Source organism: Hyperoodon ampullatus, assembly GCF_949752795.1.
Source record: "Hyperoodon ampullatus genome assembly, chromosome: 6".
Lineage (NCBI taxonomy): Eukaryota > Metazoa > Chordata > Mammalia > Artiodactyla > Ziphiidae > Hyperoodon > Hyperoodon ampullatus.
Window position 1 is genome coordinate 37,252,209 of NC_136919.1, and position 144,179 is coordinate 37,396,387.

General features: G+C 38.6%; 2 protein-coding genes across 2 annotated transcripts in view; one reads left to right on the forward strand and one right to left on the reverse strand.

Annotated features, from left to right (window-relative positions):
• Positions 1-22,997: 22,997 nt before the first annotated feature.
• On the forward strand, positions 22,998-108,450 carry KIAA1958 (the record flags this gene model as incomplete). Its single annotated transcript, XM_079706254.1, has 5 exons — positions 22,998-23,207; positions 28,205-29,399; positions 66,156-66,239; positions 96,914-97,086; positions 107,644-108,450. The coding sequence occupies exons 2-5, from the start codon at positions 28,229-28,231 to the stop codon at positions 108,448-108,450; spliced, it is 2,235 nt and encodes a 744-aa protein (XP_079562380.1). The 5' UTR covers positions 22,998-23,207; positions 28,205-28,228.
• A 22,069-nt stretch (positions 108,451-130,519) lies between these two features.
• Positions 130,520-144,179, reverse strand: part of INIP (INTS3 and NABP interacting protein) — a gene marked incomplete at its 3' end in the record, with an annotated part of 23,845 nt that continues 10,185 nt past the window's right edge. The window contains exons 3-5 of the mRNA XM_079707110.1: positions 135,634-135,736; positions 131,768-131,858; positions 130,520-130,615 (exon numbers count right to left, since the gene is read on the reverse strand). Of these exons, the coding sequence (XP_079563236.1) occupies positions 130,520-130,615; positions 131,768-131,858; positions 135,634-135,736 (290 nt within the window). The remainder of the gene's footprint in view (positions 130,616-131,767; positions 131,859-135,633; positions 135,737-144,179) is intronic.

Here is a 144,179-nt window from a genome sequence, read left to right on the forward strand (position 1 = left end):
AGGATGGGTGTTAGCTCTTCTCTAAATGTTTGATAGAATTCGCCTGTGAAGCCATCTGGTCCTGGGCTTTTGTTTGATGGAAGATTTTTAATCACAGTTTCAATTTCAGTGCTTGTGATTGGTCTATTCATATTTTCTATTTCTTCCTGAGTCAGTCTTGGTAGGTTGTGCATTTCTAAGAATTTGTCCATTTCTTCCAGGTTGTCCATTTTATTGGCATAGAGTTGCTTATAGTAATCTCTCATGATCTTTTGTATTTCTGCAGTGTCAGTTGTTACTTCTCCTTTTTCATTTCTAATTCTACTGATTTGAGTCTTCTCCCTTCTTTTCTTGATGAGTCTGGCTAATGGTTTGTCAATTTTGTTTATCTTCTCAAAGAACCAGCTTTTAGTTTGGTTGATCTTTGCTATCGTTTCCTTCATTTCTTTTTCATTTATTTCTGATCTGATCTTTATGATTTCTTTCCTTCTGCTAACTTTGGGGGTTTTTTGTTCTTCTTTCCCTAATTGCTTTAGGTGCAGGGTCAGGTTGTTTACTCGAAATGTTTCCTGTTTCTTAAGGTGGGATTGTATTGCTATAAACTTCCCCCTTAGAACTGCTTTTGCTGCGTCCCATAGGTTTTGGGTCGTCGTGTCTCCATTGTCATTTGTTTCTAAGTATTTCTTAATTTCCTCTTTGATTTCTTCAGTGATCACTTCATTATTGAGTAGTGTATTGTTTAGCCTCCATGTGTTTGTATTTTTTACAGATCTTTTCCTGTAATTGATGTCTAGTCTCATAGCATTGTGGTCGGAAAAGATACTTGATACAATTTCAATTTTCTTAAATTTACCAAGGCTTGATTTGTGACCCAAGATATGATCTATCCTGGAGAATGTTCCATGAGCACTTGAGAAAAATGTGTATTCTGTTGTTTTTGGGTGGAATGTCCTATAAATATCAATTAAGTCCATCTTGTTTAATGTATCATTTAAAGCTTGTGTTTCCTTATTTATTTTCATTTTGGATGATCTGTCCATTGGTGAAAGTGGGGTGTTAAAGTCCCCTACTATGATTGTGTTACTGTCGATTTCCCCTTTTATGGCTGTTAGTATTTGCCTTATGTATTGAGGTGCTCCTATGTTGGGTGCATAAATATTTACAATTGTTATATCTTCTTCTTGGATCGATCCGTTTATCGTTATGTAGTGTCCTTCTTTGTCTCTTCTAATAGTCTTTATTTTAAAGTCTATTTTGTCTGATATAAGAATTGCTACTCCAGCTTTCTTTTGATTTCCATTTGCATGGAATATCTTTTTCCATCCCCTTACTTTCAATCTGTATGTGTCTCTAGGTCTGAAGTGGGTCTCTTGTAGACAGCATATATATGGGTCTTGTTTTTGTATCCATTCAGCCACTCTGTGTCTTTTGGTGGGAGCATTTAGTCCATTTACATTTAAGGTAATTATCGATATGTATGTTCCTATTCCCATTTCCTTAATGGCTTTGGGTTCGTTATTGTAGGTATAGTCCTTCTGTTGTGTTTCTTGCCTAGAGAAGTTCCTTTAGCATTTGTTGTAAAGCTGGTTTGGTGGTGCTGAACTCTCTCAGCTTTCGCTTGTCTGTAAACGTTTTAATTTCTCCATCAAATCTGAATGAGATCCTTGCTGGGTAGAGTAATCTTGGTTGCAGGTTTCTCTCCTTCATCACTTTAATTATGTCCTGCCACTCCCTTCTGGCTTGTAGAGTTTCTGCTGAGAGATCAGCTGTTAACCTGATGGGGATTCCCTTGTGTGTTATTTGTTGTTTTTCCCTTGCTGCTTTTAATATGATTTCTTTGTGTTTAATTTTTGACAGTTTGATTAATATGTGTCTTGGCGTATTTCTTCTTGGATTTATTCTGTATGGGACTCTCTGTGCCTCCTGGACTTGATTAACTATTTCCTTTCCCATATTAGGGAAGTTTTCAACTATAATCTCTTCAAATATTTTCTCAGTCCCTTTCTTTTTCTCTTCTTCTTCTGGAACCCCTATAATTCGAATGTTGGTGCGTTTAATGTTGTCCCAGAGGTCTCTGAGACTGTCCTCTGTTCTTTTCATTCTTTTTTCTTTATTTTTCTCTGCATCAGTTATTTCCACTATTTTATCTTCCACCTCACTTATCCGTTCTTCTGCCTCAGTTATTCTGCTATTGATCCCATCTAGAGTATTTTTCATTTCATTTATTGTGTTTTTAATCGATGCTTGATTCATCTTTAGTTCTTCTAGGTCCTTGTTAACTGTTTCTTGCATATTGTCTATTCTATTTCCAAGATTTTGGATCTGGGAGATAGAATCTTGGATCAGCTTTACTATCATTATTCTGAATTCTTTTTCAGGTAGACTGCCTATTACCTCTTCATTTGTTAGGTCTGGTAGGTTTTTATCTTGCTCCTTCACCTGCTGTGTGTTTTTCTGCTTTCTCATTTTGCTTATGTTACTGTGTTTGGGGTCTCCTTTTTGCAGGCTGCAGATTCGTAGTTCCCGTTGTTTTTGGTGTCTGTCCCCCGTGGTTAAGGTTGTTTCAGTAGGTTGTGTAGGCTTCCTGGTGGGGGGGACTAATGCCTGTGTTCTGGTGGTTGAAGCTCGATCTTGTCTTTCTGGTGGACAGGTCCACGTCTGGTGGTGTGTTTTGGGGTGCCTGTGGCCTTATTATGTTTTTAGGTATCCTCTCTGCTAATGGGTGGGGTTGTGTTCCTGCCTTGCTAGTTGCTTGGCATAGGGTGACCAGCACTGTAGCTTGCTGGTCGTTGACTGAAGCTGGGTGCTGGTGTTGAGATGGAGATCCCTGGGAGATTTTCGCTGCTTGATATTATGTGGAGCTGGGAGGTCTCTTGTGGACCCGTGTCCTGAAGTTGGCTCTCCCACTTCAGAGGCACAGCACTAACTCCTGGCTGCAGCACCAAGAGCCTTTCATCCACCCGGCTCAGAATAACAGTGAGAAAAAGTAGAAAGAAATAATTAGTAGAAGAAAGAAAGAGAGATTGAAAGAAAGGAAGAAGGGAAGTAAGGAAGGAAGGAAGGAAGAAAGAAAGAAAGGAGGGAGGGAGGAAGGATGGAAAGAAAGGAAAGAAAGGAGGGAGGGAGGGAGGAATGAAGGCAAAAGGAAGAGTGAATGGAAGAAGAGAGGGAGGGAGGGAGGAAGGAAAGAAAGAAAGAAAGACAGGAGGGAGGGAGGGAGGGAGGAAGGAAAGAAAAAGAAAGTGGAAAGAAGAAGGGTGGGAGGGAGGGAGGGATGGAGGAAAGAAAAAGAAAGAAGGAAAGGAGGAGCGGAGGGAGGGAGGGAGGAAGGGAAGGGAGGAAAAAAAGAAAGAGCAGGTAAAGTAAAATAGAATAAAGTATGAAATATAGTAGCGTTATTAAAATTAAAAAGTAATTATTGAAAAAAAACACGGACCGAAAGAACCCTGGGACATATGGTGGGAGCAAAGCTATACAGAGAGAATCTTACACAGAAGATTACACATACACATTCACAAAAAGAGAGCAGGGGGAAAAATCAAAAATCTTGCTCTCCAAGTCCACCTCCTCGATTTGGGATAATTCGTTGTAAAAAGAGGAAAAGGGCGAAAAGTCTGAAATCTTGCTAAGTCCACCTCCTTAATTTGAGATAATTCGTTGTAAAAAGAGGGAAAAAAAGGGGGGGAAAGTCTTAAATCTTGTCCTCAAGGTCCACTTCCTCAATTTGGGATGATTCGCTGTCCATTCATGCACTCCACAGACGCAGGGCACATCAAATGGACCGTGGAGCTTTAATCCGCTGCCTCGGAGGCTGCACAGAGAGATTTCCCTGTCTCTGCTCTCACAGCTCCCGGGTCTCAGCCTTGGACCCGGCCCCGCCTCTGCGCGTAGGTCGCCGGAGGGCGTCCGTTCTTCGCTCAGACAGGACGGGTTTAAAGGAGCCGCTGATTCGGGGGCTCTGGCTCACTCAGGCAGAGGGGAGGGAGGGGAATGCCCTCTCCTCGCGCAGCAGGCAACAAAAGGGAAAAAAGTCTCTTGCCTCTCCGGTAGCTCCAGACCCTTTCCCCGGACTCCCTCCGGGCTAGCACTAACCCCTTCAGGGTCTCTTCCTGCCGCCAGCCCCAGACCTCTCCCTGCGCTCCGACTGAAAGCCGATACCCGAGCCTCAGCTCCCAGCCCCGCCCGCTCTGGCGGCCGAGCAGACAAGTCTCTCGGGCTGGTGTGTGCCTGAGGGCACCGATCCTCTGTGCCAAAATCTCTCTGCTTTGCCCTCCACACCCCTGTTGCTGTGCTCTCCTCCGCTACTCCGAAGCTTTCCCCCTCCGCCACCTGCAGTCTCCGCCCTCGAAGGGGCTTGTAGTGTGTAGAAACCTTCCCTCCTTCACGGCTCCCTCCCACTGGTGCAGGTCCCGTCCATATCCTATTGTCTCTGTTTATTCTTTTTTTCTTTTGACCTACCCAGGTATGTGGGGAGTTTCTTGCCTTTTGGGGGGTCTGAGGTCTTCTGTCAGCGTTCAGTAGGTGTTCTGTTGGAGTTGTTCCACGTGTAGATGAATTTCTGATGTATCTGTGGGGAGGAAGGTGATCTCCGCGTCTTACTCTTCCGCCATCTTCCTCCGGCTCTACAGCAAGCTTCTTAACGGCCATATTCATGTCTGATTTATGCTTACTATGGTATAATAGCATCTAGCACAATTTATTGTACATAGAAGATGCTTAATCTTTATATTTTTAAGGAATAAATATATGAAGTTTATCTGTCATGGAAATACTTATAATATTTATAAGAGATTTTAGCTGAACTATCAAGTCACTGGAACATAGATTTTCCTACAGTATTTACATTTCTCTATGATGTTTCTATTGATGTCTTGCCATTAATTAGGTAAAGGAGATAGATGTGCACCCTTGTCTCTGTCTCTGTTGTCTTAATGAAGATGTCCTCTTTTCTTCTGTGTACCCAATCTTTGTGCACTAAAATTCTGCTTCTCACAGTTTCACAGTATATTAGATTTGTTTCTTAGCCCTTTTCATGTCTGGGGTCTTCTTTACTATAAAATGGAGGAAAATGTCTAGCAACTTGAAAAGTTTTTAAATTTTTACATATTGTTAGGCTTGAAGTAAATGTCAGATCTGAGAGAGGATCCTGAGAGACCACTATTCAGCCCCTTTATTTTACTGATGAAGAACCCTAAGTTCTACTTCCTCACTGTAATGGACATACTGTTTTGTAATTGCTTGTTTAATTGTAGGCATTTCTAGCTAGACTTTAAACTCAGTGGGAGTAGGGATAACAGCTGTCTTATTTAATGCTGCATCTCTGGCACAGAGCACAGCGCTTGGAAGAGAATAGACGTTGAGTTATTGGTGTTGAATAAATAAATAAATGAATCAAGATTGGTGAAGGGACATGCAGCCCACAGGTGTTGAATCCCAGTTCAGCACACTAAAAGTTGGATGTTTGTAGTCTACTCTATCACTCCAGGGAGTCGAGGTTTGTGGAAATGATAGATTTCCTTAAGTCTGTGCCAAAATCTACAACTTATACATTTCCACACATTGGCTTTCAACATGCAGAGGACTGCTGTATGGAACAGCAGTTGATCAAAGAAATACTAGAGGATGTGCTGCCTCATTTTTGCTAGGGTGATATATAAACACATGCTTCATAATATATAAACTCATGAATGGTTTATGTGGAAGGGAGTGTAGTAAATATCATCTGTTTCAGTCCTCTGATTTCTCCTTCCCAGTAAGGTTCAGGCTCTTTTTTGGCCTTTGTAACTCTTCATGTCATTTCAATTTATTTTTCTTAACTTGTCCTGCTACCTTCCTTAATCTACTACATTCTCAAGCAAATGAAGATGTTTGCTGTTCTTTGTACACCCTGAACTTCCCACCTTCTTGCGTTTACTCAACATTGTTTCCTCCCTGTAGTTCCCACGTTCTGCATAACCTAATCCTATCCATTTAGTTAGTCCACAAGTATTTGCTGAGGCCTCATTATGTGCCTGGCATGGGGCTCAGAGCTGAGTGTAATGATTAATAAAACCATGCTCAAGGTGGACTAATGAAAGCTCCTCTATTAACACTCTAATAGAGGTGGACATTTAAGTGTGGTAACGTCAAGTCCCAGGGGGACAAATGAAGTGGCAACTACAGAGCCTTTGATGGGGAGGGGTTGAAGAAATGACTCTAAATCAGTGGTTCTCAAATGGAAGTGGGGTAGAAGAAAGCATTTGACAATATCTGGTGACATTTTTGGTTGTCACAACTTGAGTCGGGGGGGGCAGTTACTGGCTTCTAGTGGGTAGAGGCCAAGGATGCTGTAAAATATCCTATGCACAAAACAGTCCCCACAACAAAGAATTATCCTGCCCAAATGTCAGTATTGCTGAGGGGTGAAAAGCCTTGTTCTAAATCAAGTTGCAAAGATTGAGTAGGATGATGTTCAGCTACCACCCCCCACCCCCAAAAAAAGACAGTATTTGTAAAGATCTGGAGTTAAGATACCATAGATTGGAGAACTAGAATGAATTAATATGGTTGGAGCTCAGGTTTTGAATGGGAAGGAATTAAGTTTGAGCAGTCAGCCTCACTGGTAGAGTCCAGATCCAGAGGCCTCAAAAAGCCATGTTGAGAAAATTGCAGTGTCTTCTCTTTGGCTCTTTGGAGTCTCTAACAGAGAGCGATTTTACTGTAGGCAAACCCTAAATACACACTAATGTCAATCCACTAACAGGTAAACAGTTTATATACTCTGGTGTTTTATAACTAGTAACAAATCTCAGTTTATCAGTAGATACCCATGATAAAGCACTGTGGCTGAGAACATCCATTCTAGCAAGTCTGAACTCTTGGTTACCCATCTACTAAGGATCATTGATGAAGCTATGTTATGGAGAGGTCCTTGTTAGCTGAGGATAACTGGCACTGAAAGGGCATTTAAAGTGAACCCACTTAAAGTAGGGATGAAAATTTTATAGTAGCTCGTGAGGGGACTTGACTGGAGCTTTGTATTGGGGGTCCTCAATACCACTCCCAGGGTTGATGACTTCCTAGAAGGACTCACAGTACTTAGAAAGCTGTTATACTCACAGTTACAGTTTATTACAGTGGAAGAATATAGATTAAAACCAACTAAGGGAAAAAGCAGATGAGTGAAGTCCAGGAGAAACCATGCATAAGATTCTAGGTGTGCCTTCCCAGTGAAGTCACATGAAGATACACTTAATTCTCCCAGCAAAACATGGCACATATTTGTCAACCAGGGAAGCTCCCTGAACCTTGGTGTCCAGGGTTTTTGTTGAGAGTCAGTCACATGAGCATGCAATGCTCATGTGACTGACCTTAGCTACTTAGTCTCCAGCCCCCATAGATCAGGCTGGTACAGTGTGGCCCTAAGTCTCAGGCATACAAAACAGTCTCATCAGGCAAAATATTCCATGAATTTAGGGGTCATCTCCCAGGAGCTTGTCAAGGATTAATTCTCCATTCATTGAATATTCAGGGTTTGAGCAACCCTAGCCTGCTGAATTAACCTTTTACTACATTAGTGTTTTTTGTTTTTTTTAAGGTTAAGGAAATTATATTTTATTCCTGCTTTATTACAAGGTTTTTTTAATTGTGGTAAAATATACATAACATAAAATTTACCATTTTAACCATTTTTAAGTGTATGGTTCAGTGTTACTGAGTATATTCACATTGCACATTGTTGTGCAATGTGTCTCTAGAACATTCATCATCTGAAATTAAAATTTTAATGTATCTGTTAAACAGTTACTCTTCATTCCAGTCTCTCCCAGCCCCAGGTTATCACTATTCAACTTTCTGTCTCTTTGAATTTGACTCTTGCAGGTAACACTTTTTAAAAAATATTTTATTTATTTATTTATTTATTTATTTTAGTTGCACTGGCTGTTAGTTGCAGCACATGGGATCTTTAGTTGCGGTGTGCAGGATCTTTAGTTACAGTGTGCGGACTTCTTAGTTGCGGCATGCATGTGGGATCTAGTTCACGGGCCAGGATCAAACCTGGGCCCCTTGCATTGGGAGCACAGAGTCTTACCTACTGGACCACCAGGGAAGTCCCCGAGGTAACTCTTATAGGTGGAATTATACACTATTTGTCCTTCTGTGGTTGGCTTATTTCACTTAGCATAAAGTCTTCAAGGTTCATCCATGTTGTAGCATGTATTAGAATTTCATTCCTTTTTTAACACTGATACTGTATAGGCTTCAACTAAAAAAAAATTATTAATAGTTTTTTTTAAATCTTGTATTTAACAAGATCTATATAATCGAAGCTCTGTGCTAATGTTTAGAATGAACAAGAAGTGGCTTGAATGTTCATTTGGGGGGTATAGCTTTTCTGACAAAATTATATAAGTAGAATACAGTGTCCTTCACCAATATCATCTCACTGAGCCAGGTCAGGAAAAGCAATGCTTTTGTAGGTGGAAATATCCCTTGGTTTCTTCAGTTTTCCAAAGAGAAGATTTTAATTCATTCTTTTTTGAAATATCTGTTGTATCATCCTTGAGAATTCCCCACATTTGCTGTCTGGTCTAAGTATGCCAGACATTAATTTGTAAAAATGGCTTTGCATATGATTAAATCAGTTCTCCAGCATTTTTCAGCAACTTGTTCAAATCCTGCATTTTTGGAAAAGTTTGTAGTTTCAGTTTACATTCATCCTGCTTATATATGGTCAGGTATTTGCAGCATCCAAAAATGAGAGAGTGACATAAACAGGTTCCCAGAAGTAGACTCTAGTATTTAGAGGGGGAGTTTGAATGGGGACTGGGCAGCTTATTAGTGAATTTTTGTGTATGACAGCTTTTGCTTCTCTTCACAGTCTCATGATTATAGGGTCATAGTTAATGTGTCTGGATAAAGAGGACTCCTGTACTTTGTGGGAGTAGTGACTGTTTGCTCAATAATTTGCTTGACAGTTTAGCTCACTAACCCATTCAGGGCCCAAAGTGAGTGAGTGCTCCTCACAGAAATCCCTGGAATGTGTTTCTTTAAGTTGTCATACTTTGAACTTTCAAAAGTTTAGCAGACTGACAGAGGCTTTTGGGTTTTGAGTTTTAAGCCTTTACAGTTCCCGTGTTTCTGATGCCTTGTCTGCTTACATTTTGTTCAAAGTAATCCATCCTTAGTGTTTACAGGCCTAACGTACATGCAAGTATAAAAATAGATTGCCAATTAAAAAAAAAAAAAAAGAATACGTTGCCAGCCTATGGGCACCAGGTCTGTGTCAGGCAGGGTCATCACAAGAAGCAATCACTCTTAGCTTGAGAAGTCTGTAAATCAGAAATCAATGGATTTTTTTCCCCCACGTCCTCATGAAACAGTGGTGCTTAATGTTCAAATATGTTATAATGTGGAGATGATTACCAAGAAAACATCAACATGGGTGAATTGGGGATTACTAATTTTAAAACAAGGAAAGTCCTCCCCCTTCCTTCTCCAGCACCTAGGGGTTATGGAGAAATGCATGCAGCTGTGAAGTGAAAGGGAGGAGCTGTCATCCTTAATATTCCCAAATAACTCAGGAGCTCGAGTCAGCGTAGAGCTTGAGTCCCATTCTTTTGGAGCACTGCAGCTCATCATCCCTTTCTGATGGGGCAAGGGGGTGGGGAGCACACTGAGGGTGGATGCTGGGCTCAGGGACATCACCTGAGAGGTAGTATAACGTAGTGGTTAGTAGCACTGACTTGGGCAGGCTACCTTGGTTTGAGTCCTGACTCCTTTATTTACTAGGTTTGAGACATTGGACAAGTTTCTTAAACTATCTGACTCAGTTTTCTCATTTGTACAATGGAGATAATATTAGTACCTCTTCATAAAGGTCAATGCATTAATATATCTGGTGTACTTAGAATGAAACCTGGCACATAATGAGTGCTATGTCAGCATGTGTTGTTATCATTATCTTTATTGTTAACTTCAATTCTCATGGGAGCTTTCTCTGACATTTCTAAATAGGTTAAGTTTCTGCTTTATAAAATTTAATGGCATCATTTATCACAGTGATAATAATAAGTACCATTTACTAGGTTTATTTGTTTGATTATTGTATTAATGATACTTTCTACATAAGCTAGAGTAAGAACCATGTTTGTTTTTGCTCACATTGCTCACAAGACCTGATAAGTGTTCAAGAAATACTTATTGGGGAATTCCCTGGTGGCGCAGTGGTTGGGAGTCCACCTGCCGATGCAGCGGACGCGGGTTCGTGCCCCGGTCCCAGAGGATCCCACATGCTGCAGAGCGTCTGGGCCCGTGTGCCATGGCTGCTGGGCCTGCGCGTCCTGAGCCTGTGCTCCGCAACGGGAGAGGCCACAACAGTGAGAGGCCCGTGTACCACAGAAAAAAAAAAAAAAAAAAGAAATACTTATGAATAAGTATTTTTACAATTATAGAATAACTCAAAAAGATGTCATTTACATAAGATCAAAAAGACGTCATTGGGCTTCCCTGGTGGCACAGTGGTTAAAGAATCCGCCTGCCAAAGCAGGGGACACGGGTTCGCTTCCTGGCCAGGGAAGATCCCACATGGCGCGGAGCAACTAAGCCTGTGAACTACAACTACTGAACCTGTGCTCTAGGGCCAGAGAGCCACAGTACTGAGCCCGCATGCCCCAGCTACTGAAGCCCGTGCATCTAGAGCCTGTGCTCCGCAACAAGAGAAGCCACAACAATGAGAAGCCCGCGCACCACAACGAAGAGTAGCCCCCGCTCGCCACAACTAGAGAAAGCCCATGTGCGGCAACGAAGACCCAACACAGCCAAAAATAAAAACAAATAAATAAATTTATTATTTTTAAAAATATATCATTTTACCTCTAAAGTTAGCAATTATTTAAAGAAACAATACTATCATACATAGGCAGAGAGGTAAGGAAATAGATGCTATCATGTACTACAGTTGGGAGCCATCTTTGATAGACCCTATCTTGAAGGCAATTTGACCAAAAGAATTAAGTCTCTGCTTTTGGCTCTATGTCTAGGCATTTATCAGAATGACATAGAGGCATATTAAAAGGTTGATATAGAAAGATGTTCATTGTAGCACTTACATTGCATGGAATCAGAGTAAGCAAAATGTCTAAAAGTAAAGGCTTGGTTAATTATACTTTATCCATCATTAAAAAGTCATGTGTAGAACCGTGGTTCTCAAATGAAGATTCCTACATGATAGTCACTCAACACTGGATGCCTAAGCCCAACCTCTTGGTCAGTGAATCAGAATCAGAATCTTTAGAGTTAAGCTAAGAAACAGGCCCTGTTTTTTTCGAACAAGAACCTTAGGTGATTTCAGTGTACGGCTTGATTTGGGAATCACTGTTGCAGTGTTTCTCCAGTTGTGCATTGACTCGCAGTCAACTGAGCTAAAGGTTCTACTCATCTCTTAAAGCCAAGTGAAATGCCCTATATTAAAATCTGTGGGAACCCTGGAAAACAAGAAAAGAGGACTTTGGTAGAACAACCAAAAACACAAAAATCTGGAAGAAGGGAAGAAGATGGGATCAGACTGACTATTCAAAAAGCTAATTACTGCTGACCACCGTGCACAAGCCAAGGAAAAATCTTCTCCCTGCCCCTACCCCCTGCAAAAATTAGTAGATGGATTTCCCCCAAAAGAACAGAAGATTCTTCCAAAATTGGAGCAGCAAGGCCTGGTTTGGAGGTGGGAGTCGGGGTTGCTGGTACTGTCTCCTGGGCACAGAGCATCTACCTTAGAGCTTACCTCCAGGCAGCATTTTGAAGGGATATTGAGAGTGAGTGAACTCATAGTTTTAGTCACCATAGATGTTCCTGAGATCCCAGGAGCAGAGGCCAGGCAAGTGAGAGTTAAGGAACAAACAGGCCTCAGGCATTGCAGCACACAGAATTGGTGGTCATGATGTTCACTCTCCGACTTCACTAGGTACCTCTTGGGTGCTAGTGAAGTACAGAGTACGCCATGACCTCTCATATCTCCCTTGGTAAGCTAAACTGCCTGTCGGTTCCTGCCCCTATACTTCCAAGAGAGACCTAGCTGTTAGTTTTTCCCTACCATTTTTTTGTACCCAGAGCAACATCTGCTGCCTTCAAAGCCAGTAGCCCCCAGCTGAGTTTCTTGGAGTGGAGCGGGGCACAGTTTTACAAAGTTTACCACCTAATACTCACACTCACATATGCACATACTCTTATTTCATTCACAGGCCTGTAGTTTTACTCTTTGATTTTATTGTAAATTGGATATTATTCAACCTTCTTCACTTAAGACTTTAGTGAGCTAGGCAAAAGATTGTAGCAGGCTTTCTGGATCAGTTTTCAGTAGTGTATGATTACAATTAAAGATGATGCATACTTCTTGAAGGAGGTGTAGCCAGTGAATATTCCACATGGGTTGTTGACAGCCCACCCTCCTTCTCTGAACTGCTTCTATGCTTCATGAAATCCTGTTTGCGAATGGGTAGGAGTAGCAACTGCTCTTGTCAGGTTGGGCAGGAGGTAGTGGGGCAGAGGAGACACAGTGCTAAAGTTTAGGTGACAGGTAGAACAGGTGGGTAGCATATTTCAAATTAAAGAATTCATGAGAACTCAGTTGAGTTCATTCAGTAGGTAATCATTCGTTATTTGTGCAATATTTATCAAATGCCTTCTGTGTGTCATGCTTGTTAAAGGTGTTGAAGACACAGTGCTGGTCAAGGTTTCTACTCTCCAATAGTCTGCATTCAGTGCTTAGGGAAGGATTACAGAGCAAGAAGATGCCTGGCTCACAACTCTCGAGCCCCTGGGCAGTGTATTTGTGTAAAGATCCTCAAATCCTAAAAAACATTTAGAAATCTAAATCTGGGATTTGGGCTTCAGCAGCTGGGAAAATGGTGATGCCATTTATTGGGGTATTAATTAGGAAAATATTTGGGAATATATATCTGCTAACCAGATTGACAGAGGTAGACGAAAACATAATCTAGTAAAACAGCACCATGAGAAGAATGCCAGAACCACTGATGAACTTAGTTTTAAAGGTGAAGAGAAGGTGAGGGGCTAGTGACAGAAATTGAGAAGTAGCAGTAGGAATGCAAGGTGGGTCAACAGTGAGAAATCTGTAAATGTAACTTATGATGTAAAAAAGAAAAAAGATCAAATGTATAGTTGAGTAAATACTTGATAAAATCCAACATTCTTTAATTAAGAAACATAGAAAACATTAAAAAAAATAAATTTATTTATTTATTTTTGGCTGCATTGGGTCTTCGTTGCTGTGTGTGGGCTTCTCATTGTGGTGGCTTCTCTTGTTGCGGAGCACGGGCTGTAGGCACGTGGGCTCAGTAGTTGTGGCTCGCGGGCTCTAGAGCACAGGCTCAGTCATTGTGGCGCACGGGCTTAGTTGCTCTGCGGCATGTGGCATCCTCCAGGACCAGGGATCGAACCCGTGTCCCCTGCACTGGGAGGCAGACTCCTAACCACTGCACCACCAGGGAAGCCCAGAAAACATTTTTAACATAGTTAAGAAAATTTATTAGGAACAAATAGCTAATATCATACTTAATTCGTTAAACATTAGAAGCTTTGCCATAAAAATTAGGAATCAGAAAACAATTTTGAAAAATAAGGATAGCGAGGAGGGATTTACCTTCCCAAATATAAAAACACATTCAGCTACTGGAATTTTAAATGATGCAGTATTAATTGTAAAATAGGTAAATATGCAGTGAATCAGAATATGAACTATAGAAATATATGAAAAAGTAAGGAAATTTTTGTGCTTTTGCAAAGGGACCATAATACTCAACCAAAACCATATCAGTTTTTAAATTCCTTTGCATTTCTCAGGGAAATGGTCTCTTTCCTTCTTTGAGTATTTTCTCAAATGAATGCTATGACCTCAAATTGGAGGGTTTAGTCCTATTACCAATGCCCTGAAATTCAAGTCATCTTGATATCTGTTAAGCCCTTTTCAGAGTTTCTAAAATATTTAGCTTTGTGAACAAAAATAGATTACTCACATTCTCAATTCCTGTCACTGATTCACCATCTTATCTGGAACAATTATTACCACTTTCAGTACTCACCATCTTCATTCCTAAAAATGGAAGTCAGAATGGAGGGGCTATTAATATGATATATACAGTAGCTTCGAAATCTCATTCCCAGGAGCAAATATTTCACAATAATAAAAAGACCTGTCCTCCCTTCCTGAGAACCAGCAAAGATATAAGAATCAATTTATGGGGCTTCCCTGGTGGCGCAGTGGTTGAGAGTCTGCCTGCCGATGCAGGGGACACGGGTTCGTGCCCCGGTCTGGGAGGATCCCACATGCCGCGGAGCGGCTGGGCCCGTGAGCCATGGCCGCTGAGCCTGCGCGTCCGGAGCCTGTGCTCCGCAACGGGAGAGGCCGCAACAGTGAGAGGCCCGCATACCGCAAAAAAAAAAAAAAAAAGAATTAATTTATGTATTATGTAGCTGTATCCCTGTATTTCATGTAATTATATCCACACTTATTAACTAACTTATTACTACATTAAAAATGTTTATTTAAAGCTTATCCACTATGCATAAAGAAAATGCATCTTTATCTGAATGTTTCATCTTTTATTACAAGCTTTAGAAGTGTAGCAGTAGTATAAACCAGAAGCTTTGTAAACCCTAGTATTTTAGAAACCAGTGGCCAGAGGTGAGGTCTTAGAATTGAACTAGGCCTGCAGGTTCCTCTACATAGAGATGTGAAGAACATATTGGAGTCAAAAGTGACTTGTAGGATATGGACTTCAGCAGGTGAGGAGATGGTAATGCCATTTATTGAAATATTAATTTGGATATTAATTGTCAGGGTATGTACCTGGTAACCGATCTGTAGGGGTGGATGAGAGCATCACCTGATAAGACAGTAATATGAGAAGAATTCTAGGACCACTGATAAATTACAGTTTTAAAAGTCAAAAAAAAAGATGATGAACCCCAGCAAAGGAAACTGAGAAAATAACAGGGCAGTGTCATGGAATCCAAGGAAAGATATAGAGTTTCGAGTAAGGCAGAGAGCAGCTCTGCAAGCCACTGAGAAGCCAAAAGAAGAGAACCGAGGAGTGTCAGATGAGGTTGTTGACATAGAGGTTATTGGTGACCTTGGTCAGAGCAGTTCCAGTGGACAGTGGAGTAGCATGTGTTTTCGCATGGTTCTCTGAAATATGGTATCAGCCTGCCTTTAGCTCACTTAGCAAGGTGGGGCTGTATTTTCAGCATCTAGGACAGATTCTTCATTATTAGGCCCTGCTACTCCTTAAGTCCTGGAAAATTCCATCAGGAGAATGAGGCTGTGTGAATTTAAAGACAGCTAAAAATGTTACCATCACTCACTTTGAGATAGAATTTCAGTTTTTCTATTTACTGTATACTTCTTCTTTGAATGGGCTGTAAAGCATGAATCATCATGTCAAATCATGTTTATTGACAGGAAAACCACTTTTAAAATGTGATTGAATAATACTGCTAGTCAATACATAGGGAATATTTTGAATGAATGGAATGCCATTGTAATTGTAATTAATTTTTTTCCCACGTTTATGCCTTTTTATTTTTATTTTTTGATGGAATAAAATGTGCTTAGCTTATCCTTTTCTATCTAATGCATTTTTAAACATCTTTATTGGTATATAATTGCTTTACAATGGTGTGTTAGTTTCTGCTTTATAACAAAGTGAATCAGCTATACATATACATATATCCCCATATCTCCTCCCTCTTGCGTCTCCCTCCCACCCTCCCTGTCCCACCCCTCTAGGTGGTCACAAAGCATCAAGCTGATCTCCCTGTGCTCTGCGGCTGCTTCCCACTAGCTATCTGTTTTACATTTGGTAGTGTATATATGTCCATGCCACTCTCTCACTTTGTCCCAGCTTACCCTTCGCACTCCCCGTGTCCTCAAGTCCATTCTCTACGTCTGCGTCTTTATTCCTGTCCTACTCATAGGTTCTTCATAACCACTTTTTTTTAAAAATCAAGCTATCGTTAATGTTGTTTTGTGTGTCCAGTTTTTATCCTCTATATTATGATTGTGCAAAAATGTTCATAGATGTTTTGCATCATTCCTTTTATCAATCTTTTGATACTGATCTATGTGTCTATCCAACTGTTTATTTGATACCTCCTTTTGGATGTTTGTGTTTTTTTGAAATAAATTTATTTATTTATTTATTTTTGGATGTATTGGGTGTTCGTTGCTGTGCATGGGCTTTCTCTAGTTGTGGCGAGCGGGAGCTACTCTTCGTTGTGGTGCGTGGGCTTCTCATTGCAGTGGCTTCTCTTGTTGAAGAACACAGGCTCTAGGCGCATGGGCTTCAGTAGTTGTGGCACATGGGCTCAGTACTTGTGGCTCGTGGGCTCTAGAGCGCAGGCTCAGTAGTTGTGGTGCACGGGCTTAGTTGCTTCATGGCATGTGGGATCTTCCCAGACCAGGGCTCGAACCCGTGTCCCCTGCATTGGCAGGCGGATTCTTAACCACTGTGCCACCAGAGAAGTCCTTTTGGATGTTTTAAAGGCACCTCAAAGTAACATGGCATAAACCAAACCCTTTCTCAGTGGCCAAGTCAGAATCTCTAAACTATTCCTTCCTCCCACCTCCCATATCTAATCTTTCATCTTCTGCCTCTTAACTTGGTTTTCAAATCTATTGTCCTTTTAACACCCCTGCACTATCCAAGGCGGGTTACCAATATATCTTAGCTCAATTATTACATTCTGTCTCCTAACTGGATTCTTACTTCTGACTTAGATCTCTTCAAACTATTATCAGAATGATGATTTTTTACTTATACTTTACTTTATTTTTTACTTTTACTTTACTTTGCTTTCTTACTTAAAACCATAGAATACTTTCTTATTATCTCTATAATAAAGCCCAAAGTTTTTTACACGGTCTACAAGATCTTCATGATCTGGCCCTTGCCTGCCTTTTCAGACACATCTTATGGGCCACACTCCTTATGGGCCCCTCCTTATGTTCTTCCATTCAGCCATACTGAACAACTTCCATTTTCTCAAACATAGCATGTTCTCTCTTTTCTGGGCCTTCAAACGGGACACTTTTCCTGCCTCTCACTAACTTCTATGTGTCCCTTGGTTCTCAGCTTACATAGAAGCTAGTGGGGTGAGAGGCAGCCAACTTTCCCTGACTCATCTCAGTCTAGGTGAGATGCCCCTGCCTCGTGTTCCTGTAACACCATGTTCTTTCTCTGTTGTAGCACTTACTATGTTTGATTGAAATTATTTCTTTTATTGTTTCTCTTTCCTCCTAGACTGTAAGCTCTGTGATGACACAGACTGTCTGCCTTTGTCACCCTTCTCTTTCCAGGATTCAGCCAGCACTTCACAATGTTTAATACATGTTTGTTGAAAGTATGGATGACAGGTGACACGTTACATTTGACTCAGGGAACTAAGTTACATGAACCAGTGAATCTCTCTGAAGGCAAATATTTTATACTCTCACCCAGGAAACCTGATTAAAATGACTTTGAAAGTCTACTGAAATGATTTCCACTTTTCAAATTACCTTAAATGGTTTTACAAAGTCATATAAGGCTTTATAGAAAGGCATACTTGTCTATAGGTTGGGAGGTTTTTATGTGTAAGTTGCATAGACTGTTCATGTTATTCCGTTAAAATCAGTGATTCCTGAGTCCATTGCTTTTTAAAGGAAATTGAACAAATCATCACTCCTAATCTATACGTTTGCTCTTTCTCTTATGATATTTATCTTGATTGAGAACAAATCTATCCTGGCTTTCAAGATAGAAAGCTGGGATTTATTCTAGCCTCACTTTTCACCCTCATTCCTCAAAAGCAATTCATCACCAATTGCTGCCTGTTATCTTCTAACACATCTGCCCTCTCTTCCTCTCTTTTTTAATTCCTTAGGCCTCTGGTCTAGACTCTGGTCTAGACTCCTTTGCCCCTTGCCACCTTTTAATCTATCTGAAAAATGATCTTTATAAAATACGAGTTTGGCCCATGTCTGTTTTCTGATTTAGGCCCTTCACAAAGTAAACTCCCAAGCTCTTTGTATGCTACACAAAGACCATCGTGCTTTTGCCCCTGCATTATTCTTCAGTTTAATCTTTCTTCCATAGTTCCCGTCTTAAAGGTCACAAGCCGGTAATAACTGAACCCTTATAGTTGGCTAAAATCACCATACTGTTTCAAGTCGCTGTGCCTTTGTGTAGAATGCCTTCACCTCTTTTGGGAAGCAGATCCTACTTCCTTTGCATTCCTCACCCCAAAAGTAGAATTAATCATTATCCCCATATCTGAAACATTTACTTATATTGTATTATAGTTTATTAATTAATTGACTTACATAGTATACTATTAAACTTTAAACTGCTTGAAGTCAATAATGCCAGTTTTATTTCTCTTTTTTTTCCGGAATGCTTCACAGAATGTGTATTAGTTTCCTAGGGCTGCCTAGCAAAGTACCACAAACTGGGTGACTTAAAACAACAGAAATTTATTGTCCCACAATTCTGGAGGCTAGAAGTCCTAAATTAAGATGTTGGCAGGACCATGTTCCTTTTGAAACCTGCAGGGAATCCTTCCTTCCTCTTACTAGCTTCTTTCTGGTGGTTTGCTGGCAATCTTTGGTGTTCTTTGGCTTGCAGCTGCATAATTCCAATCTCTGCCTTCATTGTCACATGGCTTTCTCCCTGTGTACCTGTCATCTTTTAAGGACACCAGTTGTGTTGGGTTAGGGGCCTACCCTACCTCTGTATGACCTCATCCAAACTTAACTGACTACATCTGCAATGACCCTATTTCCAAATAAGGTAATTCTGAGGTAGTGGGACTTAGGACTAAAATATATCTTTTTGGAGGGATACGATTTACTCCATAACACAGTGTTTAGCATATAGCAGGTATTCAGTAGATTTTACTGAATTGAAATAGAAATGAAATACATGTTATATATTCATGGTATGGAATTAAAATATTTTAGTGTGATTTTTTAAATTATCAATACTATGGACAAAGTACCTTTAGAATTTGTCTGTTTCCAAAAATTACGTAATAGTTACATGGTAGTTGTGACATTTGAAAATTAATAAATACACTGTCTTAAAGTAAAAGCAAATATTCTCTGAATTCTTTATTTGTAAGCCCATTTTTAATGTCTACTAATTTATATAATTTACATATAAATTTTGTTTGAAACAATAGATGTATTTTCTTTTTTTTTTTTCTTTTTTTTTTTTTTATTAGTTTCTGCTTTATAACAAAGTGAATCAGTCATACATATACATCTGTTCCCACATCCCTTCCCTCATGCATCTCCCTCCCTCCCACCCTCCCCATCCCACCCCTCCAGGCGGTCACAAAGCACCGAGCTGATCTCCCTGTGCTCTGCGGCTGCTTCCCACTATCTATCTACCTTACGTTTGGTAGTGTATATATGTCCATGCCTCTCTTTCCCTTTGTCACAGCTTACCCTTCCCCTTCCCCATATCCTCAAGTCCATTCTCAAGTAGGTCTGTGTCTTTATTCCCGTTTTACCCCTAGGTTCTTCATGACATTTTTTTTTTTTTAATTCCATATATATGTGTTAGCATACGGTATTTGTCTTTCTCTTTCTGACTTACTTCACTCTGTATGACAGACTCTAGGTCTATCCACCTCATTACAAATAGCTCAGTTTCGTTTCTTTTTATGGCTGAGTAATATTCCATTGTATATATGTGCCACATCTTCTTTATCCATTCATCCGATGATGGACACTTAGGTTGTTTCCAGCTCCGGGCTATTGTGAATAGAGCTGCAATGAACATTTTGGTACATGTCTCTTTTTGAATTATGGTTTTCTCAGGGTATATGCCTAGTAGTGGGATTGCTGGGTCATATGGTAGTTCTATTTTTAGTTTTTTAAGGAACCTCCATACTGTTCTCCATAGTGGCTGTACCAATTCACATTCCCACCAGCAGTGCAAGAGTGTTCCCTTTTCTCCACACCCTCTCCAGCATTTATTGTTTCTAGATTTCTTGATGATGGCCATTCTGACTGGTGTGAGATGATATCTCATTGTAGTTTTGAAACAATAGATGTATTTTAAATTTTAGAAAGCACATTCTAGGCCTCAATAGCAATAAATACCCTTTCCATATCCTTTACTGTGTTTTTTTTAAGTAGTATCTCCTTTCTACACATTAATGTTGGAACTTTTTTCTTCAGACTTCTTTTTTGTTTTTGATAAAATCTCCGTTGTTCAAGTAGTTTTCCATATTTAACATACATAATAAATTGTATCCTTTAATGGGAATATGGAGAAAGTTTACATCATTCTCAATAAGAAAAAACAGAGTAACCTTATTTCTGTTTTTTTAAAATAACTGTTGCTTCCCATGTTCTGTTTTATTTTTGTTGTTGTTGTTTCTAGGTTTTTAAATTACTGGTCTCTTAGTTGAGACATCATCAGTGCTTTTTAGACCATACCCAAGTTTCCTTTGCATTGAAAGTTACTCAGGGAACTCCTGAAAGAAGGTAGCAGTGTTGAGTGTGTTTAAGTTTAATGGATCCCTTCTCCATCCCTGCTGAAGCTAGTTATATTCCATTAGCAACTGATATGGTAAAATTTATCAGAATTTTTTATGGCTCGTGCATTTTGCATCCTAAGGAACATTTGCCTACCCCAAGGTTACAAAGATATTCTCCTATGATTTCTTCTCAGAGTTTTCTAGTTTCAGATTTAGGTCTGTGATCCATTTTGAGTTAATTTTTATGTGTAGTGTAACTAAAGGTTGATTTTTTTTTTAAATGGATATCCTATTGATCCAACACCGTTTGTCGGAAAGATTTTCCTTTCCTATTGAATTACCTTTACAGTTTTGTCAAAAATCAATTGACCAAATATGTGTGGGTCAGTTTTTGGCTACTTCCTCTGTTCCATTGATATATGTGTCTGTTCTTTTGTCAATACCGCACGAGCTTGATTACTGTAGCTGGAAATTATTGTAAGTCTTGAAATCAGGTAGAGTAAGTCCTCCTACTTTATTCTTACTTCAGAATTTTGCTTTAGTTATCTATAAGTTCTTTATAGTTCCATATAAACTTTAGAATCGACTTGTCAGTTTCTACTAAAAAAGCCTGCTAGAATTTTGATTGGAACTGCATTGAATATGTAGATCAATTTGGGAATAATACCAGCCCAACAATATTGAATCTTCCCAGTCTACAAATATGGTATATATCTCTGTTTATTTAGGTCATGTTTAATTTCTCTCAGCAGTGTTTTGTAGTTTTCAGTATAGAAGTCTTGGATTTGTTCCTAAGTATTTAATACATTTGGCACTACTATGAATATAATTTTTTAAACTTTAATTTTCTAATATTTTGTTACTGGTATATGATTTTTAAAATATTAGTCTTGTATCCTATTACTTTGCTAAATTTATTTATGAGTTCTAGCTGTTGTTTTGTGAATTCTCTGGAATTTTTTACATAAACAACCATATCATCTACAAATAGACAAGTTTTACTTCTTCTGTTCTAATTTTTCTTCCTTTTCATTTATTGTATTATTTCAGTAGCTATGACATCTAGTACAATGTTGAATAAAAATGATGCAAGTGAGCATGTTCTTGCCTTATTCCTGATCTTGGGAGGAAACAATTCAGTCTTTTATATTAAGTACGATGTTGGCTGTAGACTTTTTGTAGATGTACTTTATCAGTTTGAGGAAGTTCCTACTATTATTAGTTTGCTAAGAGTTTTTATCATAAATAGATTTAAAATTTTGTCAAATACTTTGCATCTATTGAAATTGATCATATGCCCCCCCCCAGTGGATGGTTAATATGTTGAATTATATTGATTAGTTTTTGTTTTTATTAATTTTTATTGGAGTATGATTAGTTTTTGAATAAACAGCCAACCTTGCATTCGTGGGATAAGTCTGCATCCCTGGGATTGGTCATGATGTATTACCCATTTTATATATTGTTGGATTCAGCTTGCTAATGTTTTTAAAGGATTTTGCATCAAATTAGGAATATTGATCTATAATTTTCTTTATTGTAATATCTGTGTCTGGTTTTGGTATTAGGGGTTATGCTGGCCTCCTCAAACAAGTTGGGTAGTTCTTCCTCCTAGTTTTTGAAAATATTTACGTAATTTTGGTATTATTTCTTCCTTGATGAGTGATAGAACTTACCAGTGAAATCTTTTTTTTGGAAAAGATTTTTTTTTATTATTAATTAATTTATTTATTTTTGGCTGTGTTGGGTCTTTGTTTCTGTGCGAGGGCTTTCTCTAGTTGCGGTGAGCAGGGGCCACTCTTCATCGCGTTGCACGGGCCTCTCACTATCGCGGCCTCTCTTGTTGCGGAGCACAGGCTCCAGATGCGCAGGCTCAGTAGTTGTGGCTCACGGGCCTAGTTGCTCAGCGGCATATGGGATCTTCCCGGACCAGGGCTCAAGCCCGCGTCCCCTGCATTGGCAGGCGGATTCTCAACCACTGCGCCACCAGGGAAGCCCAGAAAAGATTTTTTTTTAATTCAATTTATTTTATAGATAAATGGCTACTCAGATTTTCTGTTTCTTCTTGTGTCATTTTGTTATGCCTCAGTAATTGAGATTTAGTGGTATTAAAACAACAGCAACAGCAAATCCTTTAAAAGGTTCAGAACCTCATAAAGAGAGAGACTACAAGAACTGTGGGGCAAATTGTTGTAACTGAAGTCAGGTGAAAACCAACTAGATATTCATGGTGTTTGACTGGTAGCTCATTGTCACGCTTTGGAAAAGCAACATAATTATTTTATACCTTTTTTTTTTTCTAAAAAAAAAGTTTTTCTCAAATTTTTGAAAGAAAAATATTTTCATGAACCTTCTTTATACCTAGTGCTGGCTTAAGTCATTTTCATCATAATGTTATTTAAATATGTTTATACATAAAATATATGCTTATACTTCTAATAAACCTGTAAATCAAAACTGGGCTTTCCTAATGGCACAGTGGTTGAGAGTTCACCTGCTGATGCAGGGGACACGGGTTCATGCCCCGGTCCAGGAAGATCCCACATGCCGCGGAGCAGCTGGGCCCGTGAGCCATGGCCTCTGAGCCTGCGCATCCGGAGCCTGTGCTCCGCAATGGGAGAGTCCACAACAGTGAGAGGCCCGCATACCGAAAAGAAAAAAAAAAAACGGACATACAAATTCAACTAAAGTAAAACTACAAAACCGTAAGTTCAAATTAACAACATTAATATGATAAGAGAACCAGACTTGAGACAATATCTTTCTACTATTGTAATGCTGGAGGCAGTATAGTATGTTAATTAACAGTGTGGGCTCTGGAGTTAAGACTGAAGTTCAAATTTTGGCTGTACCATTACTTTGTCCAAGTAAAATGAGGATAATAAGTTACCTAATTTATTAGGATTGTTGATATAATTAGGATTATTGATATGTCAAGTCCTAGAGTAGTACCTGGCAATCAGTAATTGTTCAGTGAATGTTAGATATAATAATAGTTTTATGTTGTTCTGAAACCTAATAATTAATGTTAGGTTTAATGGTAGAAAGTCTGATTCTATATTTAATGTTTCTGATTTTGACTTTAACAATATAAATACTAATGCACAGAATATCTGCTTGCCTAAGTTAACATACAGTGTGGTGATGGTAACTTTATAGCTTTGTTTGCTGATTTAGGATAATCAAATCTCATACTTAACCTACACTCTGCTAGGCAGGCCTCCTTGGGGTTCAATCTTTAATGACATATCCCATGATAATTCTGTAAATCTTGGTGTCTAATCCAATCATTGCCCATATAAAATATGGGAAAATCCTATCTGAAGTTATTTTTCTATTCTTGAAAATGTAGAAGAAACATTATTTTTCAGCATAGAGCTTATCATCAGACTGCTGAAGGAAATTAGTAGATCCTAGAAACTACAGTTGATCCTTGAACAACTCCAAGTTAATCCGTGTATGATTTATAGTAGGCCCTCTGTATCCAGGGTTCAACCAACCACTGGCTGTGTAGTAGTGTACTATTTACTATTTAGTACTGATATACTAAAAATATCAGTGTTTAAGTACATTTGCACAGTTTAAACCCATATTGTTCAAGGGTTAGCTGTACTTATTCTCAGCAGTTTGAAAGTACCTTCATTGTCTTATGGTTGATTCTGTTTTGTATTAAACTTTGAATATATTGCAGTATATTGATAGCTATTCCTTGTCAGCTTAGACTCAATCCATTTAAGTACCTTAAATATTAGCTAATTATGCTCTCATAGCTACCAGTTAACATTGGTTGCCTGGTTGAATTATATTAATAGTAATACTGGAAAAATATTTTCATTTTATGGTACTCAAGAAAAGTTTAAGAGCCTCTTCATGAGATTGTTAGTAAGTTTCATAATGTAATAAAAGTGATTTATGATTACTACCTGTTGATTCTTAAAGGTTGATGATTATTACAGAATTAAGTGGATAAGCTTTTAACAAAATTTAAAGTTTTATCCACTTTGCCTTTTATTTTAATTATAATTTTTTCTGGCTGTGGGTCTTCAGCAAAGTTACTATTTTACTACTGTATAGTAGCTTTTACCTGGACAATAAGTACTTTTGACTTCCTCAGGCTTACACAATTTTGTGTTTTGATTCTGCCACATTTTTTACAGTTTGAACTGTTACAGTGACTTCATTCAAATATTGTGCCATAGTGTATATGATTTTTTCTGAGCATATATCATTTATTTCTTTTCTTGTTAGCCTACGGCATTTAAAGAGGTATTTTGCTTCACCATTACATATGCCATTTTCATGATGTCATATCATAATACTTTTCATTTGAAAATTATTAATGCAGAAGAGTAGTTTTGTATTTATATCTGCTAAAAAGAGAACAGCATGAACAAGTTTCCCAACAAATTGGAAGATGAAAACAATTATAAACATTATGCCATAAAATTACAGACCTCCCAAGATGTATTTGTGGAATCCAGTCTGAGAAACCTAGAGTATAGTGCAAAGAAAATGAAGGATTCTGCTCTAAGGTTTCAAAAACCAGAGGTGAATGTATTATTTTTTGTGTATCAGTTAGTAGTTGAGTTCAGCTGTGTGTAATCAAATACTTCAACAACAGTGGCTTAAGCAAGATCAGGAGTTTATCTTTCCCTTAAGTAACAAGGAATCTTAGGCAATTCAGAGCTGATACAGTGGCTCCATGATGTCACTAAGTTCCTCTGGCTATTCTCTCCCATCCTTAAGTCCTTATTTCATGCTCCTAAGATGGCCTCTGCAGGCCCAGCCATCATGTCCTTATTCCAGGCAGGAAGAAAGGGAAGGACAAAAGGGAAAAAGGCAAAAACTGGGACAAGTTTGTACTTCAAAGGGCTTTTGCAGAAGCCCCACCCAGTGACTTCCGTTTACATATTATTGGCCAGAACGGTGTCATGAGATTTCCCATTTCAAAGGAAGCTGGGAAATACGTTTTAGGTGAGCATATTGCTGCCCCAATAGATTGGAACTCTGTAATGAATAAGAGACAATGGATACTGGGTAGGCAAACAGCAGTCTCTGCCATACCAACTAAGCAGATATGTTAAGAAAGCTCAAAAAACAAACATCAAGGAATTCCTTGGTGGACCAGTGGTTAGGACTCTCTGCTTTCACTGCCGAGGGCTCAGGTTCGGTCGCTGGTTGGGGAACTAAGATCCCGCAAGCCGTGCGGCGCAGACAACACACAAACAAACAAACATCAACACACACACCCCAGTCTTTCTGTTTTTCTGCATTTCTACTTTAAAGTTATATGAAAGGAATATAAATGAAGTAAGTTCCTAAATTGCTAGAGTACGAAGTAAACAAAGATTATAGTCCTGTCATTTTAAGCTTAGAGATAATTAGTGGCTTGTCTGAGGCCACAGACAGGAGTTCCAGGACGAAAATTTGAAGTTCTTGACTCCCACACTAGTCCCTGTCCTTCTGATTTATTGTGCTGCTTCATAAAATCTGGTTGTTCATGTATTACTCTCCTACATACACAAGACATCCGTGTTTTGGTTACATCACTGGGGAGAAAATCCTCTAATCCCTTGAATGATTACAATAAAAGGCATAGGAGGAAATTTCTTGTTTCTTATTTGAGGGTCTTATATGTTTACTTTGTTAGTGTTGATGGTGCTGCCAGCATTTATAAATTCGTTCATTCACTCTTCATTCATTTATTCAGCACCAGCAATAGATTATAAGGTCTCAAGAGCAGGACCATATCTTATTAACTTCTGTATCCCTAAGTAGGTCCTCATTGATGAATGAAACATTTTATCATAGTCCCTGTCCTCAGGTAATCCTCAGTCAAGTCTGGGAAATGGATAAGAATGTCAGTTGATAACAGTACAGCAAAGACCAAGTTTCTTGAGATAATGGAAGTACAGGAAGAAAATCTAAAATCTCTGAGACTGAAGGAGTGTCTAGAAAGACTTCAACAGGAGGTGGTCCCGAGGTCAGTCTTGAAGGGGTTTTCCAGGTGAAGAAAGAGGAAGGCTACATATCAAGCCAAATAATGAGTTTTTAGAGGCCCAGTGGGGGTGAGAAACTGTTTAGAGAGGAGACAGGGAATATGGGAAAAGGCCATAGTAGTAGTAGAAAATGAGGGTCGGGAGGTTGACTATAGCCGTGGCCGTATCACAGAGGCCATATCACACATGTTACAAAACACGTTAAAGGATTTGAATTTACCAAACTCTACTGTTGGTGTGCCATGGAGGCAGGGCAGAGAATGGAGGCTCTTATGTGCCCTTTTGCATGGTCACGTGGCATTGCAGTTGGACCTTGGCACCTTAGTGCAGAGCCCACTTCCAGCGAGGTACCTTTTGTCACCCACAGCTGCAGATGACCAGGGAACACACATCAAGATCCTTGTTCCTCTAGAAGAATGGTACAGATGAACTGGTTTGCAGGGCAGAAATAGAGACACAGATGTAGAGAACAAATGTATGGACACCAAGGGGGGAAAGTGGTGGGGGGGGTGGTGGTGGTGTGATGAACTGGGAGATTGGGATTGACATGTATACACCAATATGTATAAAATGGATAACTAATAACAACCTGCTGTATAAAAAAAATAAATAAAATTAAAAAAAGAAAAGAAAGATCCTGTTCCTTCCTCCCTAGTTCTTCCCGGGATGTCCCTTTTGACAGAGCCTTATTAAACCTTTCTAATCACATGTGGACTCCACGTGCCTCTTTACTTTTTTTGCTCATCATGTTGTCCTCACTCTTACCCAGTCAAGGACCCATAACAAGTATTCTTTTTGACCTCTTCCCAATAAGGAATGATTCATTCCTCTGTGGTAGTTGATTATATACCAACTTGGGTGTATAGGAACCTCAGGTGGTAAAATACACCAGACGCATGTTTTTACCTCTAAATTGTGAGATAAAGGCAATGTCTCAGGAATTTCAGACAGCAAGGAGGTGGGAAGCCTGCTCCTAAGATTTGGTTAGGGTGCTGGCCCCCGGCCTACCCATCCTTGCTTCTGGTCTACAGCCTGCCTGTGCCCCTGACCCCAGCAGGGGCCTCTAGTGGCTCCCCTCCCAGACTGTTTTCCCATCTCTGTTAAAGACTTTTCTTCCCCACTTCCCAGATACAGCCCCTCATTCTCTTCTTGGACTCCCAGTAGTGTCATTTGTTTTCTGGTGCCCAGCAGAAAACCAGATTTCCCTTCTCTGACATCCATCCTAGAATGGATCTAAGCCTTTGGTGGCCCTGCCTCTAGTAATGAAGTTTATGGTAGCAGAAGGTGAAGTTAGAAGTTCATTCTCCTGGTTAATACAAATAATACACACATTTTATTATTACAGGACTGACTGAACCTCTCTCTGTGTGACTTTGGAAGTAAAATGTAAAAAGCTCACCTCTTTTTTATTGCTTGTTTCTTTTTTTCTTTCTTTCACTTTTTTTTCTTATGTAGACATTATAACAATAAAGGAAATTAACAAAAATTTTCTCAAGTCCCACAGCCATAAACCATCAATTGTTTTTACTTTTTTTCCTGTATTCTCTTCCAGTCTCTGCCCATATGCAGTGATATTAACTGGATACAGTTTTGAAGTACATTTTTTTAATGCCACATGATCATAGTTTAAGGAAATTGAAGTGAATGAGATATGGGAATATCTTTGGTAATAATAGCTTCTTATTCTGATTATTTTCCTTTAGGAAAGACACTGCTGATCCTGTAACATGGAGGATTGCCTTCATACCTCATCTGAGAATCTATCCAAATTGGTCAGCTGGGCCCACAGCCATGGGACCATTTGCAGCCTCATTCCAAACCTGAAACATTTGCTTTCGGAAGGTTCCCATGGGAACCTGACAGCAATGTGGGGCTGTAGTGCGGGCCATGCTTATCACTGGCCACTGACAGCTACTTGCAGAGCTGGCTCCCAAGAAAGGGTCTGTTTCCAGGATAACAGAAGTTTTAACTCTGATAGTCCCAGTATAATTGGAGTGCCCTCTGAGACACAAACTAGCCCCGTTGAAAGGTACCCTGGGAGATCAGTGAAAGCAAAGCTAGACTGTAATCGGACCAGAGACTCTTGTGACTTCTCTTATTGCAGTGAGCCCTCTGAACTGGATGAAGCTGTTGAAGAGTATGAAGATGAAAACACTCTGTTTGACATGGTTTGTGAGTCTTCTGTTACAGATGAGGATAGTGACTTTGAACCCCAAACCCAAAGGCCTCAAAGCATTGCTCGAAAAAGGCCTGGAATAGTCCCATCTTCTCTCCATTCAAGCTCCCAAGCTCAGATGATTGATGAATGCAGCAGTGATGTGATCATTAAGAAAATCAAACAGGAGATTCCTGAAGATTATTATATTGTGGCGAATGCAGAGCTGACCGGAGGGGTAGATGGACCAGCCCTCTCGTTGACGCAGATGGCAAAACCTAAGCCTCAGACTCATGCTGGTCCCTCCTGTATAGGGTCTGCTAAGCTGATTCCCCATGTAACATCTGCCATCAGCACAGAGCTAGACCCACGTGGTATGTCTGCATCCCCCTCTGTGATGTCTAGACCAGTCGTCCAGAAGACTGGTAGGGTATCTTTGGCTTCACCAAACAGAGGACCCACTAGTGCCCATGGCACCAGCCAGCAGGTGGCCATACAGATGCCGGTGAGCACATCCCATCCTAACAAACAGATCAGCATCCCTTTGTCTGCCCTGCAGCTGCCTGGTCAGGATGAGCAAGTTGCTTCTGAAGAGTTCCTGTCCCATCTGCCCAGCCAGGTCTCCTCCTGTGAGGTGGCCCTTTCTCCCTCAGTTAACACAGAGCCAGAAGTGAGCTCCAGTCAGCAGCAGCCCCCAGTTGCTCCGACCATAACCACTGAGGCCACGGCACAGTGCATACCAGGTATGGCACGTGAGGTGACAGAGTCCCTCATCCACATACATCAAAGAATTCTGCGCCGTCAGCACTCCTAAAACCACTGGCTCAATTTGCTAGAATTTGGGGCTTTATTATTCTCAGAAAGATAGAAATAATGAAATATTATACATCCAGGTGATAAAGTAAAGGAAATTCATCTGAAATAAGGCCATCTATCCAGTCGGTGTACCTCAGGGCTGAGAGGACAGCTGTAGGATTGTGCTGTTGATATTGCATGGCTGTATTTAAGGTTTGTATCTGATCTTAAGCTGAATTTTTATAAGTAAAGTTATTTTTGAAAGTTTTTTTTAATGCTCTTGGTTCTGTTTTGAAGCCAAAATGTTGTTGGTTTAGGCATACGTTGAAAATAGACCTGATGTTTTTTTCAGTATTATTTATTTGAACCAATTTAGTACTTTATTCATTTTAGTTGGTGTGGCAGTTTAAAACAAGTTTTTTTAAAAAGCAACAAATATATCTCGAAGAAGTATTTTATTTTTTCTCTCAAAATTTATAATAATCAGATAACTTGCATTTCTGGAATACATGGACCTAACTGGAATGGATTGAGAGGAGAAAGAAATAATTATATGAGGCCCCTATCTGTAATTCTAACATTCTAAATGTTCTGTAATTCTAACATTCAGTATTTATTTAATCTGGGCTATTATTAACCATCACTAGTATCTAATTTCAAAATATTTTCATCACCCCAGAAAGAAACCCCATACCCATTAGCAGTAATTCTTTTTTTCCTCCTCCCAGCCCCAGTCAACCACTAATCTACTTTCTGACTCTATGGATCTGCCTGTTGTGCACATTTCATATAAATAGACTCTTATTTTGTGGCCTTTTGTGATGGCCTTCTTGTACTTAGCATAATTTTTTTAAGGTTAATCTATGTGGTAGCATCTATCAGTGTTATTTTCCTTTCTATTTCATTGTATGGATAGACCACATTTTGTTGTTCCTTTAGAGCTGGTGGATACTTAGGTTGTTTCCATTTTTTGGCTGTGGTAAATAATGCTGCTAATATCATTTATATACAAGTTTTTGTGTGGACATATATTTTCATTTCACTTGGGCAGCTACCTAGAGGTGGAATCACTGGGTCATATGGTAACTCTGTTTGAGGAACTGCCAAATGGTGTTCCAAAGCAGCTTCACCATTTTACAATCTCACCAACAATTTTAAAAGATTCCTATTTCACTGTATGCTTACCAACACTTGTTATTTTCCCTTGAAAAAATTATCCTGCTGGGTGTGTGAAGTAGTAACTTGTTGTAGTTTTGATTTGTATTACCCTAATGACTATATTTTTTAATGTGCTTATTGGCCATTTGTATATCTTTCTTTTGAGAAAAATCCATTCAGATCCTTTGCCCATTTTCTAGTTATGTTGTCGTTTTATTGGTGAGTTATAAGAGTTCTTTATAGATTCTGGTTGTAAGTCTTCTATTAAATACGATTTGTAAATATTCTCTCCCATTCCCTGGGCTGTCTCCTTCCTTCCTTCCTTTCTAGTTTTAATTCAATCACTTAATCACAACATGGTCTTTGGCCAATATTCACATCATTAGATACAATATTATCTTTATTAGGCTTGTGAAAGTCTTTGTAGTAAGACTCTAACTCTTGATACATATAGGATATAAGTAGTACCTTTTCACTTAAATAGTTGTGAATTTGGTTTATTTATTTGTCCCCCTCCCCCCCTTTTTTTTGTAAAATAGGAGACAGCCTGACAGAATTTCTACGTTCTCACTTAATTTATATTTGAGGGTAGAATTCAGAAATGTATTTTACAAAGTGGACCAGTATAGCAAAACCGCTTAGTAAAACTGTTGTTTGTATTGTATATCCTTCTAATAATTTACCCCTGCAAAAGCAAGTTGAAAGATTTCCTTGCATCTGCCTAGTGGATATTAGTCCGCTAGTATGTATATAGTAAATGAGACATTGAGGCTCAAACTAACTGTAATAGGAATTTCCTAAAGAATGATCCTGACGTTTTGATCCATTGTTCTGTGGAAGGATATTATATTGCTAAGATATTATTAGCTTTAGAGAAACACTATTTGGACTGGAAACATCAATGGACAAATAAAAATCTGATTGATACTTTTCTTTTATGAGAGATATATAAAGTTAACTTATAATTTACCTTTGTTCTGTAGAGCCCGAACTAGGCTCTGTGCTCTAAAAGTTTTATTTATTTATTTGCATATTTATTTATATTAGAATAAATTTATTTTAAACATAGGTTTTTAAAAAAAAATTAGAATCCAGCACATCCAAATGTATGTGAATGAATATGTACAAATGGACCTTAAGTACTTAATATGTAAAGCATACTTAGGACTAAGCAAAGAAGAAAGGTTCTGAAAGAACTAGCTAAAAGCAACATCAGGTACTTTTAAACTGGATGTTGTGCAACCTTAAGTCTTTATCAAATCATTGTAGAAATACTGCATATCTTTGAATAATATTTTTAAAATAAATAATTTGACAAATGACTAGTCAGACAGAAACAAAGAGAAATTGTTCCATTTTGTTTAGTTTTACTGATGTCATTTAAATTCTATTTCCTGGCAGTTCCCTGGCAGTCCAGTGGTTAGGACTTGGTGCTTTCACTGCCATGGCCCCAGGTTCAATCCCTCGTCAGGGACCTAAGATCTCACAAGATGCGCAGTGTGGCCAAAAAAAATCTGTTTACCTATTGGAAAACTGTTCTTATTTCTGTTTAGAACTAAACTCACAAAGTTATAAAATGTTAACAATGTGTGGATAAAATTATTAATTTTCATGTCAGCCCTATTACAATGCTCAAATCTTAGCAAACAGTCATGAGTAAAGAGGACATACGTTATTAGAAGAAATATTGACTATCTCGCAGTATTTTAGATTCCATTAATTTTTGAGATTTTTATGTAAATTTGGAGCATTGGTCATAAATTTAAATTTTTATTGCATCATGAGTTGGGTTTCTATGTGTATATTTCTTAAATATACATACATACACACAGCTTCTTTTATGATTTTGTGCAAGAACCCCCCCATGTTTACTTGAAGTATAGTTGATTTACAATGTTGTGCTAATCTCTGCTGTACAGCAAAGTTATACACGTGTATACATTCTTTTTTTATATTGTTTTCCATCATGTTTTATCACAGGATATTGAATATGGTTCCCTGTGCTATGCATTAGGACCCTGTTGTTTATCCATTCTAAATGTACTAGTTTGCAGCAACCAAACTCCCAGTCCATCCCTTTTCCTCCCCCCCTCCCCCTTGGTAACCACAAATCTGTTCTCTATGTCTGAGTCTGTTTCTGTTTTGTAGATAGGTTCATTTGTGCCATATTTTAGGTTCTACATATAAGTGATATCATATGGTATTTGTCTTTCTGACTTACTTCACTTAGTATGATAATTTCTAGTTGCATCCATGTTGCTGTGAATGGCATTTTTTCGTTCTTTTTTATGGCTGAGTAGTATTCCATTGTATTTATGTACCACGTCTTCTTTATCCATTCATCTGTTGATGGACATTTAGGTTGTTTCCATGTTTTGGCTATTGTGAACAGTGCTGCTATGCATGTAGGGGTGCATGTATCTTTTTGAATTATAGTTTTGTCTGGATCTATTACCAGAAGTGGGATTGCTAGGTCATATGGTCATTCTATTTTTAGTTTTCTGAGGAACCTCCATACTGTTTTCCATAGTGGCTGTACCAACTTACATTCCCACCAACAGTGTGGGAGAACCCCTTTTATTAGTCAGCTTTTTTTCCCAGAAGTCTTACTGTAGCAAGCAATCAACTTTTGCTTTTCACATTTGTAATATATGTGTTTTCTTTTGAAAATCTACATCTTTATCTTTTACTAATAGATTCATATGTGTTCTTTATATATTAGAAATATTAACTCATAGTCTATCATATATATTGGAAATACATATCCATGTATATTAGAAATACATTTTCCCACTTTACCATTAATTTTTTTATTAATTAATTTTTAATCATTATTTTTTGGCTTCATTGGATCTTTATTGCTGCGCACGGGCTTTTTCTCTAGTTGCAGCGAGCAGGGGCTACTGTTTGTTGCAGTGTGTGGGCTTCTCATTGCGGTGGCTTCTCTTGTTGCAGAGCACGGGCTCTAGAGCGCAGGCTCAGTAGTTGCGGTGCACGGGCTTAGTTGCTCCGCGGCATATGGAATCTTCCCGGACCAGGGCTCGAACCTGTGTCCCCTGCATTGGCAGGTGGATTCTTAACCACTGTGCAACCAGGGGAGTCCACCATTAATTTCTGTATAATTTTGTTGATGGGATTTTTTGAGGTATGGATTTTCTTAATTTTTATGAAGGCTGTTCTTTCAACCTCTACCTACCTATCTATCTGTCTAGTTAGCTATCATCTTTTCTGCCTTTGGCATTTTGCTTAGGAATTCCTGTCTTGAATCAAAGAAATATTTTCCTATATTGTCTTCTGTTTTGTTTTTTGGTTTTCTTTTCCTCTCCTCCCCTTCTGTCTTCTTTCTTTTTCTACCTTTAACTCTACAACCAGAATATATTTTAGAGTGGAACCTCACTTCATTATTTTTATAGGTAGTCAAATGTTCCAACATCACTTACTGACTAATTCTCATTGTACACTGAATTGATTTATGTATCACATTTTTGTTTATAACTGGGTCTATTTCTAGATTTTCAGTTTTGGGGTTTTTTTTAATCTCTTTATCTTTTTTCTTCTAATTTTTACTAATTGATTATATTTTCTATAAAACAATGCATTCAGAGAAAAATGGATGTAGTCTAAAGCATTTAATAGAATACTTTTTGAAACCTACTCATGTAAAATTGAGTTCAGTGAGGTTTTAAAAATTAAGTTGCATATTACTTCTAGTTATTTGGTCTGTGTTGACACAAATAAACAATGGTTTCTCTTATCAGAAACAGAAGATCTGAGTTAAAATAAATGTATAAAGACAATTAACTGCGTTATAGTCGAAGGACACATCTTCAAATGAGCTTTTTATCCAGGGTTCAAACAATGTCTATAGTTTCTCTCTTACCATGTCTCGTCTCAGCTTCCTCTGTATTAGCTTCACCTATAGATACTTGATCCTTGCTTGGTCCCTGAGGCGGTTGCCAGGTGTTGCTGGGATTCATGCCTAGCAGTGGACAGAGCCTGTGCCACTGCCTTCCCACTAACCCCCGAATTAGTCTTTGAAGCATCAAGCTCATACCCTGGGAACTGTATTGAGACCAGTCCTAAGTAGACCCCACAGCCCAGTGTTGGGGTCAGGTGGGAGTGTTCTTCCAGGGACATTCTGGATTCTAATCTTGAAAGAGGCAGCACACCAGAGACACCTACTACTATTTGTGGGGGGTGGGTCTTTGTTGCTGTTGTTTGTTTTTTTGAGCATTTAGTTTTCTTTGTGTGGGCAGATAGAGGAGTTGTTTATATGTGTCATTCAAAGACTAGGTATACTAGAACAGTGTTCTAATATAAGGGATAGAAATATGTATAAGTAAGCATATGCTTTTATGTCTGTATATATATGCATATGTATATATACATGTACATGCATACATTATTTTATATATTTTCTTACCCTACAAGAAATATACGCCTCTTCTTTCAAGGTGGAACAAGAATAAATTTCCTTTCTTAGCCACACGCTTTCCTGTACCTTCCTGCAGGAAGACCTGCAACATAAATTCTGAAAGGTAAGAGAGGCAAAATTAAAATTCAGGCTCAGTTAATACCATCATTTCCCTCGGTTTCATAAAGGGGTGCTCATCTGAGGATTGATATGGCAGGCAGTGCTGGGCACTGAGATAGTAGAGCTTGACCACTCAGAGTTTGGGATCAGATATGCCTAGGTTGATTCCCAGCCCTGCCTCCTATTGGCCTTGTGACCTTAGTTGAGTCAGTTTATTTCTCTTGAGACTCAGTTTCCTCATTTGAAAAGTAATAACATGTCTGTCTCACAGGATTGTTTGACGACCAAATGCAAAGTATAGGTGAAGCACTAAAGAGAGTACATGGGGCCTCCCTGGTGGCGCAGTGGTTGAGAGTCCGCCTGCCGATGCAGGGGATACGGGTTCGTGCCCCGGTCCGGGAGGATCCCATATGCCGCGGAGCGGCTGGGCCCGTGAGCCATGGCCGCTGAGCCTGCGCATCCGGAACCTGTGCTCCGCAACGGGAGAGGCCACAACAGTGAGAGGCCCGCGTACCGCAAAAAAAAAAAAAAGAGAGTACATGACATGTGATAAACATTCAATAAATAATAGTTTCCACCATTATTAATATTTTCATTGTCATCATCACTGCTGCCATTATTAGACTGTGCTCAATACTCTTGAATAGTCAAGTATAATAGATTCTGATTTTATGCAGTAACAGCTATTCATCTACTAAAATGGTCTATGGACCAGTCTCACCTGGGAACTTATTAGGAATGCAGATTCTCAGGTCCCGCCCCAGACCCACAGAATCAGAATTTGCATTTTAACAAGATCTCCAGGTGATCTCTTTGCACACTGAAGCTTGAGAAGCAGGGGTTTAGGAAATGCAGGTTCCACATTAGAGGGCACATTGTTATTCCCTCTGGCCTCACTGTGACTTTGAACACTCTTCCCTCCTTTGTATATCTGCACTTCCTCATTGGAGAGGCCAGAAACTCGCTTTTCCAAGTTTATACTTCAGTGAGGGCACAATCTAGTGACCTGAAACTTTGCCAGTCAAATGCACTCACTCTAGACTCTAATCAGAAGTACCTAGGACTTCCCTGGAGATCCAGTGGTTGACTCCATGCTTCCAGTGCAGGGGGCATGAGTTCGATCCCTGGTAGGGGAACTAAGATCCCACATGCTGGGAGCTTCCCTGGTGACACAGTGGTTAGGAATCTGCCTGCCAATGCAGGGGACACGGGTTCAAGCCCTGGTCTGGGAAGATCCCACATGCCGCAGAGCAACTAAGCCCATGTGCCACAACTACTGAGCCTGCACTCTAGAGCCTGCGTGCCACAACTTCTGAAGCCTGTGCGCCTGGAGCCTGTGCTCCGCAACAAGAGAAGCCACTGCAATGAGAAGCCTGCGCACCACAACAAAGATTAGCCCCTGCTCAGCACAACTAGAGAAAGCCCACGCATAGCCAAAAATAAATTTTAAAAAAAGAAAAAATAAAGATCTCACATGCTGTGTGTAGTGCAGCCAAAAAAAAAAAAAAAGAAGAAGTACCTAGAAGAATCTGTTTTTGGTAAATACAGTCCAGTTTCTAGAGGCAGCAGGAGCAGTGTTCCACTGTTAGAATCCCAAGCTGGAGTTTGGTGGCTGATTTGTCTCCAACAGCGCAAATCTGTGGCGTGGTCACCTCTAAACCTGGTTTCCTGGTGTTGTGGGAAATTGTGTGGCCTTTATTAAATTCTTTTCTTGCCTAAACTAGCTAGACTGGGCTTTCATTGTTTTAAATAAAGAAGCTGGAGGAATATAACCTCTGAACCCAGGAAACATGTTCACCTCTCCTAGATGTGGCATGAAAAATAAAATAATTTTCTTTTTATCACTAGGTTTATATTTTTAGCTAAAATAAATATCACCTTGGTAAGTAACCACTAATACAATATGCCCTATAGTGTGTGCTATCTTGCTATACAAACTGTAAGCAACCCATAAGATGTTGAGGGATAGAGATAGCTTCTCCTCGCCCTAAACCTTCTCTCCCTTCCCAGTGGGGGTTTTTGCTGAAATATGTCCATTGTGGGGAGTTCCACTGAACTGGGAATGAGAAGGAGGTACTTAGTACCTTTGCACTCAGCTATGGGCTTTAAGAGCAGTTTTGGAAAAATGAGAGAAAACACAGTTGGAGCTTCTTAACACAATGTTGAGTATTTCTTAAAAGTTAATTTTGAATGATTAGTTTTCTTTTAGGTGTATTTTTTCTCATGTCAGTTCACATGATGCTACTATTCCCTGAAATGATCTATTTTATTTCTTTACTATTTCTCAGTTTGATCCCCTGAGACAGAGAGATTGACCTTCAAAATCACCAGGAGGTAGCCCAAATAAGGAGGATATTAGGAAATCTGCACATGGACATTTCATATTGTCTCATATATTTTATTTCTTTTCTTCCTTTTTACCCTCCATTTCTTTTTCTCTTTGCATAATTTCACCCTTGAGTTGACATCAGTAGTGGGTGGTAAAAATGTGGAAAGTTTGGTAAGATCTGGTAAAAGGGAGTGAGCTTCATTTCATTAGGCCTCTTAGAAGAAAGTAAATGGACCAGATGCTTACGTAATTTATTCGTGTACCCCTTCTCTTGTAATGCTGAGGGAGGCTTTAATGGAGCTACCAAGCACCCTTCTCTTCAGTCCCAATGCCTTGCACATAGTATACATGCAGTCATCCTGTCGGTAAGTAGTCAATGTTGAGAACGTGTCCAGGGGGAAAGTTAGGTACCTGCTCCCAGGAGTTTCCAGGACTCACTGCTTGATGTTAGCAACATCATCTAAAATCAATAACTTTGTTCCATTCAACACTCCACTCACCTAATTGCACAGGGAAGAAATCAGGTCCCTCTCTCCCATTATGATCTGGGACTGATATGATATGTCCATAGGAAGAGAGAGCAGGTCAAAACCTTGATGAAGCTATAGATCCCTAAGCGTGTTACTGAACACTGTGAACCCTTTCAGGTATTACTATCAGCACCCCTTCTAATAGGCTTTTGAAGGCACCTTCCACCCCTCTGCTGAGTATCACAGGTCTCAATTGTTTCTGTACTTGAAGATTACCAGCTCTTGACTGTCCTACTTGAGTGTCACAGGGTCTTCTCTCCCCTACCTAAGTGTCACAGAGCCCCTCCTCCCCAGGATCAAAGGGTAGTTCTCAGAGTGGTGGTTGCGGGGGGATTGTCTTAGGTTTTATCATGTATAGTAGAACTCCCGTGATCAAAATGATTTTAAGGAACTGGAGATGGTAGTCTCCAGCCTCTGGCTGAGGGGCACTTCCCTCCTTCCTTCCTTCCTTCCTGTTTTGCAGTTCTTAGAAAAGATGAAGTTGTGGTTTTAAATTAGTTTTTAGGCTTGTTTTCTATACTGGGGAAGGAGTATGGGAGGGAGACATGAGATTAAGTACAGTCACTCTGTTATGAAAAGAAAAATAATTGGCTATATCGTCATGTCTTTTCAAAGTATTTAGGTCTTCATCAACGTTTTACCAAGGTGGTAATGAAAACCCACTATACCTTATATAACATATAATTTATAACATTATTATATGTAACTTATTATAAAGCTGTAGTAATTAAAATGGAATAGTTTGGCAACAAAGGTAGACACATAGAGCCATGGAACAGAATAGGGAGCCCAGAAACACTCCTGCACATATATGTGAACTGTATGTGAAATAGAGCCATCACAAATCAGTGGGAGAAGGATGGACCAGACAATGAATGATATTGCACAGTTGGTCATCCGTGTAGAACAAAATAAAATTAGATCCTTATGTCACATCAGACCTGAAAATAAAACTCATTTAAAGATCTAAATATGGAAATATAAAACTTAAAACTGCTTGAAGGAAATCTTGCAAAACGGCCTTGGTGTTGGGAACAGTTTTTTAAATGAGACACAAAAAAAAGCACAAACCATAAAGGAAAAGATTGAAAATGATGACAGCCTTTAAAATCTTAGCTGGGACAGGGATATCATAAAGTTAAAAGACAAGCAGTAATCTATGAGATGATTTTAATGTGCATAACGAAAAATATTCATATACAGAATATGTAAAGAACTGCCACAAGTCAGTAGGGAAAAGGTCGAATAATCCAGTAGAGAAATGAGCAAAGGAAATGAAGAGGCACTTCTAATAAGAGGAAACCCATATAGTTAATAAACATATGAAAAATGTTCAGCCTCACTGGTTATCAGGGGAATGTAAATTAAAACAACAATACGATACCATCAGAAAGGCAAAAATTATCAATTTTTACTCCAGACGTTGTTGAAAGTATGGGGAACATGCTGGTGGGAATATAAATTGGCACAACCACTTTGGAGAGCAACTTATAGTATCTAATAAAGTTAAAATGTGCATATCATATAACCTTGGCATTCAGTTTCTAGGCAGCTATCTAGAGAAATTTCCTTATATATAAAAGGAGAAATGTGGAGGGGTATACATTGCAACTTTCTTTGTGGTAACAAGGAAAAAAATCAGTTAACAACCTCAGTGTCTGTCAGTAGATAAATTGTGATGTATTTTTCAATGGAATATATGCATCAGGCAGATCTGCATTAATTAATGTAGATAAATCTTGAAAACGGAGTTGCTGAATAATATTTAGAGTACAATACCTAAAAAACAAACAGGCATTACTATGTACTGTATGTTACACTCTCACATACCACAGTAGTCAATTATGAAACATGGGCTGGAAGGACCCATGATGCATCAGTACATGATAGTGGTTGCCTTTGGGAAAGAGGGGGGATGAGAATGGGTGCACAGGAAACTTGAATATCTGTGATATTTTATTTTTTTAGTTTAAAAAAAAGTTTTTATTGGAGTATCATTGCTTTACAATGTTGTATTGTTTCTGCCGTACAGCAAAGTGAATCAGCTATACGTGTACATATATCCCTTCTTTTTTTGGATTTCCTTCCCGTTTAGGTCACCACAGAGCACTGAGTAGAGTTCCCTGTCTATACAGTAGGTTCTCATTAGTTATCTAGTTTATACATAGTAGTATATATCTGTCAGTCCCAATCTCCCAGTTCATCCCACTGACCCCTCCCCTCCTTGGTATCCATACGTTTGTTCTCTACATCTGTGTCTCTATTTCTACTTTGCAAATAAGTACCATTTTTCTGTATTCCACATATAGGCAGTATTATACAGTATTTGTTTTTCTCTTTCTGACTTACTTCACTCTGTATGACAGTCTCTAGGTCCATCCATGTCTCTGTAAATGGCACAATTTAGTTCCTTTTTATGGCTGAGTCATATTCCATTGTATATATGTACCACATCTTCTTTATATGATATTTTTCTTTTAAAACCATGGAACAAATATGACATTATTAACATTTATTAAATCTGGCAGGAACATGAGTTCGTGTTACACAAGAGGCAATATAAGCACAGTGCTTAATTGTGACAATCTGGGCACACAGCTGCCGGGATGCAAATCCCAGCCCTGCCACTCATTTTCTGGGTGACTTTGGCAAGTCACTTAACTTCTCTGTGGCTTAGCTTTATCATCTGTAAAATGAAGTAAATAATGTATCTATTCTCTAGGGTTGACATAAGGATTAAAGTAATCCATACAGAGCCCTCTGGTTCATAGTAAGCATAATTTAGTATTCTGCATACTTTTCTGTGTGTTTCTAAATGTTATTACTTTTTAAACATAGATCATGAAGCATAAATAAAGTTGATTGTGGAATATTTATGAGATGAAGGCATATGACATTATTGTTTTTACTGAATATAGAGGGTTTTTTGGTAAGAGAGCAAACTTTACTACCATTATCTCCCAGTATACTTGTTTATGCACAAAGAATTTGAGAATTATTCTCACAGATTTCACCTTGGCTTTCCTCCTTATGATTATGATGTGATGTTGTCATGGGAGAATTTTTTTTTTAAGTTCTTCTGTTGGAATAAATAAAAACCACAAAAACAAAATGTCCTCTATTATCTATGGATATATAGCACTTTCATTTCCAGGATCAGCACTACTTGAGTTGCATGAAGAAGAGGTTGTTTCCTTCATTTTACTGACAGGAAATGAGTTACAAAGAAACTAGATGATTTGCTTGGAGTTCCAGGGGAAGAAGTGTGGTCTCCTGCTTGTTAACTAAGAGAGGAGGGGTTGGTGCTTTGCACGCTGGTCCCTACCTCTGCTTGTCTTGCTGTAGGAAAAGACTACACCACTAATTGCTTCCCCTTCCCTTTCTTTTATTTTTAGGTCATGACTATAACTTTTCCAAAGTTTAGGCTGCTAGAGTACATCCTAAAGTGATTATTTTTTTCTGAGAATCATTTTTAAAAAGACCTAGGGTTTAATAGAAGGATTCGCTTTATCAGAAACAGGAAACATGTGTCTAAGTCTCTTTTTCTACTAAGCATCTGGACAAGTCACTTGCACTTCAGTTTATCAAACATTTATTTCAAGATCAACCATATGACAGGACTAGTGAAAATACAAAGATGAATGGCAAATTCCCTGACCCCAGTATATCATTGTGTAGAGAAGGCAGCAGACAAACCAACAACTCCAACTCCAAGTGCACAGAAGGAGGTATGTAAAATGCTGTGGAACATAAGAGGAGCAGTTGACTCAGCCTTTTGGGACACAGGGAAGAGTATTTCAAGTAGATGGAACAACATGAGCAAAGACATTAAATTAGGGCAGGAACGTATGCAGGGAAGCAAAGATTTGAGTGTGGTGTGAGCATAGATTTCAAAGCGGTTAGGAGAGTTGCTGCTGGAAAGATGGGCTGGAGTCACCTGTGAAGGTTTTTCATGTGATGTCGCAAACTTAACGTGGGGAGCCGAGGGACACAGTTCATTATCTTAGAAGATCACACTGATAGCAGTGGGGAAGTAGAGACTGGGACTGAGAAGTGTTTTATAGGCCATTAATTGCAGTAATCCAGATGGGAGATGGCAATAAATGCTCGAATGAGGCAACAATAAAGGCATTAGAGTGGAGGAAACAGAGTTAGATGATTTGGAAATTAGACTTGATGACTTCTGAGTGTTTGGCCTCTTGGGATCTCTGTTGCCACCCTCGTATTCTCTGTCCAAAGGCACAGCACTGTTGTAGGTAATGCTGAAAGGTCTTCAGGGCCCATATATCTACAATGTAGTCATAATTCTCTGCATATAGTATGAAACATCCGTTAAGAGTTCTGAAACATGCCGTGACCATTTATTCAACAAATATCCATTGGAAGCCTACCAAGTGCCAAGTTCAGGCTGGGTACTGCAGATAACCCAATGAACAAGGCAAAAAACATGGTTCTTGCTCACATACAGCCTGCACTCTGAATGGGAGAGACACCTTAACTCTAGCCCTCTCAAAACATTCCGAATTTTTTTTAAAAACTGTTTAAAATATTTCCTGAACGAAGATGCTGTTAAACTGTGAGTGGCTTTCTAAGACTAAATTGGTTGCCTTTAGATAACATATTTATGAACACTAGGATGATATATGGCTAAAAGTGGTTAAGTGAACAATTAAACCACTATGATAAATGAAAGGCAAGTCTTTCTTAGAGAGAAATTAAAAGTGCAGAGGCTACAGGTAACCCATTCCACAATATAATTTACTCAAGACACTTTCTACATATCTAAAAATAACATGAGCCTAGTTAAGTTAAAATTGTAATATTGCTTATTTTTGCAGACAACTAGTGATCTGTCTTTAAGAATTAAAAATATAATTGTTTACTAGTTTTCTGAAAGGCAAAAGTAGAAAATCAAGTTAATTGCTCTCTGTTGTACAAATGCATAATTTTCTGAGAAGTTAATTAGTTTTATCACCATTTTTTCCAGTGCTTGCACTTCCTAAGTGTCATTTGTCTTAATATTTTACAAGAAAATCTTCCTAGTTGATTTTTTATTTCTTTAAAATAGAAGCATTTTTTGTACTATACCATTGAAGTAAAAACTGTTTTTATATACTTAAAGTTCACATACATATAATTGAGACCTCCTGATATGCAGAATGCACCCAAATATAGCAGACGAGCAAATTGCTATGAACCTCAGAATATAATTCTCTTCAATGAATTTGGATTTGTCTAAGACTGCTAGGAAGCTAGGCGCCAGTTCAGAATTGAGGAGGCATTGACCTTGATTTTCTAGCCTTGGTATTCATTCCTTGTGATCTGAAGAGATGAAATAATGTACAACCCCTGGACAGACAAGTCAGTGTCAGAGTACCGCAGTCTTAGCTTCAGACATCATCCCTGTATCTGTTTTCCTCTGAGAAGCAGCAGATTCCTCCTTCTCCTCACAGATTGAGCTGCCTGACCATCTTGGGTCACAGCAGGGATGGGCAGTATGCAGGTGATCCACTGTAGTTTAGGCCCAGCAATACCTCTCTTTCAGTCTAGATCTCATTTATGTAACTAATGGCTTGTGTTCCCAAGGGTGTATTAGACCCAGAAGAAGTATTTATATAACATGGCAAAAATGATGAATTATGCTTCTGTGGCTACAAGGTGATTTAAGCTTTATTTTAGGTGAGAACAGTGATCAGTACAGTGATCAGAGAACAGTAAATCTGAGTTGATTGATGTATCTTAAGTGGTTTGTTTTATTTATTTATATTTTTGCATGTTTTTTTTAGGTGGTTTATTGACTTCAGTTATGATACACATATCAGGCTGATTCTTCAGTACTGCCTTAAAACTATAGGATTGCTTTCTTAGAAAAAAAGCAATAATTTTATTGCCTTTTTCAATGTTCTTCATTTTTGTCAAAGTTATTCATGTACACAGCGATCCATAAAATTTGCTGAACAATAGCAGTCTCGCCTCAGCTCTCATCACCTCATAATCCCACTCTTCAAAGGAAACTTCTTTTGAGCCTTTCTATTTTCAGTTCTTCCAAAATTTTAAACAAACTTTTTATACTTCTGTTTCTTGATTTTTTCTTGATTTATCAACTTCAGAAAATATCTACAGACTCCTTGTTATAAATGATTATTTAATTCAGTTTCATTACCCTCCCATTATTTGATTGTTATGCCATTAAAACACGTTACCAATAGAAAAACTAAAGATAATGAAAGATGAAATAAATATGCTTTCTCAACCTAAGGGTGAAGATATTAGTGTCCTTATTCTACCTTCTTCTGTTCTCCCCTCCCTGCTTACCATCTTCTTAATTTCACAAGGTTGTCAATATTTTCATTCTCTTCTATGGCCATAATTAAGTCTTTTCTGCTTTATCCTTAGGTTGACTCTAAACGTTCAAAACCAATAACACCATTTATATTATTTTGACAGTGTAAATATTGTTCATAGCTATTAGTGTTCTAAGATTGAATTTCTTTTCATCCTGATGAATTTCACAACCTCTGGGACACTGAAAGGAGAATGTTCCTGAGGGTTGTTATGTGGATAAATGACTTAATCCATGTAAGGGGTTTAGAACAATGCCTGGTACAGAGAGTAAGTTCTCAATAAGTATGTCCCAGCATTATTATTATTATTATTATTATTATTACCACTACTGCTGTATTTCATTGCATCTGAAATATCATTGATTGTAAGATGTACCATTATTTTATGTTCCACAAAGAAATAAAAAGCATGCTACCAATTAAACTATAATTCCCAGGAATTGTGAGACAAATTTCAGAGATGTTAAAATGTGAAGAAGTGCATCTCACAATCAATGAAATATGGTATTATTCTAGTTTGGAGGTTGTGTGTGTGTGTGTTCCTAAAATTTTTGATAACATTCTTTGACAAAAGAACAGTGTGCTCTTATCATATCTGTGTGGTCCCTCCAAGATTCCTATTTTGGACCTTCAGTCTTCCTACTACAGTTTGGACAAGTTGATTTAATGTAAGCCTAAGGTGACCATCCCACCCACTCTGAGTTTTCCCCTGGGTTGCAACCACTGTTCCCTAGATTTCATGTTTCCCTTTACTTTCTCCTTTTCTTTGCTGGAGTTCATAAAATAATTTCCCAAGAAGGGATAGGTGGGAGGTAAACTTTGAGTCTTTTTTTTTTTTTTAATATTTATTTATTTATTTGGTTGCACCGGGTCTTAGTTGTGTCTCACCAGCTCCTTAGTTTTGGCATGCGAACTCTTAGCTGCAGCACATGTGTGGGATCTAGTTCCCTGACCAGGGATTGAACCCGGGCCCCCTGCATTGGGAGCACAGAGTCTTACCCACTGCGCCACCAGGGAAGTCCCAAACTTTGAGTCTTTAAATTGCTGAAAATTCCTTTCCTCTAACATGATTTTTTAAAGTTTTCCTTGGGACTTCACTTGTGGCGCAGTGGTTTAAGAATCCGCCTGCCAGAACACTCTATGACATAAATCACAGCAAGATCCTTTTTGACCCACCTCCTAGAGAAATGGAAATAAAAACAAAAATTTTAAAATGGGACCTAATGAAACTTAAAAGCTTTTGCACAGCAATGGAAAACATAAACAAGACGAAAAGACAACCCCCAGAATGGAAGAAAATATTTGCAAATGAAGCAACTGACAAAGGATTAATCTCCAAAGTTTACAAGCAGCTCATGCAGCTCAATATCAAAAAAAGCAAACAACCCCTGGGCTTCCCTGGTGGCGCAGTGGTTGAGAGTCCGCCTGCCGATGCAGAGGACACAGGCTCGTGCCCCGGTCTGGGAGGATCCCACATGCTGCAGCGTGGCTGGGCCCGTGAGCCATGGCCGCTGAGCTTGCGCGTCCGGAGCCTGTGCTCCGCAACAGGAGAGGCCACAACAGTGAGAGGCCCGCGTACCGCAAAAAAAAAAACCCAGTCCCAAAATGGGCAGAAGACCTAAATAGACATTTCTCCAAAGAAGATATACAGATTGCCAACAAACACATGAAAGGATGCTCAACATCACTAATCATTAGAGAAATGCAAATCAAAACTACAATGAGGTATCACCTCACACCAGTCAGAATGGCCATCATCAAAAAATCTACAAACAGTGAATGCTGGAGAGGGTGTGGAGAAAAGGGAACCCTCTTGCACTGTTGGTGGGAATGGGAAATGATACAGCCACTATGGGAACCGTATGGATGTTCCTTAAAAAACTAAAAATAGAACTACCATACGACCCAGCAATCCCACCACTGGGCATATACCCTGAGAAAACCATAATTCAAAAAGTCATGTACCACAGTGTCCATTGCAGCTCTATTTACAATAGCCAGGACGTGGAATCAACCTAAGTGTCCATCGACTGATGAATGGATAAAGAAGATGTGGCACATATATACAATGGAATATTACTCAGTCATAAAAAGAAACAAAATTGAGTTATTTGTAGTGAGGTGGGTGGACCTAGAGTCTGTCGTACAGAGTGAAGTAAGTCAGAAAGAGAAAAATACTGTATGCTAACACATATATATATGGAATCTTAAAAAAAAAAAAGTTCTGAAGAACCTAGGGGCAGGACAGGAATAAAGATGCAGACGTAGAGAATGGACTTGAGGATGCAGGGAGGGGGAAGGGTAAGCTGGGACGAAGTGAGAGAGTGGCATGGACATATACACACTACCAAATGTAAAATAGATAGCTAGTGGGAAGCAGCCACATAGCACAGGGAGATCAGCTCAGTGCTTTGTGACCACCTAGAGAGGTGGGATAGGGAGGGTGGGAGGGAGATGCAAGAGGGAGGAGATATGGGGATATATATATATGTATAGCTGTTTCACTTTGTTATAAAGCAGAAACTAACACACCATTGTAAAGCAGTTATACTCCAATAAAGATGTTTATTAAAAAAAAAAAGAATCCACCTGCCAATGCAGGGGACACAGGTTCAAGCCCTGGCCCAGGAAGATCCCACATGCCACAGAGCAACTAAGCCCATGTGCCACAACTACTGAAACCCGAGCACCTAGAGCCTGTGCTCCACAACAAGAGAGGCCACCGCAATGAGAAGCCTGGGCACAGCAACGAAGAGTAGCCCCTGCTTGCTGCAACTAGAGAAAACCTGTGTGCAGCAAGGAAGACCCAGTGCAGCCAATAATAAATAAATTTTAAAAAAAAAGTTTTCCTTTAGTACTTGTTCCTTTTATGAGGATTATAATTATAATAATCTATCAAATCTCTTTGAGAATTTTAATTAGGGGGTTTTAAAAAAATTATTTTGTCTTTGAATTATCTCTTCCTTCAGTTCTTATGTTTCTTTTTCTTCATCCTTCTCTTTAATGCTGCTACTTTTCTTCTGACACCTAGTCTAATTTTTTGTTCACATTTAAGAACACAGGACAGGAATCTGGTGTTGGTTTCTTCTGCAGTTGTGTAAATAAGTTTGCTTCCCCTAGGCCCTTTCCTGAGTGAAAAGTAGGTATTGCCAGGCAGGACTCTTTGTAGAGACGGCGGGTGGAGAATTGGTGGCTGGTCAGCAGGCCTCCAAAGACAAGTCTCAGATGCGAGCACCCACATTAGAGGCCTCAGCTCTCCCAACATGATGGGTTCAGTTTCCTTAGCAAAGTTTTGTCTGAGTATAGGGCCCTTTTAGCATCTCCAGTTGTGTGAACAGGAGCATTTCCTGCTGTATCCTTGGACCTGCAGGCCTGTTCCTGTGATGGGGCTGGAGCCAAGTACAGGACCCCTTCAGAATTTCCAGGGGTGCAGACGGGAGTGTCTCCTGCCAGGTCCCTGTGTCAGCCTGTTGGTGACTGTGGCTAGGATGGGCTAGAGCCCCGTTACAGGCCCTTTCAGAATCTCTAGTCTGAGTTTGGTGGACTTACCTCTGGGGCTCCACACCACAGCCAAGAGGAGCTGGAGACACTTAGGGCCCACAGCCTGAACCAAGGTGTGTATGCCTATTACTCGATGTATGGGTGGTCATGACTCCTCCTGGGTCCCTTGGCATATAGTGCTGGTGACAGAACCAAAGCCAGATGGGGCTGTAACTGAGTCCCTGGCGATATGGAACTGTTTCTGGATCTGTAGCCAGGACCATGATCAGCAAGTCAGTCACCTGGGCACCAGCCTGCCTTCTCAAAACAGCTGTCCTCAGTCTTGGACTGTATCAGGGTTTTACAATCTCTGACCCAGTCCCAGAGCCCCCCACAAAGGCAGTTTTGTACATGGATGGATGCCAAATTATTTTGGGGGGTTGGGGTGGGGATGTCTTACTTGGCCACCTTGCTGATGTCACTCCCCTGAGAAATTTTTTTTTAAAATAATTTAAGTATTACTTAATTTTTCACCCCTAACTCCATTCAGCAGGAAAAATAATCTTTATAATCCTAGAATGTGCTATTTCTGTGAATTTGACTTTAGGGCTTGGTTCAATAAATATAAGTACATATTCCTTAAAAATAATACCTGAAATTATATTTTATATAATATTTTTAGTCTCTAGAGTATATTAAGATTTATGTTACAGGTCACTAGCTTTTCAGCACCTTCATACTGTTATAATTACTGCTGCTAAATTATTATTTTATGTAATGGAAAACAGCTATCTAATTGTTAAGAAAAAAGCTTTATTTTCCTGTTTTGCCTGCACTTATAATGTGTAATAGAAAGCCAATCCATATAGAAAAATACTTTAATTTTTATTTTATAATGAACTTTTCAAAAATATGTTTTGTTATTATCCACTGACACAATTAGGGAAATTAGCATCCTCCTATCCATTAGGTTATTACTTCTTGGATGGAATTTAATGAATATTAATAACCTAACTCAGAAAAGGAGGTAATTTATTAGTTTTGTGCATTTTTATTTTTGGGGTTATTTGTTTTCCTTTACTTATATGCCATACATCTTTTGTTTCAAGTTGATGAATAATTCCTTTGTAGTTTTTACTGTATTATGCATTTTCAGTAAAAGATGCCTTCACCTTTTGATCCTTACTAATTAAGATATGCAATCTGGTAAATTGAATGTAAATTTAAAGGAAGAAATTGCTTCTAATCAAAAGTTTGTTGTAACTATTTCTATTGTGGTATAGCATTTCATCTCAAATTCATCAAATGTTTCCTCACGTATTGTGCTTAAGTTTGTTCTCACTTATTGAAGCCATAGAATTTTAGCAAACTCATGAAAAGTGCTTTTCAAATACTCAGTTCTGACATACTGACGAACTATTAACAAATGGTGATGACTGTTTTACTTCCAAGATGCTTTTCAGTAGGCAGGGTCATATGCTGTTAGCTCTCTGGTTACTGTATACAGAATAGCAATTATAATAGCCAATACTTACAGAATGCTTATTATCTCAATAATTACTTATGGTAACTCAGTTCTTACAACTCTATGAAGTTAAGACTATAATGCACTCCATTTCTCAGATGAATAAACTAAGGCAAAGAAAGGTTGAACTTGCCCAAGGTGACACAATAAGAGGATGGGAGAGCTGGGATTCTCACCTAGGCAGTCTGGTTCCCAAGTTCATGCTCTTAACCACTAGGCTCACTGGCCATAGTGATGCTTCTCTTACACATTTCAGCATCCATCCTCTTAGCACTTAAATGTCCTCTTTTAGGACCTGGACCAACTTTCCCCTGGTTTTCTTCATTTCTCCAAAACTTTGCCAGGACTTCTTTTGTTCATCCTTTTCTAGTCCCAGTCTCCATCTGCTTTTATTGTCTAATTGTCTCCACAACGAGGGAATGAAAATTAAAGTGTTAAACACATCTGTACAGATGTGTTTAGGCACATCTGTATATGCTTGAGGAAGCATATACAGATGTGCCTAAAACAGTGCCTGCCGTGTTGAGGTGCCAAATATATTTTTGTTGAATGTTGAAGCAAATATGCAAATACTAAAATTTCCAGAAAGAATATAAGAGGTAACTTTCATTTCCTCTGCTTTCTTTTAGGAAAACTCACTTAGGCTTCTGTATGGAGAACAGTTTGAAAGGGGGCAAGAGTGGATATAGGGAATTCTCAGTAGCTAAGAAAGGAATTCCTGTGTCACCAGTGGATAATAAATCCAATGCCAAACTCTTATTCGAGTCTTAAAATATATCATTTTAGATGATCAAAAGGAATATGTCAAAAATAGTAACTTATCGAGGCATAACTGTGTTAACAGTTTTCCTCTTAAACATAAGACAAAGCAATATTTCCAGAAAAAAATAAAATAAATCACAAGAGAAGTGTACAGTTAAGACAGAATGGATTAGTTCTTGGTTATTAAAGAGTAATATTTTTAATTAAAATTTTAAGTTGGAAAGATATATACCAAAATGTATCCAGTGGCTGTCTTTCAAGGATAAATTTATGGGCAGTTTTGCTCTCTTCTTTGTATTTTTATTTTCTGGGGAAAATTTTTATATTGTGTGTTACTTTTATGATAAAATTAATAAAATGATTTTTATTATTAAATGTGTTACTTTTATGATAAAATGCATAAAATGATTTTTATTTTATTAGGGGAAGTATACTTAAGATAATATTTTCCTCACTTGAATAGTTACCCATGTGAATAAAGGGCCATTAAACCATATGTTTTTTAAAGTTCAGATATTTCTAAATTAGAAGATGCTTATATATACAAAGCATATTTAAGGGTATGTAAACTCACTGAGGTGAAATGCGGTCATGGCTGAATTCCTGAACTGTGCAAGGACTAATTTTTACTTTTGAGAATAAGTTAAATTCATTAAAATTTTACTTGAGTCAGATTTTGAAAGACAATGAAAGAACATATAGAGGTTGATGAAATAATGCCTGTTTAACAGTATTCTGTGCTATATACTAATGGAGTCGTCATAGAGTGAACTGAATAGGAGAGCCATGTGTGTAAAGCTGGGACTTTATGATTGAAACCGTGGAAAATGTAAATGTCACATCTATAATGAATCCATGTATCTTCTACAACTGCCCTAAGTCCAGAAAAGTAAGAATTCAAAAACAAGTCTTTTTGGAAATTGTGTATGATGTTTTGTATATTAAAGTCTGATAGCAGCTCACTGTATATTTTATGTATCACACCAGCAGCAGATATTTCAGACACATCAGAAGGTACTCTTGATTCAGTGTCTCTGGCAGTATAATAAAAAACTGCACGAGAAATCTCTAGTCTCTAATAAGCAATGTATCAGTGAGTGCTGTCAGATTCTGTAGAAAATTCCACAACATGATTTATTACATTAATTACAGTCATGTGGGTTTCGTGCTGCTAAGCTTGAAAATGCAGCCACATTCTAAAGTTGATTTAAGAATATATTTTGGCCAAGACAAAAGTCTCCTTATTGTGATTAATCCAGTACAATATTTATTCTCTTGTTCTATTCTTTTCACCTTTGGATTGCTTAATTTCTTTTCTGTGACTTGAAATTAAGTTTGAGATTTGAGAAGCTTCATCTGGTTTTTATTCACTCCTGTCATCTGGTCTCCCTTTTGCCTTTTGTGTCTTCTTAGTTGTCACTGAATGCCACATCTCCTCTATTTGTGAAGCCTGTTTGAATTTACTCCCTTCTAAGCAAACGTGGCTAGCCTCGAGCTGTCCCTAGCTAACAGGGCTGCCCTCGAGGCTTATTAGGTCACACCTGGGATGCTGTGTCTCTTTTTGAGTGGAAGGAGCAATTGAGGAGAAACCTTCATTTTCTTCATTTAGTCCAAAAGAGCAGCATTCTTAGAAGAGAGAATTCCACGATTATACCTTTGTTTATTACTGTACTGAATTCATACAGTCACATAATGTCTCTTCTTATAGTAACACACTAAGTGTGTCAAATCACAGGATTCTAGGTCATGGACTTCCCTGGTGGCGCAGTGGTTAAGAATCCGCCTGCCAGTGCAGGGGACACAGGTTCAATCCCTGGTCTGGGAAGATCCCACATGCCGCGGAGCAACTAAGCCCCTGCACCACAGTAGCTGAGTCTGCGCTCTAGAGCCCGCGAGCCACAAATACTGAGCCCGCGTGCCACAACTACTGAAGCCCATGCTCCTAGAGCCCGTGCTCCGCAACAAGAGAAGCCACCGTGATGAGAAGCCCGCGCACCGCAACAAAGAGTAGTCCCCGCTCGCCGCAACTAGAGAAAGCCCATGTGCAGCAACAAAGACCCAACGCAGTCAAAAATAAATTAATTAAATTAATTTATAAAAAATTAAAAAAGGATTCTAGGTCATGTGGAATGGAAGGTCTCCTGAGAGCTGTTTTAGTAAGAGGCGAAAGACTTACGCGTTCTGAAGAGAAACCAGAGTATCTGAGAGCTGTTTTAGATATAGATATTAACTCCAGTTGTTTCCATATGCCCATGGCAGGATATGTTCAGTTATGCACAAATGCCCAATATGGGTGGCCTTTATAGATCTATCTTGGAAGAATTAGTAAATATTTGTTGCAAATCAAAGCATCAGTAGAGGAGGACTCAGGTGAAGTAGGAAGACTTTGATTTAGTGGGTTGGAACACATTTCTCAGCAGCAATATTTATAAAGAGTTGAACTAGATGATTCATGTGTCCAACACTGAGCTAAGTGGTTTGCTTTCCTACCTTAATTCTCATAGAACTCTTAAGAAATGGGTACAATTATTATATTTATTTAACAATTGAAGAAACAGAGGCTTAAGTTTAAAAAGTTATACAGATTCACATAGATGGTTAAGCAGCAGAGCTGGGATTTGAATGTAAGCATTCTTATTGGCAAAGCTGGAGCCATTAACCATTAACTACACTACCTACGTCAACTGCCCTGAAAGGGACCAGGCAAGGTTAGATTTTTAAAATGGTCTTTGGCAATTAGGGAAACAATGTTGAACTTAATAAATTCAGAGACATTATGAAAGAAAAAATCTGAATCCAGTGGGTTTCAGAGGGAAGTAATTCTTTGACTCATTCATTATTTTGTTGACTAACAATATTAGTTAGTCCAGTATGATTTTTGATAGTATTTTTCACTGAAACAGAAGCCACTTTTAAACATTTATTATTTATTCATGAAGCAACTGTTCTGCCTGGGACATAAAAACGTTCAGATCCGGAAATCTGCCATCCCAGCTCTGTGTCACCTGCTGTAACTGAGGCTTGGGCTGAGACTTATTTGAAAGAAGAGTCATTTTTTAGGCCTTCTAGGGGGAAGGAGAGATGAAGCTGTGTTTTTCAAAGCATGGTCTTAGACCAAAGCTATATTAGAACTACCCGAGAACTTGTTAAAAATGGAGACTCCTGCACCCTGTTGGCCATAAATTAATTCCTTGTTGCGAGGATCTGCAAGGTTAGTGCCTAGTCTTTACACAAGTGATATCTCACCTTACCTTCCACCTTACCTTGGCCTGATTTAATTCATATATACAGAAAACAGTGAATATAGGTGAGAAAGAGGTTTTGCCTGCACTTTGTTTATTTAATAAATACTGGTATTTTTTGTGCCCTATTTTATTTCTAAACTTTTATCAAGGAGAGAATTCTCCAGAGGTTCTAGAGTCACATGACGTACAACCAGGAGAAATGAGCAGGTGACTAATGTTTATTTAAGTGATTTCTACTTCAGTGAAAAATACTATCAAAAATCATACCGGACTAACTGGTACTATTGTGCTAAATTTTCATGCTCATGAATGTGTATTTAAGAAGTGTGCTTTACTTCCATTATTGGAGAAGATTAACTGAGCATAAAAATAATTTGCTGGTCAGACAGCTATAATAGCAAGTCTGGCTTCAATTAGTGATGTTAACAATCCCAGAAAATGGCCTGCGTTTTAAAGTTTTAGGAAAAAGCATTGAAATGTGCAATGATTTGGGTATTTAAAGGAGAAAGAAGACACTGACTTTTTAATACTTTTTTTTTTTTTTTTTTTTTTTTTTTGCGATACACGGGCCTCTCACTGTTGTGGCCTCTCCCATTGCGGAGCACAGGCTCCGGGCGCGCAGGCTCAGCGGCCATGGCTCACGGGCCCAGCCGCTCCGCGGCATGTGGCATTTTCCCGGACCAGGGCACGAACCAGTGTCCCCTGCATCGGCAGGCGGACTCTCAACCACTGCGCCACCAGGGAAGCCCTTTAATACATTTTATGGTAGCTAGAAGGTAATCTGAATTTGTTTTCCACCTTTAAAGTAAATATACCTATTTGTTGAAATAAATTTGCAGAGGTTAGGAGCTATTGCTATTTTTAAAAATGAAACATGAATGTTGGCAAATATGAGTTTTGTAACCCCTGACAAATAAAATTGAAGTAGGCCTATTCGTAAGATTACCAACCAGGGCATATTTTTTTTAATACCAAGATCATTTTCCTTGAACATAGAGTCATAAGAAAATTTACATCAAATGAATATGTGTATAGAAGAAGTACCTAATAGATGACACCATAATGTCAGGTTAATCTCTTTTTAAAGTGGAGGTCAGGGGACTTGCCTGGTGGTCCAGCGGTTAAGAATCCGCCTTCCAATGCGGGGGACGCGGGTTTGATCCCTGGTCAGGGAACTAAGATACCACATGCTGTGGGGCAACTAAGGCCACGCACTGCAACTACTGAGCCCAAGTGCTCTGGAGCCCGTGCACCACAACTAGAGAAGCCCGCACGCCACAACGAAAGATCACACATACCACAGCGAAGATCCCATGTGCCACAACTAAGACCCGAGGCAGCCAAATAAATTAATTTAAAAGAGAATCTGCCTTCCAACACAGAGGATGCGGGTTTGATCCCTGGTCGGGGAACTAAGATCCCACATGCTGCAGGGCAACTAAGCCTGCGTGCTGCAACTAGAGAGCCCTTGTGCCACAACTACAGAGTCTGTGCACTCTGGAGCCTGCACACCACAACTAGAGAGAAGCCCATGCACTGCAATGAAAGATCCCACGTGCCACAACTAGGACCCAACGCAGTCAAAAATAGTAAATAAATATTTTTAAAAATAAAGTGGAGGTCAGCATTGGAGGGAGGGAGCTGTCCCTTGATTTTATGGATATATTAATTCTGGTATGGACTTTTGTTAAAGTATTACTTGTTTTTTCCTTATCCTGATAGTTAAGATAAAGATATTGTCTTACAGCAATTTGTGTGAGAGCTGATAGGTCCTTATTTCCTGAGAAATTAGCCCTGGGAAAAGCTTCCAGTGGCCTTATAAGTCATTTCATTATTATAGACATCCAGATCACCTGCCCTGACCACAGCTAACTCTGAAGAACCTTAATACAGGATAAGGTGACTTTGAGATTCTGATTGTGAGACCCAAAATTTATTTTTGTGTCACTGATTTTTATTTTTAGTCCTTTCTCAATGCAGTCAGTATAGTTGGTCTAAAGTGGATTGTGTAATTACACACACAGAGTTATCTCAGTAACTTTCCTTTCAGCTTTGTTGTTAATTCAGTCAACAAATGTTTACTGAATGTTACTACTTCTCAAGTGCTTTTTCAGACCCTGGGAATAAAGCAGTGAAGTCCTGGCTCTTAAAGAGCTCACAGCCCACTGGGTGGGCAGAGACAGATGCTAAACAGGTTATCAATTAAATATGTATTATGTCAGATGGTAATAGGAGTATGGAAGAAGAGAACAGTGTAAGGGGAGTAAAGAATGTCAGAGGTGGAGAAATGGGGTGTTGATTTATTTTTTTTTTAAGTACCTTCTTCAAATGTTTGGCATGTAGAGGTCCTTTGCACTTAGCATATTCAGTCTCCTCTCGTTGGTGTATATCTTTATAATTACTATATAAGACCCTCCATTTGTCCATCTCACTGGCCTGGCTTTATTCCCACTCTAACCCCCAGACCAGGATCGGTGTTTCACAGTCCTCATGAGCGCAAGCCTTTCCATACCTTTCCCTTTGCTCATGCAGTTTCTTCCTGGCATGCCCTACCCTCCTGTTCCACTTAACCAAATGGTACCCATCCTTTAATACCTAACCCAAGTCCCTTTTCCCCGAAACAGAGCTCTAACCCAGCTCAAACTCTTCTTTGACGTCTCTCTCTCTCTTATTTCTTTCTGAATTCCTATAGAACCTGGAGCCTGTGCCACAAATGTGGATTAAATATTAATTCCAACTGCAGCCTCATAAATACATCTACTCACCAGATTTCTTTTGCTTTTTTTACTTTTCAAATTTAAAATATATTCTTATTTAATAAGCTCATGGACTTATTATTCATTGATTTATAAAGAGAATTTAAACATCATTTCTCTATCAAGTAAAAAGACAAAATACTCTTCTTAAATGAGTTAAAAAGAAGTTAAACATCAGGAAATGTTTCTTATTGCTTCAGATGTATTGCTTTAATAAAATCACAAAAGGGATGTGATAGCTAAGTTTATTTTTTTTAATTGAGTGCCACAGCAATAGAAGCAAATGGATCTAATTTAAATCTAACATAAATCTCCTCAAATTTAATGAGAACACAAGATACGGCACTAATTATGTGTTTTTCCATGCCATCTCCTAACAAGGGAGGAAATAATTGGATTAATGGGGCATGGAGACTATGTAAATAAGTACAGAAAAGCTGTCTGCATAAAAGCTTTACTCATGCTCTCCTAAGATTCCCTGGGCTTGTGCTGAGGCTTTTCCTGGGGCCCTGCTCCAGGTCACAGATCTCTTGGAAGTCAGTAATCTAAAACTTTTCAATCTGTTGGCTACGTTTATCAAAGACCCGTTTCACTACACTAGGTTTATGGGATGGCTTCCCCTTTTGAGAAACTTCAAGTAAGTTTTAGTAATAAATATTATGGCTCTCAAGGATGGTACAGGAAGGGAATGTGACCACTTATTCAAAGAACTAAGGTCACTCACATCTTCTGCATACAGAGTTTATCCAACCTCCCTACTTAAAACCAAAACCATACTAGTGATACAGTGACAGTCAGCACCACTAAAATAGTAGCCCAGCAGGCTATGGTGTGGGGAGAGGGAAGGTAGTACAAACTGAAGGTCTGGGGAAAGGCAGACCTTTTTAGAATACATTTTTGAAAGCCATGCGTGTCCAGAAGTTCTCCCTTTTTATATCAAACTCAGATCACAGCGCGACATGTTCAGTCATTCAAAATATATGTGGAGGATTTATGGATTTAAAATTCTTTTAATAGTACATATTCAGACAGTCTTCATACCCAGTCTTCATTTGGTAGCTCTGCTGTGCGGGAACATATGCTGGGTACTCAGGATTCCCAAATGATAAATACATAAAAAAATAATGTAATTAATGGGGCATAGAGACTAAATAAGTATAGAAAAGTTGTCTGCTTTAAAACTTCATACATTTTCTAATACCTTTTCTTTCTTTTGTGGGGGAGGAGAGGAGGGGAGGTGGTGGTTGACTTGGATATTCTCTTGCTCCCTCTGGCTCTGACCTTCTGCTTCCATCAAGAAGGTTCAGATTATGGATCATTTCATTGTCTGGGAATGTTTTCCACCCGATCATCCAGATGTGAACTCAGCCCTACTTATATAAAGCAGAGTTTATTGAAGATTTTCTTAGCATGGTAGGAGGTAGGTTTATATCATAACAGAGCAATGCAAATCTGACCATGTAGTTTTCTGAACAACTAGTTTTCTTAGGACAAAATACAAAGTCATTAATAATGACTTACAGACAAGGCCCGGCGAGATCCAGCCTGTGAGTTTTCAGACCTCTCATTGTACCAGTCTCCTTTCAATCACTTCACTCTGGGCACACTGACACTCTTTCAGGTTCTCAAACTCAGTTTCCATTGTAGGAACTTCTCATATGGTGTTCCTTCTACTCTTCCTCCTATACTTTGTATGACTGGCTTCTCATTTTCAGGTCTTTAAGTGGATCACTTACTCTTTCTCACAGTACCCTGTTACTTTTCTTCATAGCATTTGTCGTTTTGTCATGGTAAATTCCACAAAAGCACTCATCCTTTAAACCCAGTTTTTACTTAATTCCTAACATGTTTTAGTTACTCATTAAGTGCACATGAAATGAGGTGGCCCAGCAGGACTTGATGGATTAGCTGTAGAAGGGGGGAGAGCAGGTGTCAAGGATGGTGCTCAGGTTTCAGCTTGGGCAAGTAGGTAGGTGGTGGAGGCACTGACTGGGTGAAAGAGCAAGTTTGTGGAGACAGAGCTAAGTTACGTTTTAGGTCTGGGCACATATAGTGATTAGACTGTTAGGTGTATTAGGTTCACGAGAGCCATAGGAAACATGATTCTAATGCCTACTCATTTACCATCTTTAAAACTTCGCTTCCAATTGTTAAATACCTGATCTGCTTAGAAAGAAAAATTGTACTTGCATATTTTGGGCTGCTACCTTGTCTTCTCCGTTCAGTTTTCTAGACCTTTGGGATTTTACCCACATTCAACTTTTAAAATTTGTTATTAATCACAACTTCCTTGATATAATAAAACCATTTAGCTCATCTCAGTGCATTTTCTTCATTAATGACAGTGACTCATTCAGTTTGTCTGCTAAACCATATACATACTTCTCTTAAGAAAATTGAAAGTGATCTTTATCATTTTTGTTTGTGTTGAAAACAATTTTTGTTGCTATTTAGAATCCAAGTTCTATTTCTTACCACGTACATTCAAACAAAATTTAATGAAGTTTGACTGCTGAGTTTTTGATGAATGCCCAAATCTTCAGGAATATAACCCTTCTTCATAGAGTAGATTTCATGGATCAGAAAGCATTCAGTGAACATTTATGGAATCTCTATTAAGTGCATGGCACCAAGTTAGGGACTGGAAGTTGCAGCAATCTCATTCAAATGCAAAGAGCTGGATCATAATTCTGACTTCTCTTTGAAATCACTTCAAGACAAGAAAGAGAAACAGAAACAAACATTTTCTCAAATAACTAAAAGTCTTCTGCTAGAACCACAGTATATAAAGAAAGGTTGCCAAACATAGCGATGAAACAGGGATTTGGATATGATACCAAGAGAACTGTGACTGTAGCTCTCAGATGAAGGTATGAGACTTCAGTTTTCTACTGCTGAGTGGCAAAATTAACAATCACTTTTGAAGAACTGGAATGGGGAGCTTGGGTTGGTGGTCAGAGCTTCCCTGGACCCTATTTGATAGCAGAGAGTAGCAGAGGAAGCAAGACTGCGTAGAGGACCACATACACACTTGCCATCTTTATGGGAAGTCATCTGCCACTGCAACAAGGCAGTGGAGAAATGCTTGAATTTATGACTTGAAAGGATACACTATGTACCAGAAAAAAGATGGGTGCACAGTGATCAACACTGAAATATAGCCTAGTAAAGTTGTAGCCATTCACAGATAAAGAAATAATCATTCAGCTACCCAGCTCCCACCCGCAAAGTGCAATCAAGAGACCCCGAAGGGAGAAAGATTATGCTGACCATTGACTTCTCTACAACCACAATCACCACTGTTATTTATTGATAACAGCTAGGTGGCTATCTAGGAAAAAATATAAGTTAGTACCTACCTTAAACCAAAATTAATTCAGATGATCAAATATTTTAAATATTAAAGGGACTTCCCTGGTGGTCCAGTGGTTAAGACTCTGAGCTTCCACCACAGGGAGCACAGGTTCGATCCCTGGTGGGGGAACTAAGATCCCACATGCCACGTGGCGTGGCCAAAATAAATAAATAAAATAAAAATGAAATTAAGAATGCTTTGAAGAAAACAAAAGAGAATTGTATTATGGTTTCACAGTGGGGAAGATATGTCTAACACAAAATGTAGGAAATATTTTTAAAAACAGATAAATTCAATCCCATAAATGTAACAAAGTCACAAATACAAAAGGCAAACTAAAAAAAAAAATACACATATACACATCTTTATATACATTACACAGGGCTAAGTATAATAATAATAAGAAAAAGAAGGCTAAATATATCTAGAGCTCCTATAAATAAATATTTTTTAAAATGGACAAAGTACAGAAGCAATCCACAGAAAGAAAATGAGAAAATATAGGGGGCTAATAAGTATTTGAAAAATGTTAAATGTCATTTATCATAAAAGAAATGAAAATTTTAAAACCACAATGTATATTTTACAAATTAAATAAAGATTAAGAAGTTTGATAATACCTTATATCTCGGAAGATATGATTAAACCAGCACTCTCATACCTTATCACAGAAGTTAATTTGGCACAGCAGATGTACAGGGGAACAGCAATATAGCGGTTCTACTTTTGGAATTCATTCTGTATATATACTTGCTCATGTGTAGGAAATGTCATGTATACGAGGATACCCAGTGCAGCATTGTTTATAATAGGAATAGGATGGAAATAATGCAGATATCCATCAACAGGGAATCAGATAAATATAGTGTATCCATATAAAATACTTTATTTACAGCTGTTAGAAAGATTGAGGCAACTGTGTGTGTAATGATATAGAGCTATCTTTAATACATTGTTAATGATAAAAAGCAAAGTGCAGAATAGGATGCATAGTTGCAGAATAGGATGCATAGTATATTCCTCCACCCTTTTTGAAAGGAGAGGAATAAGTGTGTGTGCATAGAAAATCCCAAAATTATACCCAATAAATTGGTAACATTGGTTCCCATGTAGAGGGAAATATGGTGACAAGGAGATGGGATGAGAGGGTGACTTACTTTTACTTTCTACCCATTTGTAGCTTTTAGATACTGTACCATATGCTGTATTGCTTATTCAAATTTTATTAAAATCAAAAGGATCAAGGTCCATGTAAAAAATTACTCTTAATTTCTATCTTAGAACATATAGATGGATGTTCTAGTAGATGGCAGATCAAAATGTAAAGACTGAAACAGTAAAGCTTTTGGAAGAAATAGATTTCTCATGATCTTGGAATAAGCAGAATTTCTTAAACAGGATGCAAAAAAGCATGAGTCATAAAGGGAAAAAATTGATAATTGGACTATATTAGGATTAAGAACTATTGTTCTTTAAAAGACACTATTAAGAAAGTGAAAGTGCAAGCCACAGATTCAGAGAAGATATTTGTAATACATTTATCTGACAAAGACTCAAACGCAGGATATGTTAAAACCTCCTGCAAACAGTAAAGGGCAGGGACTTCGCTGGTGGTCCAGTGGGTAAGACTCCGTGCTCCCAGTGCAGAGGGCCTGGGTTTGACCTCTGGTCAGGGAACTAGATCCCACATGCCACAACTAAGAGCCCACATGCCACAACTAAGACCGGCACAGCCAAAATAAATAATAAAATAAAAATTTAAAAAACCGTTAAAGGCAGACAGTCCAGTAGAAAATAACTTTAACAGGCACTTTACAAAAGCAAATATCTGAGTGGCCAATAAACCTATGAAGAGCTGTTCAGCTTCATCAGTCATCAGAGAAATGAAAATTTAAAAGTTCAGTGCAGTAGCATTACACACCCAACAGAATAGCTAGAATAAAAAAGACTAACATTACTTAGTGTTGCTGAAGATATGGAGCAATCTGAGCTCTCACACTCATGGAGAAAGCAAGTTGGTACAACCACTTTGGAAACTTGTTTAGTATTTATTAAAGCAGAACATGTGATTTCCTATGACCTAGCAGTTCTAATTCTAAGTATACACCCCAAAAAATGCATCCATGTGACTCACCAAAAGACACCTACTAGAGTGTTCATAACAATTTTATTGGAAATAGCCCTAAACTGAAAACTACCCAAATGTTCAATAGAGTGGAAGAATAAATTGTGATATATTCACACAATGGAATGTTAACAGTAAAGAAGATAAATTATCTACAACTACATAACAATATGGATGAAACTTCCAAACATAATGTTGAGCAAAAGAAGCCAGACACAAAAGAGTTCATCCTCTAAGATTTCATTCATATAAGTTATAATAATAGGCCAGACAAACGTATGCTATTTCAAGTCAGGATAGCTGTTATTCTTTGTGGGAGTGAGCAACTGGAAGAAGGGGACATGAGGAAGGTTTCGGAGGTGCTAGTGATACTCTTTTTCTTATGTTATGTTGTGTTGTGTTTTTAGCTAGCTGCGCCAGGTCTTAGTTGTGGCACGTGAGACCTTCCTTGCGGCGTGCGGGATCGTTTCGTTGCGGCATGCAGGCTCTTAGTTGCGTCATGCGGGATCTAGTTCCCTGACCAGGGATCAAACCCGGGCCCCCTGCATTGGGAGTGCTGAGTCTTAACCGCTGGACCACCAGGGAAGTCCCTGATACTCTTTTTCTTGATCTAGGCACGGGACTCAATTTGTGAAAAATAATTGCATGCACTTAATGACTGGTCTGTTTTATTGTAGTTTTTAAAAGGAAGTTTTAAAAAAGTTTTTAAAAGGAAGTGGATCAGAAAAATTTCTAAAACTAGAGATAAATGCAAGATAATTAAAACAGTTCTATATTTTATTATCAATCTTCCCCGGTTTTATTTGATTTTGTCATTAGCCAAAAAACGTATTACTATTACTTGACTTTAAAGCCATTTACTTCCCCCTATTCATGCAAAATGAATGAGGGTTTCTCTACCCTTCCAAACTCCTCTTGTGGTGAATTCCAGGCTGTTAGGAAAGGATATGATAATGTGACACTCTACTTTTATTTTCCTACAGATGGAATGGCTCTACAGTTATATACCCAGTTCTGATGTTGGGCAGTAGAGGGGTTCCACACCACCAAGAATTTCTCCTGTACCAGCTGGGTGTCCTGTAATTCAGTTCACTTCTGACACTATGTACCTAGAGGTAGCATCAGATTCCACAGGTTAAGGGCTCAGTCCTATAAGACTGACCCATCATAAATAGAAGATTACAGAGACCCCCGTCCTTGGCAGGGATTAATTTGCTAGTGCAGCACACAGAACTCAGAGAAACATTTTACTTACTGGATTACCAACTTATTATAAAAGAACATAACTCAGGAATAGCCACATGAGAGAGATGCTTAGGGCAAGGTGTACCACTCTGCACATGTTCACCAGCTGGGAAGCTCTCTGAACCCTGTCCTTTTGGGGTTTCATGGAGCCTTCATTACATAAACACACTTGATTAAATCAATGGTGTTTGAACCCAATCTCCAGCCTCTCTCCTCTCCCCAAAGGTGGAGAAGTGGGGTAGGACTGAAAGTTCCACTCCAGAAATCTGCTTGCCTCCACTGACAACCAGCCCTTACCCATAGGTGCTTTCCAAAAGTTACCTCATGAACATTAACAAAAGACACATTGATCACCCTCATCACAGAAAATTCTAAGGCTTTTATGAGCTCTGTGCCAAGAACCCGGACGAAGACCAAATATATATATATATATAGTTATAAATCACCATATCACAGATTCTTAACTAAGATTGAGACCAAATAGGAGAAAAAGGCTTGGAAATGAGGCTGGGCTGAGGATGTTGAAGTAGTGCTGTGGTGTTGGTCAACTGTGAGTGTGTTAGCAGGGTGCTAATAATGTGGATCTGTTTCAGTCAGTTTATTTTTGTAAAAAGGTAGAAAATATTGAATATTTTATAAAATGATGAGGATTGACTGTAACTAGAATCAGTGTTTCATATGATTTGATAATAGTTGTTAGGCATCTTGTGAACAAAAGCATGCTAAATATGAAAAAATTAAATAAAATTTTAAGCTTCTACTTTATCTGGAACATTTTGGCAGTCCTGCAGAATATTCCAGTTCCAATTAAAAGAATCAACTTCACTAACCTAAAAGCCTTTCAAAAATCCTGAATTCAGTACACCTTAATTCAGGCCAAATACCCTGTTTACAATGACAAATTTCACCTATATCAGAATGTGTATAAGACAGAGAAGGACAACAATGTGGACAATGTTTGGATTTAATCATCGATTTATAACTTATACATTTTGTTTGGCTCCTCAAAGTCTTTAATGCCCCAGAGTATGTAACACAGTAGGTTTGGAATGGAAAACTCGGTCTTCATCTCAGAAAACTAAATTTTAGGAAAGATTCCATGTGAAAGTTGAAGAACTGGAAATTTTTTCCCTACAGTTGTCTTTGAATGTTTATTTCTTAGAAAGTCTTTGTTTAAAGTTTGAAGACTGTTGTGATAGATATTTGAACAAGTAGCCACAATAAACAGATGTGCTGACCCCTTTGGCTTTGCATGTAAACAGTCACGGAAGCTAGCATGGTAAAAGGTTACATGTGGCTTCACCTTTCTAATGGAAAGATACACATCTTTATTGTTCAACTGGAAGAAGATAGCATAGCCAAATGTTAAGTCTAATGAAGGATAAAATATACTGTTGTGTATTTGAATTTTGGAAATATGATCTCAAAAAATGTGCCTATAAAAATATCTAATTAGCTAGTTTAGTGATTTTTAGTTCATTTCATTTTATAAAGTTATGAGAACTTTGGCAATTATACCTTACAACTGTCATTTTAAAATAATATGGACATTCATAAATGTGTATAGTAATACAAAAAGTAGTGTTTGTGAATAAAATTCAGTTTATTCGAAATTTTATTTTTCTTATTGTATGTGGTTATTTCAAAGACTTCCCACTGAGCAGCCTTAAAAATTAATCTAAAGTTTTCCTAAATAAGATAATTGGGATAAACAAAATAATTTTATATTATACTTTAGAATCAGAAATTACACTTTTATGTTGTTTTTAATTAACCTTAGTGTTGGCCTCTCAACATCAAATAGGATAGCCTGTTTTTTCTATTGTGTAATTTCATATTTAGAATTTCTCTTTTGAGTTCCACCCAGACCATGTCTGACGTAATTGTGGTCATTTTTGACAAAATGATTTTATTGTTAATGTTAACATCCCAAATTTAAATTACATGTTACTGAGAGAAAATCATTGAAATGATATCACTGAATTTAATCATTGTAAAGAAAAAAATCTAGTAAAACAGAGTAGGGCTTCCTTCATAAGCCATAAGCACTAGATCTTTTTTCTCAAAGTGTGTTCTCTTGAACCTCATCCTGAGCGTAGAGGAATCTGATTTTGATTGAGCATCCTGAGAGATTCTGAAGCTCACTAAAATGTGAGAACCACTACTCCAGAGCAACACTACTTAATCATGGGTGATCCATAATGGAAAGAGGCACTTCCTGTCTTTGGTGGCAAAATGTAAATAATAAATTAATAAAGTAAAACTATCCAAGAGACATACCCCTTCCTTACATCTTGATTATAATAGCCTTACTCAAATTTCATTGTCCTGTCTTTATAGCTGGGAAGTTTTATCCTCATTACTTTCCCAAAGCACCAAATTTTTTTGTGTTGAAATATAGTTGATGTACAATATTATATTAGTTTCAAGTGTATTACATAATTATTTGACATTTGCATACATTATGAAATGATCACCACAATAAATCTAGTAACCATCTGTCCCTATACAAAGTTATTACAGTATTAATGACCATATTCCTTAAGCTGTGTATTACATCCCTGTGACTTATTTATATAATTGGAAGTTTGTACCTCTTAATCCCCTTCACCTATTTTGCCCCACCTTCCCACCCCTTTCCTGTCTGGCAGCCACCCATTTGTTCTCTGTATCTATGAGTCTGTTTTCATTTTGCAAAACACAAAATATTTTTATCACTTATTGTAAACTGCCCTGCAATTACATATAGAATATTTATAAACCACGTTTACCTGAATTGTTGTAGAATGTGTCTCGTTAACTGCTGTAAATGATCTATTTAGTAATTTTTAAATATAGATCTCTAGAGATAATGCTAAATAACAGATTCAGATATTTTTGTTTAATTCAATAAAATGGAACCAGTACAACCTCTGGTTTCACAAATGAAGTGATTTAAAATAAATATGTTGCTCTGATGGGGCCCTCGCACACTGCATTAGGGTAAATAGCACAGTTATGTCTTTTTTCCTAAAACGAAGGCTGCCTCTAATCCCACTCTTTCCACAAATCTTCGTGCACTAAACTATGTGCCAATGACATGAGAAGCTCATTTTGATTGTAGTGGGCCGTCTCTTGTCTAGTACATCATTTGTGAAACTGAAGTTGGCTATTATAATGCAACAGGTATGTAAATAACATTTATTAGTGATCTCTGTAAAATTGATTCCTTCTTTCTCTTTTTCATTATAAAAGAAAACTTTATTTCAGAGTAGAAAGTGCATTGTCTGAACTCATCAACACCCTCTTTATCCCTCCCCTCCCCAATTTGTTGCAGACCAGGATGAAAGAGCAGCTGAGCTCAGCAGAGAGCAGAATGAGAAAACCATCCGGAGCACGCAGACCGCGCTCCGCAATTTCCGGGAGTTCCTCATCTCCAAGTATCCTTCTGAAACAAGAGAGATTTATGTCATCCCTTGCAAGGAGTTGGATGCCTACCTGGCCTCTTTCTTTGTGGATGCCAGGCAGAAGGATGGATCCGAGTATGAACCCAACAGCTTGGCCAATTACCAGTGTGGACTTGAACGGTACCTAAAAGAACACAGGTATGGCTACAGTATCACCAGGGATAAGGAATTCAAGCGCTCCCAAGAGGCCCTGAAACAGAAGCAAATTGAACTCCGCTGCAAAGGAAAAGGAAATAAGCCACACAAGTCCATGAAGCTCACCTTTGCTGATGAGCTCATTCTGCGGAAAAGGGGACTGCTAAGCCGCTATAACCCTGAGGGTCTGCTCAACCTCGTCTGGCTCAACAACACAAAAGCTTTTGGGCACTGTACGGGCTTCCACGGGTCTACCTTAAAGTGGGGTGATATTCGGCTCCGGGTAACAGAAACGGGGCTGGAGTACTTGGAGTGGATGGGTCAAGACACTGGTGACCTAAATGCCAAAACCAAGAGGGGGGGGACAGACTCCCGTGTGTATGCCACCCAGCATGCTCCACAGACCTGCCCCGTCCAAGACTATAAGGAGTATGCCCAGCGGCGGCCTCCTGCTATGCGCTATGAGGATGCCCCTTTTTACCTGTCCATTAAGCCGGTCGTGAACTTGGCGGCTCTGCATTGGTACAACTGCCAGGCCCTCGGCAAGAACAAGCTGGCCAAGATGGTGAAGACCATGTGCGAGAAGGGGAACATCCCTGGCAGGAAAACCAACTTCAGTGTGTATCAGAGCTGCAGCACCTTGTCCGAGGCCCAGAGCAACCAGCTGGTGCTTATCTGTAACAATCTGAGCCAGCAGGCCGCCCAGTCAGTGGCCGGGCACTCCAACAGCGGCAATTTCATCGTCTCTGCCTCCTATGACTCTTCCTCAGACACTGCTTGACCAGGTGGCTTGAGCAAGACCCCAGTCTGGTTATTGAGTCCAGAGAAACTGTGTTTAAACACTCGTTCCCTTTCCTCGGCCCTCAGTGTTAACTTTATAAGAATATAAATATATAATATATTTTTCTTTTTACAAATAAGCCAATGGAGATAGTTTAGTATTACTAACGTAGTATTCATAGGCTTAAAACAAATGTACTCGTGGTGATTAAAGATAATTACTGTTATAGACTTTACAAAACCATAGTGGTTCTCAGGCAACACAAAGTAGAGGAAGAATTCCGTTTTTTAAAAAAATTATCAAAAAGGAAACTGAAAGTCAGCCTAGATACTTGTGTCCTCGACTCCTGCTTTTCCTTCCCACCCCACCTCTCATTTTTAGTCTACTTAATAAATGGCATTATTTTTTTAATTTTTAAAATTCTACATTAATCAGGAGGAGACAACACTAACTTTACTGCTTACACAAAACTGTCAGATCCAGAATAAGAAAGTGTTGGTATAAGCCAGAAAAATTATTTACATACTCTTTTTGTTTTTAAGCATAATTAGATTTTAGTTTCTGTGCCTCATTTTTTGCAATTTATGAAAATCTAGGTGTTTAGCTAACTTCTTTTGGGGGCAGAGGAGGGTAGAAGGAGGGAATAAAGGTGCCATTCTTTTTGGAAGCTATATAATTTAAAAATAATATGCGAAGTCCAATATTATGGCAAAAAAGACTGTTACTAGCTCATTTTTACTGTTGTGCTTGAACCTGGATAGAATTTTTTTGTTGTTTTCTAAGAAATCAATGTAAATGAAGTTTGATTATCAGATTTACAAGAAATTTAAAACTACCAAAGCTTTGAAAATGTTCCCAAGCATTAGATTGTATGTCAAACATAAAGAGAAAGTAGAGAATGGAAAAGTCTTACTAAAAATCTAGAAGCACTAGTCAAGACAACAAAAACCTCATACTCTTCAAAGCTCAAATCCCCTGAATTATTTATTTATAAGCATTGAACTTCAGTCTGTTTTCCCTAGGGGATTACTTGACTGTAGTTGAGATCAAAGGAATATTGACACTCATTTTAGGTAACAACATTTTGTTACCAAATTTAGCTGAATTCAAAGAATTCTTGAAAATGTGCAGTTTCTTCTACAGTAAATACAAATGCATTTATGTGTGATAATCCTGCAATTATAATAATTATAATTTTGGTTAACTCTCTGTGGTGGTTTTTCCAAGGTCTTTATTTTCAAGCCTATGGTGAATTATTAGTTGAGATACTTCAATAATAAAATAATTTAGATGAGCTAGGTTCCTATCTTGTATAATCATTAACACATTAAAAAAAATCCAAATCTTAATCACTTTGTTGGATCTGGGCATTCTATTGGGAAGTATTTGTTCTTCAAAGCATCCTCGTAATTCACATTAGCTAGGAAGGTAGGTGGTATTTTATGTTTTAATTTATTGTACGACCAGGACAAATTTCATTTTGATTTGCTTTGCTAAATCATAATGTTAGCTGAGCTTTCCCATGGCTAGGCAGCTTTTCCCAACACTAAAACACATAAAGACCTATTACTCTAAGCTGTGACCTTTCCTTTGGCTCAGGAGTGGGAAGTCTGCCGTGGCCTTTGTGTTATGCAATCTACTTCATTTCATAACTTTCCTTCCATAAAGAGGCATCCAGAAACAAGAAGAAAGAGCAGAAGATACTTTGCTTTTATTTTTTTGTATTAATACTGATGGTAGCCACCATTTTTGAGCCAGTCTGTGTGCCAGCACTGTGTGTGCTAAGTGACTTACATGCACCACTTATATAAGTAATACTAATTTATGAAAATTAGAAAATCCAGATAAGCATAAAGAAAACAAAATATGTACTCATAAGTCTGCCAGCCAAAAATAACCACTGTTAATATTTTAGTAAATATTTCTTCAGACATTTCAATACATACATATTTATTTCTGTATACATGATCTTTAATCCTTTCAACAACTTTGAAAAGAAGGTTAATTATCTCCATTTTACGTTGAGATCAAGATGTAGCAGGTTATAGCTAAGGAGATGGTACTGTCTGTCATCTGACTCCAGAGTTTTTTTTTTTTGTTTTTTTTTGTTTTTTTTTTTTTTGCGGTACATGGGCCTCTCACCGCTGTGGCCTCTCCCGTTGCGGAGCACAGGCTCTGGATGCGCAGGCTCAGCGGCCATGGCTCACGGGCCCAGCCGCTCCGCGGCATATGGGATCCTCCCAGACCGGGGCACGAACCCGTATCCCCTGCATCAGCAGGCGGACTCTCAACCACTGCGCCACCAGGGAGGCCCCAGAGTTTTTTCTACTTACCTTTCTGAGTTCCAACCCGTAATTGGTTTCCAGTGATTTGAGCTGGAGATGAGGACACGGTGTCTTCCCATCTCTCAAGTCTGTCTGATTAAAAGGAAGGCTGAGTGATCTTTCATGAAGGCACACAGTGTCCCCTTGTCCCCCCTCTTCTGGTCATTTTGAACCACAGAGCCTCATTCTTCCAATTATCTTAACAAAACCTTCCTCTTCTCCTTACCCTGTAATGGGCTCAGAAGTGCACATGACAGCCTACTGTGAAAGAACTCTGTTTTAAAAATAAGTTGTTTTTTTTTTTTAACATAGGTTACCTCTCATTTTAAAAAAAAGATTTCTGTAAAACATTTAAAATGTGATTGTGCATTTTGTTTTTGCATTGACATACTTTTAAAAACTCTTGATTTGTTTTTGACAGCTAAGGAAGTTTGTCATGGGGAAGAAGGTTAGTCAGTATGCACTGAGAAAGCAGAACTAGGAAATTTTGAATTCCTGTTTGTGTATATTGAGGTACTAAACTGAAAATCTCTCTTATTTAAATAAGAGATGAAACTATAGCAGTTTCATTTAGAAGAACGCAGATTGAGAATGTGAATTATTTTTTATTTATTTATATTTTGCTTTGATAACTCAAACCAAATAGGAACGTTGTGACATTTAAATTTGGAAAACTTTTCTGAAGAATGGCTTGGTATAATTTTAGCTGAATTATTGTAACTCTTTGGGATAATTAAACTATGAAAAATTATCGGCAGCTACCTCTAAATTTTGTGTTTTTGTACAAACGATACTGAGGATATACTACTGCCAGATACCATATTTATTATTTGCTATTTTAACTTTAAAAAAAATTACATCCATACTGCAGCAGTGGTTGATGCCAAAATCGTGTATGTGCTTTAGCAAAAATTCAACAGTCTAGCAGGTGTTCACTATAACTGAACATGCTGCCTTTCCAGTCAATCCTGTGGTTCATACAAAAACAATAAAACTGTATTTGCAGTTTACGCTTTAAGGTCAGTGTAATGTCATGTAAGAAATTCCACAGTGCCCCTCACATGACTCTGGAAGTTTTGCACTGTCTACAACAAAAATGCCAAACCCATCTGTCAGCATTTGGATGACATAGCTGCATAATTGTTTTTCTTCTATATTCATGGGAGTGACTGGCTATTGAAAATCATAGATGGTAGCAGTTTAAAAAAAAAACCCATAATACTTGAAAAGGTTAGAGAGAGTCAGGATGTTTATCCAACAGAGTTTATTCTTAAGAGTCCATCTGTTATCATGGTTAGTAGGTGTGGTCTGAATATGATTTATAATATATCAGGTACTTAAAATATTTTTATTATAGTTACTTTTCTCTGTGTTAAATTCCCCATGTTAAATCACTTCCTGATCTACAAAAGAATAGTCTGAAAGTTTTCTAGTATAGATCAGGTCTCTGGTTTTTCAACTAGATCATGGTTAGGTGATACTTTCATTGAATTAATTTGTCTAAGTCATATGGCTTAGGTTCTAGATGCCATGAAATCAGATGACTTCACTGAGATGAAAATTTATAGTTCTATCAACAAATATTTGAGCACCTAGTGTCTAGACACTAAGAGGGGTACAAAGATATATAAAATAATTCCTGCTTTCAAAACGTTTGTAAAAGATACTGTAATAAAAGTTTGGTTTCATTTTTGAGAGCCCAGCAAAAAACTCTGCCAATACTATTTTGCATAGTTTCTCAAATTTTGTACTCACACAGTTGGTCCATTATTTAGCCATTGAATATATTGGTTTGCTGTAGAACACATAATACTGCTTTGAGTGTTTTGTGGAGGATCTTTTAGAGCCTGTTTTAAAGTCAATAATAAGGTAAAGCCATTTCTGCACCATCCATGTGTTCACATAGATGCACACATGCATAAGAATGTGCAGACTGTCATCAATGAGTGTCACTTATTAAGTACTTACAATGTACCATGGTACTGAGTGCTTTTGTAAGTTGTTTCACTTAATTCTTACAAAAGTCCTGTGAGGGTAAATATCATTATTTCTTTTATAAATGAGGAAATCCAGAGAAGTCAAATGGGTTGCCCACATTACTTAATACATAAGGGTATCAGGATCTGAAACTATATCCAGCTACCACTAAGCACTAACCTTTTTTGCTGTAGCTGCCTGTTCACAAAGTGATTTACTGTGCTTCTTTAGATTCTCTGAAGTGATAAATTATAAGTGGAATCCCTGGTGTAATAAAATCATCAATATTCTTTCAACTCTGAATTGACTGAGAGCAGTGCCATCACCTGGCATGTTTGTTGGCATAAAATTATATAGGCCCCCTAACTGTGGTTATTTTGAGATGGAACATTCAGCAAAGTTTGTTTCCCCTTCACCATGAGTAGAGAGCAAAAGTTTGTGTCATTCTTTAAAGAACTCTTAATTTTGTCATGGAGGTGAATGTGTATATGGACAAATAATTATATATATATAAAATATATATGTTATATATAATATATATATTATATATTATATATATATATTTTTTTGGGGGGGCTGTGCTGAACAGCACGTGGGATCTTAGTTCCCCAACCAGGGATCGAACCTGCGCCCCCTGCATTGGAAGCATGAAGTCTTAACCACTGGACCAGCAGGGAAGTCCCTAATTATATTTTTTAAACAAATGATTGTCCTTTGTTTTTACCCCATATAAACCAAAAATCCTATTTCAAAAGAGTTCCTTATAATTCAGACAGAGAAGGGGGAAGTTCTAGGCAGAGGAAATACCTCTCTTAAGCCCAGAAGCTGATATAGTCATCCACCAGATATGAATATTGATTGCCAATCTGCCAGGGAGTTTGGTCTTCTCTACAAATTGGTGCCAGCAAATTAACTATTTAATAGAGGATTTTGTTATTATTTTGTTTTTTAATCAGTCAAGATTGTTTTTAACAGGAAGCTTTTGGGGGAAAATACTATCTTTATGATTCTCAGTATTAGAGATCAACTAAAGCCATTCAGATTTTTTCTAGTTTGACTATCTCCACAGTTTTAGATATTAAAGACAAACAGTTCTGATTTCAGTCAGCCTTCTTCTGATTGGTTTTCTTTATCTACAGGAAAAGAGCACTTTGATCTTTATTCCTCTAGCCAAAACAAAGCTGTAATGCTTAACATCTATAAATAAATACTCTCTACCATGTGATAAAGGAAATAAATTTCTAAGCCTAGGGGAAAAAATCAAGGGGAGTGTATGATAATTTATTATATTAAGGTATTTTTTAAAAGGTTCATTCATGAAAAACTAGTTATAAATACTAAGGAATTAACAAGTTCTGTATCAATCAGTTTAAAAGATTTTTCTCCAACAGAACTTCTTTATACAAGATATATCTCCACAAATCTACCATATGATATGATATAGATAGTTACTTAAGAAATACATCATTGGCAAGGGCATCCTCAATTGTTTTTTGTTGTTTTTCTCTTAATGCATGGTATTCGAATAATTGCTTCTCCCCATTGGATCCAGCCAAGATGATATGAATACATAGTTTTTCATAAGGCAAAGTGATGAAGATAGGATGATTTTAAGAGATCCTTGCCATAGAACATAACTGGGGTAAAGAAATGTACTGCATATATCATCCTTTGGTGGTTGGTGTATTTCTACTGATATAAAAACAGAAAAGAGAGGATGATATTGATAAACTGCCAACAACTCTGATTTTACTTTTTTAAGCAGAGGAAAGATAAACAAAATTTCTCATACTCCATCCTGTTTGTAAGTTGACTAATTGGGCCTGCCAAAGCTGAAGAAAAGACCTAATTTGGTACTGAAGATTGCATTATTTTTTTAAAAGAAAGCATTTTAATACATTTAAATTGAGTTTTTATGTAAACCATGCCTTTGTTGAATTAGACTCAGTTTTAATTAGGTCAGAGTACTAATTTGATCAGAATATTAATTAGGTCAAAGTATTAAAGTAACCATCATCTTTGTTGAGTGAATTATAATCATAGAGGCTGGACCTGGAAAAGACCTAAGATCATTTAGCCCAGTGATTTTTCAGTGCTGTGAAGAATAGGAGTCATCATGTCTTCTTGGGGGGAGGGGGCAAGGAGGCCAAAGAGATGGATGGAGATCGTAAAGGGAACACGTCCTGAAACACAGATCCCCTGGGAATTCTCATGTTCCCTATGCCCCTACCTTCCTACTTTTAGACTCACTAGACTGGATGACCTACTACCTCTATTACACATCTTTCATGTGTGTCAGGCTGGAAAATAAGATTCAAAACATCTAATCTAATCCATCCCTCTTCTTTTATGGAAGAGAGAATCAGTCCCAGAGAGATTAGATGAATGCCCAGGTGCACACACTTTGTTAGAATCAGAGCTAGAACTAGGATCCAGGCACCTTGACTTCCAGTCCATAGGTAGGGTTTAGGGAGGAAAAACAACCCCACCTTCCCACTGAGTAAGAAGGGGTATCCTTGTTTTGAAATTTTTAATAGTGTTTTAAGCTCTCAATCAAGTTTCTATTAAGGACTAGATTCAAGCTGCCAGTTTCCAAATAGGCTATTTTGCACGTGAACTTTTTTTCATTGTGTAATGTTACACCTTAATTTTTAGCAACTTCTCCTTTTGAGATTTGATGGGATAATCTCTAACTGTAATCACCTTTTATTTTAAGGAACAGCTCTCAGCCTACTCCATTTATATTATTTTCATTTCTGGAGGGGAAACAAACTACAGTTTTCAAGTATATGAATTCCAGTTATAGATTATGAACTGAAAAGTAACTTTTTATTTAAAGTGGTATTCTTTTGAATACCCAGCTACATAGCATCTATATTATTGGTTTTGAATGCAGTCTACTATACCCTTTTTTAGTCTATGGAAAGTATAAAAAATCATCTTGAAGGTTTGGAACATTTTCAATCAAAAGGATTAAATTTCTGTCAACGTAATTAGGATGTTTCTGAAGTGAATTTACTTAGAGATAGGAAGGGGAAAGAAAATGAGAACTAATGAAAGAAACCTGCAGCAGGAAGACATAGAAATACAAACTATTTGTAAATTCTTATATTACCCAGCTTACTCTTCTAAAAAGGAATTCAAACAAGTATTTTTTAAATCTCACAAATTTTTATTTTATAAATTATGTTTACCAGATCATAGTTGAAGAAAAAAGATGAAATTCTAGGATGTTAAAAAAAAAGGTACAGTGGAATTATTTGTCTTTTGAATTCAGTGTTGAATTTCACTAGACTTCTAATGTTCTTTGTATTACACTGGAATTAGAAATTTTTACCATCATACACTCATTTCAAAGAGCTTTGAAAATGTTTTGGCATAGTTTATTTATTTGTGGTAAGTAGAATTAGGAAGAATCAGCAATATAGAATCCTAACAGTAATTGTGCATACTGTATTTAAGTGATTTTTATGCCTGTTTACTTTCTGTGATTCTTAAATTTTATAAATCAAATACCTTAACATACTTCCACTAGAAATTAATTTATAATTGATTATTTATACTGGATAAAGTAGCAGGTTCATCTTAGTATTAATCCACTCAGATTAACTGAACTTTTATATCTACAATTCATTATATTACAACTTTTTAAATAGCATTTATAACAAAAGAACTTTTGTTTTATAAAGTATTTGTTACAAAAAAAAACACCATCTTGCCAAAAACCATTACAATTTCTATGCATTGTGTATATTCAGTGATGTCATTGTTGAGATTTTGCATGTTTTAGGTGCTCTTTCATATGTGTGTTTGTGGTATTTATGTGGAATTGTTAACCATTGCTGCTATCACTTATTGTAGTTAAACTGAAAAACTGTGCTAAGAGGCTGTGCCGGTCAACATTTGTGTGACTTGTGAAAGTATGTACTTAACTGTTTAATATTTTGAACCAGCACTTAGTGGCCTCTACAGAAGGAAATGTTATAGTTGTCAAGTGATGCCAACTTCAAAATCTTGCTTCATATGTATAATTCCAGGTCAGCTTTCCTTCTGCACTTTCCCCAACTCTTTGAAAGGGAAACATTTGCAAAAAGAGAAAGCAAGAATTCTGAACTTTCCTAGTATTCCCCACCTTAAATCTTTTTTTTTCCCTGATACTTGAGAAATTCAATAGAATGACAATGTAGCAGCATAATTTCCCTTGATCTAGATATTTTAGGTTGAACAATGTAATAACAGAAGACTATGAGGCGCATACGTTATCTTTGTTGGTTATCATGGCGTATTGTTTGAATCGCATTTAATAAGAATATTTAGTATTTTTATTTATGAGGCTATGGAAACCTCAGAGTTCCCAAATATTAACTTTTATATTCAGCATTTGCATAGACTTACTTAACATATTTGGTTGCCTTATGACCATCAGAAATTTTTCATGCCTACTTGTCTTTAGTTTGCTTCCTGGTATTTCCAGCTTGCCTCAGCAATTCCAAGCAAACTCTGACATTAGAGAGAACATTATTTCAATGGATTAATTCTACTATACTTTGTTAAATGGGGAAAATATCATTATACTTTATTTATACATGTATACTCAGAATGGAAGGGAAATATCATAAAATGTTAAGAAAAGCAGGCTCTTCCTTCCAACATTCCAAAACTCACTTAATGCAGGGTTTCATTCTGACTGTTCAGTGAGTTTATAATTATAAGATTCTTTTAATAAAGGGACAGTCTCCTTAGTTACATAGAGGCTTTCTGTGTGACTCTCAGATATATGGTGGCAGCCAATGCTGTATTTGGAAACATTGCTTCTGAAATTGCTGATTTAATTCTAAGAATATTAAAATGAATTCAAGGCCCCTGCCACATCTTTGCTCACAGGAAAAGAAAGGCATATTTTAACTGTGAGCGTTTTCTCCAGAATATGCTTTAAACATTTGTCCCTCAATGGAGGTGACAGAGCAATAAAAGGAAATTCAATTATGTATGTTCTAAAGAAGTTCCGCCCTTGTCCAGTGGCTTCCAGAGTGACAGTAAAATATTTCTTGGTTCCTGCATTGGGAGTTTTCAGGCAAGATCTTTGTACTTACAATTCCTTTTATATTTTGAACACCAAAGATTATGGCGTGATATGTCCTGATATGATGATTAACAGTTTCTATTAGATAGTAATGGACACATTTATTTGAATCCTGCTCTTGGGTTTATTTACCCTGTTTGGGTCTTTTGTACTTTTTGTATGTCTGTCCTGAGGCCTTTATGCCTAGGGCAATTTTTTAATCAAATAATACATATATATTTATTAGGTTTCTAATTTATAGAGTTTGTTTCCACCATGACTTTAACCTTTTTTTCACTGCTGATATTAGACATAGATTTGCCAGATTAGCCTCATAGTTTGCACATTTTCGTTGTAATCCGAAAATGTAACTTGTAACCCCATAGCCCTGAAAACTGGTAGATAATGACTAGAAGCATCTTGGACTCAACACAATCACATTTAGAGACTCATTTATCTGTTAAAATAAAGAACTTTGGTGATTTCATAGAATGAATGCTGTATACAACTTAAGTTCTTCCCTTCCATCTTTCTTATAAGAATGATTCTAAAATTCCTTTTATTCTACCACTTAGAAGTTAATTGGGAATAAAAAGGTAGATTTACCAATTTGGTCAGTATAATTTAACACTAGGCATCTGTTTAGAAATATAACCACCACAGTCGATACTTAGAAAAATTTTATGAAAAAGTATGGTACTGTTCTTTGAAGATGGATTTACTTTCCCCCCTTTTGCTAGTCAATTTGATAAATTTTCTGGCCACGTAGCTTTTAACGGATTTATATGAAAAAAACATGTGTGCTTGCTCACTTTTAAAATTCTCTTTTTAAGCTGCTACAATTATAATGTATGAAAGAAAGAAGAGAAAGGTGAATTGAAATTGAGGGAAATTTCTGTTAATATTTAAAATGTGTGACTGTGATACTCTTGGTTAATTAATCTTCTGCCAGTTGATATTTGTAATAATACAATAGAACTTTTTTGTTATTAAGAATATACTATAGGTTTCGTTTTTATTTTGCTGCTCACTGATCTTTTACACCAAGATGTTTTCATCTTTATCAGCTCACTGTTTTTGCTTCATATTTGTCTGTGTACCTGTGCTCTAAATAAAATTCTAGTTTTATGTCCCAGTGGCTTATTCTGTTGTATGATAATGTTTGCCTCTAATGTAGTGTGATTTTTCTATTGTTTCCAGTATTTGTTGGTACAGCCTAAAACTTATAGAAATAAGAAAAACAATCCAATAAAATCAGCTAATGAGTATCAGTGATGTCTCTATAATGAGAGCATGCTTTAATCACAGTATTTTGTCTGTATTTGGGTATGACCAGTCTTTAATCATTTAATAAATGGTTCTGCAAAGCTGGCTGATTTTTGTAGCTACAACAGTTTAAAAGACAAACCATGTTTAAAAAAAAAATTGTCCTGGTCACAGTGCATTAGCCTCAGGATATAGTCAGTGCATACTGAGTAAAGCATCCCATGTCAGGTGTTTTCTAACCACTGAGGAGGGGGAAATCATGGAAGGAGAAGCATTTCTACATGTGAGTGCTCAGACACATCTCATAGGTAGGGAAGACACTTTCGGAAGGCATTTATAGCTAATTAATCATATGCTTCCTGGAGCCCCAGGCCTAAAAATCCTGTTAGTGGAGCAGAAGGCTCCACTGCAAACTCTGTCTTTCTGTCCGTCTGTGGAGCTCTGTCAGCCATTTGTGTAAAGTCATACCAAGCTAAGTAGATGTCAGTTTCCAGACTTCCTCATTTTTAGGAAAATCTTTTCGGTCAGATAAATTCTCCATGTGATATTTGTTGCATTTAACACATTTGACAGTGCTCTTTGAGCAGAATAGGAATAGTTGTTCAAAATGATTATAATTATTAACTTCAGACATCCTTGTTGTGTCATTAAAGTTACTTAATAAAGAAAAGTATATTAAAACCCCAGAAAATATAACGTTCTCTCTCACAGTCAATTATTTTGCAAAAATGCAAATAAATTTCTTTCATGTCTGTGAATAGTCTCCCAAAGTATTTATCCATAGAAAGCTGAATATTCCAAATAGAAATAATTACTGTATTTTTGTATTGTAATACTTTAAATTGTATTAAAACTACTTTATAAATGGTTATAACTTAGTTTGTATTTCTAGTACTTTAGAAACAAGGAGCTCATCTTCAAATGTGTTTACAAGTTATACATTTAAAATGTAACAAATTTTATTTTTCCAGTAGGGGAAAAATATTAGAATTCAAGTTGAGGAATATTCACCCTACAATGTTTTCTTTTTTTAAAAGTTTTATTTATTTTTTATTTATTAACGATAATCTTTTCTAAGAAGACTTTAAGTGACTAAAAATGACTAATACATATTAAATACTTAACATTGGCGATATATCATCTGAAAAGATGTGTTAAAAAAAACATTGAATTTGGTGGCAGACATTTTCAGACTGAGCTGTTTTTCTTTTTTTTAATAAATTTATTTATTTATTTATTTTTGGCTGTGTTGGGTCTTCGTTGCTGTGCATGGGCTTTCTCTAGTTGCGGCCAGTGGGGGTCTACTCTTCCTTGCAGTGCGCCGGCTTCTCATTGCGGTGGCTTCTCTTGTGGAGCACGGGATCTAGGAGCGCGGGATTCCTTTCCTCTTCTTTCTCTCTCTTTCTGTCATATTTGCTAGAAGTTTGTCAAATTTATAGGTCTTTTCAAAGATTACATATTTTCATTTTTTATCCCAATTTATATCTTTTCCAGTTCATTAATTTGTTTTATTTTTATTGATTCACTCTACTATTTCTGAATTTGATTTACTTTCTCCAGGCTTTTGTGTTGAATAATGTTCCCTTTTTTAAATAAGGATTTTTAATATATTTTATTTGTTTATTTTTGGCTGCATTGGGTCTTTGTTGCTGTGCACAGGCTTTCTCTAGTTGTGGCAAGCGGGGGCTACTCTTCACTGAGGTGCGCGGGCTTCTCATCGCGGTGGCTTCTTTTGTTGCAGAGCACAGGCTCTAGGCACACGGGCTTCAGTAGTTGTGGCACACGGGCTCAGTAGTTGTGGCACACAGGCTTAGTTGCTCCGCAGCATGTGGGATCTTCCCAGACCAGAGATCAAACCCGTGTTCCCTGCATTGGCAGGTGGATTCTTAACCACAGCACCACCAGGGAAGTCCCAGAACTATTGTTTTTTTAAAAAGCATTTTCTTTATTAAAATTTATAATGTTTTCAAAATGTTAAGGCAATAAATAAATATTCATTGTGAATAATTTGGCAAATACTAATAATAGGAAATAAAAATCACAGGAATCTTACTACACATAAATAACAACTTTTAATGTTTTTATGTTTTATTTTGGAATTTTTTATGCATAAATGTACTTCAAAAATTATAGTCAAACTGTATTTACTGTTTTTTACATTTTTAAAAGATATTTAGCCTTTGAAAATGTTATTATTATATGGTTACATGGTTTTTCATTGCACAGTTGTACCAAAATCTATTTTACAATTCTTTTGTTGGTTTGGGTTTGTTTCGAGTTTTTCACTTTTATAAATTTGCCTTAAAGAACACCCTTGAGCATACATTTTTGTACATATCTCTGGTTAAATCCTTAGGATAAATTTCTAAAAGAGGAATTCCTGGGTCAAAAAAAAAGAACATTTAATTTATTTTTCCTACATATACATTTCCAAAGTCCTAGTGATTTTTAAAATTTGCAAGAATAATACATTAATATTGTAAAACTTAAAAATCCCAGAGAAGTCCTTATTAACCAGTGTGATGTGTATTTTTGCAAATTTTTTTCTATACTAGTGCAAGTTCCCCCATATCTTAGGACAGTCTTTAGATACGGACCTTTTTGTATTTTTGCCAATCTAACAAATGAATTACATCCTTTTTTGATTATAATGTCTGATTACTATCGCTTTTTGTTATTTGTATTTCTTTGAATATTGCCTGTCGTATTCTGGGCCTGTCTTTTCCAGTTGATTTGGAGAACCTTTTCATATGGACTTTGTCACTTTGTTATAGGTATTTTCTCCAGGACTATTTATTGTCTTTTAAAATTTATTCAGTGCAGAACTTTTGAATGTTTATGTCTGATTTGTTAATCTATTTTTTACACCTCTGGGTTGTGTCATACTGAGAAAAGCTTTCCTTATTCCCCAAATCATGAAAATTGTTGTCTATATGGAAACAGCTTTTTGAAAATAGATCCATTTGCAAATGTGTTATTTGCTTGTTGTATGAAATAGGAATCTAGATTTGCTTTGTTTTTTGGGGTTTTTTTATTTTTTAACATCTTTATTGGCGTACAATTGCTTTACAATCATGTGTTAGTTTCTGCTTTATAACGAAGTGAATCAGCTATACGTATACATACATCCCCATATCTCCTCCTGCTTGTGTCTCCCTCCCACCCTCCCTCCCTACCCCACCCTTCTGGGTAGACACTGAGCTGATCTCCCTGTGCTATGTGGCTGCTTCCCACTAGCTATCTATTTTACATTATTTGCTTTGTTTTTGTTTTTCCAACTCAATATCTTATTCTCTTAAAGCATTTACTGAAGAGTCCATGTTTTCCCCAGCAATTTTAATTGGAACCTTTATTATACAGTTGGCCTTCTGTACCTGTGGGTTTCACATTGGCAGATTCAGCCAACCTCGGATCAAAAAACAAAAAAATCCCAGAAACTTCCAACTTGAATTTTCTGCCAGGCAACTACTTACATAGCACTTACATTGTATTGGATATTACAAGTAACCTAGAGATGATTTAAAGTATACAGGAGTGTATGCATAGGTTATATGCAAATACTAGGCCATTTTGTATGGGACTTGAGCATCCTTGGATTTTGGTATCTGTGGGGGTCAGGGTGGGGCAGGTCCTGGGTGACTGTATATTCAGTTTGCATATTTACACAGACCTTTTCTGGACTATTCAGTAGCATTAATCTATTTGTCTATTTTTTTACCAGAACTTAACACTTTAAATTATTGCAGTGTTATAGTACATGTTTTTATCTTTCAGGGCAGGGCCTGCCAGTTATTATTTTCAAAATTGCCTTCCTTTTTTAATGCATTTACTCTCCTAGATAAATTTTAGAATCAACCTGACAAGTAACAACAAAGAGGGAGATTTTAATTAGAGTTACATTGAATTAAAGATTACTTGAAGAAGTTAAAAATCTTTATATTATTGAGCCTTCCCATACAGGTACATGGTATAACTCTTCATTTATTAAGTTTGTATATACAGGTACACCTCATTTTATTGCAGTCCACTTTATTGAGCTTTGCAGATATTGCATTTTTTTACAAATTGAAGGTTTGTGACAACCCTATGTCAAGCAAGTGTATCAGCACCATTTCTCCAACAGCATTTGCTCACTTCATGTCTTTGTGTCATGTTTTTGGTAATTCTGGCAGTATTTCAAATGTTTTCATTATTATAGTTGTTATGGTGATCTGTGATTAGTGATCTTTGATGTCACTATTGCCAAAAGGTTACAGCTCGCTGAAGGCTCAGACTTCGGTTGACATTTTTTAGCGACAAAGTACATTTAAATTAAGGTTCGTACATTTGTTCTTTTAGACATAATGCTATTGCACACTTAATAGACTACAGTGTAGTGTAAACATAACTTTTATATTCACTTTGGGAAACCAAAAAAATTGTGTACCTTTATTGCGATATTTGCTTTATTGTGGAAACAATCTGCAATATGTCTGAGATATGCCTGTACATTTTTAATTTTAAGGATTTGGGGTAAAGTTTTCTTATTGAATTATAAGACAGAAAAGTACACAAATCATTAGTGTACAACTTGATAAATTTTTATGAAGCAAACATATTTCTGTAACCACCCAGAGGAAGACAGAGCACTACCAGAACCCCAGAAGTTTCCCTCATGTAGCCTCCTCCCCTTGTTATCACCCTAAGGTAACCACTATATTACTTCACCATAGAGTCATTTTCATCTGTTCTTGAATTATATAAATGGACCATTTCAATGTACTCTTGTGTCTGGCTTCTTTTCCTTAACATTGTGTTTGTGAGATTCATCCATGTTTGTACATATGATTTGTTCCAGTAGTCCATTCCTCCTTTATTACGTAATAACTCATTGTATAAATATTTTACAGTTTCATATGCATTCTACTATTTATGGACATAGGGTTATTTCCAGTTTGGGGCTATTTATTTATTTATTTGGTTGCACCAGGTCTTAGTTGAGGCTTGCCAGCTCCTTAGTTGTGGCACATGGGTTCCTTAGTTGTGACATGTGGGCTCCTTAGTTGCGACATGTGGGCTCCTTAGTTGCGGCAGGCGGGCTCCTTGGTTGCAGCTCACGGGCTCCTTAGTTGCAGCTCGCCAGCTCCTTAGTTGTGGCATGCGAACTCTTGGTTGCGGCATGCCTGTGGGATCTAGTTCCCTGACCAGGGATTGAACCCAGGCCCCCTGCATTGGGAGCATGGAGTCTTAACCACTGCACCACCAGGGAAGTCCCTATTTATTATTAATTATGCTTTTGTGAACACTCATATATACAGGCCATTTAGTACACACGTACACATTTCTGTGTGGTATATACTTAGGTGTAGGATTGCTGGATCATAGAATATGTGTTTGTTCAACTTGAGTAGATGCTGCCAGTTGGTTTCCAAAGTGTCCAAATCGACACTCCTACCAGCTGAGTAATAGTGTTCCTGTTGTTCCACACCCTCATCAACACTAGATATTTGCATATTTTGTTTTTTATTTTAGACATGTTGATGAGTGTATTTTAATTTATATTTCCTGAAATGTAAATGATATTTCTTATTTTATGCTGTGCCCATTCAAGTTTGTCCATTTTTAATTGGACTATCTGCCTTCTATTTGATTTGTCAATTATATGCACTTCAGAAATTTTCTCCCACTGTATGACTTGCCTTTTCACTCTCCTTACGGTACATTTTGATAAATGTCTTTTTAATCTTAATGAAATCTAACTTATCAAATTTTCACTTTCGAGGTAATAATATTGATGTTCTGTTTAAAAGTATATAGCTACCCCAAGGTAATAAAATAACGGCCTCCTGTGTTTTCTTCTAGAAGCTTTATTGTTTTACCATTTACATTTAGGTGATACATTTGGAATTGCTTTTTTTGTTTAGGTGTGAAGTAGGCATTCAATTTGCTCATATTGTGTTTCGGATTTTGGGTCTGTGTTTATGAGCTGTGCTGGCTTGTAATTTTATTGGGTTACTCTTGTCATATGTTTATAGAAAAGTTATGCTGCCCTATAGAAGACATTGGATAGTGTTCCCTCTTTTTCTATTCTCTAGCAGAAGTTTTAGGTTTGGCATTATAGTTGATCCTTGAACAACACAGGTTTGAACTGCACAGACTCTTCTTTTTTTCTTAATAGTTTGTTAATTTTGTTAGTCTTTCAAATCCATCTCTTGGTGTTACTTTTTTTAAAAAATAAGTTTATTTATTTACTTATTTTTGGCTGTGTTGGGTCTTCATTGCTGCACACAGGCCCTCCCCAGCTGTAGCGAGCGGGGGCCACTCCCCATTGCGGTGTGCGGGCCTCTCACTGCGGTGGCTTCTCCTGTTGCGGAGCACAGGCTCTAGGCGCGCAGGCTTCAGTAGTTGTGGCACGCGGGCTCAGTAGTTGTGGCTTGCGGGCTCTAGAGCACAGGCTCGGTAGTTGTGGTGCACGGGCTTAGTTGCTTCATGGCACGTGGGATCTTCCCGGACCAGGGCTTGAACCCGTGTCCCCTGCATTGGTAGGCGGACTCCTAACCACTGCACCACCAGGGAAGCCGGTGTTACTTTTTTTTATTGTAAGTTTATTTCCTATTTCATTGATTTCTGTTCTTATGTGTACTGCTTCCTTCTTTTTATTTTTGGGGTTATATTTGTTTTTCTTTTTATAATTTCCTGGTATAGTTGATATTCAATCTTTCTTCTGAATTTAATGCTATCATTTTCTCTGTAGGCACTGCAATAACCACATCCCACAACTTTGACACATTATATCATCATTATCATTCATTTTGAAGTATTTTCTAATTCCCTTTGATTTTTAAAAATTCTACTGATATTCTGAATGACTTAATCTTTTGAAGTGTTGAGACTTGCTTTATGTCCTAGCATCTCTATTTTCGTAAAAGGGTTATGTGAAATCTTGACATTTGCTACAACATAGATGGATCTAGAGGGTATTACGCTAAGTGAAATAAGTCAGAAAAGGACAAATACCGTGTGATCTCACTTCCATGTGGAATCTAAAAAAACAAAACAAACCAGCAAACAAAGAACAAAAACAGACTCATAGATACAGAAAGCAAATGGGTAGTTTCCAGAGAGGAGGAGGATAGAGGCTGGAGCGAAATAGGTGAAGGAGGTTAAGAGGTACAAACCCCAGTTATAAAACAAAGAAGCCACAGGGGTGTAATATACAGCATAAAGAATATAGTCAGTAATGTGGTAATAACTTTGTGATCATTTCATAATGTATGCAATTGTCAAATCACTATGTAGTACACTTGAAGCTAACATAATATTATACATCAACTATATTTCAATTTTTAAAAAAGTATCATGTACCTTTGAAAAGAATGTGTATTCTGCCATTGTTATGTTGTTCTTTGTATATCAATTACATCCAGTTTGTTGCTTGCATCATTCATATCTTCTATATCTGTACAATTTTTTGTCTGCTTGTTCTGTCAGTTATGAAAAATGATGTATTAATACCTTAGTTGTAGTTTTGCCTATTTCTTTTTTAAATTCTTTCAACTTTTGCTTTTTATATTTTGAGGCTGTATTGTTAAGTCCATACAAATTTAGGATTGTTGTATCTCTCTGTTGAATTTTAAAACATCTCTTTTTATTTCTGGTAATGAATGCTTCTTGCCTTAAAGTCTGTTTTGTCTGATACTGTATAGCTATACCAGCGTTCCTTTCTTTATTGTTCACATGGTATACCTTTTTTTTTTATCCTTTTGCTTTCAACTTTTATACCCTAATAATTCCTATGTGTAAAGAACATATATAGCTGAGTTTTGTTTCTTATGCAGACTGACAACATTTTTTAAATTGAAGTATAGTTGACATTCAATATTATATTAACTTGAGGTGTACAAGATAGTAATTCAACATTTGTATACATTGCAAAATGATCACCACAGTCATCTGTCATCATACAAAGTTAATACAATATTATTGACTATATTCCCCATGCTGTACTTTATTTTTTTATATAAATTTATTCATTTATTTATGTATTTTTGGCTGCGCTGGATCTTCGTTGCTGCACATGGGCTTTCTCTAGTTGTGGCGAGCGAGGGCTACTCTTCATTGTGGTGCACAGGCTTCTCAGTGCAGTGGCTTCTCTTGTTGCAGAACCCAGGCTCTAGGCATGCGGGCTTCAGTAGTTGTGGTATGCGGGCTCAGTAGTTGTGGCTCACGGGCTCTAGAGCGCAGGCTCAGTAGTGGTAGTGCACGGGCTTAGTTGCTCTGCAACATGTGGGATCTTCCCTGACCATGTCTCAAACCCGTGTCCCCTGCATTGGCAGGCAGATTCTTAACCACTGTGCCACCAGGGAAGTCTCCAGAAGTTTGTACTTCTTGATCCCCTTCACCCATTTCACGACCCCCCTACCTCCCTCCCCTCTGGCAACCACCAGTCTGTTCTGTGTATCTGTGAGTCTGGGTTTTGGTCTTGTTTGTTTGTTTTGCTTTTTAGGTTCCACATATAAGTGAGATCATACAGTATTTGTTTTTCACAGGCTTTTTTCACTTAGCATAATACCCTCAAGGTCCATCTATGTTGTCATAAATGGCAACATTACCTTTTTTTTTTTTTTTTTTTTTTGCGGTACGCGGGCCTCTCACTGTTGTGGCCTCTCCCGTTGCAGAGCACAGGCTCCGGATGCGCAGGCTCAGCGGTCATGGCTCACGGGCCCAGCCGCTCCGCGGCATGTGGGATCTTCCCGGACCGGGGCACGAACCCGTGTCCCCTGCATCAGCAGGCGGATTCTCAACCACTGCACCACCAGGGTAGCCCACCTTTTTTTTTTTTAAATGGCTGAATAGTATTACACACACACACACACACACACACACACACACACACACACACCTTCTTTATCCATTCATCCATCAATGGACACTTAGGTTATTTCCATATCTTGGTTATTGTAAATAGTGCTGCAATGAACATAGGGTTGTATATATTTTTTCAAATTAGTGTTTTTGTTTTCTTCGACTAGATTGAATTTTTGCTAACAGTAGAATTGTTAGATCATACTGTAGATCTATTTTTAATTTTTTGAGGAAATTTCATATTCTTTTCCACAGTAGCTGCACCAATTTTCATTCCCACCAACAGTGCACAATGGTTCCCTTTTCTCCACATCCTCACCAACACTTGTTATTTCTTGTCTTTTTGATAAGAGCCATTCTGACAGGTGTGAGGTGATATCTCGTTGTGGTTTTGATTTGCATTTCCCTGATGATTAGTGTTACTGAGCATCTTTTCATGTGCCTGTTGGCCATATGTATGTCTTCTTTACATCATGCTTTCTTTCTTGGTTTTTTATTTTGTTTGTTAACTTGTCCCAAGTTTTGCTTGATAGATTGCAGATGTTGGATTTTTGTTTTTGTTTAACTCTTTTTCTGCTGATACTCCTTTATTTACTCTTACGTGAAAATCCTATATCCGTTCTAATAGTTGTTTCTTTCATGTTTTGTTTTTAACAGATTTAAACATATATTTTAATATAAAAAATTAATTAACATTGGTAATCTCTCCCTTCTTTTTTCCTCTTTGCTTTTTATCCTTTCCAAAGAGGATGAGATCTTAATCATATTTTTTCTATCTTTCCTCTCCCCTTTTCCCTTATTTTATTGAAATTATGGGGAGTTTTAGTTCAAGATTTTGTTCCATCACACCCCATCTCTTTTCACAGTCTTTTCTTAACTATTGTGTTGAGCTCAATTGCTACATTACTCAGTGTTAGAAGTAATTTTTTGCTTCTTACTATACCTTGTACCTAGTATCTTTCCCTTTCTTTGATTCATTTTTCATTTTGTTTGCAAATATCCATGACTAACTTTTTTTTGTTAAAAAAAGGGTGCTTGGATGCTACTTCTTTCATGACTGAAAATATCTTTCTTTTGCCTTGAATGATACTTTAGCTAGGTAATAGAATTCTTCATTTATGGTCCTTTTCCCTCACAGCTCTGAGGAGACTGAGTCATTGTTTTTTAGTATCACAGATGAAAAATCTAATTCTTGTTATTCTACTGATGGCTTTTTTCCCCCTACCAGAAAGATTATAGAATTTTCTTTTCGTTCTTAGATTTTGGAAATTTCACCAAGATATGTTTATATATGTGTCTTTTCAGTGTGTTTCTTTGACAGTTCATGAACCTTAACACCCTAAAGATTAAAATCTTTCTTTGATTAACAGAACTTTTCATATATTATATCTTTGATTATTTTATCCTATCCTCTTATAACCTTTTCTCTTGAATTCTTATAAGATGGATTTTGTTTCTCCATAGTCGTCTTCCATGCTTCTTAACTTCACTCTCATAATTATCAGTTTTTTTATTACTTTGCCTGCCCTTCAGGGAAAATTCCTTCTTAATCACTAATTTGTCCTTTAGCCATGTTTATTCTCATACTCGGCTCTTCTCAGAATTTTTAAAATATGTTTTTTCAGTCATTTAAAATTTCCAGGATCTTCCTTGTTCTACAATGAAAACTGTTCTTGTTTTAAGGATGCATTATCCTCTCAAATCTATGTATCTATCTTTTAAATTCTTTCTTTGGTTTTCTGAATTAAGTCTGTTTTCAGGGGGAGGACAGGGGATGTGAAATTAGTTGCTCTGCTTGTGTAACGTGGTAACTTCCATGCTTTTAGTTTTCCCCAGTTGCCAAGTGATGCTTGTTTGTATGTTCACATTTTAAAATGAAAGTCTAGATTTATCATTATTGATAGCTTATAGGGATTTCCTTAGACATTATTCAAGGTTCATGTTTGAACCTGGGCAGAGCTCACTTTTGCAGGTAATAGTTAAGCACAGGGTTCTGCAGGTGGACTTCACCCAGCTGTAATGAGTGGACAAAGAAGAGCCCATGAATAAGCTTCCCTGCAGGGTATATGAATGGAAAACAGGCTGGGAAGCCAGGAACTCTCTCAGATGTAGACACAGGGAAGATGCTACCTGATTGATGGTGTACATTTGGGGATTTCTTGTTTTTTGTAGCTGCTTTCCTTTTTTCCCTCTCTGTCCAGTGGGGCTGCCCAGAGTTACCTGAGGCAATGCCCATTTTCTCTCTGACCTTGAGGGTAGCCTTCCACATCAGATTCCCTCACTTTACACACTGTCCTGTAAATGATGTAAGTGGCAGCTACGTATAGAGAGCAGGATGATCATTCAGATCTGGCTGTCCTTAGGTTACACTACCATGACCCCATAGTCCCCTCCCACTCCCATGGCCTGCTCTTCCTAACTTTCAGCTCAGAGTTTGCCTGTTTTCTAGTGGGGAAAAAAATTCAAATCCTTCTTTAGTAGTTCCTTCTTTTCCCTGTATTCAGTTATAAGTTCTTACTTTTGTTTGTTTCTCCATCAATATACTCTCCTAAAAATGTCCTCAGCACTGTAACACTAGAACTTCTACTCAGAATTTTTAAAAAGCAGTTAAATAAACATAATCCTTAAATACAATCATGAAGGAATCATATATGTCATTTCATTTTCACAAATTTCTTTCCCATTATGTAAGTATACAAGCATTCTTTCCCTGTTTCTGTATATACCAGGATGTTGGTTTCCATTTTCAGTGTACCATCTCTGTCCTGTGATAAAAAAATAAATTAGTTAAGGTCGTTTAATTATTTAATGTAATAATTAAACTTAGTCATCCTATCTTGCAGTGTGACTCTTTTCTACTCCTCTGCATATTAAAGTAATGGGGGGGAATTCCCTGGTGGTTCAGTGGTTAGGACTCCTGCTTTCACTGCCGAGGGCCCAGGTTCCATCCCTGCTCAGGGAACTAAGTTGCCACAAGCCCTGCAGCAGCCAAAAAAATAAAAAATAAAATGATGGGGACTAGGCTGTGTTGCAAATAAATCATTTTGTTGTTGTTGTTTTTAAAAAGCTATAGTGAAACTATAGTGGTTGTTTAACTAAATCAGACTTATGAAGGTTAATCTGAGTAAATTTGGGAGGCAAAGATATTTTTTAGAAGCACAAGTGGCTAATATCTAAATTGTATTCCTTACTAAGCATTTTATCCCTGTAGTACCTGATTCCTTTGCTGTAGTGACCAGGGCATAGAGTCAGCAGGACCCAGGTGCAAACCCTGGCTTTATTACTTGCCAACTCCATGACTTGGGACAGCACAGTGCCTGGTACAGAGAGAGTACCTCAGTAAACATTGGATGAGTGATGTATGAAGTTACTAAATGTTTGAGGTTCAGTTTCCTTACCTGTAAAATAGGTATAAGGTTGCTTAGAGACTACAGATAATTTACATGACTCTTGGCATATAGTAAGCATTCTATTAGTGCTAGAGGCAATGATAGTAAATTTTGTACTAGAATCCTTTCATTAATATCAAGCAAGTCCCAGCAATAATGTGAGTTATGTCAACTTAGGAGGGTGGTAAGAGGAATATGCCTGCATGACTCAGTTGCTTTGGAAAGCATTTCTAGCACTGTTTACTGCTCTCTTGCTATAAGCATTTATTAAAGCAGATTGTGTGTTCAGCAGTTCAAAGCAGACTTAAAGGGTGAGGACACAGTCTTAAGGAGCATATAAACCAGTTGAAGAGATCTTCTGGGCACAATTAGATTATTAGTTCCAAGGAATAATAAAGCAAATGTGGGGCTCATAGTGAAGGAGAGAATAAGGGAGTTGGGTTTGTATGGGGAAAGATCACATAGATGTGAGTTTGCAATTGGAGTTGGAATTGAAAAAAGATACTGTTTGATTGGCACAAAGACCACGGAGGGATTTCTCAGGCTAGGTGTAGGGAAGGTGTGATGTGGGTGTCCTGGGCACAGGCAGAGGCTAGGGAACAACAAGAGGCTGGTGGTTTGGAGTTCCTCAGTGGGAGCAGAGAAAGATGAGGTGAGTTAGACGAAACCACTTTGTAGATCACCTTGGTAATGCCTTAACTCATTCTGCTATTTCTCAGCCTTTCTGTGCCTGGTTTGAATACAGAAACATTCCAGAGAGGGTCAGGGCCATTAGATAAAGTACAAGTTGGCATTGTTTTCACTGTGACGTGGTTTACCTTGATTTTTTTTTCTATCCAAAGACAACAATTTCAACAGTTTAAGCCCAGTGTTAGTGGATTACAGAGTATGAAGCGCGGCCAGCTAATGGCTGTGGATTTACTCTGATGACTAGTATTTAAAGCGGACACATTGAGGAAGACCAGTCTTCATCTGAAGTAATTTGACAATTGCATTTTTTTTTCTTTTTGTAGCCCAGACCTCCTCAATATCAAGGAGGTGGAGGTAGGAGGGGGGAGGAGGGAGGGTTGCAAAGGAGCAGCATGGCATGAACCCTACTCCTAGGAGGGAGAGACCCTTTTTTTTAATTTTTGAATTTTATTTGATCTATTTTTTTATACAGCAGGTCCTTATTAGTCATCAATTTTATACACATCAGTGTATACATGTCAATCCCAATCTCCTAATTCATCACACACACCCCACACCCCGCACCGCTTTCCCCCTTTGGTGTCCATACATTTGTTCTCTACATCTGTGTCTCAATTTCTGACCTGCAAACCAGTTCATCTGTGCCATTTTTCTAGGTTCCACATATATGCGTTAACATACAATATTTGTTTTTCTCTTTCTGACTTACTTCACTCTGTATGACAGTCTCTGGATCCATCCACGTCTCTACAAATGACCCAATTACATTCCTTTTTATGGCTGAGTAATATTCCATTGTATATATGTACCACATCTTCTTTATCCATTCATCTGTCGATGGGCATTTAGGTTGCTTCCATGACCTGGCTATTGTAAATAGTGCTGCAATGAACATTGGGGTGCATGTGTCTTTTTGAATTATGGTTTTCTCTGGGTATATGCCCAGTAGTGGGATTGCTGGATCATATGGTAATTCAATTTTTAGTTTTTTAAGGAACCTCCATACTGTTCTCCATAGTGGCTGTATCAATTTACATTCCCACCAGCAGTGCAAGAGGGTTCCCTTTTCTCCACACCCTCTCCAGCACTTGTTGTTTGTAGATTTTCTGATGATGCCCATTCTAACGGGTGTGAGGTGATACCTCATTGTAGTTTTGATTTGCATTTCTCTAATAATTAGTGATGTTGAGCAGCTTTTCATGTGTTTGTTGGCAATCTGTATGTCTTCTTTGGAGAAATGTCTATTTAGATCTTCTGCCCATTTTTTGGATTGGGTTGTTTGTTTTTTTAATATTGAGCTGCATGAGCTGCTTATATATTTTGGAGATTAATCCTTTTTCCGTTGATTCGTTTGCAAATATTTTTTCCCATTCTGAGGGTTGTCTTTTCGCCTTGCTTTTGTTTTTCTTTGCTGTGCAAAAGCTTTGAAGTTTCATTAGGTCCCATTTGTTTATTTTTGTTTTTATTTCCATTACTCTAGGAGGTGGATCAAAAAAGATCTTGCTGTGATTTATGTCAAAGAGTGTTCTTCCTATGTTTTCCTCTAAGAGTTTTATAGTGTCCAGTCTTACATTTAGGTCTCTAATCCATTTTGAGTTTATTTTTGTGTATGGTGTTAGGGAGTGTTCTAATTTCATTCTTTTACATGTAGCTGTCCAGTTTTCCCAGCACCACGTATTGAAGAGACCGTCTTTTCTCCATTGCATATCCTTGCCTCCTTTGTCATAGATGGGTTGACCATAGGTGCGTGGGTTTATCTCTGGGCTTTCTATCTTGTTCCATTGATCTATGTTTCTGTTTTTGTGCCAGTACCATATTGTCTTGATTACTGTGCTTTGTAATATAGTCTGAAGTCCAGGAGTCTGATTCCTCCAGCTCCGTTTTTTTCCCTCAAGACTGCTTTGTCTATTTGGGGTCTTTTGTGTCTCCAAACAAATTTTAAGATTTTTTTCTTCTAGTTCCGTAAAAAATGCCATTGGTAATTTGATAGGGGTTGCAATGAATCTGTAGATCGCTTTGGGTAGTATAGTCATTTTCACAATATTGATTCTTCCAATCCAAGAACATGGTATATCTCTTCATCTGTTGGTATCATCTTTAATTTCTTTCATCAGTGTCTTATAGTTCTCTGCATACAGGTCTTTTGTCTCCCTAGGTAGGTTTATTCCTAGGTATTTTATTCTTTTTGTTGCAATGGTAAATGGGAATGTTTCCTTAATTTCTCTTTCAGATTTCTCATCATTAGTGTATAGGAATGCAAGAGATTTCTATGCATTAATTTTTTATCCTGCTACTCTACCAAATTCATTGATTAGCTCTAGTAGTTTCTGGTGGTATCTTTAGGATTCTCTATGTATAGTATCATGTCATCTGCAAACAGTGACAGTTTTACTTCCTCTTTTCCAATTTGGATTCCTTTTATTTCTTTTTCTTCTCTGATTGCCGTGGCTAGGACTTCCAAAACTATGTTGAATAATAGTGGTGAGAGTGGACATCCCCCTCTTGTTCCTGATCTTAGAGGAAATGCTTTCAATTTTTCACCATTGAGAATGATGTTTGCTGTGGGTTTGTCATATATGGCCTTTATTATGTTGAGGTAGGTTCCCTCTATGCCCACTTTCTGGAGAGTTTTTATCATAAATTGGTGTTGAATTTTGTCAAAAGCTTTTTCTACATCTATTGAGATGATCATATGGTTTTTATTCTTCAATTTGTTAATATGGTTTTTCACATTGATTGATTTATGTATATTGAAGAATCCTTGCATCCCTGGGATAAATCCCACTTGATCCTGGTGTATGATCCTTTTAATGTGTTGTTTGATTCTGTTTGCTAGTATTTTGTTGAGGATTTTTGCATCTATATTCATCAGTGATATTGGTCTGTAATTTTCTTTTTTTGTAGTATCTTTGTCTGGTTTTGGTATCAGGGTGATGGTGGCCTTGTAGAATGAGTTTGGGAGTGTTCCTTCCTCCACAACTTTTTGGAAGAGTTTGAGATGGATGGGTGTTAGCTCTTCTCTAAATGTTTGATAGAATTCACCTGTGAAGCCATCTGGTCCTGGACTTCTGTTTGTTGGAAGATTTTTCATCACAGTTTCAATTTCATTACTTGTGATTGGTGTGTTCATATTTTCTATTTCTTCCTGGTTCAGTCTTGGAAGGTTATACCTTTCTAAGAATTTGTCCATTTCTTCCAGGTTGTCCATTTTATTGGCATACAGTTGCTTGTAGTAGTCTCTTAGGCTGCTTTGTATTTCTGCAGTGTCTGTTGTAACCTCTCCTTTTTCATTTCTAATTTTATTGATTTGAGTCCTCTCCCTCTTTTTCTTGAAGAGTCTGGCTAATGGTTTATCAATTTTGTTTATCTTCTCAAAGAAACAGCTTTTAGTTTTATTGATCCTTGCTCTTGTTTTCTTTGTTTCTATTTCATTTATTTCTGCTCTGATCTTTAAGGTTTCTTTCCTTCTGCTAACTTTAGGTTTTGTTTGTTCTTCTTTCTCTAGTTCCTTAAGGTGTAAGGTTAGATTATTTATTTGAGATTTTTCTTGTTTCTTGAAGTAGGCTTGTATAGCTATAAACTTCCCTCTCAGAACTGCTTTTGCTGCATCCCATAGGTTTTGGATCATCATGTTTTCATTGTCATTTGTCTCTAGGTATTTTTTGATTTCCTCTTTGATTTCTTCAGTGATCTCTTGGCTATTTAATAATGTATTGTTTAGCCTCCATGTGTTTGTGTTTTTTACATTTTCTTCCCTGTAATTCATTTCTAATCTCATAGCGTTGTGGTCAGAAAAGATGCTTGATATGATTTCAATTTTCTTAAATTTACTGAGGCTTGATTTGTGACCCAAGATGTGATCTATCCTGGAGAATGTTCCATGTGCACTTGAGAAGAAAGTGTGATCTGGTGTTTCTGGATGGAATGTCCTATAAATATCAATTAAATCTGTCTGGTCTATTGTGTCATTTAAAGCTTCCGTTTCCTTATTTATTTTCATTTTGGATGATCTGTCCATTGGTGTAAGTGAGGTGTTAAAGTCCCCCACTATTATTGTGTTACTGTCAATTTCCTCTTTTATAGCTGTTAGCAGTTGCCTTATGTATTGAGGTGCTCCTATGTTGGGTGTGTATATATTTCTAATTGTTATATCTTCTTCTTGGATTGATCCCTTGATCATTATGTAGTGTCCTTCCTTGTCTCTTGTAACATTCTTTATTTTAAAGTCTATTTTATCCGATATGAGTATTGCTACTCTAGCTTTCTTTTGATTTTCATTTGCATGGAATATCTTTTTCCATCCCCTCACTTTCAGTCTGTATGTGTCCCTAGGTCTGAAGTGGGTCTCTTTTAGACAGCATATATATGAGTCTTGTGTTTGTATCTATTCAGCAAGCCTGTGTCTTTTGGTTGGAGCATTTAATCCATTCACATTTAAGGTAACTATCGATATGTATGTTCCTATGACCATTTTCTTAATTGTTTTGGGTTTGTTTTTGTAGGTCCTTTTCTTCTCTTGTGTTTCCCACTTAGAGAAGTTCCTTTAGCATTTGTTGTAGAGCTGGTTTGGTGGTGCTGAATTCTCTTAGCTTTTGCTTGTCTGTAAAGCTTTTGATTTCTCCATCGAATCTGAATGAGATCCTTGCAGGGTAGAGTATTCCTGGTTGTAGGTTCTTCCCTTTCATCACTTTAAGTATATCATGCCACTCCCTTCTGGCTTGTAGAGTTTCTGCTGAGAAATCAGCTGTTAACCTTATGGGAGTTCCCTTTATGTTATTTGTCATTTTTCCCTTGCTGCTTTAATTTTTCTTTGTCTTTATTTTTTGCCAGTTTTATTACTATGTGTCTCGGCGTGTTTCTCCTTGGGTTTATCCTGTATGGGACTTGCTGGGCTTCCTGGACTTGGGTGGCTATTTCCTTTCCCATGTTAGGGAAGTTTTCGACTGTAATCTCTTCAAGTATTTTCTCGGGTCCTTTCTCTCTCTCTTCTCCTTCTGGGACCCCTATAATGCGAATATTGTTGCGTTGAATGTTGTCTCAGAGGTCTCTTAGGCTGTCTTCATTTCTTTTCATTCTTTTTTCTTTATTCTGTTCCGCAGCAGTGAATTCCACCATTCTGTCTTCCAGGTCACTCCTCTGTTCTTCTGCCTCAGTTATTCTGCTATTGACTCCTTCTAGTGTAGTCTTCATTTCAGTTATTGTATTGTTCATCTCTGTTTGTTTGTTCTTTAATCCTTCTAGGTCTTTGTTAAACATTTCTTGCATCTTCTCGATCTTTGCCTCCATTCTTTTTCCAAGGTCCTGGATCATCTTCACTATCATTATTCTGAATTCTTTTTCTGGAAGGTTGCCTATCTCCACTTCATTTAGTTGTTTTTCTGGGGTTTTATCTTGTTCCTTCATCTGGTACATAGCCCTCTGCCTTTTCATCTTGTCTATCTTTCTGTGAATGTGGTTTTTGATCCACAGGCTGCAGTGGCATTTGCAGTTTAAAATCTGTTTGCTCTCCTCTGAGACAATGTGAGCCCCTCTGGAGCATCCCCCTCTTTCCCTAATATTCTACTTGACGTTCCATTCTGACTCTAAGCTAGCTGATGGGTTGTGGAGTCAGGGTTGAAATCTCTCTCTCTTTATCAATTTGTGAAAAGAAATAAAGAAATATGCTAATACCATTTAATTTAGTGCTGTCCAGGATGACAAATAAGATATTTGAGACTATATGTTGCAGAGAAGTAACAGCTCTTCATGTGCTAAGGAAAAGAGAAAGGATGTGTAACTTGTCTTCCTTTCTTTCTATCCTTTTGTCATTGTTGTTAACATAAATGCTATTTTTTTACAGTGAAAATTTTAGATAGAACATTCTTTGTTTTTCTGCATTCATTTTCCCCCTTCTATTATTGTAATGCCTGCATTAGTATATCAGTTAATACATATGGCAAAATTGTTGGGATTAAATGCAAGGTTACTACATCGATTTCATGCTATAAACATTGTTCCCTCCTGTATTTATTCTAATTTATGTATACTTGATAGAAATTTCATTTTTTAACGTGTTGTATCTCTTAGGAGTTTTCTACTATTTAACATGATCCGAAGATACAATTCTCTGAGGAAGGTAATGGCAAATTATTTTAATGCCTTTTATTGTTTTTGTTTCTAGCATATTCTACTAAGCTCAACAAATTTCCTGTATTTAATATTAATGATGACTTGAATGATCTGTGTACCAGTGCAGTAAGCCCAAATACAACCAAAGCAACACGGTATGCCCTGAATGTGTGGCGATATTGGTGTATGACCAATGGGCTTAAAGATCACACAGACATCACCAAGGTAAGAAACCCTTAAGTTTACTTCTTCTTTTGGTCAACTTCACTGAGCTTCCATGTGTCAGGCACTGTGCTAAGTATTGTGGGGAACACAGAACAGGTACTTTCTGCCTGAGGAAACTTTGAAAGACCATAAAATAGAAAAATATCCACAGTACAAAACAGAATTTAATACGTGTTCTCGGAATTTATAGATCAGAAATGCCAAAAAATTCAGATGGATAAATTAATTTCAGTTTGTTGAGACTAGCAAAGGAATTGATATTTAAACTGTATTTTGAGGGAGAGGTAGGGTTTCAACAGAATTGAAGACAAGGGTCTTCTAGGCTGAGTCATGTAAGAAAGAGTAAAAATTAAAGGGATAGACCCACTTGCCTGCAGCAGAGGCTTCATATATAGGAGTAGTGGACTATAAAACTGGATTTTGACAACCCTTAAATGGCAAGCTGAAATCTTGTGAATATTGGGAAACCATTGAAGTTTTGTTTTGTTTTTGTGTTTGTTTGTAAGGAGAGACTTTATTTGAAGGATTATTGGGGGGGCTGCAGCAGAGAAGGGACTGTTATAACAGAAACACTCTGACCATAAGATCTGCAAATATCTTAAGGGTTAGGTGAAAGGGAAACACTGAATTTTTTTGAACAGGAAGAAACATAAGAAACATAATATTATAGAGCAATTAATTGGAGGTGATGAGCAAAAATGTATTAATATTCTTGGTCCTCAATTTCCCCAGTTGTAAAATGAACCCTTAGAATCTCTTCCAACTTGAAATGTTGGAGGGTTGTGAATAGAAGGGAAAATTCTTGGACATGTAGAGTCAGAACAGAAAGATGTATTTTGATTTGGATATGTTGAGTTTAGATAATAGAGATGTCTACCAGATGGATATGTCGAATAAGCATTTGGGAAGGTGGGACTTAAAACATGGGGGAAATGTTAAAGCTGGAAGTATAGATTCAAAGATATTGCAAATAGAAGTCATAACTGAAGCGCAAGGGCAGGTGACATCTCCAAGTTTGGGTGATGTGTTTAGGGCACCAACAAGAGATGGAATAGGAAGTCCAGATTTCTACTTCAGGCAGCATGGTGCCCTAGATACTGTGAGGGGCCTTTCTGCTGTACTTGCAGAAAGAAAGGGAGCCATCCACAGGATCAAAACAGGAGCCGTGTGAGCAGTAAGCACGTATGAAAGGCAGGGCTCTTTCTCAGGGCTTATGTTGATAACATCATTAAGAAGGGAAGAGGCAGGGAGCTAAACTGAAGAATCCTTGATTGAAGAGCAGACCCTGCAAGTGTCTAAAGAAGTTCTTGGTCAGTAGCATACCCTGGCTCCTTGCAGAGTCATATGCTAATAATCTTTGAAGGGAAACATCCAAAATATAGGTGCTCAGATTTTTCACAGATTAAGACCAACTAAATGTGTGCTCATTAAAAAAAAAAAATCACTATCCACTTAAGGAAATACATCACCATGAATGAGAATGAATAGAAACAACAAAGAACAGATTTAGACACCAGGGACTTTAGATAGTAGATTATAGGTTAAGGATGTATGAAATGTTTGTTGAAACAATGAAAAGAATTATAAAAATGAAAAAGCAACAACATACTAATCAAAATGATCCAGCAGATTAGAAAATAAATTGAAATTTCCACTTGTGGCCATAAAGGAATAGAAGGGTCCAGAATTACTCTCCTGCTGTAACAGCTAGAAAACTGGGCATAATATATGAAATAACTCTTCCTACAGAACAGGCAGCACAGGACTTGATCCCTAAGATGGGTGCTTGACCACCTCTCAGACTTTCTGCCTGGAGACATTTTTTCTTTTGTTTTTTTTTCTTGCGGTACGCGGGCCTCTCACTGTTGTGGCCTCTCCGGTTGCGGAGCACAGGCTCCGGACGCGCAGGCTCAGCGGCCATGGCTCACGGGCCCAGCCGCTCTGCGGCATGTGGGATCCTCCCGGACCGGGGCACGAACCCATGTCCCCTGCATCGGCAGGCGGACTCTCAACCACTGCGCCAGCAGGGAAGCCCTGGAGACAATTTTTAAACTGCATTGAAGGGAGGGGAACCCAAACTGAGCCTGGCAATCTTGCTGAGTTGAGGGGAGACAGAAATCAGAGCTCAGGGCGGCTGAGGACATGAGAACAACTAGAAAGAAGTTACAACATTCATTGAAAAGATAAGACAAATCCAGAATTTAATAATGTAAAATTCACAATTTCTAGCATACAATCAACAGTTACTATACATAGGAAGAAGTGGGAACATATAACCCATGCCCAGGAGAAAAATCAGTTAAGTCTTTCACTTCCAACCAATTTGGAGGAGATTTACTCTCCTGCCAGAAACAACCAAAAAACAGACAAATGATATAACTAATGTTTTGCAAGGTATTATATAATACACAAAGAAGGGCAGTGATCTCTAAGAGATGGGAAACAAGTTGAGCCTTACATGTGCCCCAGCTTGCTGCCTTGAAAGAGTCTACAGGGCTGTGGTGCAGGGAGGGAGCATGCAGGCAGAGCCCAGCAGATTTGCTGAGTTGAGGAAATGGAACTGAGTCCAGAGAGACCCAGGTGGCTAGAATTGTCATAACAGAATATTCGAAAGTAGAGAGCTACACAGAAAGAGAACGTGAGAGATCTGAAGCTATTCTGTCTCAAATATTCAGCTGAGTACTGATCAACATCTGCATGTGAGGAAACTACTCAAGGCTGGGCAAAAAAAAAAAAAAAAAAAAAAAAGATGCCTGAAAGAATCAGAGGTAATAGTACCTGGAGCTCACACAGAACTGGAAACAGTACCTCTTCCCACCAGTCAGACAGGAAAAACCTCAGGATTCGTGGGGTAGAGACTTTAGAAAGGTCTTGCATCAAATGTGGAGAATAATTAACCACAGACTGAGCTTTGCTCTAACCCTACCCAACAAATCTGAAAAGCAAGACCCAGCTACATGAAAAGGTGCTAGATATCACTAATCGTCAGGGAAATGCAAATCAAAACCGCAGTGAGCTATCACCTCACATCTGTTAGGATGACTATTATCAAAAGACAAGAGTTAACTAATGTTGGTAAGGCTGTGGAGAAAAGGGAACTGTTGTGCACTACTGGTGCAAATGTAAAGTGGTGCAGCCACTATAGAAAAAGAGTATGGAGGTTCCTCAAAACATTAAAAATAGAACTATCATGCGATCCTTTATCTAAAGGAAACGAAAACACTAATTCAAAAGGATATATACACCCCTGTGTTCATTGCAGCATTATTTACAATAGCCAAGACATAGAAGCAACCTAAGTATCCATAGATGGATGAATGGATAAAGAATATGTGGTGTATAGATACAATGGAATATTATTCAGCCATAAAAAGGAAGAAAATCTTGCTATTTGCAACAACATGGATGGACCTTGAGGGCATTATACTAAATGAAATAAGTCAGACAGAGAAAGACAATTACCATATGATCTCACTTATATGTGGAATCTAAAAGAACAAAAAACCTCCTAGCTACAAAGAACAGATTGGTGGTCACTAGAGGCTGGGAATGAGCGGTGTTGAAAATGGGTGAAGGTGGTCAAAAGGCCTGGGGATGTAATGTGCAGCATGATGAGTATAGTTAATAACACGGTACTGTATATTTGAAAGTTGCTAAGAGAGTAGATCTTAAAAGCTCTTGTTACAAGAAAAAAAATTTTTAACTATGTATGGTGATGGGTGTTGACTAGATTTATTGTGGTAATCATTTTGCAATATATACAAATATCAAAATATTATGTTATACACCTGAAACTGATATAGTGTCATATGGTAATTATATCTCAATTTTTTTTAATTAAGAAAAAGCAAGACCCAAAAGGGTCAAACAGTTTTCAAGTAACTTAACTATGTCCCAGAACAAACCTTAAGAATATTTATAGGAATATAAGAATATCCAGAACCCAAGAAGTAAAATTCACAATCTCTGGCAACTAAACAAAAATTTTCAGTCTTGCAAAGGAGCAAGAAAATATCAATATATCACTTAAAGAATGAATCAATCAAAACCAACCCAGAACTGACACAGAGTTTAGAATTAGCAGACAAGGGCATTAAACCATTATTATGACGAAAATAAACACGTGAAAAGATGCTCATTAGACCACAGGGAAATGCAAGACAAAATCACATGAGATTCTACTTCACATTCAGTAGAAAGACTAGGATAAAAAAAAGAAAAACAGATAATAACAAGTGTTGATGAGGATGTAGAGAAATTGGAACCCTCCTACATTTCTGGTGGGAATGCAAAATGATGCAACTGCTTTGGAAAGTCTGGCAGTTCCCCAAAAGTTAAACATAAGGTTACTCTCACCCAGCAATTCCATTCATAGGCATATACTCAAGAAAATTTAAGACATATATCTATACAAAAACCTGTACACAAATATTTGTTGTAGCATTATTCATCAGCCAAAATGTACAAACAACCCAAATGTCCATCAGCAGATGAATGGATAAACAAAATGTGGCATATCCATACAATGGAATATTATATGTCAATGAAAAGAAATGAAGTACTGATACATGCTTACAGCATGGCTGAACCTTGAAAGTGTTATACTAAGTAAAATAAGTCAGACACAAAAGAGCAAATATATGATTCCATTTATGTAAGCTACCTAGAATAGACAGGTTCATAGAGACAGAAAGTATAATAGAGGTTACCAGGGGCTGGCAGGGGGAAGAAATGTAGAGTTATTGTATAATGAGTACAGTTTCTGTTTGGAATGATGAAAAAGTTCTGGAAATGAGTAGTGATGATGGTTGCACAATATTGTGAATGTACTTAATGACACTGGATGGTACACTTATAAATGGTTAAGATGGTAGATTTTATATTATGTATATTTTACCACAATAAAAAAGCAAATAAATCTATTAAAATGTAACAATTTCACCTTTATTAATAATAATTTTAAAATTCATCTATTCTCATAGACCCTCATCACCATGTCTTCAACCCCTAACCTTAACCTTTTCTAGGTCAGAGGATCTTGTCTTCCAGACTTTGTGAAGTCACTATGAAGACAGTTGTCCATTACTGGGAAACTTTACATTTCCCTGCAGGAATCCATAAAAAGAGCCCCATTTCCCCATAACCTTCATGGCATAGGTAACATATACATCTCAGGTAGTAAAAATGTCTCGATTGTCCAGTTGGGTGTGCCTTATCATCACTTCTCGTTTCACCTGTGTTGTTTGGAGGAATAATGGATGAGGAAGAAGATATATTTCAATCCTCTGTCTCACATGGGCCACTTAAATATTTTTAATGGTTAAATTCTTAAGAAAGAGGCCAGTCTCTTAGAGCATTAGCCAGTATTTTTGTTAAAAGAAGGAATTGTGGCATCAAAGTCCATAGTCTTAATCTCACTTTTTGGTCTCAGTGCAAGGTATTTTTAGTGTAAGTGTGTCTTTTTTTGTTTGTTTGTTTTTTGTGGTATGCAGGCCTCTCACTGCTGTGGCCTCTCCCGTCGTGGAGCACAGGCTCCTGACGCGCAGGCTCAGCGGCCATGGCTCACGGGCCCAGCCACTCCGCGGCTTGTGGGATCTTCCCGGACCGGGGCACGAACCCGTGTCCCCTGCATCGGCAGGCGGACTCTCAACCACTGCGCCACCAGGGAAGCCCCTAAGTGTGTCTTTAAAGCTAGATATAGCTAGCAGCAAACAAGCTAGGTTACAGCTGTTTATCATGGTTTGGCAGCTGGTAAACCTCAAATTTAGTTATTTTTTCAAGGAGGAAAGAAAAGAGTCAAATCAGACTTCAAAATGTGATCTAAATTAGCAGAGTGTACCCTGCCAGTCTCACACTCTCATCACTCTGTGATCTACTATGTGTGTTCCACATGGTATTTTTTCTTCATAAGTGTGACCTGATCCTCACTGATACATCTCCCTCAAAGTTGCTATCTCATTGATTTACATATTCCTTAGCCTCACTCAGAAAATAGAGCATCTTGAAGTTCAATACCTGTCTTTCTCAATAAAGTGAAATTTAGTAACTGCAAAAATGAAGTCATTTTTGTTGTCAGCAGTGGTTACTTCAAGATTCATTTTTTTTCCTATTAGAGTACTTGTAGTTCACAAGCATTTTCTCCACTTTCTTCATCCACTAGCCAAGATTATCACAAAGGGGAGTTTGAGGCATTCCCCAAAGTAACTCTTGGTTTTACTTGTCTAATCCTTTCAGTTGCCAAGGATTACTACATAGTTCCAGAACTTTGGGATTTGCCAAGCAAGTCAGTCTTCTTATACTGCTCTTTCCCACCTGGAGTCATCTGCCCCATGACAACCTCTTACTTCTCTTTGGTCATTTTCACATCAAGAAAACCCAGTTTGGGGACTTCCCTGGTGGTCCAGCGGTTAAGACTCTGCGCTCCCAATGCAGGGGGCCCAGCTTCGATCCCTGGTCAGGGAACTAGCCCCCATGCATGCTGCAACTAAATATCCTGTGTGCTACAACTAAGACCCGGTGCAGCCAATTAAAAAAAAAAAAAAAGCCCAATTTGTAATCCATGGTGAATTTGACCTTCAGAGTGGCTCATGAAGGAAAATACTTTCCTGCAATGTCTTCATAACAATTTAAGACCTCGAGGAATAATTATCAACCAAAACTCAATCTGAGAAAACTAAGGAGGCAGGCAATATGGGCCAGAATGAACAGTTTCTTGTGTACAAAGAATATAAATTTTGTGACTTGACATTTCTTCAGGAATTGCTTTTGCTGTGATTTTTCTTTGAAACTTGTGGTATAATCAAGAGAAATGTTCTGCACCCTAAGTCAGCTTGGTTCTCCTGACTCCAGGGTTAATTCATTGCTTTAACCCATGTTTATCAGTTCATTGGGTATCTATGATACATTTCAGGCCTTCTGGTAGGGTCTTCAGCATGAAGAACCAGTCATGTATGAGATGTAATTCTTGCATTCAGGAAGCTTTCAGTCCACTTTGAGAGACAGACATATAAATAGATAAAAGGCTGTGCAATATGGAGAGGGCCATAATAAAATTTAAATTAAGTGCCTTGGGATTCCAGGTGAGAGAGTAACTTTGCTTAGGGAAGCTGGAGAAGCCTTTTATATAGACAGCAGAATTTGAGCTAGATCTGAAACAAGGAATAGAGGTTTTCCAAATAGAGAAGATTAGAAGAAAAAACATTCTAGGCAGAGGAAATAGCATATGCAAAGACTTGGAAGCATGAAAGAGCCCTGTGGTTTCTACGAATGGCACAAAGTTCAGTGAAGCTGGAAAACAGAGTATAAAGAGAACAAAAGATTAAGCTAGAGAAATAGGGTGTGTATCAGTTATCTGTTGCTGCATAACAAACCACCCCAAAACTTAGTGGCTTAACAGAACATTCATTTTATTTGCTCATGATATGGGGTTTTCTCAGCTAGAAGTGGTTCTTCTAATGGTCTCACTTGGGATACTCATGTGGGTACAGTCATCTGTGTATGAGTTGGGAGGCAGCTTGTCTCTGAGTCACACGTTCCTGAGGTCTAACTGGGCTTCCGTACGTGGCAACATCATGTACTACGACAATGGAGGCAAACCTGTAAGAACCTGTAAGATGAAAGCAGAACCTCTTGAGACCTAGATTTGGAATTCACACATTGTTATTTCTACCACATTCTATTGGCCAAATTAATTCATGGCCAGCCGCGATTCCAAGGGTGGGAAAATAGATTCTACTTCCTGATGGGAGGAGCAGCAGAGTCACATTGCAAAGGGGCGTAAGAACAGGGAGGGGAGAGATGGTTGTGGCTGTCTTTGCAAACAATCTACCATAGGGTGGAAGCAGATTGTAAAGACTTGCATACAAGGTAAACAGTTTGGAATTTATCTGAAGGGCAAAAGGAAGCTATCAGAGGTTAGTTGTTTTGTTTTGTTTTGTTTTGTTTTTAAACACTAAGGTAGTACGATTTTCTGCTCAGCACCCCTTATTTAAGGAACCATTCTTCTCCTACAATCCCCATGGTTACTGCAGAAGCCATTATGTTAGTACAGTGGCCCACCTTTTGGTCGGTTGTTTGGATCAGGAGTGGGCCAATCAGAATCCTTCCTTCAGACTTTTTTTCTACTGAAAATGAGAGTTGGACTCTTGCCAGTACCTGAAGCTGTAAGATATAACCCTTGGGGAGTGCTAAGTGGCTACATAAAGAAAGCAGCTCTGTACAGAGAAGCAGAGGTGAGAGGTGGAGCCCTGATGGCCTTGAAATCCACTATTTCTGATATCCCTCTTTGCCAAGGCTGTTTCAAGTTTGGTCTCTCTCTTGCAACCACACAAGTCCCAGCTAATACAAAGAGCAGTTAACACCTGCAAGTAGGGAGTTGCAAGTGACAGCATAAAAACCTGAAACCAGATGAGTTTTGGGTGTCATGGTTATTGAGAAGTTATTTTAACTGGTTTTTACTGGTATGTAAGAAAACTATTGCTTTTTATATTTTGTATGCAGCTACCCTATTCTTTCTGATGGCTTTTCGACTGAATCTCTTGGAGTTTCCTAGACCAACAATTAGATTATCAGAAAACAATTGTTTTGTCTTTTTCCTTTCCTATATGCATATATACATACATACGTGTGTGTGTGTGTGTGTGTGTGTAATTTCTTTTTCTTGTCTTACTTGGCTGGCCAGAATCTTCAGAGCATTGTTGTATAATAGCAATGATATTCATCATTCTCATACTATTCCTGACTTCATAAAAAAGATTCTAATGTTTTCATCTTGGTGTAATTTTTTTTAACATCTTTATTGGAGTATAATTGCTTTACAATGGTGTGTTAGTTTCTACTTTATAACAAAGTGAATCAGTTATACATATACATATATCCCCATATCTCCTCCCTCTTGCGTCTTTGGTATAATATCTATCAGATTTGGATTAGAAAAAAATGAAGAACGCTTATTTTTCCTGTGTTCCAAAACTGTTTACATATAAAAGAAAAGCTGAATCAACTCCATAACACCATCTCTTTATGAGTGACATACATCTTTGACAGTCATTTCATTCTCTTCTCTTGCTTGGGGCTCTTCAGATCTCTTACCTCTTATTGAACCAACTTTGGTAATTTATATTTTGCTAGAAAATTGTTCAGGTTATTTATATTTTCAAATTAATATGCATAGTTTATGATATTCTTTCATATTCTTTATTCATTTTCTATAGTTATAGTCTTTCTCATTCCTAATATTGTTTATATGTATATTTCCTTTCCTCTTCTTTCTCTCTCTTTCTGTCATATTTGCTAGAAGTTTGTCAATTTTATAGGTCTTTTCAAAGATTACATATTTTCATTTTTTATCTATACCAATTTATATCTTTTCCAGTTCATTAATTTGTTTTATTTTTATTGATTCACTCTATTTTTGAACTTGATTTACTTTTTCTAGTCTTTTGTGTTGAATAGTGTTCGCTTATTTTTAATAAAGTTTCTAACAAAAGCAATTAAGACTGTGGTGTTATTGGAGTATATTTGGCAACACCTCATACATTTTGATATGTAATGTTTTCAGTTTGCCTCATTTTTAATCTATAATTCAGTTTTTATTTTCCTCTTTGACCCAAGGGCTATTAGAAGAATGAATGTTACCTGTACAGTTTCTACTTTTAAAACATCTCTTACTGAGACTATCTTTTGTCCTAGAATGTGTATTCAACCTAAACTGACTATGAGCAAGGTCTGGTTTTATCTTTATGGCTCCCTCTTGAAAGTAAAGCTTTCTTACCCACCAACCTTCCTTCTCCTGCCATGCCTAAATAAGGAGTACTCTCTAATTGTCAGTATAATCATTAAGTCTTTCATATCTTTTGAACAAATATTAACATTGAAACCCTATCGATCATTAAGTCAGAAATATTTCCAGACTTATTCAGATAAATTCAAGTGAAAAATCAAGGGGCATTAACTTGCTGTGCAAAATGGACATGTGAGTCATCTTTCCCTACAGCACCAAGTACACGCAGAGATCAGGGAAATTAATGTCGGAATGATTCAGTTTGATAAGTTTAGTTCAGGAATTCTTCAAAGACGATGGCTGAATTTTATTGAAGGGGAGGGAAGGAAATGATTTGCTAGAAAAGAGACGAAAGGGCCTTCCAGAGAGGAATGGTGAAAGTTACAAGGCCAATAATAAAAATGATTACATATATATATATATATATATACACACACATATATATGTTGTGTGTGTGTGTTCATTACTATTTACAAACCCTTTCACATCCACTACTTTATTTAAGCATTACAATAATTCTTTGAGAAGGTATGATTATCATCTCCCATCCTGTTTGCTTAGAACACTGAGGTTTAAAGGGACTAAGTGGATCCCAGTGTGGAACCTAGATCTTCCAGCATGAAATTCACTGTTTTTTCCACTATATCATGCTAAGAAGGCAGCCCTCTAGAGGGCTATCCAAAATACAGCCCCTAGTGAGGATCAGGAGAAGGAAGGAGGGGTCTGGCTACTTGGGTGTCCGCAAATGTGTAACCTCAATGTTTGTCTCATTTGAGATCCCTGCAGTGAAGCTGAACGAGCTGCTCGAGAACTTTTATGTCACCGTTAAGAAGAGCGACGGCTCAGACTTCCTGGCCACGTCGCTCCACGCCATCCGCCGAGGCCTGGACCGCATCCTGAAGAACGCGGGCGTGGGCTTCTCCATCACCAGCAGCACCTTCAACTCCTCCACCAAGAAGCTCAAGGAGAAGCTGTGGGTGCTGAGTAAGGCAGGGATGTCAGGTGCCCGTTCTCGCAACATCGTCTACTTCTCCCTCTCTGATGAGGAGGAGATGTGGCAGGCAGGGTGTCTGGGGGATGACAGCCCCATCATCCTTCTGTCCACCGTGGTCAAGTACAACAGCCAATACCTGAATATGCGGACGCTGCAGGAGCATGCTGATCTGATGTATGGGGACATCGAGCTGCTCAAAGACCCACAGAACCAGCCCTATTTTGCCCGGACAGACAGCGTCAAGCGGGAGAGTCGGAGTAGTTCCACTCGAGTGTGCCACGGGAAGATCTACCACGAGCATTCCCGGGGACACAAGCAGTGCCCTTACTGCCTCCTCTACAAGTACATGTACATCCACCGACCAACCACCCAGATGGAGGCCAAGTCCCCTTTCTACCTTACCGCCAGGAAGGAGGCCGCAGACATGGGCAGCGTGTGGTACGAGGAACAGAGGATGGGACTGAGGTCTCTTCGGGGAATCGTCCCGAACTTAGCCAAGAAGGTCAAGCTGGAAAACTGTGAGAACTTCACCTTCGTCTCATTTACTCAGGTCTCCAGGAGGCTTGGCTCCCACAGCTGCTGCCAATGAGTCTCCCCTGGGTCCCGGCCACCACCCGACACACCCTGGCAGGCGGGCGCTCCCCCAACAGCCAAGGCCAGAGCTCTGAGGTGGCAGGGATGACCGTGACTTCATGGTCAGGCTGGTCCCTGTCAGTGGGACTTCCTATTTCTTTGACTTTGTTTTTTTAACTGAAAGTAGATGAATATTTAGGATGCTTTATCCAGATGTGTGTCACCTTTGTTAAATTATAGAGTCTAATGCACTGTATAAATTACTACATACACAAGAGTGAGGAAGTTCATTTTTTCTAGTGCCTTTTTAGCACAGATTTTCTCAAAAAAAATAAAAGGGAGGGGGGAAGAAAACTGTTTAAGTAGTCATTAAAAAAAAATCCCAGTAGCCTAGTAGCTTTAGAATGTTATAAACACTTTGTGGAATTACACTCACAGTGAGGAACTAGGAAGGGAGAGGCAGACATGTTAACTATTTCCAGGAGAAACATGGCACCTGGCACTCCTCCTTATGTTTTGTTGTTGGATAACTTGGTCCTGCAGAGCAAGCAGCCTTGCTTGATGGAAGGCCGTGAAGCTACGCTCAGTCATGCTGATAGGAAGGTGGGGACTGCTCTCAACCCTGGGAGGAACTTGACCTCTGCATCAGTGGAGACAGTTTTATGAGAAAAGATTAATGCACCAAACGGTGCTTGTGAGAACAAGGTTTCCAATGAACTAGATGGTTTGTACCATGAGGGAATTTCCAGTAGTAGAGAAGGTGTCTTGGAAAAGCGGTCTGCGATCAAAATGTGAAAAACCTCCTGAAGCAGAAGTGCCTACGTTTTCTTTCTCAGCGTCATGTGAAAGCTGTTTTCGTTTGAACATTTTTTAGAGGTTTTTTTTTTCATCTGTTCCTTGTGTCATACGGTTGTTCTTTCAGCATATAGCACTGGACTGTAAAACAACTGAAAGTAATTTTCAGGCGTAACCAGGAAAATCCAACAGAACAAGCTGCAAAGAAAACAAATTCCAAAATGTGTTTATTAAAGAGTTTTGAAATAGCCACAAGAGATCTCATCATTTTAGGTTGGCACCAATGCCTGGGACACGAGGATGTAGGCAACCTACCAGGTAAGCAAACCTAGCAACAAGGACAGAGTTGAAAAATCAGACCATGATGATAGGTTATCAGTGCAGCTTGGAATCATTTCACTCAGGTGAGATTAAACCTGACCACTTGTCATTCAAACATTAACAGAGTGTTAATAACGAATGTTATTATAACATTCTGTTATTATAACAGAATGTTACAATAACTGCTCTGAATACGTGAAAAAGGAGCCCAAAGAGGACTAATTAATAATAATAATAATTTCTAGGGAATCTTTATTTTGTATTTGAGGAAAGACTGCTACAACTTCTTACCATTTTGTTCCTGTGTATGTTTTCCAATCCACAATTGAAAGTCTAGTATACATTCATTTTGTAGGAGTCCTAAAATCAGCCCTATTTCTTTTTCAAAACATTACTTTAGTATTTATTTTAATTGTTTTAAAAAATCATTCACTGGTCATTGAAATATATACTACTTCCTTTACCAGAGAAGATTCAACCAATGCTGCCTTAAGGTTTAATGCTGTTCCCTTTTTAGTTCCTGCACATTTATTTCGTTTACTAGTTGATCTTTCCTGAATATAGATTAACTTTGGTATGTCTCCATCTGTATATAAATAACAGGTAATATTTAATAAGCAGTGTTATGACTTGATATTGCACACTGTTCTGTTGTAGTTTCCTATAGGGATTTTAAGGTTTTGATTAAAAGAGACACAAAACACGAGGTACAGTTTCCTTTAGTGGGTGAACACCCAAAGGAAATTTTGTTTGAGGAAAGCACATGGTTGTTTTTCTTGACAGTACTGCACTTAAACAGAAATATAACCTATGTGAACTATTGGGCAGGGCCTGCAGCTTAATTAATAAAACCTCCATTTTTATTTTAAATAGATTCAAGAAGAAATTGCCATTAGATATCACTGGGATCTTTTCAGATTTTAACATTTCCAAAAGTAGCAATAACTGATCCAGAGGCTGTAATCTTTCTGTTGATAGTGGCTTTTTATCAGCTGAATAACAATCTCTGTCTCAGGTGTGTCGCTTATCACCTATTTGATGGACTTTCAACCCTCAGAGTTCTGAAGTGAATGATTATAATCAAAGTCAGGAGGTAGAATCTCCAGTGATACCTGATGGAGGGAAGAATCGTATCTCAGCATCCTAAATGCCACCCACTGTATAGGTACTTTGTCTATTATATATTTGTGTGTAGATGTGTATGTGCACACACACTTTAAGTTTATATGTGATAACACCTAGTAAACCTGCTAATATGGTGAAGCACCTGTCCATCTATATGGCTGTGTCCATGCTCAGAGGATCTGAAGGGGGGCAGAGTAGCTAGTTCTTGTTGGGCTTCAGAGCTAAGGCAGTTGTTCTGTCTTTTTGGCCAGCTGTAAACCATACCCTCTGGGGACTGCAGGGTTTTCTACTCTTGGCCTAAGCCAGGAGAAAGGAGATTCCCAAGAGAAGAGAGGGGGAGGTTAAGAGTGTTTTCTCCACTTACCTTTAGTGTTTTTTGTATTCAGAAGTGGGAATGAATACCGGGAACTTGCACATTCACCGAGGCTCAAGTGGCCGTGGCTCTGCCTCAGGAATGGTGGTGCTGTAGGTGTTATGGGGCGACCCAGGGAGTCCTTTGGGTGAGCTCTTGCCCCCAGCACCTTCTGCACCTGCTCTAAAGGAAGCCCCACTCGCCTGGTACCTCCTCCCCAGAATTTAGCCAGTCTCCCCTTGGAAGTTTATTCCAGCAGAGATGATGAGGGCATCAGCTTGAAGGGTATGATTCAATGAAATGTAAAGGCTTTAGCACAGCACCAGGCACATAGTATTATTTATGCAATAAATCTTAGTTATTTTAGTTACAACATTTGGTAAGAGTAATAATATTATTCACCTAATCTGCACTATACCACTTATTCCTTCCATTATGGAGATTCTCTCTCCTTTAAACTGTTAAACTTGAAGAGGAAAGCAAACCTGATAATGTGGTCACATTTATACCCATAAATTCTACCTCTAGCACCTCCAAGCCCTGATACCTCAGATATAAGCAAAAACAATTAAAGCATAGAGAAGCCCTGAGAGGCGTTATAAGAAAGTTTTCCCATGGTTTAGTGTGTTTGCAAAGGGAAGTATTAAGGGGAAACCTAACCAAAGTTGTGAAAGAAATGGTCTCCTCGGTCATGTGGCATTTCCCAGCTTTCCTTGGTTTATATGCTGTATTAATCTGCCCTGACTGATAAATGTTTATAGAAATGTGAAACTCTGTTAACTTGATTTTTATTTTAATTCAACCTCATTAAAAGCATCGCGCTATACCCACCCTATCAGCATGTTCATAGACAGCTGTGGAGAAGATCTAGACAAAATAATCCTCCTGTAGAAGCGGAAGCCTCTGGCTATGGAAGGAAGATTACCAGGCTGGCAGCGCCTTCTCTACTCACTTGGTAAATGCTGGTCTCACTTTCCTCAGCTGTGAAAGGAGATCATCGGAAAAGATCATCTCCAAAGTGAATAATGTTACATTTCTGCAATTCCTCAAGGCCATGTAGTTAGGAAGTGGCAAAACTAGGAGGCAAAATTCCTAATTCCTCAAGATCATATACTGAACCTCCTAAGTGAGTGCTTCCTGCTATATTGGAACGCTTGCTTTAGGAATAACAATTTTCTTGAAACTTTAAGTTTGACAGCTCCTTAAATTATTTTGCTATCTCTATAGGCAGCAGAATGTTATTTTTCTCAGGTTAGGCTAACACTAACCACATTGTTACCACTTAAATAAACAAATATTTATGTTTAAATATTACTCTTATCAAACAAGCATCACTTTGTGGCTTTTGTTGAAATCTGGATTGCTAACAGTGGGTTCTTGAGCTAGTAACCAGTTAACTTTAGGCAGCAAGAAATGCAAACGATGAAGATCTCAAAGAAGAGTTACCTTATTTTCTCTACAGGCGCTCCAATTTAGTCTAAGTTAAGACCCATACATACTGAGAAACTGTTAACAAACAGCCCTGAACCGAAGAATGCATTAAAAGTTTCAAATTCACGTATATCTTTAAATGCTTTTACTTTTGGGGTGAATTTTTAATGCTCTGTTTTAAGAGAAAAACATTCAGTTGTTTAGGCAAAGTTCTTAGGTAAAAATCTTTGTTGTGTTTTTCCATATAAATTATCACCTAAGCAAAAAACAGGAGTGGAGGGAGAGATTGGTGATGACCTAAAGCTGAACTCCCTTTCTGAGAGAAGAGGAGGCTGTGGGGAATGAAAAACTAGCTTATCTCTGGAAATTCCTATGTGTTCTGTATCCATGTATCCTGACATCATAGGGTTTCCCAAAACTCCTTTGAGGGAGGCTGCCCATCCTTCTGGCAAAGTTTGCCTATTTTGATGATGATTTTGAGTACTTCTAGTTCATTATAGTCCAAGAAATCCAGAGAGGTTCCCTATGTTTTAATTGTTGATCAGAATCAGATTTTTATGCTCAATTAAAGTGCTTTATTGTTTATCTAATGCAGTTCATATGGAAATTAATAATTTCAGGAAATACTTATTAAGACCAAAAAAAATCACTGGATTATATGTAGATGCATATTGCTTCCATTACTATTAAAAGCAATTAGATAGATCCCTCTCCCCCACTGAGAATGGGCTCCTAAATATTTTATGGTCAGTATAACTGATTTAATTAATTTACATTTAACTAGTTATTTTTACTGATTTGTTCAAATAAGTTTCTGGAAGATTCAGATTTGACTAACACTAACTGTGGTAAGTGCTTTCGCACAGCTTCCTCGTATTCTTATTTAATTCTCACAACAGCTCTGCAAGGTAGGTCTAATTATTCCCATTTTACTTATTGAGAAACCAAGGCTCAGAGAAGTTAAGTAAATTTCCCAAAGTCTCACAGAGCTAATAAGTTGGAGAACTTAAGTTTGAACCCAGGTCTTCTGACTCCAAATACAGTGCTCAATGCATTAAACTAAACTGCCTTCTTTAGGCCCAAAGAGGTCCATTTATCACAGAGCTTTAAAAAAATTAAACAGTTTCTATTTGTTTGGGAAATATTTCATTTCTCAAACCATACTGTGTCATACCTTATATGTACTCTCTTACTAATTCAATATATTGGTATAATTCAGTAGTTCCTGGAAAGCCTGGTGGTTTTTTATGAATAAGTATAACATTTTCTGCCTACTGAGAACCTTCTGTGTTTATCCAGTAAATAACTCGTATTATCTATTGTCCGCCTTAAAGGGCAGATGATCATGCCAGTTTATTCTAATAAAAGTCAAGTCGTTTACAAACTGCACCTGTTTTGAATTGGTATCACTGCTTAAAATGTAAAGGACTTCCTAGCCTACATCACAATTACATGCTCAGGGTTTTTGCTTTCACTTTTTAATTTTGATGTCAGAGGATTTTTATAATCTTTAGGCTAAAGCAACCTCATAGCAAAGTATACTTATTTAGTCATTTGTTTTCTATTCTTTCCTTTATCAGGGCATGGGGATTTTTTTGTTTTGAGGCTTAAAAAATAAGAGGTTATAGGTAACTCTGAGGCAACCTAATCAAAATCCCCCATTTTACCAATAAGAAAATCAAAGCCCAGAGATATTAAAGGGCCCATCCAAGGTCAGCAAGACAATAAATAGTAGATTCAGGATTAGAAAATTAATCCAGAATCTTTCCTCCATACCATAACTGGAAGATTTGGATTTTAAAAAATTAATTAATGGAGCTGTCTGGCAGAAGGCCCCATTGAGTTCCTGCCTTCCAAGAAAAACACTCATATAGACCCAGAAGAAGGCCACCTCTCACTTCTCGAATCTAGAAGGAATCGATACAGTTTACAAGGCATTTGGAAGTGGAGCGAGACAAAACCTTTCAGGTTGTAGCTCTCTGTTTTCTTTCGCTTTGCTTCATGAAACAGGTTCTGTGAAATAGAAAATCTGAAAGATATTTAATACTTGTTCTCATTAACCATGTCAGTCTCCTTACTCAGAGCTCTGGTGCCAGAAAAATAACTGGCTTATCCTTTCTCTTAACCAGATGCCACACTATAAAGTGAAAAGCTTCTCTATCCCACCCTCTCTCCCATCTCCCCACCCACCTCCTCTTCATTCAGTCCAGCTCCAAGTTCTAGGGCTAAAATGTGAGCAGCAAGCAGTATCTATTGGAGGCATAGTGCATTCTAAGAAAAATGCCCTTTAGGTGAGGACAAAAACAATAAATAAGCAAGTAGCAGAAAATGCAAATATTGTGATTTTTTCATGTATGGTGTTGGATCAGAGATCCAGAAAACCAGACAATAGAAAGGAAAAGGATGCTACTTCAATAGAAAAGTGTTAAACTAGAAACTGGACTTGGAAATATGCACATCTTCTTACCCTCAACCTGTGCATCCAAAAAAGGGATTTGACAAACACTCAGGTGGACAGATAGCATAATGAAAGGCAAATACTGGGTTTGAGGAGAAAGGACCACATTTAAGGATGAGTATAGAGAAAACAAATGCGGCATTAAAAAAAAAAAATGTGACTGAATGAGGAAAATGAACAACTTCCAGAACAGTTGAAAGTAGTCTACTGCAAGAAACAAGAAAATTTTAGGATTCTCTTTGTCATAATTGAAGGAACAGAAGAATTGCTTCTATGCAGCAATAGTATGTTATCTTAAAATGGGAATGGATTAAGAGAAAAAGGCAACGGAATAAGATGAAAAAGAAGATAAACTAGAAAGGATTTCAAGGAAGCTAAAACCACAATAGCAGATTAAAATCCACATTGGAAGTAGAAAAGAACAACACAGATGCTTATAAAAAACTCAGTGTGGGACTTCCCTGGCGGTCCAGTGGTTAAGACTCCGCACTTTCACTTCAGAGGGCACGGGTTCGATCCCTGGTCAGGGAAGTAATCCCGCATGCTGTGGGATGTGGCCAAAAAAAAAAAAAAAAAAACAAAACAGTAATAAGTTGCCTATCAGAAAACAAAAGAACATTCTGGCTCCAGACTTCTACTCTATAGCACCAAGTGCCAGGAAACGATAGGGAATTCTGAGGGGAAAAGTTGTGACTTTGGTATTTGATACACATTTTATGTGTAAAGATATGGAAAATATATTTAGTTATGACAAGCATTGAAATAAACCTATCTATGTACTATTCTTAAAAAGATAAATTATACCTGCAACCTACAAAGCTTGGTTAAATTCTTTTGTTGTTGAATATCATAATTTCAAGGGCCTGTGGGGTATCAGATCATTACCCACTGGAAGAAAGATGTATGCTTTTAAATAGATAATATGGCCAGAAGCCACAATATCCCAAAATGCCCAAAGTCCTCACTTAAAATGGGCTGAACTAATACAAGAAAATGTACCTAAAAACAATTGCCACCTCACAGCATTGTTTATTTTTATTACTGAAGTGATGCATGATCATTATAGTAAAAATAGAAAATTCAGATACTTTTTTCTACAAATAAAATTTAAATTGCTGTTTTCCCCACTACCATTTAAAACACTATCCTGAAAGAGTCCCTTGCTTCCAAGTGAGAAAAGGCAAGGGGTCCCCATGTTCGTCCTGGTGTCTGATAGCCTAGACCAGAGCTTGTGGAGGCCATCCTGTGTGCTTCTCCACTCTTCCCAAACTCGGAACTAACAACAGGTGCAAAATTAGAAGATTACAGAAGATAAAATCTGTGTTTTAACAAGAGATCAGGAGAAATGAAACTTGTTTTAGGATACAAATGCCAGAAAAGTTCAGTTTCAACAGCAGGAAGCTGGCTGGGGGCAGTGAAGTGCTTTCCTTAGCTATACTTGAAGTTTTATGGAACTGTGTTTAAATTCAGATAGTAAGGGAATAAAAGCAGTAAAAACAAACAAACAGAAACAAAAAAACCCCACTAAATTACTTCCTTCCAGGGTCTACAGTTATCAGTGTTAGAACTAAAGCTGGGTTGCTTTCTTTTGGTTTTCATTTGCTTGCACTGAACAGACTTGAAAACACACAGGAACACTGGGTGTCACTGGCCTTGCTCAGTTCCTTCCTGGTCATATAAAGGTTTTGTCTGTGCCCCAAGTGGTCATGACAATTTAAACTGGAAATTAAAATTTCAACAACACCAGCATGTTTGCTTTAAATTTAGAAATGGACAAGTGAATGGGTTGCTTTGAGTTTGCTTCGTTTTTCCTTCTGAAGCATAGCAAACCTCTTGCAGATGGTAGGAGCCTCTTCTGGATAAGCTCCAATTATAACCTTTCCCAGGGTCTCCTCTTGCTTGGCTGTGACTAACAAAAGTCTGTTCACTTTAACTACTTAGACAAGATACAAGTTGCTTTTATTGAATTTTTAAATATTTTCTATGTAGCCGTATGTTCCAAAAGATAGCAATAAAACTGTGTCCTGATGTTTTCACTGTTCTGGATTTTTTTTTTAATGTAGAGGAGGCATCCATAATTTCTTAACACTGGAAACATCATTCTGAAGGACAGAGGAAATGGTCAGTAACTTGAATTATTTTATTGTACCATTTTCAACTTTTTCTTTCTTCCTCCAGTGATGCCTGCACATGTACACACATGTATGTGCACGTGGGATCACCCAAGTGGGAAAGCACGTATGGCATCAATTTTCTGTCATAGAGCGTCAGGGTTTCTTGTTCATTTAGTCCAGCCCTCTAGTTAATGGTCCAGTAGAGCCTTAACAATTTGCAAGGTTCTGGGGTTTTTTTGTTTTTTTTTTTTAAGTTGTTGGTGTGTTGTTTGGTTTGGTTTATGTACATGCAGCTTGCCTGTTTAACCCAGATTTTTGAAAATAAAGAAAATGTTAATGTATATTTTATGTCTGTTTTATTAAAATAACTGAGTAATTTTAAATTAATCAGCAGTATGTATGGTTTCTGAATTTTTTTATTTTAGCATCACATTCCTGGAAGTATGTTGTCCTTTGTATTTTGCAAAACGTAGGGACATTTTGAGCAGTTCTGTGCCTGTATTCTCTGCCTCTGAGCTAATGCTTCTGGTGAAATCAGTTCTGACTGACTCTCCCTCTGGTTCTCTGATGCAGATTTCTTCACTTGGCAGGCTGAGGGCCCATTTGGAAAGCTCTCATGGTGATTGTATATTGACCATTGTATACATGCCTCTAATGTTTTTCTGCTCTTTAAATTAGTATTTATGGCTTTTGGAGAGTGCATTTAATCCTAAAACCTTTTAAAGTTGAAGTTTACTGTTCTATATATACAACAGCTAAAATCATTCCTAGGAAACAAGTTTCTGAAAAATACTTAAGAATGAGTGTAATGGTGGTAATGGTGAAAAGATGAGAGGTTTCATTCACAATTATTGACCCTAAAGCAAATTTAATCTCTTCTCATTGTTTTGCTTAGAGCAATGATTTTTAAAATCTTAGACTCCTGAACCAGTTAAAAAATTTGATGAGAGCTGTAGGTCATTTTCTCAAGAAGATGCATATTTGCATGCAACATTACATATATAAACCCAAGTTTAAAAACTCCTGCACTAGATTTTTAAAAAATGAGTTGTCTTTGTGACATCTATGCTAAAATATTTAAGAATCTTCTTCAAAATAATCCAGAGGGGTAGAGAAGGTGGAGGTGTAGATGGTATATAAATTGTTAAAGCAGAGCAATGGGTACATGAGAATTCATTATACTCTTCTCTCTTTTTTTGTAGATGTTTGAAATTTTCTATAAGGCAGACTTTAAAATAAACACACAAAAAGCTCTTGTACTAGAGACTCCACAACCCTCCTTACCAGTCTTATAGAATCACAGAATCTTCAAGCTGAAAGGAAGGACCTGAGGAGAGGAGAGAGTAACGATGCTGACAAATACAAGTAAGACCCTCTAGATAATACCCAAGGAACATTTTCAGGCAGGAATGGTGAGTTGTAACAGTAATGGCAAGAACCAGTGAAATTTGAATTGTTAACATGGCCTTGTTTGCATCTACTAGATAGCAACACATTTTGTCTCTCCCTTTAATACAGAGAGTAGATCTGTGGAAATATGGTTGATCCCAGCAGCCTTAGTTATAACATACAGATTGAGATGTGATCCATCATGCTGAAAGTACCCAAGATGGGCACACTGAGCCAGGGCCCCAAAAGGCCTGGGGTAGCACATGGCCTTCTAGGCCTGAGGACAAATACTCCTCATGGCATTGCTCTGGAAACTGCGTGCTACCGAAACCTTGAAAGAATGAGAGAACCTGCAGGCAAGGACCAGCAAGGATGTATTACATAGGGTAGACAGAGCTAGAGGCTCAATGGCCTGGTGCCTGCCCACTCTCCCTTAGGTGTCAAGACATTCTTTCCCAGTGCCTGAGGGCGTCTCTCAGGAACAATACCTTTTGGCTTGTTTCAGTCTGTTCCATCTCCTTTTTCTTGCCCTCTCCCAGATTAGGACGTGGAGCCCCAGAAGGTGTGCAGCCCATCCTCCTTCCCCAGTACATTTCCTTTTCTGTTTCTTCTTTTGGTTTCCCTGTTTGATTTCTTCCTCTGCTTAGGATCATTTTCACTACCATTTTTGCTGGTAAGACACCAGGGACAGACATGAAGGACATTAAGCAAGATATATTTCAGCAATAAACAAGCTTCTTGTATTACTCATGGGATCCCAAAGAAATAAGGATGAGAAATCAAAATTCCTGCCGGAGTATTTACAATGTACTCAGCTGTTGAAATGTTCAAAATGCAGTCATGGAAGTAATTTAGCACGTTTCTAATACACTTAAGTATGGTGATAATGTGTAAGAGTTTGGTCATTTAAAGAACCCAGTGAATCTCTCAAGACGTTATTAAAGAATCTAACGCCCACCAATAGCAAATAACATTTTTGACAGATAACAGTTAATACGATTTTTGTGGTTTGTTGTTGTCTGTCCCTAGGATAATGGCCCAGAATTGAAAGGATGCAATTGGACCTCCCCATAGGCAGGGAACAGCATTATCTAGGTGTTTCCTTTTGTCCTGTAGTCTCAGGACATGTGCAGACTATGTACAGTTCACTATCATGCATTTCTCCTCAATGTAACAGTGCAGCCAGGGCACTGTTTCCCAAGTGTCAGTCATTCGTGTCCCTCCTTAATAATTTTGTGATAGCTGAGTCCACTTGTTCTATTATTTATTTGCTATTTTCTTGAAATTGATCCTTTTCTTTTACTTGAGTAAGCCAGAAATAAATCCTTTTTTTTTTTTTTAAAGCAGGATTCCTGGAGTCAAACCCCTCAGGTTCAAATTCCAGTTCTGCCTCTTACTAGTTCTGTGACCTTGGGCAAGTTATTTGACCTCTCTGTGCCTCAATTTCTTCATCTTTAAAAAGGGGATAACAATAATATCCAGCTTGTAGGATTGTGGTGAGGATTAAGTAAGAATATTAATACATATACAGCACTTAGAACAATGGCCAGTACCTAGTAACTGTCAAAAACTAATAACTGTTAGCTATGGTTAGTTATATTACTACATAAATGCTGGATTACTTGCAGTACATAGAGATAACAATACATAACTACTAAAGTTAAAAGTGTTTGCCCACATGTACCCCAAGAATCCTCTCTAGCATCACCAGTGGTGCAGCCACCCACTGTGGGAAACAGCTTGGCCAGCCTCTTCTGTCTGAAGTTACCTTCTCCTTGGCTTCCATGAGGACTTAAGGTGTCACTGTCTCTTGATTTTTTCGCTGCGTCTCTAGATTCTCAGGCGCCTCATCCCTTGACTCTGTCATTTATACTGATTCAATTTTATACACTTTGTCAGGGCAATTTCATCCCCTCCCATGGCCTGAGCATAAGCAGACCTACATTATCGAAACCTTTTTCAACCGGGGCTCTTTGTCTGGACCGCAGAATGCGGAATGCAACCCGAGTGCCTGTTTCCTCAGTTCTCCTAAGGAGAGCTAGTGCCATTCTAGATCAGGGGAGAGACGCTCATTCCTTCCAGACGGTGGAGGCCTTAGGGCAGCAGTGCTTACTTCTCTAGTGGAGCCGCAGCTGAGAAAGGCTCCTCGACCCAGGTCCCACCCGTATTTCTTCCTAAGGTAATGGCGCTTGTATCCACCGTGTTGCCCAAGCCAGAAACCTGACATTTTCTATGACCTCCGTCCTCCCTCTCCCCCCATTCCTCTCTCATCCTCCATTGTGTTTCCATCATTGGATAATTCTACCCGCCTTAATAACCCTTGAATCTCTCCCCTTCCCATTCTGCTCGCTGCCACCAGCTTGGTCAGCCCATACCACTTGCCCCAGGATCACTTAAAAGCAACCTGAGTGGTCTTCTTGCCTCTACTAGTCTATCCTCCACTGCTTCCTGGGAAAATCCTCACTAAATGCACACCTTATTCTATCATTACCCCATCCATGGCTCTCCAAAGCCCTTCTGCTAAAGCTCCATGCCCTCCACATGGAGGCTGGCTCGTGCTCTTACCCAACTCCTGTGTCTCTGCACCAGGCCTGCTCCTCCCCTCTGCCCAGGATGCCCTCTCCTTCCACCCGCTCCTCTGCCATCACCCCTTTCTTTTGTGAAAGTCTTACTCAACCTTCAGTTCTTGCCCAGCACGCTGGACATGTGAGCTCCTCCTCTAAGGAGCAGCCAGTCCTCTTGGATTCTGCAGCCTCGGGAGTTAGCAACGTTGAACAGGACCAGGATCCGGTCACTGTCACCCTGCAGGGCAACTCCCATCCCCAAGGAGCCAGGTGTGTTCAAAGGGGGCAGCTCAGCATTTGCCCCAAGAAGTGGCTAACCCGGGACACCAGGACAGAGGGCTGGCTGTGCTTTAGCTTGTGGCTGCTCAGAGCCTGTCTTTTCACTGTTGGATGTTTTCCTAAGAGAACTTGAATTAATAGCTCGGTAATGAATAATGAGGGGCTGGCACACACTCCTGTTTTCTTAACAGAATTATGGCTGCCAGCCTCACTGTATTTGCTACAATATTACAAGGCTCTGGAATCTCCTGGGAGACTCCCAACAGTCATAACATCTGTGGCATGGAGAAGATTTCCAAAAGACTGCATTGGAGAAGCACCCAAAGAGGTACCACTAAATTCCTTCTGACCAAAGAGTTTTAACCTGGCACCTGTGGCTGCGTTTCAGGGAGTCTAGGAACCCCTAAGATTATAGGCGTAGGTTTTTTTGTGTGTATGTCTATGTGTACATTCACTTGGGGAGAGGGTCCATGCTGAGGAACAAGATGCCAGTTTTCCCTTTAGATGGTCAGACTTATTTCATTTGTTTATTAAAATGTTTGGACACTTGTTATAATGTGCCAGGCACTATCCTAAGTACTGGGGGTATATATCAGTGAAACCCCCCCCCCACACACACAAAAGTATTTGCACTTACAGCCCTTATATTCTAGCGGGAGAAGGCAGACAATAAACAAAGTAAGAAAGTCAGTTACATTCTATGTTAGAGGGTGCCAAGTGTCCAGAGAAAAATTAAGCAAGGTTGCTGATAAAGGGAGATGAAATTTTGAATACAGTGGTCCAAGAAGGCATCATTTAAAAGATGACATTTAAGTAAAGACTTGAGACTGTTGAGAGAGCAAAGCTACATGGGTAAAGGGGGGAAGACCGTGCCAGGCAGAGGGAAAAGCGGGGGGAGGTCCCTCGCTCTTCGAAGTTGCTTTCACCTGACATTGAGGCAGACAGCAGGGGCTAAGAAAACATCATCACCTTCCGGTAGAGTGGAAGGGCTGGGCATCTCAGGTCAAACTACTTTCTGTCTGATGGACCAGACTGGTTTGTCTGACCAAAGCTGCAAAGAATATCACTCGGGACCAGGGACTGACATTCATTATCATTCAGACCTGTTAGTTCTAGCACGAGGTGGAAGCACATATACTTTTGGCTCAAATTCCAATTGTCATTTTGGTCACTGGCCGTTTTCAGTAGATCAACAGCCTCTCAGTAGGAAAGCTTAATAACTCTAAGAGGGAAAGAGAAAAGAGTACATTAAGATTCAAGGGGGGAAAAACGTTGCCTGTTTTCAGCTAAATTCTCTTTGTTCCAACAGAGACTCACTCATTTGACAATATTTTGTATAGTTGTAATCCATTGTAAAGATTTTGGCTTTTATTCTTAGTGAGATGGAAACTCATTAGAGAAAAGACATGATCTTAACTTATATTAAAAAATTATTATGGTAAAATGTACGTAAAATTTACCATTTTAACCATTTTTAAATGTTACAGTTCAGTGGCGTTAAGTACATTCACATTGTTGTGCAACCATCACAACTGTTCATTTCCAGAACTTTTTCATCATCCCATAGTGTAACTCAGTACCCATTAAATAATAACTCATTTCCCCCTTCTCCCAGCCCCTGAGTAAAACCACCATTCTACTTTCTGTTTCTATGAATTTGACTACTCTAGGCACCTCATATAAGTGGAATATTTGTCCTTCTGTGTCTGGCTTATTTCACTTAGCATAATGGCTTCAGGGTTCATCTGTATTGTAGCATGTATCAGAATTTCATTCCTTTTTAAGGCTGAATAATATTCTGTTGTATGTATATACCATAGTTTATCTATTCGCCCGATGATGGATATTTAAGTTGTTTCCACCTTCTGGCTTTTGTGAATGATTCTGCTGTGAACATGGGTGCAGACATATCTGTTTGAGTCCCTGCTTTCAGTTCTTCTGGGTTTATGCCCAGAAGCAGAATTACTGGATCAAAGGATAACCCTATGTTTAATTTTTTGAGGAACCAACATACTGTTTTCCACAGCAGCTGCACCATTTTACATTCCCACCAACAGTGCACGAGAGTTCCAATTTCTCCACATTCTCACCAACATTTGTTTTTGGGTTTTTTTGGTTTGTTTGGTTTTTTTTGACAGCAGCCATTTTTGTGGTTTTTTATTTGCATTTCCCTAATGATTAGTGATGCTGAGCATCTTTTCAGATGCCTTACTTACATTTTTAAAATATCACTCTGGCTGTTGTGTTGAAATTCTCAACTGTGGGGTGAGATGAAGGACGGGACAAATGTGGAAGGAGGAAAGCCAGTTAGAAGTCTGTTGCAGAAGTCTAGGTATGTGATGATGGTGGCTTGGAACAAGATGTTAGAAGTGGAAGTAGTAAGAATTCATGGGATTCTGGATATACTTTGAGGCTAGAGCTGCTAAGATTGAAAGAGGAGTGTGAGAAAGGAGTCCAGAATAACTCCTATAATTTATGGCTGTGCAAATAGCCATTTACTGAGTCGGGGAATGCCAGGGGAAGAGTATGCTGGGAAGGTGAGGCGTTAAGAGTCCAAGTCTGGACATGTTGAGTTTGGTTGACCTATTAGACTTCCAAGTGGAGATGTCAGTTTGACAGTAGATATGGGAGTTTGGAGATCAAGGGTATTTCAGTTATCTTTGGCTGCATAATAAATAAACTACCCCAAAAGTTAGGAGTTTAAAACAGCAACAATTTATTATTTATCATCCTGTGGGTTGACTGACTGGCTCAGCTGTGCAGTTCTGCTCTATGTGGCATCAGCTGGGATCACTCACTTGGCTGCATTCAGTAGTGGGCTACGTGGGAAGGTCCAAAGTATCTTCATTCACATATCTGGCACCTCAGGGAGTCAGACTTCTTACGTGGCGACTGGTTTCTCCAGAAAGGACGAGATCAGAAGTTGTCAGGCTTCATAAAGGATCAGTCCAAAATGACATAGCACCTCTTCTGCCGTATCCTATTTGTCAAAACATGTCACAGGGCCAGCACACATGAACGGAGGGAACACAGACTCCACCTTTTGATGAGACGAGTGGCATGTGCCTAGAGGGATTGGATGGCAGCCATCTCTGGAGACTAACCAACACAAAGAGAGCTCAGGGTTGGGGACTTAAGTTTGAAAGTAATCAGAAGATTGTACTTAAGCCATACTACTGGATGAAGATTACCCAGGGAATGACTGTAGATAGAAAGGAGATGGAAAGGCTGATCTCTAGGGTATTCCAACATTTTGCATTTGGAAGGAGGAGAAGCCAGTAAATGAGACTGAGAAGAAACAACCAATAAGGTAGGAGGAAAACCAGGAGAGTGCAGGGCTGCTGAAGACAGGTGCAGAGAGCATTTCAAGAAAGAGGGAGTGAAGGGGGGACTTCCCTGGCAGTCCAGTGGTTAGGACTGTGTGCTTTCACTGCAGGGGTCACAGGTTAGATCCCACATGCTGCCCGGCGTGGCCAAAAAAAAAAAAAAGAAAGAGGGAGTGATTCGTTGTGGAAAGTGCTGCTGAGAGTTCAAGCAAGACAAGGGATGAAGATTGACAACGGGATTTGGCCACGTGGAGACGACTGGTGGTTTTACAAGAATAATTTCAGTGAATTTGTGGAGACATAAGCTTGATTAGGGTGAGTTCCAGAGACAATATGCATACAGAAATTAAAGGCAGTTGGCATAGACAACTCTTTTCAGGAGTTACACAGGGAAGCAGAGAAATGGGACAGTAAATAATAGGATGTAGATCAATGGAAGACAAATGAAGAAACCAGCTTTCAAAAGAATGAACCATTCATCCATTACAGCAAGTAAGGCAGAGTATCATATGGTCACAAATGCAGGTAGTGTGATTAGATATCGCTAGTGGGAGGTGCTGTAGAAAAGCAAATGCTGTCTAGCGGTGAAGGGACGGTTAGTCCAGCCTTGGACAAAATGTAAGATCATCAGACTATCTTTAAGTAGGTGCACATTTATAGGCAAAAAGCATGATTCTGTGGAGAAAGCTAGGAATGCAAAGAAATAACTGACAATGTGGAACCTGAGAGCATGTGGCTGCAGGAGGGGATGCAGAACTTGGGGCAGAAGAGGACTATCTGACTCCAGCTTCAGAGAATGACCCGAGTCTGGTGACTCAAGAATGGGGAAGGCAGTCTTTAGAGCCCAGGATGTCAAGGACCTGAGAGACTAGGGTATTAGTTCACACGACAGTGGCTGCCAATACCTCCAGGACAGCACCAGGGGTAACGCAGGGGAGAGGACTGTGAAGTAGTAGTTGAGTCCTTAAAGAAGGGGAGGGAGCACCCAGGCAGAGTACTGGGCAACGGCGATGCTGGTGTTTTTAAGGGGGGAGGGGGCATGCATTTTTAAGAAGTGAATTTTGAAAGGAAATGAATATTCTGGAGTGGCAATGGTGAGTGAGCCAGACACTAGCTGAACCTGCAGCCATGATGTAATCCCTGATCTGCCTCCTGAGAGGCACCGGAGACCTGTAGACCTCAAGAGGAAGCCAGGGACTAGAGAGTTCGAACGTATGTGTAGATGTCTTTTGGTGATTGAACCAAAGGAATTCCAGATATCACAGCAGGGCATCATCAGGAAAGGACGTCATGGGAGGGTTGGGGGCCGCAGGTGCAGGGCAGGAGGCTGAACCGCGAGGGAGGGAAGAGCGGGCAGCTCACTCTGGTGGCAACCAAGAGCAAAAGGCAGGCGGTGGAGGTGGCACCCGAGGCGAGATGGGAGTTTTGAGTTCTGCTCTCCCACCTCCTAGCTGTGTGGCTAAGAGATCACTTAGCAAGTTAGTACATCTTGTGTTTAGATGGCAAGTGACAGAAAACCTACTTTAATCTGGTTTAAACAATAATGAGGGTTTACTACCCCCATACATACCCCTCCATAGAGGAAGGGTGGCACTTTAGGAATTGACTCAGCTGTGCAATGATGTCCTCAAGGACCCAGTTTCTTTATGTTTCTCTGTTGCACCTTTTATCGTGGTGGCTTCATCCTAAGGCTGTTCCACCTCATGGTCACATGACGGCTGCCAACAACACTCAGGAAAAAATATATATATAATTTCCTTTTACACATCTAGAAAGACTCCCTTTTGGTAGCGGTCTCAGGAAGGTGAGAACATTATCTTTTCCATACGTGCAGCAAACCTCTCCTGCAGTCTCATTTGGGTTGAATCTGGGTAACATGTCCACTCTTGAACCAGTTCCCGTGGCCTGTGATATACCACGTGCTGCCTGCCTGTGCAAAAGGGAGTTGTCCTGATCCGTTTGGAGCACGTAAGGCCCACCCCTGTTGCTGAGACAGTCGGCAAACTGGCTGTATTGGGGAAGGGTCATGCTCAATAAAAATCTGAGTATTGTTAGGAAGGGGAAAGGAAGAATTTGTGCTGAGTAGACTACTAAGAATGTCCACTCACTGAGCTGTCGTGAAGGTTAAATGAATATTTGCAAGGATGCCTTGCTTTTTCTTTCTTAAAAGGTTCTTGAAGGCAGAGCTCTAGAGGAAAGCTGTGAGAGCAAAAGGCAGATAAGGGGGGAGGTGAGGAAACAGAAATTTGGGTTACGAATCCAAGAACTAAGCAGAAGAGACAGCAGAGGTAGATGGGGCTGGAGCTGAGGCATGGATGCAAACAGAACACGCCTGTCTGAATTCTCAGTAGAAACTGAGAGTGAAAATTCTTCTGGTGCCTTGCAAGTCCCCCTTTCCGAAGAGCTCATGAGGGCCTAATTGGTTCATCTCTCTACCTGCCTGTGCTCAAAAATGTTCAGTCACTCCCAGCTCTATACTGGGCTAGAGACATTTGCCTCACCCTGGAATTCCAGACTCTCTAGAATATGAGTCCAGCCTACGTTTGGCCTCATTCTAATTACTGCCATAGACAGATTTACCCACAATGTCCATACAAGTCCGACCAAACTGGACTTTTGGTTGCTTCACAATGGCCCCTACACCGGCTCTCCTGCCTGCCTTTGTGCAGGTTTTTCTTTTGCTCTGAATGTTGCTCTCCTATCTTTCCCGGCTGGAATCTCTTATCTTGAAAGCCAAGTTCAAATGATTGTTCTCTGATGGAGACTTCACTGGTCCTTCCACGCTCATGTACTCATTCCTTCCTCACTACTGGTGTGCTACTAGCATTAGCTACTAGTGTCACCTACTCTAGACTGTCAGATTCTTGAGGACAGCGAAGTTCTCCTCCTCCATACATGTTCATTCTTTATTTGCTCATTTAAAAAAGCTGTGGGTGTCTACTGTGTGCTAGTCACTGTGCAGACAGAGGTGAGGAAGTAGCACTCAGTAAATACTGGTTGAACTTAATGCTACTGAAATGGGCTAGTGCCAGCTGGCAGGATTCCAGTGGGGGGACCAACTGCACTAACGAACCGATGTCCTCTCTGTCGATCTTCTATTCTGAGTATAACCATATTTGCCAAAACCCTTGCCTCAATGGGCCTTAAGTGCATATAAAAGCTGAGTTTTTATTGCCAAAGTAAAGCAAAGAACTGAGACAAATAATGAGACAGCTTATAGATTGTTCAGGAAAAAAAAATCTGCCTTTGAAATTATTAAGTCATTTCAGTTTCTATTCCAGAGTCATACAAAGCACTATCATCTGTATTATTTAGCAGTGGCTTTCAAAACATTTTTGCCATTTCACAGTAAAAAAAACAAAAACAAAAACCTTTATATCATTATCCAGGTCATATTTATTCATTCATTAATTCCTTCAATAAGTAAGTATTAACTACCTACAATATGCCAAATACTATTCTCAGCAGAACACAGTAGTAAACAAAAAGGAAGGAGGGAACAAAAGCCCTTGCCTTCAAACACCTTACATGCTAGTGGAGCATACAATAAACAAAAATAAGTAAAACACACAGAAAAGGAAGACTCATGAACAAAACCTCCTATTACTACGTGCCATGTACTCTGGTATTTTCTATTTTATAAAAAAAAAAAGCGGGTCACACCCCATTCAGATATTAAGTTGGCCTCTCAATTCGGTAACGTGTTGAGACCTGCACTTTGAAAAATACTGGTCTAGACACTTTATGGAGTAGGCAGAGTGTGTTCTGTGCCCATTTTACAGATGAGACAGAGCGACACGTAAAGCTCAAGGTTAAGTGGGTTAGCCACACACACGTGCGCGGTCCGAGGGAAGCAACGCTGGCACTTGTCCTCAGGGCTTCTGGCAGAGCCCACTGCTGCCCTCTCCATTATCCTCTGCAGTCCTCACAACTGTCGTAGTCCCTACTTCTCTTTGACTATGAAATCTTGACCTCTACCCAGAGCACCTCTTCCCTCCCCTGCCAGGTAAAATCCCATCGATACTCCTAGGCCTGGGTATACTGCCCGTGCTCTGGGATGTGGCTCCTGTGCCACTCACTGGACGCTGGCTCCCTCACTGCTGTACCAGAGTAGGATCCTCTCCACCGTGACCTCTTTAAGAGCAAGTCTTACTCTCCTTTCCCCCCCAGGGGCACAGCTTTACAGAGCAGGTATTAAAAAATACACATGGAACTGAACTGAATTTGTAAGTGACTCAAAGGAGAGGGGTGAAGGAAGTGCTTACTCTATTTGAAAGGCTGAGACCAGAAAAGATACCACTGGAAAAAAGATCTCTTTACCAAGGTTATAAAAGTCACACATTTGGCAGAGGCTTCAACAATAAAAAACTATACAATCCAAAAGATTTATCTCCTTAGCATCGGTAGATTTAGAATGATGCCAGTAGCTCCTGGATCGCACAGAACAGAAACTTAGTCAAATCAATTCAAGAAAATGAGGACCACGATAAGAAGGGCCAAGGCTAGCTGTGTGGACCTGAGGCAGGGCAGAGGCAAAGGCCCCAGGTGATCCTCAGCAGCAGAAGAAAGGGCACCTTTGCTGTAATGGTGACCATTATGATGGGGACAGCTGCCAACTCACCCAAATGAAGAAAACCAGTCGCAGTTCTCAACAGAAAGAATCTAAATGGCACAGCCATATCTAGAATTGTCCACTCCTTTTCATATAGTTTAGGTAAGATGGGGCTGTGTGGTTGGTACAAATATCTAAGGGAAGGAGAGAGAAGAAACTCTTCGAAAAGGGAGATGAACTTTTTCTAATTACTGACCCAAACTGGAATCTCAAGTTTAAATTTCAGGCTACCACCAGAGAGGATGGGAACTCAAGGCCAAGATGAGGTCAGTTATAAAAAATACTATATCTGTGATATAGTAGAAAACTTAATTTCAGTCCTATTAGAAGTAAAAAAATGTCAATGTTAGCTAAATGACCTCTAAGTTTTAGGGACCTACAACTCAATTCTCTAACCCATGGTTTTCAGACTTTGAATTAGAGACACTAATTCCGTGGGACTAGGGTCAGCTGTAGGGACTGCATATTTAAATAAGCACCCTGGATTCTGTTAAAGATGTATCATGTTGAGAAACTTGCTTAACCTAATTCTTTCCTTTTTACAGTAACTAAAAAGGGGCTCAACTTTAATTAATGTTTCTAATTAGAGCAAAAATGGGCGTAAAACTGTACAGGCACACCATTCATGCAGTAACACAAAATAAGAGCATATACAAAATTTAAAACTACATTTCTTATTAATTGTTTTTAATAGCATTTAGTCACCTAAGTTGTAGTGGCATAGGTTTATAAAAGATGTTTAAGACTGGTTGGTAACTTAGTCTTATCTGAGGTTTTCCTTTAAAATTGAGAATAGGGGAACGAGTCACAAGTTAAAGGATATTTCAGGATACGTTGATTATAAACTCAAAACGTACACTGAAATCAATTCTATAAACAGAAAATGTGAATGTAACTTATTTAAGCCTATTGGTTCACATTTTTAAAAAGCACCCTCATTTGTTTAAAGTTAAGTACTTTAAATGGTTCTTGAAAGTCCACTGTAGACATAATATACTCAGTCCAACTAGCTGGTGGTGGGGTGGGTTTATGTGACCACATCCAATTCAGAGTCTGACTCAGAATTAAAAATCAAACTGCATTACACAAAAGTTACAGTCATGGGTAGCATAATCTGTTCCTCAGATAATACAGCTTCCAGAGCTTTCATCATCCTGGTCACCCTTCTTTTTTGCTTTCACTTACACATATCTTTCTTTTAAAGAAACAAAATATGTAAAAGTTCACCAAAATTCGGCAAGTCACAGTTTGTACAGCACTGACTGATAGTAGCTTTGGCATTTGATATTACAAAGTTACTTTTATTACAAATATTTTCTTCATTCTGGGTCAAGGCGAGGTAAAACAGGAAGAATAAGATTCCCAAATGCAGAATCTTGAGTTATGAAGTATCCAGATGAATGTGCATGTGCATGCTGGGAAAGAGTTAAAAAAAAAAGAAAGGAAAAAAGGTCAATTCAGCTATTAAGAGTCACAATGCTTCAACCAAGGCATTAAAATTACTTATCCTTTCTGAGTGCTTGAGACCACATTTGTTTTAAAAATCAGTTCTTATGCTGTTAATTTTGTTTAAATACACAGGAGATGGACAATAATAAAGAATTCATATTAACAATTTGCACCAGGTACTAATTTATCATCCCCACTCTCTCCCCTGTGATTCTCTTCAATCAATAATTGAGTCGAAGACATGAATTTCTTTGTTCCTTGGAGTGGGGAGGAAAACTAGCAACAAAGGTCCCAAAGTACTCTGCTCTTGGTCAGTAAAGCAGGAGAGTGAGAAAGAAGGACAGTAGTTGGAAGGAGAAGGGGGAAAGACAGCTGATGACTGGTGATTAAGACACCAACATTTTGTAGAGAATGTTGGCATATAAATAACAGAAAACCACCAGTGATGTCCCTTGTCACTAAACAAAGGACTGTTCATAGGTTGTCTAAAGTGAGATGATCTTTAATATCCCTTCCAATTCTGAGATTCTACGGTTTAAAAGCATGGGTAATGATGTCTAGTGCAAGGTTTCTAGGAATCTTAGTTAAATTATCCAAGATCAATGAAATACTCAAATTGTTTATCATAATAAGAACAATTTTTTTAACTGATAGATTGTCACATTCCTATAGTCTTTAAACATTTCCTGCACAACAGACATGCTGACCATTAAAAAAAGAATCCAAACAACAATAATAAACCGGTAAGACTATCAAAGGACATAACGGCATGACAAATTTGAAAAAATAGATATGTACTATTAAACTAGCCCGTTCAGCTTTTCAAGATCATTCTGTCCATCCAAATACCCTAAACTCTTCTGTGTGCAGCAGTCCCTTGCCAGGTGTGGCACAGAATCAATCATGACCATGTCAACACCATGAAAGATACTTTCACTACTGCCGTATCTGGTCCTTCAAATCCTCTGGGCATGACTGAATGTCAGCAAACAACTGCAATTACGTGTGGAATGTTTTTATTGATATTGCTCCACTGAAATACAAAGTAAGAATAGTGCTGGTTTCCAAGCCCCAGGAAATCTCCAACGAGACAAGAATGTCAGCCACACTTTGCTCACCTGCAAAGCCGCCTTCTGCTGGGCTGCAATATGCTGCTGCTCAGCGTGGTCCCGGAAGTCCTTGTTAAGAGCGGGTCTCGAGAGCGCAATGCTGAAATGGGAATCTTAGTTACTTGACTGTTTAGAGACTCTCTTACTTCTCAATCACATTTTTCTTTAGATATTCTAAATAGGGATTACAAAAAAGAAAAAAGAACTTCCTGAATAAGTCTTTTTTCCTTCTCCCACTGTCTACATTAATTTATATGAAGAAAAGCCTATATTATTTATTAGGGCTTCAGATTTTCTCCTTTTGATTGATGATTTATGGTCCTCTGCTTTCAAACAGATTTGAGGTACTCTGGTCTATCATAAAGGTATATTTATGATGAAAACTAAAGAGTTGAATGTTTCAAGCAGAAGGTAGAACATGCAAAGGTAGGACTGAAGGTCAGGGCTCGGGAGGGGAGAAATGGGTTGGCAAAAAATGAGGCTAGGGAGGAAGGCAGGTGCCGGGATATGTAGAGCCTTGTGAAATAAATTAAGAAATGAAGACCTTATCCTAACAGTGAAGGGAGACTCCCAAAGAGTGTTATAAGCAGAAGAGTGACTTGATCAGAATTATCACACTGCAGCTCAGAAAGACCACCACTGTGGCAGACAGTGCTGGTCCTCTCCCCAACAACGGTTGCTTTCCCTTTTCCCTCGCTAATGGAACCCACACTTAGTTCAATTATCGTTGGTCCCATTCTTCATGGTGGGCCAGGTTATCCCCCAGGGGGTGAACTTTGATTGGTATAAGACAATACCATTTCCCTTGCTGGTTTCCTGCGTAGGCAAGAGAAAGGTTCACGATTCTGGGCAGCTAGACTTCACGGGTAGTCTGCGTGAAGGCTTTGAGAACGTTTTCCTCACTCTTACAAAATGGACACAGGAGAGGAATCTTTCTGGCTCTTGCCTCTACGGGGGCTCGGTGTACAGTGATGCCTAGGCTACTGCAGTCATATTTTGACCAGTAAGGAGGTGCTGACCCATGGAGAAGGGCAGAAAGGAGAGAAGAAAGGAAGCTGGGTCAGTGCTGACACTCATGTGCCACTGCAGTGAGCCATTCTGGAATCACCTTATCTTCACACTTCTGGTTAACCTATATCCTAACGTTTATGCCAACTTTTTGGTTTTCTGTTACTTCCAGATTAAAACATCCTAACTGACACAACTGATAAATGTATTCGAGAGAACTTAAGAGTGTGGGAAATTCAGGAGGTAGTAACTGAGGCAAAAAATGAGAGTGGCCAGGACCAGGGCAGCATCAGTTGCAATAAAGAAAAATGGACAAGTTTGAGACACATTTCAAAATATAAACATAAGAGAATGATAAATGTTTTGAGATGGAAGTAGGAGGGAATAATAAACAATTAAAGTTCACATTTCTGACTCTGATTACTAGTAGATCTGTACCACTCATGGAGAAAAGCAAGCCAACAATATTAAGTAGGTAGAGAGGGAGGGAAGATGAGTTTGGTGTGGGACATACTCAGTTTGAAATGCCTGGAAGACATCAAAGTGCAGATGTCCAGGAGGCAGTCTGGTGCTTGAGACAGAGAATGAAGCTGGAGATGCAAATGTATAAAAGTTATCGGCACATAAATTACAGGCTGTGAAAGTGAATGCAACTGTTCAGTGAAAAGATGTAGACTGGGAGACTGGATCTAGAACAGAACTCTGAGGAATATCAACATTCAAGAGATAGGAAGTGGGACTTCCCTGGTGGCGCAGTGGTTAAGAAGCTGCCTGCCAATGCAGGGGACATGGGTTCAAGTCCTGGTCCAGGAAAATCCCACATGCTGTGGAGCAGCTAAGCCCGTGTGCCACAACTACTGAGCCTGCGCTCTAGAGCCCGCGAGCCACAACTCCTGAGCCCGTGTGCCACAACTACTGAAGCCTGTGCACCTAGAGCCTGTGCTCCGCAACAAGAAGCTACCGCAATGAGAAGCCCACGCATCGCAACAAAGACCCAACACAGCCAAAAATTAATTAATTAATTAATTTTTTTAAAAAAAGGGGCTTCCCTGGTGGCGCAGTGGTTGAGAGTCCACCTGCCGATGCAGGAGACACGGGTTCGTGCCCCGGTCCAGGAAGATCCCGCATGCCACGGAGCGGCTGGGCCCGTGGGCCGTGGCCGCTGAGCCTGCACGTCCGGAGCCTGTGCCCCGCAGCGGAAGAGGCCACAGCAGTGAGAGGCCCACATACCGCCAAAAAAAAAAAAAAGAGGCAGTGGAGAAATGTCTGCAAAAAAACCAAGATAGTATAACAGTGGATGAATGGAAGCCAAGGAAAGAGAGTATTTTAAGGAGGGCACTGTATACAATGGAATACCATTCAGCCATTAAAAAAAAGAAAGAAATCTTGCCATTGATGACAACAAATACCATATGATTTCACTTATATATGGAATCTAAAAAACAAAACACACAAAACAAAATGAAAACAGACTCATATACACCTGAAACTAACACAACATCATAAATCAACTATACTCCAATAAAAAAATTTAAAATAGGGCTTCCCTGGTGGCGCAGTGGTTGAGAGTCTGCCTGCCGATGAAGGGGACACAGGTTCGTGCCCCGGTCCGGGAAGATCCCACATGCCGCGGAGCGGCTGGGCCCGTGAGCCATGGCCGCTGAGCCTGGGCGTCCGGAGCCTGTGCTCCGCAACGGTAGAGGCCACAACAGTGAGAGGCCCGCGTACCGCAAAAAAAAAAAAAAATTAAAATATATATTAACCAATAAAAAAAGAAAACAGACTCATAGAACAAACAGGTGATTACCAGAGGGGAGCAGGTTGGGGGTGGGCAAAATAGGTGAAGGGGATTAAGAGGCACAAACCTTCAGTGAGAAAATAAAGAAGTCACAGGAATGTAATATACAGCACAAGGAATATGATTCATGATACCGTATTAATTTTGTGTGGAGACAATGGTTCCTAGGCACTGTGGTGATCATTTCACAATGTATGCTCATGTCAAATCACTGTGTAGTACACCTGAAGCTAACACAACTCCATTTCAATTAAAAAAAAAAAAAAGGAGGGAGCAATCAGTGGTGTCAAATAATGCTAGGAAGTCTAACAAGAAAAGGACTTTGGTCTACCAGATTTAGCCACAAGGAGGTTGCAAGCGACCTAGGCTCAAACATGTTCTTTGGGTTGGAGGTGGGGAGGCGCGGAAGTCAGATTGTAGTGGGTTGGAGAGTAAATAAGTGAGAAAGCAGAGATGAGTACGTACAGACAACTCCTTTAAGAGGTCTGGTGACTCTGCACACCTAAAAATATAAATTAGCTCTAGCTTTCACGTGAGTCCTTTCCTGTATACCTGAACTCACCAGGGACAGTCCCCTGAAGAAACAGAAGAATATTTTATACTATATTATATATTATACTTTTACTAGACATCAATCTAACAAATAAAATAACAGAAACAGATAAAAAAAAGTTAAGGTGGTGGCTGAATGGGATAATGGATGTCAGGGAAGAGATTTAAGATGGCAGAAACGGAATACAATACATTAAGCAACCGCAACTTTACCTATTTTGCATAATGCCTAAAAAGTGGGACATTAACAATAATTTCAGTAACAAAAAAACTATACAAAACTCTTTTCTTTTTTTGAAAGTAGGCTGTAGGGCAATTTTAAGTCTGATTAGAATTAAAATATTTAAAATCTAAGCAATTAAATAATCTAACTTTTCAAGTCTAACTAGGAAATAAAACGTAACATGTTATTAAATTCCAATGTTAAAGAAACAAACCATTGCCAACCAATTTCAGTTATATTGTCCAAGGTATTTTTTATATCACTGAATATAAAAACCACATTATTCTTCAATACCTAGCTCCAGGATGATTTGTTGAAGATTGGTTCTGCATTAGTAATTTTCTTTTTTCTTTGTCCAGTTCTGCCAAGATTGCAACTCTATTTTTGTTTTGAAAACCTAAAAAAAGAGAGAGTGTTGGGGACGAGAAAGAGAAATAAAATGTTTTAGAGCTGTTTTATAAACCTAGGCTACCTAGAAACCCAGAAAGCAAAATTCTGTTCTCTAACATGATAACAAACCCACTAGTAAGCAGTTTCCCTAGATGGTTACTATCTCCCTACTGCCTATTTTCCAGCAAGTTTAACAGGATAATACGCAGATAAATGCAAAGGATAATACTGACTGAGGACTTTTTTAAGACTTAGTTCTAAAGAATTTTAATCATCAAAGTGTGGGTAACTGCATTTGTTTTATAACAAAATCTCTGCAGCCCCAAATGCTACAGGGACCAATCTCTATCCTGCTGAATCTCTGGGAGTGAAGATTTTCTCAGTTCTCAGTTTTAGGCCTCTCTGTGAATGCCTCTTTCATAAGGGGAAAGCATTAGATACACTCAGGTCAAAACAGTATTTTTCTCAACTGCTTTCATTCAGAGATGACACACAGTCTTTCAAGGAACAAGTCAGAGAATTGCAACTGACTAGAAAGCAATTCTGAGAGAGAAATGGAGCATAACTGACAGGGTACAAACAGATAGGCCCCTTATCAAATACTGATTACTGGGCTCAATTTTGAGCTCCAATTTTAACATAAGATCTAGAGCAGAGGTTCAAAGTTCTGGCCCAGAAGCAGCATCCAACTAACTATGTTTTTAAAATCTGAATTAAATGCCAACATGTAAACACTGTATACAAAATTCTCAGATAACTTGCTTCTCTTGAAACATCTCAAGGTCTGGCACAGGGGTCTGGACGCCCCCATGGCAACAACTAGGTGGAACAAAGAAATAGTTGTCCCCTTTAGCTGGGCACTCTCCAGCTTGTTACAGTCCTTATCAGATTTGTTTATACCTGTAGGCATTTAAGTTTCTGATCCCTAATTTAGAAGAAAACAAATGGAAAGGTTAAAGGATTAGGAAAAAAACTACGGAGGCAAAAAAAGGCCAGGGGACTAGAATCACTGGGTTAGCATCACTGCACTAGAAGAAAGAATGAGGAATGGGGAAGGAGGGAGCTTTCAAGCAGAGCAGAAGTAAGCACTCCTAAGGGTACTCACATGAGGGATTTTAAGCACTTTATATTGATCATAAAGGAGAACTGGGTGGTAGGATGCATATTTCCTCCTCTCCTGGGGTGAGGAGTTAGGTCAGGGACAGCGCAGGATGTACAAGAACAGGAGCATTCACTGAGATTCACACTGAGATTGGGCTGAACTAGAAGCAGCTGAGGCTTGCGGCACTTTCCCCTAAACCTGCTCTTAAATCTAGCAACAGTAAACTGACTCAGGCCAGGCCAGAAAGGGGCAAAACCTGTCTCTGCCACGGCCATTTTAGGAACTTATCATCTCCATTTTCCTTCCCTGCCCCCTCATGCTTATGCCATCAACCTGTCATCCAATTCTAGTAATAGCAGACTCCTTTCTGGAACAGATAATTCACACTAACACATCCTGGTACTTCTGAGGAGATGATTTTGCAAGCCTTCCAGGTGATTCTTCATCTATTCTAATCCTAATTCTAATCTTCCTTCCTGCCAACCTCTTAATCTTCCAGGGAAGAAACTCTATAAGGCGTTTACATGCCACATGTCATTACAGGCTCCACCCAACCTCATAGACAGGACTGCCTCAGGAGAAGTCTTCTACCTAAGGAAGGACTTAATATAGAACTCCCAAGAATGTACGATACTTATGCCTGTGAGTGCTAATGCTATGGTAAAGGGTGCCATGTGTAAAAATAATTGAAACGTTGTCAAAATACTGTTAAAGAAACACCATTACCAAAGTAATATAGAATGTCAAGTCCAAACAACCTAATAAGTATGATGTCCTGACATCTTGTAGTTTTTAAAAAAAATAATACCCGTAAATTGAAAGAAAAATATTTTATTTCATTTTAAAATAACCACTAATGCAGTGTGTGTACCTGGTCACTGTATAACTTTGCAAACCTGGGAATCAGTTCAGACACTACCATCCTCATTCCCTGTTCCACACAGTACTTGTTTTTTATCAAAGCAATTGCCAAAAACCCACTTCACAAAAATATGACATCGTCGAAAGTAATGTAGCACACTGGTAAGTTAAACTTATTAAATTGCCTATATTTCACCATTTTCTACCTACAGAAACAATAATTTCATATGATTCACTAACTTTAAAAAAAATCACGTCTTTCTTGGCTTGATCAGTAACAGCCTCCTTTAAAAAAATTTCATGCATGTTTGACAATCGGAGCACAGGTAGCTATAGTGAACTCCCTGTTACCATGGAAATTAAGTGTGAAAATTAGTAACTATAGGCTCTAAATATTAATACACTAGTTTCTTTGTCCATGATCTTTGCCCACTAAGGAGAGCTATGTTATTCTCAATCTATTTTACTACTCATGGTGAGCCTGTTACCCAAATAAACAAATCAGTCAGTATTATATGAATCAGATGGGAAGTACAGAATATGGGTATTATTGATTTTATATAATAGAAACTTCCCTAAAAGTAATGTAATACAAATTAAGGTAAGATAATTATGGAAGGATAAGTATACTGTAATGTGTTATTTAAAGGAATCCAGAAGTGAGTTCTTTGTAAAGTGAAGAATGCTTTCCAGCTTGAGGTTGGCCAGGCAACAACTGGAACATTAAAAAGAGAATAATAATTATAACTAAATGGAACAAACTGAATCCATGATAAACCATGAACTCATAAAAAGATACAAAAAAGAAAGTTAGGAAATTCCCTGGGAGTCCAGTGGTTAGGACTCTGTGCTTTCACTGCCAAGGGGCCGGATTCAATTCCTGGTCGGGGAACTAAGATCTCACAAGCCGTGTGGTGCGGCCAAAAAAAAAAAAAAAAAGTTAAAGTATATAAAAAGATTGTAAAGAAAGGTAAAATAATAGTCATTATGCTAATAATTAGGTTAGTGTTAACCTTTAGATGTTTTGTTTCTCCTATTAAGTTTATGTCTGTTCATAAGACATAGCTGTTTACTTTTTTGTTTAGTTACAGGAGGAAGGGGTAGATATAGGGAACTGTGGATAAGCCAAATAGTCCCAGAAAAAGCAAGTTATGTACCAAGAACAGGAGGGTCAGATCAGAGCAGGTCCTCACACACACACACCATTTGAAAGGAAACGCAGTGGTAGATGAGCACCCATGGTCACACACAATGACCAAGGAGAAACCCTGAGCTCTAACTGGATGAATTAGCGGAATATCCTGAAGAGAGCTAATGGTACAGACCTGATCCCTGATTTCTTGGGAGATGAAACGTCCATAATTCCTGGCAGGAATGCTACCAGAAAAGGGCAATTCATAATGACAACAGAACAATGGGTTATAAAATACTAATCACATTTAAAAAAAAATAATAATAATAAGAAGAAGAGTATTTCATTCAGGTAGTAACCCCAGGTTGCAAGAAACTAAAAATCTATGAGAAAAGGCATGAGTTAAAAAAAAAAAAACTCATTAACTTGGCAAGTTTAGTTACAGAAGTGACCAAGTGCACACCAATGCAACTTTTAAATCATCTTTAAAGGCATAAGCAAATCTTGTGATTTACCTAAGAATCAAATCCATCAACAAACCCTAAACCTTGACTTATCTGAAATTTTGTTTTGTTTTTTTTGGTAGTGGTAAGACAACCATAACCCTAGGAAGGTATAAAAAAATTACTAAAACCCTGGGAAAGTACAGAAATAAGAAAATGGGAAGATTATTATAATCCAAGGAAGATTAAAAAAACAAAGTACTACAGAGAGAGTAAATGAATTAATTAAACCCATGGGTTAGTATTTTAAAATAGGTTTAATTTTAAGTATAGTAAGTTTTGCCATCACTATATAAAGTGAAGTATTATAGAAGTCAAATTAATTGTAATTTAAACTGTTATTAAAGAGAATTTAACTAAATAAGCTTGTACTCAATTCTAAATGCTTAAAAAAGCATTTTATTTTGGAACTTAGTTTATAAGTAGGTTTAAAAACTGAGCATTAATTATGAGCAGTGATGAGGACTTTTCTTCATGCACAAAATCCCCTTAGACATTATAAGCGGTCATTAGACAGGGGTAGCTCATAGCCTTCCTTCCCTGGTAAAGGATAATGCCTCTCTCTGTATCTCACTTAATGCCCCATGCTCCCACCCAGAAGCCTGAGTTTTATCCTTATAATACCTCCTTCTTCCTACCCACATCCAACCAATCACCTAGTCCAATCAATTTTATATCCTTGATGTCTCTAAAATATCTTCCCCTCTCAACTCCTATTCCACAGTCTAACCAGGCAAGGTTATCTCCTGCATAACATTCAAGAACTTAATACATGTAGGCAGCTGAGAGCCACAAAAACTATTTTACAGGGAAAGGGTATGGTCAGGTCTATTAGGCTTTTACTTTCTGAGCTTGTCTTATGCCCTGAAACCTATGCTTCCCTCTTGAGCGCTCAAAAATAATCTAGTACTAATTTACTTGTCAGTTTTGTACAAAACATTTACTGTATTATAGAAATATATAAAAGTCAACAGATAGCAGTTAGGTAATAATAATAGCTTATTTCACATTTGAAACATAAGGCAAAAAACTAGTCAATTTGGTTATGTGAAGTAGTTAAGTATAATTTTCTAGAGCAAGATTCTCCCACCTTCAGAGTTTGTAATACAAACTAACTCTAAGGCATCAATATATAAAATTTAACTTTTATTCTAATCACTACATGAATTGTTTTTTTATTTTTTTATTTTTTATTTTTATTTTTTTTGCAGTACGCAGGCCTCTCACTGCTGTGGCCTCTCCCGTTGCGGAGCACAGGCTCCGGACGCGCAGGCTCAGTGGCCATGGCTCACGGGCCCAGCCGCTCCGCGGCATGTGGGATCCTCCCGGGCCGGGGCACGAACCCATGTCCCTTGCATTGGCAGGCAGACTCTCAACCACTGAGCCACCAGGGAAGCCCTGAATTGTTTTTTTAAACACAAACTGTCTCTCGCCATAATTCAACATTTTACTTTTACATTATTTTACATGTATCTTAAAGTTACATGTAACTTTTACATTCTTAAAAGCATGAGAGTGTTAAAATATATTATCTCATGTACAGTAGGAATTACTTAATATTCCTTTGTAACTAAACTTTTTCCTAATAAAATTATCTTAGAATAAAGCAGCACACTCCAAAAGTTCCACTTAGAACTATAACTCTATCTCCATTCACAATCATATATATTCTCATTTCCATATTCATTTATAGAAACATTTAACTCCCACACATTTCTGTGTCACTAAAAATATTCTGGAGTAACTAGCATTACAGCAACTTGCATTTAAAACCTAACAGCTGATATTCACTTTGCGTGAATAGCTCTATGACACTTAAACAAGGACTAATAGGAATTCCTTTTATTGAAAAAAATCTAAAACTAAAGAATGAAAATTATTGTTTGATTAGTGGGGTTATGGATAATCTACTTTCCAATTACAGTTGTTACTTTGCTTTCATAACATTTTTTTAAAAGATATTTTAAAATATTCAAATCCTTTCAAATGATTATCTTACAAGCCATATACTCTTCACAACTATACAGTAAATGAACTATCATCCTAAGACAGCTGTTTAGGGGGAGTTCCCTGGTGGACTAGTGGTTAGGATTCCAGGCTTTCATCGCCATGCCCAGGTTCAATCCCTGATTGGGTAACTGAGATCCCACAAGCCGTGTGGCAGGGCAAAAAAAAAAAAAAAAGACAGCTGTTCAGTATTGGAGGAAACTCACTGCGGCACTATTAGTTTAACATGTTTTAAGTTATTTATTGATTCAACATATATTTATTGTGTATCCATGACATACATACAGGCACTAAGGTTGAGTCTAAGGATGCAATGATGAGCCACAACTTGATCTGATGCTAGTTCTCATGGTTCTTAAACATTCCCGTGAAGATAGAGATTATCAAATAATTACACAAATGAATGTATAATTAGAGTCTAAGATGAGCAGTCTGAAATAAAGAAATAACATTCTATAAGTATTAAAAACAATCATTGTAGGAATCAAGGTTTTTTTTTTTTTTTTACATTTTTATTGGAATATAATTGCTTCATACTGTTGTGTTAGTTTCTGCTGTATAACAAAGTGAATCAGCTATATGTATACATATATCCCAATATCCCCTCCCTCCCTATCCCACCCCCCTAGGTCGTCACAAAGCATCGAGTTGATCTTCCTGTGCTATGCAGCAGCTTCCCACTAGCTATCCATTTTACATTTGGAAGTGTATATACGTTAATGCTACTCTCTCTCTTCGTCCCAGCCTCCCCTTCCGCCTCCATCCTCAAGTCCAATCTCTACATCTGTGTCTTTATTCCTGCCCTGCCACTAGGTTCATCAGTACAATTTTTCTACATTCCATATATATGCGTTAGGATACGGTATTTGTTTTTCTCTTTCTGACTTACTTCACTCTGTATGACAGACTCTAGGTCCATCCGCCTCATTATAAGTAACTCAATTTTGTTCCTTTTTATGGCTGAATAATATTCCACTGTATATATGTGCCACATTTTCTTTATCCATTCATCTGTCAATGGACATTTAGGTTTCTTCCATGTCCTGGCTATTGTGAATAGTGCTGCAATGAACATTGTGGTACACGACTATTCTGAATTATGCTTTTCTCAGGGTATATGCCCAGTAGTGGAATTGCTGGGTCATATGGTAGTTCTATTTTTAGTTTTTTAAGGAACCTCCATACTGTCCTCCACAGTGGCTGTATCAATTTACATCCCCACCAACAGGAATCAATGTTGAATCAACTTGACCTAGACTGGGAGTAGGGGGAGCAGTGTCAGAGAAGTCTCCTACAGGAAGTAATGCTAGAGCTGAAATGTTAGATTAATTAGGTTAATTAGGGGTAGGGGACAAAATAACGCTTCCCTCTTTAGAAAGATCACTGTAGCTACAAGGTTGAGAATACACTAGACAAGAGAAAAAGAGACTATTACAGTAGAACAAGCTGGAGATGACAGAAGTTGTTAATGGCCAGGGAAATGGAGAGAGATGAACAGACCCAAGAGCTTTTTAGGAAGTTAAATCAACAGGGCAGTGATAGAATAAATAAGAAGTCAAGAATGAGGAAGAGGGGGCATGGATGGTTCTGAGGGTTTTGGCTCATATAGTTAAATGGTATATTATTCGTACTGCTGCTGTAACAAATTACCACAAACTTAATGGCTTAAAACAACATAAATCTATTATCTTACAGTTCTATAGGTCAGTAGTCTCACTGGGCTAAAATCAAGTGCTGCTTTCCTTTCTGGAGGCTCTAGGAGAGAATCTGTTTCCTTCCCTTTTCCATCTTATAGATATGCCTGAGTTCCCTGGCTTGTGGTCCCCTTTCTCCAACTTAAAAGCCAACAACGTTGCATGTCTCTGACCCTTCTGTGGTCATTTCTCTCTAACCACAGCCAGGAAAAAGTTCTTTGCTTTTAAAGACTCATGTGGGAGGGGGACCTTCAAGATGGTGGAGGAGTAAGACGTGGAGATCACCTTCCTCCCCACAAATACATCAAAAATACATCTACATGTGGAACAACTCCTACAGAACACCTACTGAACCCTGGCAGAAGAACTCAGACTTCCCAAAAGGCAAGAAACTCCCCACGTACTTGGGTAGGGCAAAAGAAAAAAGAAAAAAAAGAGGAAAAATAATAGGGATGGGACCTCCACCTCTGGGAGGGGGCTGTGAAGGAGGAAAAGTTTCCAAACACTAGGAAGCCCCTTCACGGACAGAAACGGGGGGTGGGCGTGAGGGAAGCTTCGGAGCCACAGAGGAGAGCACAGCCACAGGGGTGCGGAGGGCAAAGTGGAGAGATTCCCGCACAGAGAATCAGTGCTGACCAGCACTCACCAGCCCGAGAGGCTTGTCTGCTCACCCGCCAGGGTGGGTGGGGGCTGGGAGCTGAGGCTCCGGCTTCGGAGGTCAGATCCCCAGGGAGAGGACAGGTTGGCTGCGTGAACACAGCCTGAAGGGGGCTAGTGCGCCACAGCTAGCTGGGAGGGAGTCCGTGAAAAAGTCTGGAGCTGCCTAAGAGGCAAGAGACCATTGTTGTGGGGTGCGCAAGGAGAGGGGGTTCAGAGCGCCGCCTAAACGAGCTCCAGAGACGGGTGCGAGCCGCGGCTATCAGTGTGGACCCCAGAGACGAGCATGAGACGCTAAGGCTGCTGCTGCAGCCACCAAGAAGCCTGTGTGCAAGCACAGATCCCTATGCACACCTCCCCTCCTGGGAGCCTGTGCAGCCCACCACTGCCAGTGTCCCGTGATCCAGGGACAACTTCCCCAGGAGAACACACGGCACGCCTCAGGCTGGTGCAACGTCATGCCGGCCTCTGCCGCCGCAGGCTCGCCCCGCATC